The following is a 137,487-nucleotide window of genomic DNA, read 5'->3' as shown; positions in this document are numbered from 1 at the left end:
CAAGAATATCAATTTTTGGTGAAGAACGTAACCAATTTTGTGTGCAAATGAGTGCCTCCACTGTTCTTGGGGATAATGAACTCCTATATGGATCAAGAATACGACCACCATTACTAAATGTTGATTCTGATGCTACATCATGAAGAATCGCTGGGTTTTGTTTTTTGTAGCAACACTTCAACATTTGAAACTTTGACAGCATCAATAACATTAGAAGTTGAAAGCACATCAATTGGTGGTTGACTTGTATTTCCAGTTTGGTTTCCCATGGAAGTTGAAGTAGAAGTTGCCATCTGTTTCATAAAACTATGTTAATAACTTAATATTATGCTTGAATGATGAATTACTGAATTCTTGAACCCAAAAATAATAAACACTTACCAAATATGCTGATGAAGGGTGTGAGAATTCTTCTAACCTTGTTCAAACTTGTGGACCCTTGGTAAATAAAGCAAGTATGCTATCTAATATATTAATAACGTATGGGAGTTTGTGAGCATGTTGAGCATGCTGTGTTGTCTGTAGGAAACAAATATGAGAGTTTCTGAGCATGTTTAGCATGCTGGGTATGGGTAAGGTCAATATATTAATTTTTAATCAATATGTATTTATATATTTTACAATAGGAACGTATGGGAAGAACAATATTATATATATATATATATATATATATATATATATATATATATATATATATATGATTGGTTCGGTTTTGGTTGGATTTTAAAAACTTGATCCGTCATCCAAACCGATCCAATTGGATTTTCAATTTTCTGATCCAATCCAATCCGCCGATGTTGTCGAAACCAATAAAAATTGGATTGGATTGGATTGGTTTGGTCGGTTTTAGCGGATTGATTTGGATCCTGCACAGCCCTAAGCATATCCTTGACAGATAAAACGAAACAGGAACAGCATTTTGTAGGCAATCAATTACAGCTTACAAGAATCCCTACAAAGAGAATGTGTAATTCAGGTGACTTCACACAAAACCATATTTTCCTTTCGATTTGATACAAAATCATGAAAATTTACCTTCAATTAATTTCTGGAATGACCAATTTCGCACTGAAGAAAAGCCCAGAAATTCTGAAAAAGTAATTAGATGAACTGAGTGCTTAGATGCTTGGATGAAATGCTTAAAGGCTTTTATAATACAAAAAATCTAACGTTAACTTACCTAGAGGCTAGAACAGTGGAATTTCTGACCAAAAAACAGCCTAGAGCAGTGAAATGGGGCTAGCTTTCCAATATTTGCTTTTAGGTCAGAGTTTCAACTTTCAATGCCATATTACTCTTTTTGTTTTTATAGTATATTTTGTTTCTTTGTTGGAGTTCCTCGCGCGCACCTACAGACTTTGTCCAACAAACCTCATTTTCAAAATATTAAATAGATAATAAATCATATATGTCATATAGCTTCTATAAAATTCATTGGGCCCCCTTAGATATTGAGCCCAGGGCAGTCGCACTTCCAGGCCTGGGTGAAAGGAGCCCAACAAACCTCTTGTTCAAAATATTAAATAGATAATAAAGAGTGCTGCTAAACGAACCCTAAAATTAATTGAGTACACTTTAATGTTTAAATTAAAATTTAAAATTAACTAAGTACACCCTATTTAACTACCAAAAATACCCATGGTACACCCTATTGAATTGGTTTGTGTTAATGATTGTTTAAGTTTTATGCATAAAAAAATCAACTTGAATCAATACACTTCTCCTGGATTCCGTGTTGTTTGTTAAAAATTAAGTCAATTTGTTTGAAGGCATGGATTCAAAGCAATAAATACCAATATTATTCTATCTTTTTTGGTCATGTTATATTAAGGTAAATTAGTAATTCAATAAATAGTTTAGTAGCAAGGTGTACTCAGTTAATTTTAGGGTTCATTTAGCAGCACTCATAATAAATCATATATGTCATTTACGTTGAGGAATGTGATTTTGACGAATTGTGCAGGTTGTTTACTTATTGGGCAATTAATGGGAGACTTTCAAAAATAGGAAAATCTTTCATCTTTTTATATGGTTAATAGTTATTTTTGCCATGCAATGTAGTTCCTACCTAGTTAGAAATCCTGGTAGGTTTTAGAGAATAGAGTGTCTTTCTGCGAGTAATTGCTAGAATCTTTTCTAATTTTTTTTCCCCAAGTGTAAAATCAGGGTTATGCACCTGCATTCGAAGGAGGCACAAAGTCTAATTGTGGCATTCATGGTGATATGCAACTGTCAAATGAGAAGAACAATTTTAGAGAATAGAGGTGTCTTATTAATATAGAAAAAAAAAAGGCCCTTTCGTTCCTTTTGTGCAATATTTTTAATTTGGTGCTCAATTAATTCAATTTTCTTTTTATGAGTAGGTCAGCTAACTAATCATTTTTTTTCCCTTCTTCTGTAATTAAAGGTTGATCAAGCTGTTTCCATGGCGTTTGGACAATCTCGAGAAAGCAATTATGTCCGCGTGCAAGCCAACGGCATCATCTCGAAAATGCATGGCGGTCTGCAGGCTTCAGACAAGAACAAGAACAAGAAGATAGACATGTTGGCCTTGACAGAGGAAATGTTGGCACAGAAAAATGTGGAGGCCGTACTATTCAAAGGCAAGAAAATGGTGGAGAGCACAAATGTGGAGAAGCTTGAGATGTTTGCTGGGGAGCTGATTAAGGAAGAAGAGAGGAGAAAAACTTGCTTCTTGCCAACTGTGGTTTTGAAGCAGACTTGTTCAACATCGCCTAGCAGAACATCATCCGCCACAACCCTATCAACCATGTCATCTTCATGTTAAATTAATTAGTCTTAATTACTACGTTAAGCATTCGCAGCCGGTCGGGATGATTGAGATTAAGCATCCGAGTCTGAGCTGAGCTGCTGAGTTTGAGAATTTGGGGTTTAAGTTTTATTTTGCTAGCTGATGATCATGAAGTGTATATGTATGGTAGAAGGGGGTTTGCAATGTGTATACGAGTTAAGTATGAAGGCAAGGCAAGTAGTGGCAAAGTGTAATCAAATTCAAGATTGGAGTTTTTCTATATTATAATATAATATATATACATTTAATTTGGAATTGTACTTAGCTTTCTTTTCTTTTTTCTTTTTTTTGTCAAACGGATACTTCCATAGAAAGCCCCAAAAAGAGGCCAAAACAGAACCCAACGAAGACAAAAGCTCAAAAGAGCAGAAAGGCAAAGGGACCGCAAAAGCAGCCAACTAAGAAAAGGAAAAGCCAAACAAAGGCAACAACCAGGAAAAAGAACAGTAAAAGTAGGAATGAGTAAAAAGGAGAGCACGAGTTTGCCCTCAACCAGAGGGAGGGGCTGGCAAGCCATCACTCGATAGGACAGACACCAAGGAGGGTGGGGGAGTATTAACCCAACTGCAAAGGCGCAACCTCCGTTTGGCTAGCTTGGCGGCAGCATCAGCGGCTCCGTTAGCTCCACGACGAATCCAGTTCCAATCGCAGTGGATGAAAGAAGCTTTCAACCGACGAAACTCAGCAAGAAAAGTATAGAACCTCCAGTTACTAGTTGCAGAATCATTCTTAATACATGAAAAGAGCTTAAAGCAATCAGTTTCCACCACAATATGTTGAAGCTGCAGGGAAGAGGCAAAGGAAAGACCCACGATCGCAGCATGGGCTTCGCATTCCACCGCAGAAGAGAGATTGCAAGGCTGTATCGTGGCGCCAATAAAAGATCCATTGTGATCCCGAATGACCACACCGACCCCACCCAAACCAGAAATGGCCTCCCATGCACCGTCAATATTCACTTTGACGGATGGAGACAGTGGAGGGGACCAGTGCAATCTGGGGGGAACACCCCTGATAAAGAGAGGAGCAGCAGTTGCCAAATCCTTGGCCTGGGAAAATTCCTTATGGAGGCTGTTGGCCTGGGAGAGAACCAGTTGGGGAGAGGGCATGAGACCCCTAAATATAGCCTGACACCTCGCCTTCCAGATCTCCCAAAAGCAGAACATGAAAAGGGAGATTCCCCAATTCAGATGATCATTGTTCATAAAAATACCACTCAGAAGGCGAGATAACCAGGAGTCAAGGGTGGAAATAGAAGCCAAGTCAGGAGAGTACCCCAAAGGGCTGCCGAACCAGACAGCCCGTGTCCAAGGGCAGAGTAGAAGCAAATGCTCCACAGTCTCGGGAAAAAGGCCACATAAGCGACACAATGGGGAGAGGGATAGTTTCCTCTTAAAGAGATTTGCACCCGTGGGAATGGAGTTCGTAATAGCTCGCCACATAAAATTACGGATTTTTGGGGTGACGCGAGCCCCCCATAGCACCCGCCATATCTCCTTATTCACGACATGAGAGGACGATGCTCTATCCATCGAGACAAGGGGAGAATCTCTAATGGCATGACAGTACCCGGATTTTACAGAGGAGTCCCCCGATTTCACCTCAGGCCAAACCAAGCGGTCACAAGTGGACGGGGTGCCAATGGGAGTAGCACGAATTTTGGCAGCCTCACAGGATGGAATAAAAGGCTCAATGTGGGAGATGTTCCAGGTACCGTTGTCCGCATCGATGATATCAGAAACCAACAGAGGAGTAAAGCGGTTATTGGTGGGAATAGGGGAGAGTTTTCCCGAGCCATTGCCAGTTAACCACCGATCCTTCCAAACATCCACCGAGAGGCCATTGCCAATTTGCCAGCGAGCACCATACGCAATAATTTCACGACCAACTAAGAGACTGTTCCAGGCCCAAGATGCACGACCCCCTTTTTTTGCGTCCAGGAAACTGCAATTTGGAAAATAACGAGCTTTCAAGATTCTAGCCCAGAGAGCATTTGGATTGCGCAAGAGCCGCCAACACTGCTTGGCAAGTAAGGATTTATTGAAAGTATGTAGATCGCGAAAGCCCATACCCCCTGCGGCCTTGGGGGTGCAAAGCTTCCTCCATGATTGCCAATGAATTTTGCCATGTTCTCCATCTTGGCCCCACCAAAAGCGAGCCAAGTCGGCATTGATTGTATTGCAAAGAGTGGTTGGTAGTAAAAAACAAGACATGGGGTAAGCTGGGACGGCCGTAGCAACTGACTTGATAAGGACCTCCCTGCCCGCTTGAGATAACAGATTTAGTTTCCAACCCGCGATCTTATGATTTATTCTGTCCCGAACATAGGCCAAGGCATCAACCTTCGATCGGCCCCAAAAGGTAGGGAGGCCGAGGTAGGGCCCAGGATCACAGGTCGCAGGGATCCCAAAGATACTACCACAGCCAATTCTGGTACCGTGATCAGTGTTGGGGGAGAAATATAAACTAGACTTGAGAGGATTCACCTCCTGGCCTGAGGCAGCGCAATAATCGTCCAGAATAGATTTGAGAGTGATACAATTGGATGGCCTAGCCTGCAGAAAAAATAGAGAGTCATCTGCGAAGAAAAGGTGGGATAGTCCTGGACAACCCCTGCTCAATTTGATACCTTGGATCACCCCGTTATCTGTAGCCTTAATAATGTTGAGTGAGAGAACTTCAGAGACAAGAAGAAATAGGTATGGAGACAGGGGGTCTCCTTGCCTCAAGCCTCTAGAGGGGAAGAAGCGATTACCAGGGGACCCATTTAGGACCAAGGAGAAGGAGACAGATTTTATACACAGCATGACCAGAGAACACCACCGGTTATCGAATCCAAATTTATGAAGAGTGTCCTCCAAAAAGTCCCATTCGACGCGGTCGTACGCCTTATTCATGTCAAGTTTCAAACCAAGCTCAAAGGACTTCCTGGAGGATTTGAGCCGCAAATAATGGAAAGCCTCGTGGGCCAGCAGGATATTGTCCTGAATTTGCCTCCCAGGGACAAAGGCATTCTGATGCATGCTAATCAGATTCGGGAGTAGGGGCTTGAGACGGTTTGCCATAAGTTTAGATAGGATCTTGTAAGAGTTGTTACACAAACTGATTGGTCTGAAATGATTAACAGAGGTCGGCTTAGGAACCTTGGGGATTAGGACAATGTGTGTATGATTCAGGAGATCCAGCCTGCAATTACCAGAAAAGAACTCAGATACCAAGTCATTAATAGAGCGCTGAACGATTTCCCAGTAATGATCATAGAAGAGACCCGGGAAGCCATCCGGGGCGGGCGCCTTTAGTGAGCCAAGCTGTTTGACCGCGGTTCGGACTTCATCCACAGAGTAAGGAGCGGTTAACCTTGTATTATTTGCACCTGAGACTTTACCCTGAACGCAATGAAGGATACCCCCCCAATTTCTAGGACCCCGAGACTTAAAGAGATCTTCAAAGAAGTGACAAAACTCATCCCTGACTGCTTGGTCCCCAATGATGCAAGCCCCCTCTGAGTTAAGTAAAGACTCAATACGATTACGTTGCCTGCGGTGGAGGGTCGAAAGATGGAAAAAATTTGTGTTCGCATCGCCAGCCTGCAACCAGTTTAAACGAGAACGTTGTTTCCAATAAATTTCCTCTCTACTCCATAAGCAAGAAAGCTCATCCCAAATAGCAGCATCCTGATGGCGAAAATTATCCCCATGCACACCTAACTGAAGAACCTCCAGTTCCTTCGTCAAATAGTTAATGCGAGAAAGATTATTTGGAAACTTTCTCCTGCTCCAATTCTGAAGTTCATACCTGCAGGCGCCAAGCTTAGTAGACAAAACAGATAAAGAGTCCCCATTATGGTCACAATTCCAGCCCCTTTGAATAATAGTTTCACACTCAGGGTCGTCGGCCCAGTAGGCTTCAAACTTGAAATCTTTCCATTTTCTCCTGACTTTGGGAGTGAGGAAAAGCACCAGTGGAGAATGGTCGGAGCCAATCCTCGGCTCCACATGAACACAGGAGTCAGGCCACCCATGGAGCCACAAAGCATTGACAAGCCCACGGTCCAATTTAGTTATGATCAGAGAGGCGGGATCCTGTCGGTTTTCCCATGTGAAAAATTGTCCAGTGGATCTGAGTTCCAGTAAGCCGTTAGTATCCATAAAGGACCGCAAGAAACGAGTGCGACACCAGGGCCACGGGTTGCCCCCCTCCTTCTCATCGTTACCCAGGATCTCGTTGAAGTCCCCTATACAGAGCCATGGGGGAGAGTTGACCAGTGCAAAACTGGCTAGGTTGTCCCAAAAAAGAGATTTCTCCTCCCGATACGGAGGGCCGTACATCCAAGAGACCCGATAGTGGGTTCCATCGTCTCTATTCATCACAATAGTATCGATCAAATTCTTATCAGAGGTAAGGATTTCGACATCAACTTCTGGTCGCCACCAGAGAGTCAAACCCCCCGCGAGACCCACGGGATCAACACAAAATCCTTTGAAATAACCCAACTGTCTTCTGAGCATAGCCACTCTATGGCAGTTCTGTTTAGTTTCCATAAGAAAAACCATAGAGGGGGCATGAGAGCGGATAAGCTCCCGGAGCTTTTGGACTGTCAGAGCACGCCCCAAGCCCTGACAGTTTTAAGAGAGGTGGCTCATTGAGGACTTGTGGCTGCCATGGGCCAGCCACCACAACCCTGGAGGTGGGAACGCCCCTCCACATTTTGATCCGAAAGCTGGGGATCGCCCACAGGGAGCTTCTCAACGAACTCCACCCGTACTTCTTTGAAGTTACTTAGGTTCAAATCCCATACGTAGGAGGCAGATTCATTATCGCAGGGCCTCCCCCTTCCACTCATGGCCCGTTTTCCCCTTCCTCTAATGCCTCTAACTCGACCTTTACCACGGTTCCAGTTACCACCGACCCGAGTAGGGACCGCCACCAACCCATGAGAATCGACATCAATAGTATCATGATCAGGCAGGATGCGTGCCTTGCAAGTCCTAAGGCTCTCCTCGTAAGGGTGATTGACAGCACGTCGTTTTGTAGATAGTGGTGGGAGGGTAGTTTGCATGAATGAATAGGAGACGAGAGGAGGTGAGATAAGTGGTTGACAATCCGAATCCCTTTGGATTAGGCCCTTACCCCTTAGTATCAAATCGTGTGGGCCACAAGAATTCTCGCAAGGATGCTTCAAAAGCGAAGCCTTCAGAGTTCGTGGCTGTAGAGATATTGGGCCCGCAGCACAAACAGAAAAGGTTGGGTCCGAATCACATTCCAGCTGGCGTTTAGATGCTTGGGCCTGGTCGCATAGTGGGTTCCATCCCCTAGGGGTCACAGCACGCGTGGAGACGTTGGAGCTGGGGAAGCCAGCGGGTGGAAACCGATGTCTCATCTCCTCAGAGCTAGGGGACATGAGTGATCGCTGCGGCAGTAAATTCAGGTTGTGAGCAATAAGGTGGCTAGAAGTTGCTACCCTGGCAGTATTATGGGGGACAGCAGAACCCATGTCAGATTGCACTAAGGACTTGATGACAGGGGGCACGGTGACCGAGTTATCAACCTCGCGTGTCAGAGAATGTATCACGGGCAGTGCGGATGGGGGTCTCCGCCGGCCAGCTCGGTTCAGGCGCTCCAAAGGTGGTGGGGGGAAGGCCGGAGGTAGGCGCCGTTTCATCCATGGACCATACCATGATTTTTCCGACAAGCTTGGACTGCTCTCAGGACTTCCCTTGCAAGCGTTCTCACAGTGACCCAGTAATCCACAAGCATAACAGAAATCCCCCAGGCCTTCGTAGCAATACTCCACACGGACAGATTGGTGAGCGGATCTGGGGAGCCAAAAACCAGTGGGTAGTGGTTTATGTGAGTCTACGAGAACTTTGACTCTGAGAAAACCCCTTGTTAAGGCTTTACCCATTACAGGATCCTCCACTTCCAGGACTGTACCAATTTCTTCCTCGATGATTTTGGCATTTGCAGCATTCATCTTCTCCAGAGTTAGGCCTGAAATTTGGACCCAGTAAGAGATAAGGTGTATGGGTACCTCCTCAATGGTTAGCTGGGGGGGCCAGACCACCACGTTAAAGCAGTAATTTATGGTGTTCCAGGGGGCACCCTCAAGAATCTGAGATGCCACATCCCTGGAGGTAGAAATGGTGAAAATGTTTCGTTTGTAGTGGGAGATGGAGAAAGCGCCCAGCCTGTTCCAGGCAGATCGAAGGGCTCCTTTAATCCCACCAATGTTGGGCACCACATCAGCAATGATTGCACCCACCAGGACGATGTCTTTTTCCACGTCGTCAAGGTCGAAAGAGTCCTCCAACCGTGAAGCTAGAGATTCAGCAGTCTGGTGTAAATTTGTCATGATGGGATTCAGCAAAGAGAAAGAGAAAGTGAAAGAGAAAGGTGAGGACAAGGAAAAAAGGAAAAAGGAAAGGTAAGGAAAAGGGAAACGGATGGGGTAAACTACCAACAAACGGTAGAGCAAACGAAGAGGGCGAAAGGACCTACCACTTGGGTAGAGCTACTGTCACTGACCTACTCCAAAGTCCAAATCTCCTTTTGCTTTTGGTGAGGGCTGGGGCTACATGTCAGAGATTTGAATATGCAATAGCAGTTGTTGGATGCATATTCTACTCATTCATGGAAACCCCATCACCTCTCACTTTAGATTTTAAATGTGTTTAGGGAATCAAGTTAGTTCAATTGAGGCCATGATGGGCGGTTTGCATAATAACTTGATTTAAAGAGAACCATAAATTTTGGAAAAAAGAAAAAGAAAAGAAGTAAACAAATATATTTCCATAATTTGGGCTACAAAAACAAAACCTCTATAGTGAAATGTATATTAGTGTTTCCGGTCTTTGTTTAGGGCTGGTGTTGTTGTCGTGTCACAATTTGTGCCGGTTTTGGATGTTATTTTGCTCATTGGGGGAGGAGGAATTCGAACACATGACATTAGGTACATGTATAACTGCTCTTAACTACTTGGGCTAAAAATTCATTATGAATTAATGTTTTAGATGTTCTTTTATGCTTTATTACTAGTAGTACTAGTATATGCCGACATGGTGTTACAGTCACATTGAACAATTTCTTCATATATCGGATCTTTTCTTTTTTGTGTGTGTTCGTTGGTTTGGATTGGGGGATTGGGCTGCGTATTCTGTTTTGCTGGGCCAATCTTAATTAAACCTAATTTGTTGGGCCTCTTATATTCCTCTAGCTTCTGGGTTTCGTTCAGTGCTTTTGATTTAAAAAATGAAAACTAAATCTGGACTGACTTGAGTGGAACAAAAGAATATAGTTTTTGGGTTCCACCGTTCCAAATTTCAATTCTGAAAAAGAAAGAACCCGAATTAGGTCGGTTCGGAGAATCAAGGAATTTACGCCGACATTACTCTCCAGTTGATATAAATTCCACAAACTTTAAAAGAAACGTAGAGTTACAGAAGAGGCAGCAAGAAGAGAAGGCCTCTGTGGGTACGCAATGTCACCTGCGGATGGTGATGTCTCAGAAAGCCTCTCTGATATTGACGATGCAGAGGTACGCAGATAATTATATATATACTGCTCTTGCTTTTCTTGAGTTTGAATCGTGGTTGCCCATTTTTCTCAAGTTGATGAATAGAAGGTAGATGCTCAAATTCCTCAATGATGATTTGAATTTAATCTACATATCAATGCTCTTGGAATTTCCTTTCATGGTTATTGTGAAAAGTTTTGTTCTTGGTTCATGACAATCAACCACATTTTCTATGTTTTAAAATAAAGGGTAAAAATTAATGAAAGACAAAAGCAGTGATCCTGAAACTGAAAGTTACCCCCTGCCCATGATCCGTCAGCTTTCTTCAACATCACTTCCATCATAGCCACTTGGTATATAGTGCTTGGTCTAGACTTATCTGTAAACTGCTGTCTTTGATTTGGATTTGTATATGATTGTTGCTTCAACTTTTTATTTTTGGAATTTTGACATGGAAGGCATGATGGTTTGTAGGTTGTTGGGTACCTTAACAGCAAGCAGGCGGCACTGTTTAAAAGAATGATTTGGGAAGCAATGAACAAGGACTATGATAAGGTAATGCCTTTGGAAATCCATAAATTTTGTCATATGTGTGTTCACAAGGATTCGGTGCAATGCTAGGGGCTTTCTTAGTTTCTGTTTGTTCCATGGTTTCTTCTTATTTGTTGTCTATATTTTTGGCTTTTGAGTCTTTAGATTGAAAATCATTGAGGTTATGTAGTTAATCATGATTATCAGCCCCTGCATTATTTGCCTCTTCATTCTCCTTAGATCTGTGATTGTGCGGGAATTCTTCACTTTTAAAACTGACCTCTTTTCTTGTATTTGAGTTTATGTTTGCTGCATGTCATATGTGCGTTGTGATCTGAAGCATAGGCTTGGAAGTCTCATCCAGCTTAGAGTTCTTGCCTAGTTCTGAGCTGTTATTGGAGTCACACACTACATAACTGTGTTGAAAGTTTTCACTTCAATCTTATTTGCTTTTGACTTATTTTTTGTTCTATTGACTATCTGTGTATGTTTTACTGCCAGCATTGATTCTTATGTATTGATCTCTATATGCAACTGTAAAATTGGCAGGGAAAGAGTAGAAACCGAGCCAGAATGGCCAAGAAAGCTGCTCCTGCTAAAAAGCCAGAAAAGGCTGTCAAAGTTTCTACTGTGATGGATACTAAGAATGTAAGTTAATAAACTGGTTTATGGTATTTTTGGTGCTTAAATTTTCCTGCAATGTTGATTGTCCTACTTATAATTTATTTAACAGATACTAATGTGACATTTTGTTCTTGCAGAGGCTGAGTTCAAAAATCAACTATGATGCTTTGGATAAATTAAATGAAGAGCTTGTAAGCATCTTTTATATGTCTTATTTTAGAATCAATTTTGCTTTATTCATGCTTTGCAAATCCCATATTATGTTCTGTCAACATCCAAGGTCTCGTTAACTGATGCAGAGACTACAAGTGACTAAAAGCCAATCAAATCTAATGGCACATTTAATTTCGATTGTCAAATGATGTTACTTGTTCAATATATTTTTTGTTTTCTTAATGTCTGGTTAGTGTGCAGACACCAAATTGCTGTTTAATGGAATAAAGGTATATACAAGTGTCATAAACCATGGCAAGATAGAACTTAATACGTAAAAGAATGATCAATTGTGCAGGTTGTTTACTTATTGGGCAATTAATGGGAGACTTTAAAAAATAGGAAAATCTTTCATCTTTGTATATGGTTAATAGTTTTTTTTCGCCATGCAATGTAGTTCCTACCTAGTTAGAAATCCTGGTAGGTTTTAGAGAATAAAGGTGTCTTTCAGCGAGTAATTGCTAGAACCTTTTCTAATTTTTTTCCCCATGTGTAAAATCAGGGTTATGCACCTGCATTCGAAGAAGGCACAAAGTCTAATTGTGGCAGTCAAGGTGATATGCAACTGTCAAATGAGAAGAACAGTTTTGAAGGCAGTCATGATGATGATTTTGTGCATGAAAGTAATGGATTCAGTGAAGAAGCTGAAGCCAGACAAGGCCATGATGATGATACGTATGTTGCAAATGACCAATATAATGGATGCAACTATGATGACGAATACAATTACGATGAGGAATGCGATTTTGACGAATTATGACTCAAATAAAAAATGATTCAGTTGTATCATGTTGCGATCAAAAGGTTAAGCAATTAAATCTTTTGGTTTTTGATAAATTTTTTGATTGGTATCAGTCTGAGGAGAGATGCAATCGAGCGTTGCTTGCATGTCAAACTATGTGAACTATAACCATGAGCACAAATTTGTAAATTGAAACATTGAATGGTTGGTTCCAAGCTGTTCACACTTTATATAGTGTAGAGAGGAGCACCAGTTTGACAACAATATTTCCCCTACATTGACAACACCAAAAGACTTCTCAATATTACATACGAGTCTGATGAAAATTTGATAATTGATTTGTATCTCAAACTATGAATTTATATAATTCAATTAAATTTATTCACTGTTGAAAAATCTTTACATAGGAACACAGACTGAATTCTCTCGGTTCCAACTTCCAAGTTGTTCAGATTTTGGTAGCGAGAGCAAGGTACTTGGTATGACGGCCCTGAGATATAATTTTACATGTCTTCTTCTTCCTTAACTCAACACTGGCAACACCAACTGCCTTCCAAACTCGTAAAGCCTTGGCCTCAATCTCAACTTCCTCACTAGGCTAAGCATAGGCTCCACCATGCATGAAATTGCCTCCTTTCAGCAAACGAGGGGGGTACTTTGAAGGAGCAAACAATACGACCGGGTTCAAGGAGATCAACTTTAATGCCTTTCATGATAAAGGACTCAAAGAACTTGTCTGGCAGTCCATCCATTGTCATTGCCATTTCACCTTCTTTCTCCAAAAACTTCTTCACTGACTCTATACTTGTTTCCTCATTTCTCCATAAGCCTTAGCCATCAGAGAAACTACATATAAAAAGTCACATTCAACATCAAGGGTCCTAATACCCTTAGTGCCATTTGCAAACCTCTAAGGAGACTCCATAACTTAGCCTCTGAAGGAAATTACATGCATTTAAATTTAAACTCATGGATTTTAAGCTATAACATACATGAATCTAACATTCAAAGAGGCAGAAACAAATTTTAGATCTTATTAAGCCTAATGCTACCAAATTCCAAGTATCTTTCTAGGTCTAATCTCACTTATGCACAAAAGAAATGGGAGGAAAGGATGAGACTTTCTTATCCTTGAAGCTCTCTTAGATGGTCTCCAAGTTTTCTCCTTTGGAAAGACCTTCTTCCTTGTTGCTTGCTTCATATTGTCTTCACAAGGTACCAAAGTAGATACCCTCTAGTTTATACACACAAATGTAGTGTAAGAGATGAAGAAGATAACCAAAAGGAGGTGAGGTGCTAGCCCTCTCCGGTTGGTGGCCGGTTCTAGCATGGTAGAGTGGAGATTTCTCTCCTCTCAAACCCACTCCAAAGTTGGATTCTTCAAACCCTAGATAGAAAATGGTCTAAGTGTGGCTTATATAAGCCAATACAAAAGATGAAGCAAAACCACATCCTTGTATTTTGGCCATAGTGTTTCCTGGGCTCCTCTTGAGCTCATTTAATTTATGTTGTCATACAACACATGTTTCTAAGCCCAATGGGCCTTTTGATTATTTCACCATTTGGCCCAACATGCATTTAAAACACAATTGATTCCAACGGGTCTTTTACGAACGTATCTACAAAAGGGTCTATGTGAACCTAAGGATCACACATTTCCACAAACTGATCTTTTAAGAAAAATTCGTTTTAGACGTTGACCCCTGCAAGGAAAATTTCTGGATCTGTCCCTAGAGATGAGTATCTAGAATTCTAGCTAGATATTTCAAACTCTAAATTAAATGGCTCAATGGTAATAGTAATAATATTCAATGTGGATGTCACTTGTCAAAGAATTGGTCCACTTGGAAAAGTGGCAACCATCTGATCATATGCCACTTGGCAACCATCTGATCATCTGATCATCTGATCATATGCCACTTGACCATCTGGTCTATGTGAACCTAAGGATCACACATTTCCACAAACTGATCTTTTAAGAAAAATTCGTTTTAGACGTTGACCCCTGCAAGGAAAATTTCTGGATCTGTCCCTAGAGATGAGTATCTAGAATTCTAGCTAGATATTTCAAACTCTAAATTAAATGGCTCAATGGTAATAGTAATAATATTCAATGTGGATGTTACTTGTCAAAGAATTGGTCCACTTGGAAAAGTGACAACCATCTGATCATATGCCACTTGGCAACCATCTGATCATCTGATCATCTGATCATATGCCACTTGACCATCTGGTCTATGTGAACCTAAGGATCACACATTTCCACAAACTGATCTTTTAAGAAAAATTCGTTTTAGACGTTGACCCCTACAAGGAAAATTTCTGGATCTGTCCCTAGAGATGAGTATCTAGAATTCTAGCTAGATATTTCAAACTCTAAATTAAATGGCTCAATGGTAATAGTAATAATATTCAATGTGGATGTCACTTGTCAAAGAATTGGTCCACTTGGAAAAGTGGCAACCATCTGATCATATGCCACTTGGCAACCATCTGATCATCTGATCATATGCCACTTGAAGTCAACGTAGTCTTGACGCTGAGGTTGTCAGTGACCCAAAAAATCCTTGAGGCGAAAATTCTACCATGCTCCAGGAGCATGGATGCGCCCAAATTTCAGCCATTTGATCAGTTTGTATCTATGGCTCTTAACAAACATTGAAATTGAATCCCACTAACTTGTACAACCGGTGCAGGAAGAAAGGGCAAAAACAAACCAAAAAAGCTGGCAGCCAACATGAGCTATATAAAAAAGACAAAAAGTATATATATATATATTATTTATTTCTCTTTTGAGTTGATTTAATGTATACGAATAGTAGGCTAGTTTTTTTTATTTATTTATTAATTTCTCTTTTGGGTTGATGTTTATGTATATGAAAACTTAAAGTAAGAATGTAATTAACTGAAAAAACAAATATAAATTAAAAGAAAATTACAATAAACAGAAATTTTTTAGTCAAACTCTAAATTAAACTGCTCAATAATAATAAGAATTAATAATATATACAAAACCTCTGAAGTCAATCAACGTAGTCTTCTGATTGTTATTGGAATCTACCTACCCCAAAAACATTTGTTAATTCAAATTTTGTGGTCAACGTAGTCTTCTGATTGTTGTTCTCTACTCTTTATGTTAGAACAAGTACTTTAGGAACCATTGGCAATTCAAATTCTGTGCCGTCGAAGAGCCAGCGCTTGTGTACAATAACATGATCGATTCGAGGAGGATGTTGAAGCAACCATGGCATCTTTCAGTGTCCGTTGCCTTCTTTTCCAGCCTATGCTTCTGGTTTCAGGTGTCCATGGCTCAAAATGCTACTACCGATCCATCTGAAGGTACATTAGCCATGCTTTCAAAAGTTGTACATATATATTTCTAAGCATCTTTTAAATACAGAGTGTATATATGTTGTTTTTTTCTTCCTTTTTGCTATTTCTGGACAGTCTAGTAACATAAGTACGTTATGTGATGTGTACACAACGATTGAATTGAGAGTGCAGTGAGCGCGTTGAACTCAATATTCGAGCAATGGGACACGCAAGCCGTGCCGGGGCTGTGGAATATCAGTGGAGATCCATGCAGTGGATCTGCCGTTAATGGAACCCCGTTTGAGGATCCAGCTAATAATCCATCCATCATTTGTGATTGTACTTATGAAAAAAATACTACCTGCCACATCACCCAACTGTATGTTACCCTCCTCTCTCTCTCCATACTCTTAGTCTTGTGTTGTTGACTGTAGCAACTCCATTAATTATGTGTTAGAAAACTAAGCATATCATGCCTGATTTATCAATTGTAATATTAAGTGCCTAACTGCTCAATCTTTTTTCTTTCCAGGAGAGTTTATGCTCTGAACAAACAAGGGGTGTTTCCACAAGAATTTGTGGCTTTAAGATATCTGACCTTTTTGTATGAAGTTTTTCCAACCCCTTCTCTGTTGTTTGGTTTATCACAGTTTACATTTTCATATAAAGACACAGGTTTTTTACCGTTCAAAATTGTCACAAATATTTTTTATACTTGGAGATGAATCGCTGGTCGTTTCATTTTGTTTCAATTCTTGTAGGAACATTGATCGGAATTATTTCACCGGTCCCCTACCAGCAGTCGTCGGCAATATGTCTGCGTTGATGATATTGTACGTAGTGAGAGAGCATTTATTTAAGTTTTGGTAGAAATTTTTTGTCTGTCAAATACAATTTCTATAATTGACTCTGGTTCTATTTTCCTTTATCTGTTTTGTAAGCTTTAAGGAACTACTTACTAATTATAATCTTTGAGGTAAGACTAGCTGCTTGGTGATTGGCTTTACTTTTTGTTTTTGGTCCTGAGATATAAGCTGGAATTGTATTTCTTACAAATCAATCAATTTTGTTGGTTTATTTCTTCTTCGAGGACATGAAACATAGATCTCCCAAGTGAGTATTACACCATACGGTAAAAGAAGCACATAGTACTATACAGAAAATTATTCTGTTTTTATCCTGAATTATAAACAGGTGCTAATATCTTTAATTGATATATTTCCATTCAGGTCAATTGCCCAAAATTCATTCTCTGGACCTATCCCCAAGGAGCTTGGAAACCTTAAGGACCTAACTATCCTGTAAGCAATGAAACATGACCAAACACAACTAAATTTTGTGTTTTACACAAATGAGAAATACTGTATTGAATTGAAACATGTTAGATATAGAGTCCCCTATCATTTCTGATTATAGCTTTTATTTAATTTTATACCTCTTCAACATGACTTGTTGCAGGTCCTTTGGAACAAATAATTTCTCTGGAACACTCCCTCCAGAACTTGGTAATTTAGTCAAGCTCGATCGCTTGTGAGTGCTTCATTGAACTCATCGAATATGAATCACATGTTGCAATGTGTTTTTAATTTTTCTCTAAGGAACATTTTGTTTGTCATTATCGATGAGCAAGGAATGCATATCCTATGAAATTGGTAGTAATCAATTTATGATTTTCGCAGTTACATGGATAGCTGTGGACTCAGTGGTGAAATTCCTTCAACATTTGCTAAGCTCATCAATCTGCAACTCTTGTAAGTTTTTTGTTTATTCAATACATTGAGATTGCTATTCTGGGATGAGCTTACTATGAGTCAACTTTTTGAATTTTAGCTGGGCATCAAACAATCCTTTCTCAGGAAAGATACCTGCTTTCATTGGGAATTGGACAAAACTAACTCATTTGTAAGTAAGGAAAACTTTTAATTTTCTGCAGTTTATGAAAGCAGACCTGCATGGCTGAGAGATGGGTCTTTTATTCACAAGCATCTCAAATGTTTTTGTAGGGGATTTCAAGGGAACGCTTTTGAAGGCCCAATACCAGCCAGTTTTTCTCAACTGACTTCATTGAACAATCTGTAAGGGCAAATGCTTCATACGTTTTACTCTCTCTCTCTCTCTCTCTCTCTCTCTCTCTCTCTCACTATACTAGCATCACTTATTTTTGTGTATGATAATGCAGGCGAATCAGTGATATATATAATGTGAGCTCCTCTCTTGATTTTATAAGAAATTTGAAGAGCTTGACTCATTTGTAAGTTAACGTTCTCATCCCTTCAAATATCGTGATATAACTTCTTTTTTCCTTCTAAAATTTGCAATCTTACTCATTTACTTGCGCACTAAATTTTTTGGTGGTGGAACAGAGTTCTACGGAATGCATTAATCAATGGTAGCATTCCTTCTGATATTGGAGAATATCAAGATTTACAGATGTTGTACGTTCCAGCAGATATATAAGTTCAAATCCCAAAAATCCCAATTAATTTTCTTTCATTCTAATTGCTTTCTAACCTTATCATTCATGTTGCAGGGATCTGGGTTTCAACAATTTAACAGGCGAACTCCCAAGTTCTTTGTTCAGCATGAGTTCCCTTACATACTTGTAATAAGCCTTGCCTTCTCTATTACATTTTTCTGTACTCATGCCATTGGATTTCCTGCTCAGAAACTTAGTCATTCATCTGACCTTTTTCTTGTTTCTTTATTCTTTTTTCCTTCTTTTTGTGGGTGCCTTATGTTATAAATGAAATGGCCAGGTTTCTTGGAAACAATAGCCTGTCTGGACCTCTTCCAGGCGAAAAGAACTATGAACTTCAGACTATGTAAGTCCTCATGTCATAGAAGTATGTTGCATAGAATGTACTGGCAATGAAACAAGTACTCTGTGTGCGTCTGTGTGCATATGGGTGTATCTGTGTACGTGAGATAAAATCTCAATCAGGGCCTCATCCATTGATGAAAACATTCTAATCATTTTTCTTATTCAAATTATTTTGGACTTTCATGCATTTTGTGCCCTCTCATTCTGTATTGTTATGTGCAGTGATTTGTCTTACAACTATTTATCAGGAAGCCTTCCCCAATGGGTAACCACAATATTGCAACTGTATGTCTCCTTTTTATCTTTCACCTTCATGGTTACAGTTTAAATCACCAGAATTGGTTTGGGCAAAACATATCACCAGGATTTGTTCTTACAGTGCTTCTTTCCTCGAATATTGTGCGTATATATAGTACCCATATGAATGAAATTCAATAAAGGCTTAATATCACAAAATGTTCCTAAGGTTTACGAAACTATCAGATTGCATCCTTAATGTTTTTTTGTGTCATTCGTGGTCTTCAAGGTTAATATGTGTGCACACAAATAATGTGTGTGGCAATTTGAAGTGATGGATTTGAAGTACTACTATGTTTAGATATTGAACATGAAATCTTTATTTAATAAAGATGTATAGCTTCATATGTTGATTGATTAATGATTTTATGCAGGAACTTAGTGGTCAACAACTTCACATTTGGCAGTTCAAACATAACGTGAGTTGAAGTTTCTCTTACCCTTAGTTAGACAGACAATACTATCACTACTAACTATTACACTTCTTCAGTTTAATGGATTCTTCCACTACATTTTTCCATCTGGATAAATAATAATCGTTCTCTGTGTTTGCAGTAGTCTTCCTGGATTGAATTGCCTCCAGAGGAATTTTCCATGCAATACCCCTCGATGTAATCTTCTTTTGTTTCACTAGCCATTTATTAATGCATTATCATGTTACAGGAATAGGCATTGCTTCTATAACTATGTAAGCATATCTGGTTATAAATATGTGATTCAGAAACATCAGTATGAGTCTTGTCTTGAGTTTGAAGTTTTTATCACTAATCATAGCTTGTGCTACTATATTCAATTTTTCAGATGCAAACTTCTCAATCAAGTGCGGAGGACCACAAATGAGAGGAATTGATGGCATATTGTATGAAGCTGATCAAGACTCGGCTCTTGGCCTAGCAAAATTTTATGTAACCAGTGCACAGAACTGGGCTGTTAGCAATGTGGGTTTGTTTTCTAACCGAAACAATCCATCATTTGTGGAAACCACCCGTACGGAAGTCACCGGTACAGATGTGACCCCAGAGCTTTTCCAGACTTCAAGAGTGTCCCCAGGTTCATTGCGATACTATGGCCTGGGTCTTCAGAATGGACCTTATACTGTAACATTGCAATTTGCAGAAACGGTTTTTGCTAGCCGCGCTAACCAAACTTGGGAAAGTCTAGGAAGGCGTGTATTTGATATCTATATTCAAGTAAGGCTGCTAATAAACTATTTGAAGTAAAGGCAACCTCGTTAGACAGAATTATTTAACTATCTCTTCATTTGCTTCCTAGGGGAACCTCATAAGGAAGGACTTCGACATATCGAAGGAGGCAGGTGGGGTTAACAGAGCAATTAAGAGACCCTTCAAGGTTAATGTGACAGAGAATTACCTAGATATTCATCTGTTCTGGGCTGGTAAGGGAACATGTTGCATACCTGAAGAGGGTGATTACGGCCCGCTAATATCGGCTGTCCATGCTGCTTCAGGTATATAATATAATGTTAAATTGTGAAGATTTCCTATGAATGGTTTAAATGTATCTTTCTGCTGCTAAATTATTGATACTGAACAATTATTCTATTTCATTGGTCAGATTCTGGGCTTCCACCAACTACTCCAGGAAAGAAGAGCTGGACTGGGTTGATAGTTGGTATTGCAGTCCCTGTTGGGGTTGTGAGCTTGCTATTATTATTTGCAGTTCTATATATGAGGAGAAAAAAATCAGAAAAAGATGACGATGAAGGTAAAAGAGCATATTATTAGTGGTTAATTCTGCATGCGGATTTAGGTTCTTTCTAGTGTTGATAAGCATGAAGCCTTTGAAAGATATTCTTATGTGTTGTGACATTAACAAAAATTTTATAGTAGCATGTATTGTTTCGAAATATAAACGTATGTCATTCTTTCTTTTGAATATGCAGATCTTCTAGGATTAGGCCCCCGACCAAATACTTTCAGTTATGCTGAGCTGAGAGCTGCAACAGAAGATTTTAATCCTTCAAATAAGCTAGGAGAGGGAGGATATGGACCTGTTTATAAGGTGAAATCTATTTTACATCAATATCTGCTACTTTAAAGTAATGACTTTGACTTCTTACAAAAAGAAATTGAGAGAGAAGCAAAACAGATTCTTTTTACTTCACTTTCATGTCACTGAATTGTATTTCTGTTTATAGGGTACACTATCTGATGGGAGGGTAGTGGCTGTGAAGCAACTTTCAGTAGCATCTCACCAAGGGAAGAGTCAATTTGTAACCGAGATTGCTACAGTATCTGCAGTCCAACATCGCAATCTAGTGAAATTGTATGGATGCTGCATCGAAGGAACCCAGCGCATTTTGGTTTATGAGTATCTTGAAAACAGGAGCCTTGATCAGGCACTTTTTGGTAGGTTTTTTAGAAACAGAATACTCTGCAGTTTCAAGGACTCTAAAAGTTCATCCAAGTTTTTTACACAACCATTTTGTTATAACTTTTCTCTGCTGAGGAGTGAAGTTTAAAAAAACCAAAATAGTAATATTCGAATCATATGAAATTAAAAACTTGCACATTCTTTTGCTACTTTGCCTATTTTGCATAAAAACAGAATACTCTGCAGTATAAAGTACTCTAGGTTACATCCAATTTCTTTTTATTTTTCTCTTCTACTTGTTATTAGTTGTTAACATGCACTGGTTCTTCTCCATGTAATGTTTCAGGAAGAAATGACTTGCACCTTGATTGGCCTACCCGCTTCAATATATTGTTGGGAACAGCAAGAGGACTTGCTTACCTTCATGAGGAGTCAAGGCCCAGGATTGTACATCGAGATGTCAAAGCCAGTAATATTTTGCTTGATGCAGAACTCTCCCCAAAAATATCAGATTTTGGATTGGCAAAGCTTTATGATGACGAAAAAACCCACATTAGCACCCGGGTTGCAGGGACAATGTAAGCCTCCGTTTAAGTTATACATTGTTAATCGTGACAAGGGTGTAATCCAAACAACATTTTTAGTAACCATTTCATGATCTTGTAGAGGTTATTTGGCGCCGGAGTATGCAATGCGTGGACATCTGACAGAAAAGGCTGATGTTTTCAGTTTCGGGGTTGTTGCTTTGGAGATCATCAGCGGGAGACCAAATTCTGACAACTTGTTGGATCCTGAGAAGATTTATCTTCTTGAATGGGTAGGGAAACTTAGCCTAGCTACTTTTATTTTAGCATTGCTGTGAAAACTTCGTTATTTTTTTCCTTTTTGACCATGCCATGATGTTTGTTTTCAGGCATGGACTCTACATGAAAACGACCAGAGTCTGTGGCTGGTGGATCCGAGATTGACAGAGTTTGATGAAAATGACGCAACTAGATTGATAAAAGCAGCTCTCCTCTGCACTCAGGCTTCACCAATGATGAGGCCATCGATGTCACGTGTGGTGGCAATGCTTTCTGGAGATATTGAAGCAAGCACTGTTATGTCAAAGCCAAGTTATTTGACAGATTGGCATTTCAAAGATGTAACCACAACCGCCATTAGCTTTTTGCTGGATGATGATACGCCATCAACTGAGAGCATTGTTGTCCACAAGTAGCATTAGATGAACTGATGCTTGGATGCTTGGATGAAATGCTTAAAGGCTTTTATAATACAAAAAATCCAACGTTAACTTACGTAGAGTAGTGGAATCTCTGACCAAAAAACAACCTAGACCAGTGAAATGGGGCTAGCTTTCCAATATTTGCTTTTGGGTTAGAGTTCCAACTTTCAATGCCATATTTTTCTTTTTATATTGTGGAGTTCCACGCGCGCACCCCAGTCTTTGTCCAACAAGTGTGCTGCGACAAACTAAATAATAATAAATAAATAAACAATATTAAAAAAATCAATCTCCATTTTTTTCTCTCTCCTCCGCCCTTTCTTTGAAATATTCAGACAAAAGGTCTGGGAAATTAAAGAGAAAACGATCTTTCTCTCGGAATTTCTCAGCCTACCCAACCCATAACCAATATTTTTTTTTTCCCTTTTCTGCTTGGAAAAATAAACCATTTTCTTTGAAACATGATCAACTTACAAACTGTTGCAGAGACATTTTAGCGAGAGAGAGAGGGAGAAACTGGAATCGGGAAAAGAAAAACAATGAAAAGGTATCAAATTATAATATCGTAACACATTTTCGGTGGGTTAAGGAATTTCGGGAACTTACCAATCCCCAAACCCATTTTTGGTCAAGATTCCAAATCACTATACCCACTCATTTTGAATCCAAAATTTGACGAATGAAACAGTAGTTGTTTCAAGCGAAAATCGCATCACCACCACCAAACCCGGGGTGTTGGGGAGGAGAGAGGGAGAGAGAGAGAGAGAAAGAGATATATATATATATATATATATATATATATATATATATATATAAAACACAGAACAGAGATAGAAGGAGGTGGTGTAGGTGGAGGAGAGAAAGATCGGGGTGGGGGAGCTCCGTCGGGGAGAGGGCCTGGATAAGTTGGTGCGGCTGAGAAGGTTATTTATTTATGATTTTACTTTTTTTTTCATTTTAAATATTTTAAAGGAAAAGAGTTTTTTTATTAATATTTTTGTCCTTAGAAGTCCTTATAAGTCATTTTACAAATGGGTGAATAGTACCAACCTTTACCTCCCCTTACTTGTGCAAATGGGTGGAAATATTTTTAGCACCCAAACTACTTTATATTGCAAATTTCAGACCAACTGCTAGATTTAAGTCAATTTAATCCAAATTGCTATTAAAAATCAGACATGAAGCGCACGTGTAACCTAATTTGAGGGCAATTTGGTCATTCTAACCTTTTCCCTCTCGAAACCCATCGTCCCCCTTTCCCTGAAAACTTGAAAAGCAAACTAGAAAAAGAAAATGAAGTTTGCAGCCCACCTCGAGAAAATATGCAGAGAAATCAAGTTCCCCATTTGGTAACTCTATCTGTACCAAAATACTCCAACTATTTGTGATTTGTGATTATTTTGTATATCAAAACCAGCTATGCTTGGTTGATGTGATAATGGAAGAAAACTAATCCCCAATTAAACAAAACAAAGTGTACTTTTGTGCCCTTTGATTTATGATTGTTTTTGCTTTATGAAAAATGTAAAACACCCATCTCAGTAATACCAAATTGTTTTTTAAAATCTAAAAAGGACCCGCTTAGCGCTAGGCGCCATCTGTCAAAACAATAAAGCCGGGCGGCTATACTAGGAAAAAAACCAAATCTAGCCGCTTGGTTATACTATTTTTTAAAATAATTAAAAAGAAAAACCCAGTAAAGCCGAGCGGCTATACCATTTAAAATATTTTTTAAAATCTAGTATAGCCGCACGGCTATACTATTTAAAAAAAAGGTAAAATCATATAGGCTCCAACTTGTGAAAATCAGTATAGCCGGGCGGCTGTACTATTTTTGGAAAAAAATAAAAGAACCAGGTATAACAGCTCGGCGATACTATATATATATATATATATATATATATATATATATATATATATATATATAGGGAAGAACGGGTATAGCAGCCCGGCGATGCTATTTTAAAAAAATTAGGGAAAAAAAACCGATTATAGCCGGTCGGTTGTACCGTTTATAAATAAATAATAATAATTAAAAACCGATGTGATATTGCTCTTGCTTTTTCTTGAGTTTGAATCGTGGTTGCCCATTTTTCTCAAGTTGATTAATAGAAGGAAGATGCTCAAATTACTCAATCGTGGTTGCCCATTTTTCAATCTTATTTGCATTTCACTTCAACCGATTATAGCCAAGTAAGCTGCTCCTGCTAAAAAGCCATAAAAGGCTGTCAAAGTTACTACTGTGATGGATACTAAGAATGTAAGTTATTAATAAACTAGTTTATGGGATTTTTGGTGCTTAAATTTTCCAGAAATGTTGATTGTCCAACTTATCATTTATTTAACAGACACCAAATTCCTGTTTAATGGAATAAAGGTATATCCAAGTCACACAAACTACTCCAGGATAGAACTTAATACATAAAAGAATAATCTTTGGAAGATGGTGTATTATTATTGAGCATGGATTAAGACATGAAACTGTGATATCTGAAAATCAGTCTAGTGGTTTACTAGAATGATCAGTTAACTAATTGGGCAGTTATATGGTTCAAAGTTTTTTTTTTTTTGGTTGTCATTTTATAATGATTTTGCAATGTAGTTCCTAGTTAAAAATCCTGGTAGGTTTTAGAAAATGGAGGTATCTCTCTGCGAGTAATTGCCTGAACTTTAATAGATACCGAATTTGATTCATCTGATCTTTTTCTTCATGTGTAAAATCAGGGTTATGCACCTGCATTTTAGGAACAAAGTCTAATTGTGGCAGTCTTTGTGATATGCAACTGTCAAATGAGAAGAACAGTCGTGATGATGAGTTTGGGCATGAAAGTAATGGTTAGGGTGAAGAGGCTGAAGCCAGACAGGCCAAGATGACGATTCATATGTTTCAAATGACAAATATAATGGATACAATTACGATGATGAATGCAATTATGATGAGGAATGCGATTTTGAAGAATTGACTTAAATAATCAACTTTTTTTTTCTTTCTTGATTTAGATTATTTTTTCATGAACCAGCTGTATCATGTTATGATCTAAAGGTTAAGCAATCAAATCTTCTGGTTTTTTAACAACTTTTTCGAATTGGAATCGGTCTGAGGAGAGATGCTATTGAGCATTGTTTGCATGTGAAACTCTTTGAACTATAACCATGAGCAAAATTTGTAAATTGGAACACTGAATTGTTGGTTTAAAGTTGTTCACAGTTTATTGAGTGTAGGGAGAAGCACCAGTTTGACAACAATGTTTCCCCTGTTTTCTTCTTCCTAAATTCAACATTTACAACACCAACAGGTTTCTCAATATTCTATACAAGTCTAAGGAAAATTTCAATTGATCATTGATTTGCATCTCAAACTGTGAATTTATATAATTCAGTCAAAAGAAATTTTATTCAATGTTGAAAAATCTTTACATAGAACACAAACTGAATTGTGTCTTGGGTCTTGGTTCCAGCTTCCAAGCTGTTCAGAGTTTGCTAGCGAGAGCAAGATACTTGGTATGACGGCCCTGAGCTATAATTTTGCCTGTCTTCTTCTTCCTTAACTCAACACTGACAACACCAACAGCCTTCCCAACTCGTAAAGCCTTGGCCTCAACCTCAACTTCCTCACCAGGGTAAGCAGAATCCAAGTATGAAACGTTGATCTCCACTGAAACTACAGTGGGAGTTCCGACGGTGAGGATTGCAGCTGACCCTATCAAATCCACAAGGGTTGCTGTGGCTCCACCATGCATAAAATTGCCTCCATTCAGCAAACGAGGGGGTACTTTGAAGGAGCAAACAATACGACCAGGTTCAAGGAGATCGACTTGAATGCCTTTCATGATAAAGGGCTCAAAGAACCTCTCTGGCAGCCCATCCATGGTGATTGCCATTTCACCTTCTTTCTCCAAGAACTTCTTCACTGACTCCATGCTTGTTTCCTCATTTCCTTCTTTCTTCATTTCAATTATTGCAATCAATTGAATATTAATCTACAAAAAGACTTTGTCTGTCTCAGTCTCAACATAAAATAACAATTCTTGATAATAAAAAATATTATGCAACTCAGAGGAAGAAAAAAAGAATCATACAAGGGCCAAGTTAAAAACTTTAACCTTATGTTTTCATTTACACACACACACACACACACACACACACACACACTAAGGTTCTAATCTGGATAGAGAAGTCAAACCAAACCAGCTTCTTAGTCAATATTTGCATTGTGGTTTCATATCATTTTCATTTTCCTCCTAAATTTCTCCAAAATCAACCAGAGCTCTGAGCTCTGAGCACTGAGAACCCTAACATTACATCCATAAAGAAAAAAGAGAACTTTGTTTGCATACAAGCAGATCAAGTCAGATTCAAAACACATTCAAGATCAGGAAAAAGGCCAAGCTGACCCAGAATCCAAAATCTAATCACAAATTTCCCAAATAATTCCCGAGAAACACCTAAATTGCGCAGTTTATACAAAACCCCAAATCTTATCACAAATTCCTCTCTGAAAACAAAACCCAGATCATCAATTCCATTAAATTTCAGAAAAGGAAACATAAATCAGGGGGGGAGAGCTGAATCATACAAATAGATAGAAAGAGCTCTGAATGATTAACAAATAGCTAAGAGAGAGATCAGAACCTCAGGGCAGTGAGCTATGTCCTTCTCTGACTTGGTGTTGCCTTAGAAATGCGAGAAGATAATAAAAGAAGGTTTCTTTCAACAGTATATTTTTGGTACTTATAATTTTGACTAAATTTCGTTTTAATCCTTGTAGTTTCAAATATAGCAAAAGCAATCTCATTCCTATGGTTTATATGGCAATTGAATCCATCTCTTTTTTTCTTTTTTCATAAACATGAAAATCAATCATTACAATAGGGACTATGATGGACACTACTACAAACTAACCAACCATGAATTTTTTTTTTTAAACAAATAATATTCTAAATTATTCTAATATACAAAGATGAATCGAGTTTATAGAGATAAGCACACTACATTAGTTTATAGGCCTAACTCAGTACACACTAACATGGAATTATTGAATCAAACATCATTGAGAAAAAATCCCTCATCACAAGAAAAATGTGAATTTCCAAGTCTTTGAGGTTACGTGACACCTCTAAACTTTTATAGTAGCATGTATTGTTTCGAAATTTAAACGTATGTCATACTTTCTTTTGAATATGCAGATCTTCTAGGATTAGGCCCCCGACCAAATACTTTCAGTTATGCTGAGTTGAGAGCTGCAACAGAAGATTTTAATCCTTCAAATAAGCTAGGAGAGGGAGGATATGGACCTGTTTATAAGGTGAAATCTATTTTACATCAATATCTGCTACTTTAAAGTAATGACTTTGACTTCTTACAAAAAGAAATTGAGAGAGAAGCAAAATAGATTCTTTTTACTTCACTTTCATGTCACTGAATTGTATTTCTGTTTATAGGGTACAGTATCTGATGGGAGGGTAGTGGCTGTGAAGCAACTTTCAGTAGCATCTCACCAAGGGAAGAGTCAATTTGTAACCGAGATTGCTACAATATCTGCAGTCCAACATCGCAATCTAGTGAAATTGTATGGATGCTGCATTGAAGGAACCCAGCGCATTTTGGTTTATGAGTATCTTGAAAACAGGAGCCTTGATCAGGCACTTTTTGGTAGGTTTTTTTAGAAATAGAATACTCTGCAGTTTCAAGGACTCTAAAAGTTCATCCAAGTTTTTTACGCAACCACTTTGTTATAATTTTTCTCTGCTGAGGAGTGAAGTTTAAAGAAACCAAAAGAGTAATATTCATATGAAATTAAAAACCTGCACATTCTTTTGCTACTCTGCCTTTTATTTTGCAAAAAAACAGAATACTCTGCAGTTTAAAGTACTCTAAGGTTACATCCAATTTGTTTTTCTTTTTCTCTTCTACTTGTTATTAGTTGTTAACATGCATTGGTTCTTCTCCATGTAATGTTTTAGGAAGAAATGACTTGCACCTTGACTGGCCTACCCGCTTCAATATATTGTTGGGAACAGCAAGAGGACTTGCTTACCTTCATGAGGAGTCAAGGCCCAGGATTGTACATCGAGATGTCAAAGCCAGTAATATTTTGCTCGATGCAGAACTCTCCCCAAAAATATCAGATTTTGGATTGGCAAAGCTTTATGATGACGAAAAAACCCACATTAGCACCCGCGTTGCAGGGACAATGTAAGCCCTCGTTTAAGTTATACATAGTTAATCGTGACTAGGGTGTAATCCAAGCAACATTTTTAGTAACCATTTCATGATCTTTTAGAGGTTATTTGGCGCCAGAGTATGCAATGCGCGGACATCTGACAGAAAAGGCTGATGTATTTGGTTACGGGGTTGTTGCTTTGGAGATCCTCAGCGGGAGGCCAAACTCAGCCAACAACTTGGATCGTGAAAAGATTTATCTTCTTGAATGGGTAGGACAATATGCCTAGCAGCTACTTTTATTTTAGCATTGTTGTGAAAACTTCTTTACTTTTTTCCTTTTTAACCATGCCATGCACATGATGTTTGTATTCAGGCATGGACTCTACATGAAAACGACCAGAGTTTGGGGCTGGTGGATCCGAGATTGACAGAGTTTGATGAAAATGAAGCAACTAGATTGATAAAAACAGCTCTCCTCTGCACTCAGGCATCACCAATGATGAGGCCATCAATGTCACGCATAGTGGCAATGCTCTCTGGAGATATTGAAGTAAGCACTGTTATTTCAAAGCCAAGTTATTTGACAGATTGGGATTTCAAAGATGTAACCACAAGTAGCTTTTTGATGGATAATGATACCCCATCAACTGAGAGCAATGTTCTTCTCAACCGTCAGCCTGAATGGAGCACAACTGGTGCTAGCCCCGGGATTGACCTTTCGCCATCTCCAGTAAATGTCACTGAATCAATGCTCACTGGCATTATAGGAGAAGGCAGGTGAGAACTAAGAAGATTCCATTGTCTTGCCCTTGCTGTCAATATGTGACTTTTACTGCTAAAACTTTCCTACATGTTGTACTTGTCTTTGGGTCTTTCTCTGCCTCTAGTTTTTAGCAATGGTGATGCATATATAAAATAAGATACAATTCTATAGGTATCTGGTTGCCTTCATCTTCATTGAATAATAATACATGTTCTATAGATTTTCTTTTAATTAAGAAAAAGAAATGGATGTTCCTTTTTCTTTTTGATAGCACAGTAAATTTTAAATAAAGAAACAACTTTACATAAGCGCTTATAAGCAAAAGTCTCGCAAATTCAGAGACTTTAATAGCTAAATAGTAAATTTCAGCGTATGTGAGCGACTGTGAAACTGTTTGATTAATAAAATGTCACAACGAACTCAAATTGATCCACAAGCAACTCAGCACCAAAGCAAATCTCAGCAACAGAAAAATATGGAAAAAGGGTTTTCTAAATCAAGAAACGTCAATGATTCATCATGTAGGCTTTAGCGTACTAAACATGTGACATAGACTGGTTGGTGGGTTCCAGAAAAAACATACGAAAAAATAAACATGAGTATTTGAGAGTGGTTCGATATTCAAAATATCTCGTTGTTTGGAAAGGAAGAATTCAGTTTCAAGCTTCTCATGGAGTATATTCAAGATACCTCTTTGTTTGGAAAGGAAGAATTCAGTTTCAAGTTTCTCATGGAGTCTTCATTGATAACAGTTTAGACTCGAGGACGAGTCTCTTCCAACCTGGGGAGTTTTTTCAATTTCAAGTTTCTCGTGGAGTCTTCGTTGATAACAATTTAGACTCGAGGACGAGTCTCTTCCAACCTGGGAGTTTGTTGCAGGAGCATCTAAGAAGCTCTCTAAAATTACGTAGGCCCGTCAGTCAATTGGGCTAGGGTTCCTGTTTGAGAGTGCTTCTGGAAAGGCCAAAAGCGCTTTCTGATAACTAAAAGCATTTTTGACAATGTTTGGCAAAAAAGTTCAGATGCGCTTATGGGTCATAGAAGCGCTTATTGGATAAGCACATGCTATGTGTTTCTTCAAGAAGCATTCCCAAGTGCTTTTCCACAAAGCACTTTAATTTTTTTTTTATGAAAATTCAAGATTTTTATAATAAAAACACTTTTGTTAGAAGCGCTTATAAGCAGAAGTACTTCCTAGATGAGGAGTCCCAAACGAGCATGAAGTCTTTCTTTTCTTTTCCTTGGAAGCATATTCCTAGGGGGTGCATTTTTGCTCACCATTTTAACCAAAGGTGTATCTTCACCACTCTTTTCAACATTTGACATGTGTCCCTTGACATAACCATAGTTGCATAAATACAAATAAAAAGTTAACTATAATTATGTCAAGGGACACGTGTCAAGTGTTGAGAAGGGTGGTGAGGGTACACCTTTGGTTAAAGTGGGGAGCAAAAATATACCCATTCCTAGGTGTACCTGCCAGATCACATGAGGCAGTCCAGGCCCAACAAAATGTGGGCGAAAAGACGCAATTGCCTCAGCTCAGGTTTATGGGGTGCCTACTCCTCCACCAGGAGTTAATAATTCTCTGCCTTCGTCTCCTCCACCACATCCCTTCAAGCATGACAACTCTGCCAATGTTTAAGCCTCTTCCTCCTTAGCTTCTTCATATGTTTTCTGTTCTTGTTCAGATCAGAGAGCAAAAGAGAGTGTGTGGTTATTTTTTCCTTTTTTTTTTTTTTTTTATATGTGTTTTGTGTGAATTTTGAACTGTGTTAGGGAGAAAAGCCCAATTGGGCATGTGGGTTGGTGTATATTTGTTGTAACCTGAATCAATAACTGATGAAATACAAATTTATTTATTTATTCAGATTGTTTTTCTGAACTCTTGATTTTCTTTTCTAATTCGAAAATTGGCAGACTTAATGCAATAAACAAAAAACAGGGGAGAGGGGTAACAGAGCAGAGGATTTTTTTCCAACATTGACAAGTGATTCAGCATTGTCGTTGATAACAAAATAACCAAAAACAAGTTTACATATAACTAGAGAAGATATCAAAATGCCAAGCCGCTTTCATTTTTATAAAGAAAACTCAATCAGACACCTTACAGTCAGTCGAAGATAGCCAAAGTTTGATAGCCTTGGCCAGAGATGCCTAATTCCATGACCTGGTCGGGGTCAAGTTGGCCGTCATTGTCCAAGAAGCACTTGAGCATAGCCTCCGAGAAGCCACCCAACAACATCACCCTTGGCTCTTCAGTACGCCATGGCGCATACCCCACACTGATGAGATTCCAAATCACCAAGTGCGGCACGGCATACCCCTTCTCCATAAGCTTCCTCTGGATTTCCTCATAATCGCCCCCGCAAGGCTTCCAGCAGCCGTCGTTGAACTGTTTAAAGAAGGTGAACACAAACACTTTTTACTTCCCTTTCATATCACTGCATTGTATTTCTGTTTATAGGGTACACTATCTGATGGGAGGGTAGTGTTTGTGCCTGATAAATCACGGCCATGAGCTGGCCGAAGGAGCCCTTTCTCTCGGCCCTGGCACTCGTTTGCAGAGGCTGAAACGCAGCGTTTCGCCAGGGTATTTCGCCTTCCTAAAATAAAAGAAGGAAATGCTAAGGCATGATCATCTCGGCCTCAAGCGTAGGCCGAGGCCGAGGCCGAACAAAATTGCGGCCAAGACATTAAAGGCAAATCATCACATGACAGCAGGGTCCCAGGCTTCATTTAATAAAGTAGTGCCTGTTTAATGCAGCAAACCCATTGGCCACAAAGTAGCATTTAATGCATGAGGGAAGGTGGGAAGTGACTGAAGTCAAGATTTGGTGATGAAGATCAGAATGATTAGACGTGGACATTCTCACAAGAATTCTGACAGCTTGAGATGTTGGTTCACCAGCTATCCAGGCCATAAATGCGTCTCCACGGCCAGAGGTTCAGAACCCACAATCGAGAGCGGCGGCCGAGATTCACCGGGATTTCTGGAGTCTCACCACCATACTTCACGATCCCAAATGTTGATTGGACTGCCCACTTGCGCTAATCAGACTCCACTATGCGTAAATTCAGCATCGATTACTCATCCAGGGACTCTTCCTATAAATCCAAGACTCGGGCTACATTCAAAGGGTTCAACACCAAAACAAGCCTCCCACGGAGCAACTTATTTTTTCCTGTAATGCACTTTCAATATCTTTACTTGCTTTCCTAGGAGTAGCGTTAGATTGTAAGCAGAATCCATTCATCAATATATCATACGACCCTTGATTTTCAAGGCGCCGGAGCACCATCCTTGTTGTTCGTTCACTCACCCCATATATCACACGACCGTCGCTCCCTGAGCAGCGCGCTGGAGCACCGCCCAAAATCCACCACCAACACCATCACTCGACGGCCTTGTAGTTCAGGCCGTGAACCTAACAGCCGAGACCAGTTCCTCTCTCGGCTACAATCGTTTGGCTAGGAAGACAGATCAAACGGGCGCACCACTTATCCATCCAACACTCATCAACACATCAACGCACGGTAAACCGTTCTGGCACGCCCGCGCACAACCGCACCACACCCAAAAGCAGGAAACCCCGTGTTAACGCACATCCCCTCGGCCCGGAACTCCAGGCCGTGAGATTTGCGCGGCAGACAGGTAGTGGCTGTGAAGCAACTTTCAGTAGCATCTCACAAAGAGAAGAGTCAATTTGTAACCGAGATTGCTATGATATTTGCAGTCCAACATCGCAATCTAGTGAAATTGTATGGATGCTGCATCGAAGGAACCCAGCGCATTTTGGTTTATGAGTATCTTGAAAACAAGAGCCTTGATCAGACACTTTTTGGTAGGTTTTATAGAAACAGAATACTCTGCAGTTTCAAAGACTCTAAAAGTTCATCCAAGTTTTTTACGCAACCATTTTGTTATAACTATTCTCTGCTGAGGAGTGAAGTTTAAAAAAACCAAAATAGTAATATTCGAATCATATGAAAATAAAAACTTGCACATTCTTTTGCTACTTTGCCTTTTATTTTGCATAAAAACAGAATACTCTGCAGTTTAAAGTGTCAAACATAGAGAAGATTAAGTAGATAAAGTGGAGAATGTAGAGAGAATTAGAGCTGCAACATAATTTCTGATTTCAACTAGTTAGCTTGTTTCTATTTCTTATCATACATTTATACAAGTAATATCCTACAACAATACAAAAGTCCTCCATGAAACATTCCATGAAACAAGGACTACATACTTCAAGGAAAGTACTTCATAAAACAAGGAAAGAAAGTCTTCCTTGAAACAAGTGTGCCATGAGACAAGGAGTGTCTTGTGTTTTGTCTTGTGTTCCACAAGATGACAAGATGACAACTACATATGCTAACAGCTAACACTCCCTCTCAAGTTGGTGTATAGATGTCGTCGATGCCCAACTTGACCAGTGAATTGTGGAATACTTTGCTAGAAACTGCCTTGGTTAATACGTTTGCCAACTGATCCTCTGATTTGACAAAGGGACATTGAATTTCTTTAGCCTCAAGTTTCTGTTTAATGAAGTGTCTATCCACTTCAACATGTTGGTGCGATCATGTTGAACTGGATTATGTGCAATAGATATTGCAGCCTTGTTGTCGCAATACAAATTCGTCACAGATGTAAGGGCATATCCTATCTCGGTAAGCAATCTTTTTAACCAAAGGAGTTCACAAATTTCTTTGGTCATACCTCTAAATTCGGCTTCTGCACTAGATAAGGCAACTACATTCTGTTTCTTGCTTCTCCAAGTCACCAAGTTACCTCCCACAAATGTGAAGTAACCTGATGTAGATCTTCTATCTGTGATATTCCCTGCCCAATCTGCATCGGTATAGCCACTGATATTTAAATGACCGTTTTTGGAAAACATAAGTCCTTTCCCAGGTGTCGACTTTAAATATTTAAGAATTCGAATAACATCATCCATATGGTCTTCACTTGGACAATGCATAAATTGACTAACAACACTTACAGCATATGTGATGTCGAGTCGGGTATGTGACAAGTAGATCAATTGTCCTACTAATCTTTGATATCTTTCTTTGTTAGTGGGTACTTGATTAGGATACTCTCCAAGATGGTGATTCTGGACGATTGGGGTGTCCACGGGTTTGCAATCTAGCATTCCTGTTTCTACCAATAAATCTAGAAATACTTTCTTTGGGAGAGAAATATGCCTTGTTTCGATCGAGCAACTTCAATGCCCAAGAAGTACTTGAGTCCACCAAGGTTCTTCATTTCAAACTCTTTTGCCAAACAGTCTTGTAGTTGAGAGATTTCCTGCTTATCATTCCCAGTAATAATCATATCATCAACATAGATTATTAGAGCCGTTACCTTTCCTTTATGGTGTTTTAAGAACAGATTATGATCGGAGTTACTCTGTTTAAAACCATAATTCTTCATTGCCAAGGTAAATCACCCGAACCATACCCGAGGAGACTGCTTCAATCCGTACAATGCCTTTCGTAACCTGCACACCACATTAGCATGAGTAGATGTAGCATACCCAGGTGGAATATCCATGTATACTTCTTCTGTGAGTTCTCCATATAAAAAGGCATTCTTCACATCAAGATTTGCTGCAATGGACAATAGTACTCTAACGGTGTTAAGTTTTGTTACAGGGGCAAAGGTTTCTGCACAGTCGATACCATAAGTCTGTGTGTATCCTTTTGCCACAAGTCTTGCTTTGTACCGTTCAATGGACCCATCGGCATTGTGTTTCACAGTGAACACTCATCTGCATCCGACAGTCTTCTTCCCTGGAGGTAATTTTTCCGATGTCCATGTCTGATTTTTCTCCAGAGCCTTCATCTCTTATTCTATTGCTAGAACCCATTTCGGATCCTTCAATGCTTCAGTCACTTTGGTTAGAATGTGAATAGCAGATAACTGATTTATAAAACTCTTGAGAGGTTCTGACAATTCTTCAGTAGACACATAGTTTGCAATTAGATACTTTGGTGCTTTGCCAGTATCCAGAGAATATCGAGTTGGTGGTTTTCCCCGATTATGTCTAACAGGTAATTGGTATCTAACAGAGTCATCAACTAAATTAGTAGATGTAGTAGAAGCACTTACCTCAGGATTATTCGCAGGAAATTAACCAGTGGGCACTATGGAGTGAGGGGGGTCTTCGTCACAATCATCGATGTATCTGGAAAAAATGTCGTGCTCACTGCTTCGAGGCGACCAGTCGGTGGGGTCTTCCCGACCTGTTGTTTTTGGACAAATTGTATCGCATGGCTTACTGCTTCGAGGCGACCGGTCGCTAGGGTCTTCACGATTGGTCGTTTCTGGACAGATTGGATCGCGTGGCTCACTGTTTCGAGGTGACTAGTCGTTGGGGTCTATGCGACTGGTCGTTTTGCTCCAGTCTTGAATTTCCAGATTTTCGAGAGAGTTCCAACTCTGCACTTCTCTCTGTATCTCCCCCTGAAAAGGTGAGTTGGACATCGGGTCCTGGAAGAACAACCTGGAGTCCATAAAAGTGACATCCAAGGTGACAGAGATACGACGAGTAGGGGATGATAACACCAATATCCCTTCTAATGAGCTACAAATCCCATAAAAACACATCGAAGCGCACAGGGATCAAGTTTGCTACGTTGATTTTTATGGAGATGAACGAACGCCACACAATCAAAGATTCGTGGTGGAAGCATCGAAACTGATGGCTGTCTGCCGCGCAAATCTCACGGCCTGGAGTTCCGGGCCGAGGGGATGTGCGTTGACACGCGGTTTCCTACTTTTGGGTGCGGTGCGGTTGTGCGCGGGCGTGCCAGCACGGTCTACCGTGCGTCGAGTTGGTTGATGTGTATGGGAATGGTTAAGTGGTGCGCCTATTTGACCTCGTCTTCTAATCAAACGATTGTAGCCGAGAGAGGAACTAGTCTCGGCTGTTAGGTTCACGGCCTGAACTACAAGGCCGTTGAGTGATGGTGTTGGTGGTGGGTTTTGGGCGATGCTCCGGCGTGCTGCTCAGGGAGCGACGGTCGTATGATATATGGGGTGAGTGAACGAACAACAAGGATGCTGCTCCGGCGCCTTGAAAATCATGGGTCGTATGATATATTGATGGATGAATTTTCCTTACAGTCTAACACTACTCCTAGGAAAGCAAGTAAAGATATTGAAAGTGCATTACATGAAAAAATAAGTTGCTCCGTGGGAGGCTTTGGTTTGGTGTTTGAACCCTTTGAATGTAGCTTGAGCCTTGTATTTATAGGAAGAGTTCTTGGAGGAGTAATCGAGGCTGAAAATCTGCATGGTGGAGCCTGATTAGAGCAAGTGGGTAGTCCAATCGACATTTGGGATCGTGAAGTATGGTGGTGTGACCCCTTAAATCCTGGTGAATCTCGGCCGCCGCCTTGATCGTGGGTTCTGAGCTTCTGGCCGTGGAGACGCATTTATTGCTCTGATAGCTAGTGACCTAATATCTCAAGCTGCCAGAATTCTTGTGAGAATGTCTACGTCTAATCACTCTGATCCTCATCACCAAATCCTGACTTCAATCACTTCCCACTTTCCCTCATGCATTAAATGCTTATTTGTGGCCAGTGGGTTTGCTGCATTAAACAGGCACTACTTCATTAAATGAAGCATGGGACCCTGTTGTCACGTGATGATTCGCATTTAATGCCTTTGGCCATAATTTTGCCCGGCCTCGGCCTCGGCCTGCACTCGTGGCCGAGATGATGATGCCTTAGCATTTTTCTTTTGTCTTCAGGAAGGCAAAGCACCCTGTTGAAATGCTGCGTTCTAGTTTTATGAGCAAGTGCCAGGGCCGAGAAAAGGGGCTCCTTCGGCCAGCTCATGGCCGTGATTTATTAGGCACAAACAATGGCAGGGGCCCATAATTGGCAAGCGTTTGGAGCGAAGTCCGGAAGTCCAAGACCCACGAAGGCATACGATTGAGAAGATAAATTGTCGTGATGATGGCATCATCCTAGTGGTTGTGGGGAACATGAGCCCCAATCAGTAGTGTTCAAGTTGTTTCAAGGAGATGTCGGTTTTTCTGTTGTGGTGTTTGAGGACAAATCGTCTCATGAATCATGCCGTGCATCTGGAAGTATGTTTGAAAGTCATGGTTGACATATTCGCCCCCATTGTCAGAGCGGAGAACTCAGATCTTGGTAGAGAATTTAGTTTCAATATGTTTGTGGAAAGACTGAAACATAGTAAATACTTCATTTTTACTCTTCATCAAGTACAACCATGTCATCCGAGTACAATTATCCACAACCGTCACAAACCACCGGAAGCTAGAATGAGAATTTATAGGTGAGGGCCCCCAAACATCAGAGTGAATTAACTTAAACGAAGTAGTACTCTTACTTGAACTGAACGGGTAGGGCACACGGTGACTTTTAGCCAAAATGCAAGTGTCACATTTGAAGTCGGAGTCCTTAAAATATGATAATAAATCTGGTAAAATATGCTTCATATATCCAAAGGATGGATGCCCCAACCAGACTTGCCTTTGTTTGATATCATAGGTATGTGTCACATTGTGAACCATGCCTATACTGAGATCCTCCACATAATATAGCCCCTCTCTCATAGTACCACGACCAATTATCTCCTTAGTGTGAATATCTTGAAGTAAACAAAAACTCGAGTAGATTAGTACACAACAATTCAATTGTTCAGTAATCTGACTAACTGACATTAGCTTATTTGATAGAGATGGAACAAGTAAAGTATTAGATAATGAAATAGAGGGGGAGAGAGCCACAGTGCCAACCCCTGTCACAAGAGAAGTAACTCCATTGGCATTAGCAATACTAGTTCGTCTGGGTTGGCTAGTACGTAGAAAATCATCAGGATCAAATGTCATCTAATCGATTGCACCGGAATCAATTATCCAGCCTGTTGAATTTCTATCATCCGAAGTATGAAATACATAGCCAGAGTCACTACTTGCAGCTTCACATCTTTTTTGATCTTTTTCATATCGTGTAGTGTTAGTTCGGGGTCGAGGTCTGGATCATCGGGGTCGGTTGGTCGGGTCGGCGGCAACACCTCGTCCAAGTGAGGCTAGTTGGTTGGGTCGGTGTCGTCAATGCTTCTAGGTAGGTAGGTTGAGAAGGGTTGGTGGTGCTATTTCCAGCAGGGGAAAAAACATCTTCCCCCACGGAGGTAGCAAAGATTCAGAACAAGAGTCAGCAATTACAAGATCGCTACTCTGATACCATGTCAAACATAGAGAAGATTAAGTAGAGAAAGTGGAGAATGTAGAGAGAATGAGAGCTGCAACATATTTTCTGATTTCAACTAGTTAACTTGTTTCTATTTCTTATCATACATTTATACAAGTAATATCCTACAATAATACAAAAGTCCTCCATGAAACATTCCATGAAACAAGGACTACATACTTCAAGGAAAGTACTTCATAAAACAAGGAAAGAAAGTCTTCCTTGAAACTAGTGTGCCATGAGACAAGGAGTGTCTTATGTTTTGTCTTATGTTCCACATGATGACAAGATGACAACTACATATGCTAACAGCTAACATAAAGTACTCTAGGTTACATCCAATTTCTTTTTATTTTTCTCTTCTACTTGTTATTAGTTGTTAACATGCACTGGTTCTTCTCCATGTAATGTTTCAGGAAGAAATGACTTGCACCTTGTAAGATCCCACATCGACCAACGAAGAGGGGGTAATGTGCCTTATATGTACATACCTGCATCCATCTAACATGAGGCCTTTTGGGAGCTTACTGACTTCGGAGACGTAGGAACTCCGAAGTTAAGTGAGTCGGGGGCCAGAGCAATTCCAGGATGGGTGACCCACTGGGAAGTTAGTAGTGAGCTCCCATAAACAAAACCGTGAGGGCAAGAGAGGGGGGGCGAAAGCGGACAATATCGTGCTATGATCCGGAATGTGACACACCTTGACTGGCCTACCCGCTTCAATATATTGTTGGGAACAGCAAGAAGTCTTGCTTACCTTCATGAGGAGTCAAGGCCCAGGATTGTACATCGAGATGTCAAAGCCAGTAATATTTTGCTCAATGCAGAACTCTCCCCAAAAATATCAGATTTTGGATTGGCAAAGCTTTATGATGACGAAAAAACCCACATTAGCACCCGAGTTGCAGGGACAATGTAAGCCTCCGTATCTTGTAGAGGTTATTTGGCGTCGAAGTATGCAATGCGCGGACATCTGACAAAAAAGGCTAATGTATTTGGTTTCGGGGTTGTCGCTTTGGAGATCATTAGCAGGAGACCAAATTCTAACAACAACTTGGATCCTGAGGAGATTTATCTTCTTGAATGGGTAGGAAAACTTAGCCTAGCTACTTTTATTTTAGCATTGCTGTGGAAACTCTTTATTTTTTCCCTTTTTGACCATGCTATGATGTTTGTTTTCAGGCATGGACTCTACATTAAAAGGACCAGAGTCTGGGGCTGGTGGATCCGAGATTGACAGGGTTTAATGAAAATGACACAACTAGATTGATAAAAGTAGCTCTCCTCTGCACTCAGGCTTCACCAACGATGAAGCCATCGATGTCACGTGTGGTGGCAATGCTTTCTGGAGATATTGAAGCAAGCATTGTTATGTCAAAGCCAAGTTATTTCACATATTGGGATTTCAAAGATGTAACCACAAGTAGCTTTTTGGTGGATGATGATACCCCATCAATTGAGAGCATTGTTGTCCACAAGTAGCATTAGATGAACTGATGCTTGGATGCTTGGATGAAATGCTTAAAGGCTTTTATAATACAAAAAATCCAACGTTAACTTACGTAGAGCAGTGGAATCTCTGACCAAAAAACAACCTAGACCAGTGAAATGGGGCTAGCTTTCCAATATTTGCTTTTGGGTTAGAGCATCTCCAACCGATGTGTCAAAAGTGTCACATAGACATTTAACGGCTAGAAATAACATCTCACATTACTCTAACCGATGTGTCAAAGCTGATGTGGAATGACGGCTGGAGGTTGAGATGTTATTTTTGACATTCCAAAAGCAAGATGTCAAATGAATATTTTATTATTTTTATTTTATTTTATTTTTAATTAAAAATAAATCGATACTAAAATGTAATAAAATAATAATTTAATTTGACATATCGGGTGGAATGTAAAGCTGTGTAAGATGTCAAATTGACACATCATCCATCAAATTTAAATTTGATGTTTGGTATTTGACATCTCCCTTTGAGATGCTCTTAGAGTTCCAACTTTCAATGCCATATTTTTCTTTTTATATTGTGGAGTTCCACGCGCGCACCCACAGTCTTTGTCCAACAAGTGTGCTGCTATTTCCAACCCTCTGTCATATTTTCTACTAACTTTATTTTTCCATCCACGGTGTAAATTTGAAAAAAATACAATCCTATCATTCCACCAACCATTATTCCTAAACTACCCTTCAATGTGGACACACTCATATTGTGCCATGTGTATTGACAAACTAAATAATAATAAATAAATAAACAATATTAAAAAAATCAATCTCCATCTTTTTCTCTCTCCTCCACCCTTTCTTTGAAATATTCAGACAAAAGGTCTGGGAAATTAAAGAGAAAACTATATTTCTCTCGGAATTTCTCAACCTACCCAACCCATAACCAATATTTTTCCCCCCTTTTCTGCTTGGAAAAATAAACCATTTTCTTTGAAACATGATCAACTTACAAACTGTTGCAGAGACATTTTAGCGAGAGAGAGAGAGGGAGAAACTGGAATTGGGAAAAGAAAAACAATGAAAAGGTATCAAATTATAATCTCGTAACACATTTTCGGTGGGTTAAGGAATTTCGGGAACTTAGCAATCCCCAAACCCATTTTTGGTCAAGATTCCAAACCACTATACCCACTCATTTTGAATCCAAAATTTGATGAACGAAACAGTAGTTGTTTCAAGAGAAAATCGCATCACCACCAAACCCTGGGTGTTGGGGAGGAGAGAGAGAGATATATATATATATATATATATATATAACCTAGAACATAGATAGAAGGAGGTGGCGTAGGTGGAGGAGAGAAAGATCGGGTGGGGGAGCCCCGTCGGGGAGAGGGCCTGGGATAAGTTGGTGCGGCTGAGAGGTTATTTATTTATGATTTTACCTTTTTTTTATATTTTAAATTATTTTAAAGGAAAAGAGTTTTTTTATTAATATTTTTGTCCTTAGAAGTCCTTATAAGTCATTTTACAAATGGGTGAATAGTACCAACCTTTACCTCCCCTTACCTTTTGGCATGGCAAATGGGTGGAAATGCCCTTAGCACCCGAACTAATTTATATTGCAAATTTCAGACCAACCGCTAGATTTAAGTCAATTTAATCCAAATTGCTATTAAAAATTAGACATGAGGCGCACGTGTAACCTAATTTGAGGGCAATTTGGTCATTTTAACATTTTCCCTCTTGAAACCCATCGTCCCCCTTTCCCTGAAAACTTGAAAAGCAAACTAGAAAAAGAAAATGAAGTTCGAAGCCCACCTCGAGAAAATATGCAGAGAAATCAAGTTCCCCATTTGGTAACTCTATCTGTACCAAAATACTCCAACTAGTTATGATTTGTGATTATTTTGTATATCAAAACCAGCTATGCTTGGTTGATGTGAAAATGGAAGAAAACTAATCCCCAATTAAACAAAACAGAGTGCAGTTTTGTGCCCTTTGATTTATGATTGTTTTTGTTCTATGAAAAATGCAAAACACCCATCTTAGTAATACCAAATTGTTGTTTTTTTTTTTTTTTTTTTTTTGGGGGGTTACCAAATTGTTGTTTTAAAAGCTAAAAAGGACCCGCTTAGCGCTAGGCGCCATCTATCAAAACAATAAAGCCGGGCGGCTATACTAGGAAAAAAACCAAATCTAGCCGCGCGGTTATACTATTTTTAAAAATAATTAAAAAAGAAAAACCCAGTACAGCCGACCGGCTATACCATTAAAAATTTTAAAAAAATCTAGTATAGCCGAACGGCGATACTATTTTTTTTTTAAATTAGGGAAGAACGGGTATAGCCGCCCGGCGATACTATTTTAAAAAAATTAGGGACAAAATCCGATTATAGCCGGTCGGCTGTACCTTTTATTTATAAATTTTAAAAAAAAACCAATGTGATATTGCTCTTGCTTTTTCTTGAGTTTGAAACGTGGTTGCCCATTTTTCTCAAGTTGATTAATAGAAGGAAGATGCTCAAATAACTCAATGATGATTTGAATTTAATTATTGGAGTCAAACAATGCATAACTGTGTTGAAAGTTTTCACTTCAATCTTATTTGCATTTGATCTTATTTGCATTTCACTTCAACCGATTATAGCCAGAATGGCCAAGTAAGCTGCTCCTGCTAAAAAGCCATAAAAGGCTGTCAAAGTTACTACTGTAATGGATACTAAAAATGTAACTTATTAATAAACTGGTTTATGAGATTTTTGGTGCTTAAATTTTCCTGAAATCTTGATTGTCCTACTTATAATTTATTTAACAGATACTAGTGTGCAGACACCAAATTCCTGTTTAATAGAATAAAGGTATATCCAAGTCACACAAACTACTCCAGGATATAATACATAAAAGAATAATCTTTGGAAGATGGTGTATTATTATTGAGCATGGATGAAGACATGAAACTGTGATATCTGAAAATCAGTATGGTGGTTTACTAGAATGATCAGTTAACTAATTGGGCAGTTAATGGGGCAGTTATATGGTTCAAAGTTTTTTTTTTTTTTTTGGTGTCATTTTATAATGATTTTGCAATGTAGTTCCTAGTTAAAAATCCTGGTAGGTTTTAGAAAATGGAGGTATCTCTCTGCGAGTAATTGCCTGAACTTTAATAGATACCGAATTTGATTCATCTGATCTTTTTCTTCATGTGTAAAATCAGGGTTATGCACCTTCATTTGAGGAAGGCACAAAGTCTAATTGTGGCAGTCTTTGTGTTATGCAACTGTCAAATGAGAAGAACAGTCGTGATGATGAGTTTGAGCATAAAGTAATGCTTATGGTGAAGAGGCTGAAGCCAGACAAGGCCAAGATGATGATTCATATGTTGCAAATGACAAATATAATGGATACAATTACGATGATGAATGCAATTATGATGAGGAATGCGATTTTGAAGAATTGACTTAAATAATCAACTTTTTTTTCCTTGATTTATATTATTTTTTCATGAACCAGTTGTATCATGTTACGATATAAAGGTTAAGCAATTGAATCTTCTGGTTTTTAACAACTTTTTCGATTTGGAATCAGTCTGAGGAGAGATGCTATTGAGCATTGTTTGCATGTGAAACTCTTTGAACTATAACCATGAGCAAAATTTGTAAACTGGAACACTGAATTGTTGGTTCAAAGTTGTTCACAGTTTATTGAGTGTAGGAGAGAAGCACCAGTTTGACAACAATGTTTCCCCTGTTTTCTTCTTCCTAAATTCAACACTGACAACACCAAAAGGCTTCTCAATATTCTATACAAGTCTGAGGAAAATTTCAATTGATAATTGATTTGCATCTCAAACTGTGAATTTATATAATTCAGTTAAAAGAAATTTTATTAAATGGTGAAAAATCTTTACATAGAACACAGACTGAATTGTGTCTTGGGTCTTGGTTCCAGCTTCCAAGCCGTTCAGAGTTTGCTAGCGAGAGCAAGATACTTGGTATGGCTGCCTTGAGCTATAATTTTGCCTGTCTTCTTCTTACTTAACTCAACACTGGCAACACTAACAGCCTTCCCAACTCGTAAAGCCTTGGCCTCAACCTCAACTTCCTCATCAGGGTAGCAGAATCCAAGAATGAACCGTTGATCTCCACTGAAACTCCATAGCTGGGAGTTCCGACGGTGAGGATTGTGCCTGACCCTATCAAATCCACAAAGGTTGTTGTGGCTCCACCATGCATAAAATTGCCTCCATTCAGCAAACGAGGGGTTACTTTGAAGGAGCATACAATACGACTGGGTTCAAGGAGATCGACTTGAATGCGTTTCATGATAAAGGGCTCAAAGAACTTCTCTGGCAGCCCATCCATGGAGATTGCCATTTCACCTTCTTTCTCCAAGAACAACTTCACTGACACCATACTTGTTTCCTCATTTCTCCAGAAGCCTAGCCATCAGAGAAACAACATATAAAAGAGTCACATTCAACATCAAGGGTCCTAATACCCTTAGCCCAAGCCATTTGCTAACCTCCAAGGAGACTCCATAACTCAGCCTCAGAAGGAAACATGCATTTAAATTTAAACTCATGGATTTTAAGCTACAACATACAAGAATCAAACATTCAAAGCGGCATAAGCGACTTTTAGATCTTATTAAGCCTAATGCTACCAAATTTCAAGTATCTTTCTAGATCTAATCTCACTTAAATGTGACTGGATTAATGGTCACTGGCATAATAGGAGAAGGAATGTGAGAAGTAAGAAGTTTCCATTGTCCTTCCCTTGCTGTAAATTTGTGACTTACTCACTGCTAAAACTTTTCTACATTTTGTACTTGTCTTTGTGTCTTTCTGCCTTTAGTTTATGGGAATGATGATGTACATGTAGAAATAAGATACAATTCTATAGATATCTGATTGCCTTAATCGGCCATTGAATAATAGAAAAATATATTATTATTATCAAACAAATAGATGGGTTATCCTGTAGTACAGGTCCTGTAAATGTTGGCTAGGTAAGCGTCCTGTCGTAAGAGTAGTAGTTATGAACCCTGTAGACCATCCCTAATTGGTAGAAGAAAAAAAACCCGCAACCCCTAATTGGTAGAAAAAGGAATAAATATAGTGATAATTAATAATTTCAGTGTTTGGATTTATGTACATTGAATTAGGAAAAACGAATTATTGCTCAATAGAAATAATCTCGACCCTTAATTTCCAGGATTTTTTCCTCAAGTCATTTAATAATTTCTCTACTTAAGTTGCCAAACAATGAAAATATCAATTTCTGACTTTTAAATCCTAAACCTCTAGGGAAGATTGGCACCAAACCATACAATATACAAACATTTGCTCAATTTCTCCTCATATCTCATGTGAATAGTGGTTGCTCTTGGGTGCCATGACAATGGGTGGAAAACCAACAAAAAAAATTGTTAAGGCAAAAGCACTATCCATGTAAATAATACCAACTTTTGCCTCCCTTTACCTTTTGCTATGGCAAATGAGTGGAAATGCTCTTAGCACCCGAACTAATTTATACTGCCAATTTCAGACCTACCCTTGGAGTTAAGTCAATTTAATCCAAATTGCTATTAAAAATGACACATGAGGCACACGTGTAACCTAATTTGAGGGCAATTTGGTCATTCTAAATTTTTCTCTCTCAAAACCCATCATCCCCCTTTCCTTAAAAACTTGAAAAGCAAACTAGAAAAAGAAAAGGGTAAAAGTCACTTTTGGTCCCTGTAGTTTGGTACTTCAACTACTTTTGACCTTATAATTTCAATTCCGTCAATTTTGCCATTGTAGCTTCGTATTTGTAGCAATTCAAGGACATGTTAGTATTCTTGTCAATTTCTTTAACGATGCAAGGGGTAATTTCGTCAACCCAAAACTCTTAAGCGTAAAAGCTTGTTTGAAATTCTCCCCATTTCATATTAGGGCTCGAAATTCAACCGCTAATCCCAATTATTGAAGAACCATCCCCAATTAAACAAAACAAAGTGCAGTTTTGTCCCTTTGATTTATGTTTGTTTTTGCTTTATGAAAAATGTAAAATACCCATCTCAGTAATACCAAATTCTAATAATGTTCGGAACTACAACTTTCTTGGCAGCCAAATAGATCCTTAGCTTTATTTTGGATAGAATAGCTATGTAAGTTTTGAATTTTCTTTTTATTTGGGAAATGGGTTGAATTTCCTCCATCTGTTTTGCAGTTTCAGCGGCTATACTATTTTTAGAAAAACATATATATATATATATAACCCAGTAACGCTGCGGTTATATATATATTTTTTAATCTAATTTTTTAGAAATATTAATAAAACCGAGTATAGTCAGTCGGCTGTACTATTTTTTTAAATAAATAAAAAAAACCGGTTGGCAGACATTAAATAGTTCCCATGTTTGTTTCGATAGTGACTTATTATTACTACTATGTTATTTGTTCCAAAAGCAGTCATAAATGTGTTTTTTTAGTCAAAATAGGTGACCTATTATTAAACAAAAAAACAATCACACGCCAAGAGACAAAGAGATTGTGGGCTAATATTTTTTGGAGTAGGATTAGCTTATAAAATTTGTACTAAGTTTAGTATTTTAAAAATTTTACACCGTACTAGAGCCCAGCCTAGCCTGTACATGGATATATTCTTATTCATGGGGCAAAATGAGACTCAAATACATTTTTAGGGGGTATACAAAAAAACAAAAAAAAAAAGAAGCAAAATATTAATACATAAAGAGAAAATGGAATGGGAAAGTCAATAAAAAAATTAATTACAATATATCTATATCTATATATATAAAGCAAAAGGCAGAGAATGGTGAAACATTCAAAATACCAGAAAATGCCATTGGTTAATGCAAACATTAAGAATTAAAATTATTAATTAAATGAGGATAATATGGTAAATTCAAACTTTTTCATATTTAAAAAAATTAAAATTAAAAGAAAAATTAGATAATGGATCCTATTTTTATGGAACACAACTACCCATTATCTTTTTTAATTCTAAAATAAATTTAAACCCTCTCGCAGGCACGGAAGTGTGTGCAGAGAGGCTAGTATATATAAAGCAAAAGGCAGAAAATGGTGAAACATTCAAAATACCAGAAAATGCCCATGATTAATGCAAACATTAAGAATTGAAATTATTAATTAAATGAGGATAATATGGTAAATTCACACTTTTTCATATTTCAAAAAAATTAAAATTAAAAAAAATCAGATAATGGATCCTATTTTTATGGAACACAACTACCAATTATCTTTTTTAATTCTAAAATAAAATAATTTTTTTTTTAAAAAAAAAGCCTCTTGCAGGCGCGGAAGCGCGTGGAGAGAGGCTAGTCATTATATTAAAAATATATATAAAAAATTATTTTGTTTAATTTTAGCCATCCATTGTACTCTAATCTAATGGTTGAAAAATTGTGTCAAATAAAAGAAGGATAATTATCCGGTAAAAGAATATTTCTGTTAAAAAAATTGATACGATGACGTTAGTAGTTTCCACATCATCAAACTGCTCGGCAATCCTTGACATTTGAATAAGGCCTGGTTTCTTTATTGCCGATTCAAAGACATTTGAATATTTTAAGAGTATAGCCGAGCGGCTATACTCTATTAGATATATTCCGGACGAACGAAGCTTGCACTTGCAGGGTACGGAAGTTGCACTCGCAGTCAAGCCAATTCGCTTCTCTATCAACTCAAGCTTCGATTTTTTTCTTTGGTTTCGCCTGCTTCGTCTTCTGGGTTCGGCAACGTAAAATGACCCAACCCGCCTAGGCGGCCGCTTAGCTACCGCCTAGCAGCCTAGCGCCCACCTAGCTACCGCCTAGCTGCCTCGCGCCCGCCTAGCGACCGCCTAGCCCCCTCGCTCCTTCCTAGAGACAGCCTAGCCGCCTCGAGCCCGCCAAGAGACCGCCTAGCCACCTAGCCGCCCTCGTAGGCCCATTTTTCGAACACTGCGATTGACTGAAAATCTGAAACAACAATGGCCTCTTTCAGCGTCCTTTGGCTTCTTTTGCAATCTATGCTTTCTCAGCTGCTTCTGGAGTTTGAATCGTGGTTGCAGATATTGACGACGCAGAGGTAGGCAAATAATTATATATATATATTGCTCTTGCTTTTCTTGAGTTTGAATCGTGGTTGCCCATTTTTCTCAAGTTGATGGACAGTGCCGGATCCAGGAATTTTCCTTGCAGGGGTCAACATATAAAAGGTAAAAAAAATCTATAGAAAATAGAACCAAAAAAAAAATGAAACGATAATATTATAATTCTTAATTGATAGAAAAAACCACATTTCAATTGTCCACATTAAAAAATAAAAATAAAAACAACAACAACAACAATATTCAACCACACCATTCACTTCTAAAGCAAAGAAATCAAAGCTTCAGTTTTTCACAGCATGAGATGAGACTTTAGTTTGGTCCTCTCTCGATATCCTCTATTAGGTTTTCACGCATCGCTTCTTGGGGCTCATCACTTGAGCATCCAAATATCACACACTTCTCTCTTGAACTCCTTGTTTTCTGACTTTCCATGTCGAGTTACACACCCATTTGTTCTGCTCCATATATTCGATCAAAAGCTTTATATATGGTGAAAAAAAAATTCTTTTAGATATAAGCTTTTTCTTTCTATTTAATATGTTAACTTGTTTTTTAATGAGGTAATATTTTAATTATTATATTTTAATAATGTGCGGTTGCTTGCTTAATGAAAAAAAACTTCATTACTTACCAAGGCATTCAGAAGAAATTAATTATGCTTTGGAACTTTTATTATATTATTATTATGTTATAAAAAAACACCCATGCTTATCATGGCCTATTAATAAATAAAAAAACCCATCCTACTTAAGAGAAACCCGTGCGCATCTGATTTTGATTTTATGCGTTGAGCCATGAGCCAGTTTTTCAGACCCCAAAAAAAAAAGCCATGAGCCAGTTTGAGTATAATGGAAATGCCAAAAGGGACTTCTCTTCCACAAACCAGCAGAGAAAGAAGCAAACCGGAGTTTGATACAACACCTAAAAGCCTCTCTTTCCCACACGTTGAACATCTTCTACTCGCTGGGCTCCTCGCGCGCACTGGGCAGCAAGCAAGCTTGCTTCCTCTTGGCTATGGCTGCTCCCTCTTTGGGGCATTTCATCAAACACTTTCTGGGCATTTGCAGGGGTCAAGTTCTTGGGTTCCTATGGCAGATTTTGGGCTTGCAGGGGTCAATTGACCCCCCTTGCCCCTATGTGGATCCGCCACTGATTGATGGATGCTCATATTCCTCAATGATGATCTGAATTTAATCTACATAACAATGCTCTTGGAATATCCTTTCATGGTTATTGTGAAAAGTTTTGTTCTTGGTTCATGACAATCAACCACATTTTCTATGTTTGAAAATAAAGGGTAAAAATTAATGAAAGACAATAGCAGTGATCCTGAAACTGAAAGCTACCCCCTGCCCATGATCCATCAGCATTCTTCAAGATCACTTCCATCATAGCCACTTGGTATATAGTGCTTGGTCTAGACTTATCTGTAAACTGCTGTCTTTTGATTTGGATTTGTATATGATTGTTGCTTCAATTTTTTATTTTTGGAATTTTGACATGGAAGGCATGATGCTTGTGGTTTGTAGGTTGTTGGGTACCTTAACAGCAGGCAGGCGGCGCTGTTCAAAATAATGATTTGGGAAGGAATGAACAAGGACTATGATAAGGTAATGCCTTTGGAAATCCATAAATTTTATCATATATGTGTTCACAAGGATTCGGTGCAATGCTAGGGGCTTTCTTAGTTTCTGTTTGTTCCATGGTTTCTTTTTATTTGTTGTTTATATTTTTGGCTTTTGAGTCTTTAGATTGAAAATCATTGAGGTTATGTAGTTAATCATGATTATCGATCAGCCCCTGCATTATTTGCCTCTTCATTCTCCTTAGCTCTTTGATTGTGCAGGAATTCTTCACTTCTAAAACTGACCTCGTTTCTGGTATTTGAGTTTATGTTTGCTGCATGTCATATGTGCATTGTGATCTGAAGCATAGGCTCGGAAGTCTCATCCAGCTTAGAGTTCTTGCCTAGTTCTGAGCTGTTATTTGAGTCACACACTGCATAACTATGTTGAAAGTTTTCACTTCAATCTTATTTGCATTTGACTTATTTTTTGATCTTTCGACTATTTGTGTATGTTTTACTGCCAGCATTGAGTCTTATGTATTGATCTCTATATGCAACTATAAAATTGGCAGGGAAAGAGTAGAAAACGAGCCAGAATGGCCTAGAAAGCTGCTCCTGCTAAAAAGCCAGAAAAGGCTGTCAAAGTTTCTACTGTGATGGATTCTTAGAATGTAAGTTAATAATAAACTGGTTTATGGGATTTTTGGTGCTTAAATTTTCCTGCAATGTTGATTGTCCTACGTATAATTTATTTAACAATACTAATGTGACATTTTGTTCTTGCAGAGGCTGAGTTCAAAAATCAACTATGAAGCTTTGGATAAATTAAATGAAGAGCTTGTAAGCATCTTTTATATGTCTTATTTTAGAATCAATTTTGCTTTATTCATGCTTTGCAAATCCCATATTATGTTCTGTCAACATCCAAGGTCTTGTTCACTGATGCACAGACTACAAGCGACTAAAAGCCAATAAAATCTAATGGGACGTTTAATTTCAATTTTCAAATGATGTTACTTGTTCAATATTTTTTTTTTGTTTTCTTAATGTCTAGTTAGTGTGCAGACACCAAATTCCTGTTGAATGGAATAAAGGTATATCGAAGTCACACAAACGACTCCAAGATAGAACTTAATACATAAAAGAATAATCTTTGGAAGATGGTGTATTATTATTGAGCATGGATTAAGACATGAAACTGTGATATCTGAAAATCAGTCTGGTGGTTTACTAGAATGATCAGTTAACTAATTGGGCAGTTAATGGGGCAGTTATATGGTTCAAAGGTTTTTTTTTTTTTTTTTTTTTGGTTGTCATTTTATAATGATTTTGCAATGTAGTTCCTAGTTAAAACTCCTGGTAGGTTTTAGAAAATGGAGGTATCTCTCTGCGAGTAATTGCCTGAACTTTAATAGATACCGAATTTGATTCATCTGATCTTTTTCTTCATGTGTAAAATTAGGGTTATGCACCTTCATTTGAGGAAGGCACAAAGTCTAATTGTGGCAGTCTTTGTGTTATGCAACTGTTAAATGAGAAGAACAGTCGTGATGATGAGTTTGAGCATAAAGTAATGGTTATGGTGAAGAGGCTGAAGCCAGACAGGCCAAGATGACGATTCATATGTTGCAAATGACAAATATAATGGATACAATTACGATGATGAATGCAATTATGATGTGGAATGCGATTTTGAAGAATTGACTTAAATAATCAACTTTTTTTTTCTTTCTTGATTTATATTATTTTTTCATGAACCAGCTGTATCAGGTTAAGCAACCGAATCTTCTGGTTTTTAACAACTTTTTCGAATTGGAATCGGTCTGAGGAGAGATGCTATTGAGCATTGTTTGCATGTAAAACTCTTTGAACTATAACCATGAACAAAATTTGTAAATTGGAACACTGAATTGTTGGTTCGAAGTTGTTTACAGTTTATTGAGTGTAGGGAGAAGCACCAGTTTGACAACAATGTTTCCCCTGTTTTCTTCTTCCTAAATTCAACACTGACAACACCAATAAGTTTGAGGAAAATTTCAATTGATCATTGATTTGCATCTCAAACTGTGAATTTATATAATTCAATGTTGAAAAATCTTTACATAGAACACAAACTGAATTGTGTCTTGGGTCTTGGTTTCACCTTCCAAGCTGTTCAGAGTTTGCCAGCGAGAGCAAGATACTCGGTATGACGGCCCTGAGCTATAATTTTGCCTGTCTTCTTCTTCCTTAACTCAACACTGACAACACCAACAACCTTCCCAACTCGTAAAGACTTGGCCTCAACCTCAACTTCCTCACCAGGGTAAGCAGAATCCAAGTATGAAACGTTGATCTCCACTGAAACTCCAGTGGGAGTTCCGACGGTGAGGATTGCAGCTGACCCTATCCTTCTCTGACTCAGTGTTGCCTTAGAAATGATTAACAAATAGCTAAGAGAGAGATCAGAACCTCAGGGCAGTGAGCTATGTCCTTCTCTGACTCAGTGTTGCCTTAGAAATGCGAGAAGATAATAAAAGATGGGTTTCTTTCAATTTTGTTGGGTAAAAAGAAGATTTCTTTCAAAAGTATATTTTTGGTACTTATAATTTTGACTAAATTTCGTTTTAATCCTTGTAGTTTCCATATAGCAAAAGCAATCCTATTCCTATGGTTTATATGGCAATTGAATCCATCTCTTTTTTTATTTTATTTTATCTTATTTTATTTTATTTTTTATAAACTTGAAAATCAATCATTACATTATGGACTATGATGGTTTAAACAAATAATATTCTAAATTATTCTAATGTACAATGAGAGGAATCAAGTTTAAAGAGATAAGCACACTACATTAGTTTATAGGCCTAACTCAGGTGCACACCAACACGGAATTATTGAATCAACATCATAGAGAAAAAAAACATCATCACAAGAAAAATGTGAATTTCCAAGTCTTTGAGGTTACTTGACATTGTTTTGGTGATTTCAATTCCACTACCAAACTCCTTGAACAAAGGAGCGTGTTAAAGAAAATACTTAGTAAACACTTTTACCAGAGGAATATTTGGTTCTGATTTCCCTAAACTCTAAACTCTTTCACATTCGAATTCATTCTCAATTCGATTTCTTCACAAAATTGCAAATTGTAACAAAGTGGAGATTGATATAGAACAACTATGCCAATTAGGGGTGGGCACGGTCCGGATTGGATCGGTTTTAGGTCAAAACCACAGCCGAACCAATTAAAATATGACGGTTTGGTTTGGTTCGGTTTGAATAAAAGTTATAAGGAAAACCGAACCAATCCAAACCAATTTAAGACGGTTTGGTTCGGTTTGGTTCGGCCGGTTTGGGCCTAAGCCCAATTCTCTTTCTTTTTGCATTTTTTCAACATTATTAGCCCAATTATAATCAACAAATTCACAACTTACTTCTTACATAAATCATCTTCTAGAGTACGAAACCGTTCTAAAGCTCAAAAGGTCATAAAACTTCATATTTCACTAACTAATATAGCTCAATTCAAATATTCATATATAGTTATTAACTAATTAGAGTATTACACATATAAAATAAAATAAAATAAATAAATATACACATAAATGGTCCGGTTTGGTTTAAGCCGGTTTACAAAAGCTCAAAACCAAACCAAATCAAACCATATACGGTCCGGTTTGGTTTGGTTTTGACTAAAAAAAAGTCAAACGGTTTGAAAACCAAACTGGTAATTACGGTTTAGTTCGGCCGGTTTCATCGGTTCGGCCGGATTGATGCCCACCCCTAATGCCAATCATATTGCTCATTAACTATCTACAATTAGCCCACTAGTGGTCTAGTGGTCTAGTGGCCCAGTGGTTAGGTTCAATTCCTTTAATAATAATAATAATATATATTTTTTGTTTAAGAAAAAAAAAAGGAAAAAGCTGTGAGGCTAGTTGTTGAATAAACAAACATTGATGGTTTGAAGAATTTGACAGATTGACATGGACTCTATCCTCTCTGTCTCTCTCTGTCTCTGTCTATCTCGTACCATTAAGTGAGTGGGAGAATCATCTCTTTCACTCTCAAATTGTTAGGAGAGAGAGAGAGAGAGAGAGAAGCGAGAGATGATGAGTTTCAGAATCAGTGGGGGAAGCTAGCCGCCATCTCCTCATACCAATTTGCTGCTTCTTGCTTCAGCTGCTGTCTCCCTGCTTCAATATCTCATCACCTCAGAAATCTACTGCAAACCCCTTCTAAGGTACCTACCTCTCTCTCTCTCTCTCTCTCTCTCTCTCTCTCTCTCTTGAAGTTTGCTTGAATGATAAACTGCTAGTTTTCTTCTTTGAAAATGTTAATGAATTAATGTTGTTTTTAATCCTTTTTATTGTAATTCAAAGATGCATTCAAATGCAATGTTACAAATTATTTCTTTTTATTATGTCTTAAATTATTTCTTTACAAATTATTCCTTTTTATTATGTCTTAAATTACCTGGAAACCATAAGCCTCAACTTGATCACATTGCATGTGCAATCCACGTGTCCTATATACAAAATGTCACTTGCCATTATGTACCCAACTTGTGTTTATCTTGATATGATTTTTTGTCCATGAAAATAATGACGTCAACTTATTTATATCCATTCCAATATGACGTCAGTATAGCTCAGTGCAGTTTGCACATCATCAAAATGCTCAGCCATTCATCACCTTTGACTGATTCAACTTGCACATAGGCCTTCATCAACCAGAGTGGTTGTTAGCCACAATTTTTGAAAATTCCACAATAGTTTTTAGGTTCAATTCTCCCTTCTCTTAACATCGCTTGTATAAAAAATGAAAAAAGTTCTTAGAATATTATAAGAAGTTTAGTTAAATTTCTATAGCTTTATTGTTAGTCCACTCCATCCCTTTGATATTGTGAACAAGAAAAAGTATTTAAATTGGAAAAGCCATGGGATGAGTATCTAGAATTGTAGATAAATATTTCAAACTCTAAATTAAACTGCTCAATATAATAATAACAATATTCAATGTGGATGTCACTTGTCAAAGCATTTGGCCATCTGATCATGCAACTTGGAAAGTAAAATAATAATAATATATGCAAAACCTCTGAAGTCAACGTAGTCTTAATGCTCAGGTTGTCAATGTGTGACTAAAATCTAACTGGAAATATTCCGCATAGTGAGCATAGATACATCAACATCCTTAACATCAATGTTAATGGGGTCTACCCCAAAAACATTTGTCAACCGTGGAACCATTGGCAATGCTTCTGATTGTTGAAAATGGATTGTTCTCTACTCTTTGTGTTAGAACAAGTACTTTAGGAACCATTGGCAATTCAAATTCTGTGCCATCGAGGAGCCAGCGCTCGTGTACAATAACATGATCAATATGAGGATGATGTTGAAGCAACCGTGGCCTCTTTCAGTGTCTGTTACCTTCTTTTGCAGCTTATGCTTCTGGTTTCAGGTGTCCATGGCACAAAATAGTACGACCGATCCATCTGAAGGTAAACTAGCCATGCTTTCCAAAGTTGTACATATTTCTAAGCATCTTTTAAATACAGAGCATATATTTGTTGTTTTTTTCTTCCTTTTTGCGATTTCTGGACAGTCTAGTAACGTAAGTACGTTATGTGATGTGTACACAACGATTGAATTGAGAGTGCAGTGAGGGCGTTGAACTCAATATTCGAGCAATGGGACACGCAAGCCGTGCCGGGGCTGTGGAATATCAGTGGAGAGCCATGCAGTGGATCTGCCATTAATGGAACCGACTTTGAGGATCCAGCTAATAATCCAGCCATCATTTGTGATTGTACTTATGAAAATAATACTACCTGCCACATCACCCAACTGTATGTTACCCTCTCTCTCTCTCCATACTCTTTAGTCTTGTGTTGTTGACTGTAGCAACTCCATTAATTATGTGTTAGAAAACTAAGCAGATCATGCCTGATTTATCAATTGCAATATTAAGTGCCTAACTGCTCAATCTTTTTTCTTTCCAGGAGAGTTTATGCTCTGAACAAACAAGGGGTGTTTCCAGAAGAATTTGTGGCTTTAAGATATCTGACCATTTTGTATGAAGTTTTTCCAACCTCATTCTCTGTTGTTGGGTTTACCAAAATTAACATTTGCATATAAAAGAGAAAGACACATGTTTCTTAGTCTTACTGTTCAAAATTGGCACGAATATTTTTTATACTCAGAGATTAATCGTTGGTCATTGCACTTTGTTTTAATTCTTGTAGGAAAATTGATCAGAACTATTTCACCGGTCCCCTACCAGCATTCATCGGCAATATGTCCGCATTGACGTCATTGTAAGTAGTGAGAGAACATTTGTTTAAGTTGTAATACAAATTTTTATCTGTCTAATACTTTGATGAGACTCATTCCCATGTACAATTTCTATAATTGACTTAGAACCCGTTTGATAACCATTTTAGTTTTCGGTTTTTAGTTTTCAATTTTCAATTTTAAGTTTTCATTTTTCATTTTTCATTTTTCAAAAACTGAAAACTGAAAACTTGTTTGGTAATTAATTTCAATTTTCACAAAAAGTGAAAAGTGAAAACTGAACACAAGATGTTTGGTAACTGAATTAAATTTTCAGTTTTCATTTTTATGTGAAACTTGGAAATGGAAGTTTTTGGGGTCAAATTGTGAATTTATGATCATAGAATGAAAGTGCATGTTACGAAGAGTTCGTTGTATTTTTTGGTGATTTTTTTTGGAATTATGATGAATTTTGGAGATGGAGTTCTGGAGGCTTGGATTGGGTCCATGGCCAAATGCAAGAATCAAGCAACCGGGTCCAAGTCAGGAGGTCCCAAATACCAAATTTTGATAACTGGAATGAATTCCATGTGTCGTGATGTAAAATTAATGAATGAAATAGGAGTGCAAAACAAATGAAAACGAAAACTGAAAACTAAAATCACTTTCAAGTTGTTTTCAATAATAAGGGTGATTTTGAAAACTAGATTTCACTTTGAGGTAAGGCTAGCTGCTTGGTGATTGGCTTTCCTTTTGTTTTTGGTCCTGATATATAAGTTGGAACTGTATTTCTTACAAATCAATCAATTTTGTTGGTTTATTTCTTCTTTAAGGACATGAAATATAAACCACCCAAGTGAGTTATACCATATGGTAAAAGCAGCACATAGTACATAAATTTTTTCTGTTTTTATCCTGAATTATAAACACGTGCTAATTTCTTTAATTGATATTTCCATTCAGGTCAATTGCCATCAATTCATTCTCTGGGCCCATCCCCAAGGAGCTTGGAAACCTTACGGAGCTAACTACGCTGTAAGCAATGAAACATAAGAAAGCACAATTAAATTTTGTGTTTTAGACAAATGAGAAATGCTCTATTGAGACATGTTCGATATAGAACCCCCTATCATTTAATTCTATACCTCTTCAACATGACTTGTTGCAGGTCCTTTGGATCAAATAATTTCTCTGGAACACTCCCTCCAGAACTTGGTAACTTAGTCAAGCTCGAGCAATGGTGAGTGCTTCATTTAACTCATCGAATTTGAATCGCATGTTGCAATGTGTTTTTACCGGTTTATTTGTTAATTCATTATCGATGAGCAAGGAGTGCATTTATCATATGAAATTGGTACTAATGAGTTCATGATTTTCACAGGTATATGGACAGCTGTGGACTTAGTGGTGAAATTCCTTCAACATTTGCTAAGCTCATCAACATGCAAATCCTGTAAGAATGGCCCTTAAGTGGTGTTTTAAGTTTATTTTGTTTATTCATCACTTTGAGATTGCTATTCTGGGATGAGCTTACTATGAGTCAACTTTTTGAATTTTAGCTGGGCATCAGACATTGCTTTCTCAGGAAAGATACCTGCTTTCATTGGGAGTTGGACAAAACTAACTGTTTTGTAAGTATGGAAAACTTTTAACCTTCTGCAGTTTATGAAAGCAGACCTGCATGGCTGAGAGATGGGTCTTTTATTCACAAGCATCTCAAATGTTTTTGTAGGAGATTTCAAGGGAACTCTTTTGAAGGCCCAATACCAACCAGTTTTTCTCAACTGACTTCATTGAACACTCTGTAAGGGCAAATGCTTCATATGTTTTACTCTCTCTCTCTCTCTCTCTCTCTCTCTCTCTCTACTAGCATCACTTATGTTTGTGTATGATAATGCAGGCGAATCAGTGATATATCTAATGTGAGCTCCTCTCTTGGTTTTATAAGAAATTTGAAGAACTTGACTGATTTGTAAGTTAACATTCTCATCCCTTCAAATATCGTGATTTAACTTATTTTTCCTTTTAAAATTTGCAATCTTACTCATTTACTTGTGCACTAAATTTTTTGGTGGTGGAACAGAGTTCTACGGAATGCATTAATCAATGGTAGCATTCCTTCTGATATTGGAGAATATCAAGGTTTACAGATACTGTACGTTCCAGCAGATATACAAGTTCAAATCCCAAAAATCCCAATTAATTTTCTTTCATTCTAATTGCTTTCTAACCTTATCATTCATGTTGCAGGAATCTGGGTTTCAACAATTTAACAGGCCAACTCCCAAGTTCTTTGTTCAACATGAGTTCTCTTACATACTTGTAATAAGCCCTGCCTTCTTTATTACATTTTTCTGTACTCAAGCCATTGGATTTCCTGCTCAGAGACTTAGTCATTCATCTGACCTTTTTCTTGTTTCTTTCTTCTTCTTTTCATTCTTTTTCTGGGTGCCTTATAATATAATTGAAATTGCCAGGTTTCTTGGAAACAATAGCCTGTCTGGACCTCTTCCAAGCCAAAAGAGCAATCGACTTCAGACTATGTAAGTCCTCATGTCATAGAAGTATGTTATATAGAATGTACTCTCAATGAAACAAGTACTCTGTGTGCGTCTGTGTGCGTGAGATAAAATCTCAATCATTGCCTCATCCATTGATGAAAACATTCTAATCATTTTTCTTATTCAAATTATTTTGAACTTTCATGCATTTTGTGCCCTCTCATTCTGTTTTGTTATGTGCAGTGATTTGTCTTACAACTATTTGTCAGGAAGCTTTCCCCAATGGGTAACCACAATATCGCAACTGTATGTCTCCTTTTTAATCTTTCACCTTCATGTTTACAGTTTAAATCACCAGAATCGGTTATATTGGCAAAACATATCACCAGGATTTGTTCTTACAGTGCATCTTTCCTCGAATATTGTGCATATATAATACCCACATGAATGAAATTCAATAAAGGCTTAATATCACAAAACGTCCCTAAGGTATACGAAACTATCAAATTGCATCCTTAATGTTTTTTTGTGTCATTCGTGGTCCTCAAGGTTAGTATGTGTGTTTACAAATAATGTGTGTGACAGTTTGAAGTGATGGATTTGAAGTACTACTATGTTTAGATATTGAACATGAAATCTTTATTTAATAAACAATTGATTAATGATTTTCTGCAGGAACTTAGTGGTCAACAACTTCACATTTGGCAGTTCAAACATAACGTGAGTTGAAGTTTCTCTTACCCTTAGTTAGACAGGCAATACTATTACTACTAGCTATCACACTTCTTCAGTTTAATGGATTCTTCCACTACATTTTTCCATATTGATAAATTATAATTGTTCTCTGTGTTTGCAGTCTTCCTGGATTGGATTGCCTCCAGAGGAATTTTCCATGCAATCGAAATGCCCCTCGATGTAATCTTCTTTTGTTTCACTAGCCATTTATTAATGCATTATCATGTTACAGGAATAGGCATTGCTTCTCTAACTATGTATACATATTGCAAGGGTGTTTTGAGACATCTAGTAAGCATATCTGGTTATAAATATGTGATTCAAAAACGTCAGTATGAGTCTTGTCTTGAGTTTGAAGTTTTTATCACTAATCATAGCTTGTGCTACTATATTCAATTTTAAAGATGCAAACTTCTCAATCAAGTGCGGAGGACCAGAAATGAGAGGAAGTGATGGCATATTGTATGAAGCTGAAGACTCAGCTCTTGGCCCAGCAACATTTAATGTAACCAGTACACAGAAATGGGCTGTTAGCAATGTGGGTTTGTTTTCTGACAGAAAGAATCCATCATTTGTGGAAACCACCCTTACGCAAGTCACCGGTACAGATGTGACCCCAGAGCTTTTCCAGACTTCAAGACTGTCCCCAGGTTCACTGAGATACTATGGCCTAGGTCTTCAGAATGGACCTTATACCATAACGTTGCAATTTGCAGAAACGGTTTATACTAGCCGTGCTACACAAACTTGGCAAAGTTTAGGAAGGCGTGTATTTGATATCTATATTCAAGTAAGGCTGCTAATGAACTATTTGAAGTAAGGGCAACCTCATTGGACAGAATTATTTAACTATCTCTTCATTTGCTTCCTAGGGGAACCTCAGATGGAAGGACTTCGACATATCGAAGGAAGCAGGTGGGGTTAACAGAGCAGTTGCGAGACCCTTCAAGGTTAATGTGTCAGAGAATTACCTAGATATTCATCTGTTCTGGGCTGGTAAGGGAACATGTTGCATACCTGAACAAGGTGATTACGGCCCGCTAATATCAGCTGTCCATGCTGCTTCAGGTATATAATATAATGTTACGTTATGAAGATTTCCTATGAATGGTTTAAATGTATCTTTCTGCTGCTAATTGATTGACACTGAACAATTATCAATTATTCTATTTCATTGCTCAGATTTTACACCAACTGTTTCTGGGCTTCCACCAACTACTCCAGGAAAGAAGAGCAGGACTGGGTTGATAGTTGGTATTGCAGTCCCTGTTGGGGCTGTGAGCTTGCTATTATTATTTGCAGTTCTATATATGAGGAGAAAAAAATCAGAAAAAGATGATGATGAAGGTAAAAGAGCATATTATTAGTGGTTAATTCTGCATGCGATTTTAGGTTCTTTCTAGTGTTGATAAGCATGAAGCCTTTGAAAGAAATTACTTCCTATTTGTTGTGACATTAACAGAAATTTTATAGTAGCATGTATTGTTTCGAAATTTAAACGTATGTCATACTTTCTTTTGAATATGCAGATCTTCTAGGATTAGGCCCCCGACCAAATACTTTCAGTTATGCTGAGTTGAGAGCTGCAACAGAAGATTTTAATCCTTCAAATAAGCTAGGAGAGGGAGGATATGGACCTGTTTATAAGGTGAAATCTATTTTACATCAATATCTGCTACTTTAAAGTAATGACTTTGACTTCTCACAAAAAGAAATTGAGAGAGAAGCAAAATAGATTCTTTTTACTTCCCTATCATGTCACTGAATTGTATTTCTGTTTATAGGGTACACTATCTGATGGGAGGGTAGTGGCTGTGAAGCAACTTTCAGTAGCATCTCGCCAAGGGAAGAGTCAATTTGTAACCGAGATTGCTACGATATCTGCAGTCCAACATCGCAATCTAGTGAAATTGTATGGATGCTGCATCGAAGGAACCCAGCGCATTTTGGTTTATGAGTATCTTGAAAACAAGAGCCTTGATCAGGCACTTTTTGGTAGGTTTTATAGAAACAGAATACTCTGCAGTTTCAAGGACTCTAAAAGTTCATCCAAGTTTTTTCGCAACCATTTTGTTATGATTTTTCTCTGCTGAGGAGTGAAGTTAAAGAAACCTAAAGAGTAATATTCGAATCATATGAAATTAAAAACCTGCACATTCTTTTGCTACTTTGCCTTCTATTTTGCAAAAAAACAGAATACTCCGCAGTTTAAAGTACTCTAAGGTTACATCCAATTTCTTTTTCTTTTTCTCTTCTACTTGTTATTAGTTGTTAACATGCATTGGTTCTTCTCCATGTAATGTTTTAGGAACAAATGACTTGCACCTTGACTGGCCTACCCGCTTCAATATATTGTTGGGAACAGCAAGAGGACTTGCTTACCTTCATGAGGAGTCAAGGCCCAGGATTGTACATCGAGATGTCAAAGCCAGTAATATTTTGCTAGATGCAGAACTCTCCCCAAAAATATCAGATTTTGGATTGGCAAAGCTTTATGATGACGAAAAAACCCACATTAGCACCCGGGTTGCAGGGACAATGTAAGCCCTCGTTTAAGTTATACATTGTTCATCGTGACTAGGGTGTAATCCAAGCAACATTTTTAGTAACCATTTCATGATCTTCTAGAGGTTATTTGGCGCCGGAGTATGCAATGCGCGGACATCTGACAGAAAAGGCTGATGTTTTTGGTTTCGGGGTTGTTGCTTTGGAGATCCTCAGCGGGAGGCCAAACTCAGACAACAACTTGGATCCTGAAAAGATTTATCTTCTTGAATGGGTAGGAAAACAATATGCCCAGCTACTTTTATTTTAGCATTGTTGTGAAAACTTCTTTACTTTTTTCCTTTTTTCCTTTTTAACCATGCCATGCCCATGATGTTTGTTTTCAGGCATGGACTCTACATGAAAACGACCAGAGTTTGGGGCTGGTGGATCCGAGATTGACAGAGTTTGATGAAAATGAAGCAACTAGATTGATAAAAGCAGCTCTCCTCTGCACTCAGGCATCACCAATAATGAGGCCATCGATGTCACGCGTAGTGGCAATGCTCTCTGGAGATATTGAAGCAAGCACTGTTATTTCAAAGCCAAGTTATTTGACAGATTGGGATTTCAAAGATGTAACCACAAGTAGCTTTTTGATGGATAATGATACCCCATCAACTGACTTCAATGTTCATCTCAGCCATCAGCCTGAAGGGAGCACAACTGGTGCTAGCACCGGGATTGACCTTTCGCCGTCTCCGGTAAATGTCACTGAATCAATGCTCACTGGCATTATAGGAGAAGGCAGGTGAGAACTAAGAAGTTGCCATTGTCTTGCCCTTGCTGTCAATATGTAACTTTTACTGCTAAAACTTTCCTACATGTTGTACTTGTCTTTGGGTCTTTCTCTGCCCCTAGTTTTTAGCAATGGTGATGCATATATAAAATAAGATACAATTCTATAGATATCCGGTTGCCTTCATCCTCATTGAATAATAATACATGTTCCATAGATTTTCTTTTAATTAAGAAAAAGAAATGTATGTTCCTTTTTCTTTTTGATAGCACAGTAAATTTTAAATAAAGAAACAACTTTACATAAGCGCTTATAAGCAAAAGTCTTGCAAATTTAGGGACGTTAATAGCTAAATAGTAAATTTCAGCGTATGTGAGCGACTGTGAACCTGTTTGATTAATAAAATGTCACAACGAACTCAAATTGATCCACAAGCAACTCAGCACCAAAGCAAATCTCAGCAACAGAAAAATATGGAGCAAGAAACGTCAATGATTCATCATGTAGCCTTAAGCGTACTAAACATGTGGCATAGAATGGTTGGTGGGTTCCAGAAAAAAAACATACGAAGTCTTCTTTTCTTTTCCTTGGAAGCATATTCCTAGGTGTACCCGCCAGATCACATGAGGCGGTCCAGGCCCACATTTTGTTCGTTTCTATTGGCCCCACCAAAAGTAACCGTTAGAAATTTGAACGTTAAGCCTGCCCTTTTCCAGAACTTTAAATGGTGGAACTTGCTTTGCTCTTGTGGACAGAATCCGATACTTCCAGATTGGCACCAGACCATATTATACATATATATATATATATATATACACTCACCCAGTCAGTCTTATCAGAACTCAAAGAAAGAAGAAAGCTTTGAGAAGTGAAAGTAGTTAGAGAGAGCTAGTAAGAAGAGAGAAGAAAAGAAACTAAAGATGGGTATGGTTGTGGTGATCTCTCTGCCTTTTATTTTGTTCACCATACTGCTTGGTTTTGGGTGCTACTTCTTTGGAAGAGCCAGAGGGCGAAAAGACGCAATTGCCTCAGCTCAGGTTTATGGGGTGCCTACTCCACCACCAGGAGCTAATAATTCTCTGCCTTCATCTCCTCCACCACATCCTTTCAAGCATGACAACTCTGCCAATGTTTAAGCCTCTTCCTCCTTAGCTTCTTCATATGTTTTCTGTTCTTGTTCAGATCAGAGAGCAAAAGAGAGTGTGTGGTTATTTTTTCCTTCTTTTTTTTTTTAAATATGTGTTTTGTGTGAATTTTTAACTGTGTTGGGGAGAAAAGCCCATTTGGGCATGTGGGTTGGGGTATATTTGTTGTAACCTGAATCAATAACTGATGAAATACAAATTTTATTTATTTATTCAGATTGTTTTTCTGAACTCTTGATTTTCTTATCTAATTTGAAAATTGGCGGACTTAACGCAGTAAACAAAAAACAGGGGAGAGGGGAAACAGAGCAGAGGATTTTTTTTCCCAACATTGACAAGTGATTCAGCATTGTAGTTGATAACAAAATAACCAAAAATAAGTTTACATATAACTAGAGACGACATCAAAATGCCAAGCTGCTTTCATTTTTATAAAGAAAACTCAATCAGACACCTTACAGTCAGTCGAAGACAGCCAAAGTTTGATAGCCTTGGCCAGAGATGTCTAATTCCATGACCTGGTTGGGGTCAAGTTGGCCGTCATTGTCCAAGAAGCACTTGAGCATAGCCTCCGAGAAGCCACCCAACAACGTCACCCCTGGCTCTTCAGTACGCCATGGCGCATACCCAACACTGATGAGATTCCAAATCACCAAGTGCGGCACGGCATACCCCTTCTCCTTAAACTTCCTCTGGATTTCCTCATAATCGCCGCCGTGAGGCTTCCAGCAGCCGTCACTGAACTGTTTAAAGAAGGTGAACACAAACACTTTCCTCACCATCTGCTCTGCCTTCACATTCTCATTCACCGCCACTTCAAGAATCAAATCAAACACCTTCCCCAGATCAACCTCCCAGTCCTCACACTCCTCCAAACTGTGCATAAAGCTGAACTTGGACTTGAGATCTTCGCCTCGTACCAATGGCAGCTGAGGGTTTTTGCTGTAATTCACCACCTTTCCTTCCCAGGGCCCTTGGCTCAGTTGAGACACAAACAGCCCCAGAGCCACCGACACCGACGCCCCCGCGTCACACACAGCCAAGCAGTTGTTCAGCCTCCCCTGCTTTTTGTACACGTCCTCCATCATTCTCTTCCACTGAAGCTCAGCTGCTCTTGTAAAGACCATTATACTCCACGGCGTAGCGTACGATCCGGTGTGGAAGCACAGCACCGGCCTCAATCATGCTCTCGGACACGGACTCGGACTTTGACTCGGCTGCAGTAATGGTTGTTCTCAGCGCCACCATATACTTGTGAACCACAGAGACAGGGGTATCCGGCTCTCGGCCGTACACCAGGCGTTGATCATAACCCCACTTGTTGGCAGTGGCACCTTCTTGGTTGGCTGGTGCCAAGGCTCGTCTCAAGGGCACCAAAACCTCCTTCCGCAGCCGCCGCTGCACAGACATTGGGTTCGAAAATTCTGATTCTCCTAGCGTGAAAACCTTCATCGCCACAGTTTCATACAGCAGTTGATCCATGTGGGGCGACATGAAACGGAAGTAATCAGCCACACCGGTTATGTTCAACTCCAACGTCTTCATCTTCTTTTTATTTTGGTTATGCTCTTGCTCACTGTTGGAAATTTGGCTCACATTAAGGTTGCAAGTGATGGAGGCAGCGGCGACCGGTCGTTTTGAAGCAGATTCAATGTCTGAATCGAAAATGACAAGCGACCGGTCGCCAGCTATTTGCGACCGGTCGCCCTAGCACAGATTCAAAGTGTTTCGACTCTCCCAAATCGTGCTGTGACGTTTTCTTACGTGTTTTCAACTGTGTTTTCGAGGGCTATCGCTTTCCACAAGATTTCAGAGGCTTAGTGGGTCACTTCTGAGATAAAAGAAGGTGGACTACCTGCTGGATAGTTGGGAGAGCACTCATTGCCAATTGTTTGTCTTGCTTTGAAGGATTCACTCTCCATTTTCTGGTTTAGTGGAAGGTGGCTGAAGTGGGATTTGATTACTTACATGATCTGATCTTTAGTCTAAGTGTGAGACTAAATGAAGGAACGTGGAGGACAAAGATTATGCCTTATCCCTTGTCCATTGGTTTGTGTAGGTAATGGAGATAAAGCAAGACATTATAAGATATGAAAGCAAGTTGAAGTTAGGTGTGGTTAATCTCAAGGTGGTCAAGTAGCTGGGAGCTATTGTGTTCAAAGGAGGTTAACTCACCAAGGGAGAACGTGAGAGAGAGCAATCAGTTCAAGTTAGGAGCTGAGTTGGGGTCTTGAGAGTCTAGACACCAAAGAGGGAAACACCAAGGGTTGTGAGAGTGTTCACAAGTGCATCAAAGTGTTGAGCAAGGGGTGTGAGAGAAAAGAGAGCTTGGGAAGAGAATAGAGTTCTAAGGGGGTTTTCTGTGTAAAACCAAAGTTGTAACTTATTCTTTCATGAAGTGAATTTCTCAAGGGGATCACCAAGAGGATGTAGGCAATTGCTGAACCTCTATAAATTCTTGTGTCTTTTGTGCTTGGTTGTTGTCTCAAATGTGTGTGTGTGTGATTCATCCATCATTGTGTGTGTCACAAAGTCCATCAACAACAAGATCATTAGGGGAGTGAGTGAAAGTGTTTGTCCATTTTTCACAACACTCACGACGCTGCTGCTGATGCTGGTTGAATTCTTGGATATCATGCTTCAAGCACTCGGCCATAAGATCAGAAACCCGGTCGTGCAAATACCGGTAATCCGAGTCGCCGTGGTACCTCTCAACAGCCTTGTTGGCCACGGCAGCCGTCTTCCTTCTCTTCAACAACGCGCTCGCTTTCTCCTTGGCTTTTTCCGCCTTGATTTGCAGACTCTGTCTAGGACTAGGAGGAAGAGAACAAGTTGTCCTATTTTTCTCCCTTGCATTTTGTGTTAACCGGAACTGTTGGGACTGAAAGTTTTGGTTCTTCTCCTTCCTGGTCCAAGTCATAGAGTATTGATCAACCTGCTGCTGGCCATTGCCTTGTAGAAGAACCCGAGACAGAATGTCGAGAACGTCGAGAATATGGCCGAAGGCGCTGGCAATAGGAAGGAGGTTGCATGCAAGGGTCTTAGGATGGTTGTGGTGCAGCCAAAACGCTGCCGCGTAGAAGGCCTCGTTATCGGATTTTGAACCATCCTTCCACCTGTCTAGGAGGTTGCAAATGAGCTTGAGGGTGGTGAGGGGATTGTGGGACCAAGCCAGCGGCAGCAGCTGCTTCGTCAAAGTCTCATGGAATTCCAAGTTGGAGTGGATGCCTGATCCCATGGGACGGTGGAAATAGAGGTCGAGGCATGGGTTGCTGCTGCTGCTGCTTGGCAGTATTCGGGTTCCGGATACTTGGGATTGTGGTTGGGTGGGTGAAGGTGAAGTTGGAGAAGGGCTGATTCTTGTGAGTTGTGACAAATTTCCGACATGGTTTCCACATGCTTTCAGAACCGATATCACATTGACTCGCACAGGTTTCATATTTCTTTTTGTCTCTGTTTCTTTCTACGAATTTCTTCAAAGTATTGAAAAATATAACCTATGGTAATGGTTTGGTTGGGCACCTTGGCTTCTTAGTTAGGGCTCCAACTTCAACTCGAAATATAATGGATTTAGGCTTGTAGCATAAGCCTCGGATTATATATGGGCTATAAGTTAGGAAGGGGAAATATGGAAATACTCTTTTTCTCTCATCATATGTTCTTTAATGGCGTCGTAAGCATTAAAAGAAAAATATTTAACCAACAACATTACACACACAATTCTCTTGTTTTAGTACTAATAAGTCTCTCCCTTCATCTCCTCCACCACACAATTCTCTTTTAGTTTAGCTCATATTTAAAGCTAAGTAAATATGAGCTAAACTAAAAACCTAAAACTACAAAAATCAAAAAATGAAAGACGCCAACTCCAATACCAGCCGCTAGCCACCACCTCCAATCTCAGCCACCATCTCCAATCCCAGCCACCATTCACCACCTTTCTCTCTTCTATCTTTCTCCCCAAACAAACAACAACCCACCACCCCAACTCCGATCCACCCCACTCACTCTCTCTCTCTCTCTCTCTCTCTCTCTCTCTCTCTCTCTCTCTCTCTCTCAAGAACAACCCTTACCTTCATCTGTTTTCGAATGGTTCAGTAGGTAGTGTCCTGTGGGTAAAAGAGAGCGTTTTGCATTTAACCCTATGATTTATGTTCTTGCTTGTTCAGATCAGAGAGCAAAAGAGAACGTGTGGTAGTTGGCAGACTTATGCAATAACCAAAAAACAGGGGAGGGGATAACAGAGCATAGGAGGAAAGTAATTTGTTGAGCTAAATTAAAATGATTAGAATTTCTCATTAAATTAAAGTAGTAACAATCACTAATTGGTAGCTAGCTATCTGTCGGAACGCAATAGTTTTCAGGGCCACAGCTAGGAATCGATTAGATTAAAACTGATGATGATGATGATGATGCTCCTCCTCATTCCTATGAGTCAATCAGTCCAATACAACCAGAGATTGATACTTTCTGGGAGAGAGAGCTGCTTCCATGACATGGTCAGGGAAAATATCCCCATCATTGTCCAAGAAGGACTTGACCAAATTGTTGGTGATGAAGCCACTCAACATGGTCAGCCCTGGTTGTGTACAAGGCACCGCCTGTGTCGATTTGTCTTGGCTCATATTCCAAACCACCAAGTGTGGCACTACATTCCCGTATCCTTTTTCCTTGAACTTACTTTGTATTGCCTCGTAATCAGTCTCCCATTGATTGGCCGAAATCTCATCAAAGTCAAAGTAAATGGTGAACACAAACACCTTGGTGATCATTTTCTCTGGCCTCAAATTCCCATTCACAGCTGCTTCCAGAATCAAATCAAACACCTTTTGGAAATCAACCTTGCAATGCCACTCCTGGCTGTCCATCCTCCTCACAAATGCGCACTTGGACCTAAGATCATCGCCTTGTATTGCAAGCAACTGAGGGTTTCGATTGAAAGTGATCACCTTTCCTTTCCATGCTGGCTCCTGGTTCAGTTCAGACACCAAAAGTCCCAGAGCCACTGACACATCCATAGGAACCCTCGTCATGTTCCCGGTGACGTTGCATATGGCCAAGCAGTTTCTAAGTTGCATTGCTTCAAGTAGACGTCCTCCACCATAACCTTCCACTGAAGCTCAGCCACGTGGCGCAGCTCATCACAATCGTAAACATATTCTATGATCTTATGCGGAAGCATAGCGCCGGCCTTAATCTTGGACTTGCCTCCGGCTTTCACCTCCTCCAAATACTCGCCATATGGGCAGGGATCTCGATGATTGGTCCTCCATTCATATTGATAACCTGACTGTTCCTCTAAGGGGACCTCCAAGGGCAACAAAACCTCCTTCATAAGCAGCTGTCGGGCTCTGTCTGCGTGATCGACCTCGTTTTCCTCAAATCCTTGGTATGAAATTCGTGGGAAAATCTTCTTGGCAATGCTCTCAGAAAGCAGAGTGGTGCAATCGTACAAGGAGTCCGAGTTAACTCCAAGCAGTAGTTTTGATCATCATCATCAGATTGAGATTGGCTCTGCTTCTGCTTCAATTCTTTTAAAGTTTTCAATATCAGACTTGAGACAGTCCGCGAACAGATCGGAAACGCGGTCGTGCAAGAAGCGATAATGGGGGTCGCGGTCGTACCTGTCAAGAGCCTTTTTAGGCATGGCGATCTTATCTTCTGTCTCCTCGATGGCTTCTGTGCGTAAGGTAATGGAATAAGGTGGGTCTTTGCCTTCTAGTATCCGGTACAGAATGTTGAGAACTTCTTGAAAACTATAGAAGCCGGCGGCAATAGCCGGGAGGTTGCAGACCAGGGTTTTGGGGTAATTCGGTGGAGTCAAGATGCCGCCGAGTTGAAGCTTTGTGCATGGTCTTTGCTGGGGGCCGTGAGGATCGTAGTGGAGATTGCAGATGAGCTTGAGGGTGGTGAGGGGGTTGTGGGACCAGGCCAAGGGAAGGAACTGGTTCAGATAGTTAAGGTTGGCCTGCCGCTTGACCGGGGTGTTTGGTTCGACGAGGCGGAAGAAGAGATCGAGGCAGGGGTTGCCGAAGGAAGGTGGGAGAGGAAAGTGGAGTTGGAGTAGGAGTTGGAGGAACCCAATTAGCACGTTTTCTTCGTGCAGGCCCGCCAAGTTTGAGGAGGGTGTTAGAGAGATTTCCTCTTCTCAATCAAAACTGATTGTGTAACTGAAGATCAGTTTCAAACAAATCTCCTATATAGCTGTACATTGTAAACAGATTTCAATCATCTTCTACAAAATTGAAAAGAAAGATAAATTGACTGTTAATACATTTTTGTTCTCTTTTGGAAAATATTGATTACCTACTCTACAATTTAACATTATGAAACTAAATAAAAATTTAAAGTCTACAATTTAACACTGTGTGCTTGTATGTTTTTGTGTATTTCTAACAGAGGAGCTTGAAATTTGAGTAAAAAGGAAAAGGAAGGCAACAAAAATGGAATTCGCTGTGATATATACAAGAAACGCCTTCTTGAATTAACAAGGGTATCTCACTTCCCTCTAAAGCTGCTATCATTCTGCTCGTTTTACAACCTATATATGAAAATAGAGGCCTAGCCCTAAACCATATCCTTTTCTTTCTGGGGCTCATTCTCTCTCCCTTCACTTGCATAATATGAAAACATCAGTTTCACCTTTGCTCCAGAGTAAGGTGCCAGCAGTACCCAAATACTCCCTTCATAGCAAGGAATAATTAACTATAAAATGGAGCAAAAAAGAACAAATTTTTGTTATTGGTATATCACACATAATGATGAGCAAAAATCTTTACAATAAACGTATCGTTAGGCCTAAAACCAAGTAACTAAGAGATGAAAGCATGAGATAACCAAAGCTAATCCTTGAAGAGAAAATTGGACGAAACTTAACCAAGTAAAGCGGGTAACGTTTACAACACTTTAAAATTTTGGCTTATTGGCGACCTCAGTCGGACCGAAAGTTAGAAGCTTTATTTGCCACCGTTAAAAACCCAGCTCTCTAAAACATCAATGCAGAAGCATTGAGCTCAAACAAACTAGGTTGGGGAAGAATAGGGGATAACAGAGAAGATGAGGCATATTTTTTTAAGGTTGCCAAGTAATTCATGTTGTGCGGAAGCGTCAACCAAGTGCGAGTGAAAATAAACACAACTAGCAGGAGATAAAATGAACACAAACAACATCAACAAGAACACCAAGATTTATACTGGTTCGGCAATGCCTACATCCAGTTTGGAGACGACGGAGTATTCCACTATAATCAATGAGAACATACAACAGTGTTTATCACTCAATTTCCCAAAGACCCAAATAACCCAAGCTCACACATTTACAATAGGAAGAGAAACTGAAAATACAAAGCAAAGACAACTTGAGAGAATTTTCTTCTCTCTGCCGAATGGCTTCTTGCTGTTTCTCTCCCTCTACTCCTATATTCAGCTGCTGCCATGCTTCTCAATTTATAGAGAAGCCAACGGGTGAAGGCCAGCTAGTCAAATTATGAGGCCAACTATGAAGTCAGAAAGCCAGCCAAGTTTGCATGGCTTTTGTCTCCCACGTGCTCCCATCTTCTGCCAAAGCTTCAATATTCCTCTGCAAAGGCTCTGCAAGGTAGTTATTCTCCTGCAAAGCTGCTGCCACCACATGACAGCATCCTCCCACATGATAGCACAAAGTTCTTTCGGTGCAAGTTGAGCCATAATCAACAATCTCCACCTTGGCTCAAATTGTACCAAACTCGTAATACTCCCAATGGTCGTCTCCCAATCCCTCATGGGGCAATCAACAAATTTTACAAATTCCAATCAAGTCTAAGCAATGCTTAAACTTGAGCAACGAAACTGGCTTTGTCAACATATCTGCAGGATTGTTGGTGGTTCCAATCTTCTCAAGAAGAATATCTCCCTCTTCAATAATCTCACGAACAAAATGGAACCTCACGTCAATGTGTTTCGTACGTGCATGATGAACTTGATTCTTTGCTAAATAAATAGCACTCTGACTGTCGCAATACACATCCACATGGTCCTGTTGAACCCCTAAGTCATCAAGCAACCCTTGAAGCCAGATGGCTTCCTTTATAGCTTCTGTTACCGCCATGTATTCAGCCTCAGTAGTCGACAAAGCAACAGTAGATTGCAGAATCGACCTCCAACTCACTGGACCTCCAGCAATAGTGAATACAAAACCTGTAGTGGACCTACGCTTGTCCAAATCACCTGCGTAATCAGAATCCACATATCCAACAACACATTGACCAGAAACTTTATCCTGTTGAAATAATAAACCAACATCTACAGTACCCAGAATATACCGTAGAATCCATTTCACAGCTTGCCAATGCCCTTTTCCTGGATTATGCATATATCTACTGACAATACTAACAGCTTGTGAAATATCAGGCCTAGTACACACCATAGCATACATCAAACTACCAACAGCACTTGCATATGGAATTTGAGCCATGTAATGACTCTCCTCATCAGTATTAGGAGACATAGAAGCACTAAGTTTGAAATGAGGGGCAAGAGGTGTACTAACCGGTTTTGAATTTTCATTCATCCCGAAACGTTGTAGTACCTTCTTCAAATACTGCTTCTGACACAGACTAATCTTGCCTTTCGCTCTATCTCTTTCAATTTCCATACCTAGTATCTTCCGAGCTTCTCCTAAGTCCTTCATCTCAAATTCATTACTGAGTTGAGTCTTCAACCTTTCAATCTCCACTTTGCTTTTACATGCTATCAACATATCATCAACATATAAAAGCAGATAAATGAAGGATCCGTCTTGTAGCTTGCGAAAGTATACACAATGGTCATAATGACTTCTTGTGTACTCATGCCCGATCATAAACCTATCAAATCGCTTGTACCATTGTCTTGGAGACTACTTCAAGCCATACAATGATTTTTGCAATTTGCAAACCCAATTTTCCTTTCCAGCAACCTTAAAACCTTCTGGCTGAGACATATAAATTTCTTCCTCCAAATCACCGTGTAAGAACGCCGTCTTGACATCAAGTTGAGCTAACTCGAGGTCAAACTGCACAACCAAAGCCAACAAAATACGAATAGAAGAATGTTTTACTACAGGAGAAAATACCTCGTTGTAGTCAATGCCTTCCTTCTGAGCGTAGCCTTTAGCTACCAATCTGGCTTTGAATCTTACATTGTCTTTTCCCAAAGATTCCATCTTCTTGGCATACACCCATTTACAACCAATTGCTTTCTTCCCTTTTGGTAACTGAACCAGCTTCCAAGTCTCATTTTTATGAAGAGATTTCATCTCCTCATCCATAGATTTCTTCCACTCCACGTTCTCTGAACTTCTGACAGCTTCTTTGTAGGCGGATGGAATATCATCTTCAATAACGGGAAGTGCATATGCCACAATATCAGTAAACCGAGCAGACTTCCGAATTTCCCTTCTCTGTCTTCTGATTGCAATAAAATCTTGTTGCTGTGGAGGCTCTTGGGTAGGTGCCTCCTCTTCATCATCCTCGTCCTCATCATCAGAATTAACTGTAGGACTAGTGTCTGTAACATCAGACCTTACTGGAACAACTGGAGTCTTTAGTAACTCCACCTGCTTTGAACTACTCATGGTCTTGGTCGCTTCAGTTTCACCTTCATGCTTGTTCTGATTAACCATAGCAGCCTCATCAAAAGTCACATCTCTGCTTACAACAAATTTCTTCTCATTTGGACACCAAAGTCGGTATCCCTTCACACCAGTGCTAAAGCCCATAAATAGAGCTTTCTTTGCTCTTGGATCCAACTTGCTTTCCCTGACATGGTAGTAAGCAGGACAACCAAATATGTGTAAAAACTTGTAATCAGTACAAGGTTTACCAGACCATACCTCCATGGGCGTTTTGCCCTCGTTCGCAGCAGCCGGCAACCGATTAATAAGATGGCTTGCATAAGTAATCGCCTCAGCCCAAAACGCCATGCCTAAACCAGCATTAGACAACATACACCGAACTTTCTCAAGCAAAGTACGGTTCATGCGCTCCGCCACCCCATTCTGTTGCGGTGTCTCCCTAACCGTGAAGTGCCTCACAATACCCTCATCTTGACAAACTTTCAAGAAAGGATCAGACTTATATTCACCACCATTGTCTGATCTGAGAGTCTTGATCTTTCGACCGCTTTGCGTTTCAATCATCTTTTTCCACTTCAGGAATATCTTCATGACTTCATCTTTACTCTTCATGGTGTACACCCATATTCTTCTAGAGAAGTCATCAACAAAGGAGACAAAATAATGGCTACCTCCCCAAGATGCATTCTTGGAAGGTCCCCAAACATCAGTGTGAACATAATCAAGAATGCCTTTAGTGTTGTGAATAGCGGTGCCAAATTTTACTCTAGTTTGCTTACCCAACACACAATGCTCACAGAATTCCAATTTGCATGCCTTCGCACCTTTTAATAAGCCTTGCTTCACCAATCCTTGCAATGCTTTTTCCCCAGCATGCCCAAGACGCATATGCCATAACCTCGTAGTATCTGTGCTATCTGCGTCAACAGCTTCGGTGACAGCTGCTCCACCAATAATTGTACTCCCATGCAAGAAATACAAGTTATTTCGTCTTGTACCTTTCATCACCACCAGTGCCCCGTGCACAGCTTTAAGAACTCCACCCTCCATGGTGATCTTGAGACCCTTGGATTCCAAAGCGCCCAATGAGATGAGATTCTTCTTCATATCCGGTACATACCGAACATCACTCAATTCTCTGACTGTTCCATCATGCATCTTCAAACAGATTTTGCCTATTCCTTGTGTTTTGCAGGCATTATTATTGCCCATCAAAACAACTCCACCATCCAGCTCCTCGAAGCTAGAAAACCATTCCCGAATGGGACACATATGATAGGTGCAACCTGAATCCAAAATCCACTCCTCGGAGTGACCATCAGCAGATGAACTAGCCAAAGCAAACTCGAAATCATCATCTCCAGATTTTGCAACATTTGCTTCAGAACTCGCTTTCTCCTTCTCTTTGTTCTTCAATTTGGGGCAGTCTTTCTTCCAATGACCCTTTTGGCGACAAAAGGCACATTCGTCTTTAGCAGGAAACTTCCCTCGCGACTTGGAACGAGATTTTCCCCGCTTCCCATATTTTCTTTCCTCTGTTCGACCCCTTGCAACAAGTGCCTCGGTTTGTGAATTGTGAGTCTTCTGATCCCTTTTACGACACTCATGATTCACCAATGCCGCAGACACCTCCTCAAGTTTCACCTCGGATTTTCCATACAACAAAGTAGTTGTCAAATGATCATAATCATCAGGTAATGAATTTAACAAACATAGTGCCTTGTCCTCGTCAGGAATTTTCACATCAAGGTTTGCTAAATCAGCAAGTATTTTATTATAATCATTGAGGTGTTCATGCATAGAAATACCTGGACGATACTGAAATCGGAAGAGTCGCTTCTTCAAGAAGAGCCGATTTTCTGCACTCTTGGTCATATACTTCTCCTCCAATTTCGTCTAAAACTCCTTAGCAGAAGTTTCCTTCATATATGGGTATTTCAACTCCTTATCAAGGAACGATCGAATAGTGGCACAAGCATGAAGATTAATTCGCGTCCACTGCTTGTTATCAATATCTTCTGGTTTATCCTCCAGAACTATATCCAATTCTTGTTGATACAACACATCCATAACTTCACATTGCCACATACCAAAACTATTAGAGCCATTGAATTTATCAACCTCTAACCTTGTAGTAGCGATCGGATGTCTATTGGATGTAGGTGCCGACGAAGACGATGCCGACTCCTTCTCCTTCCCAGATTCGTCTTTATCTCCAGCCATCAAATCCACTCAGCACTATTCACGGCTACTGTAGCAATCACTATTCACGGCTACTGTAGCGCAGCTACTATTCACGGTACTGTAGAACTGGTACTGTTCATAGTACTGTAGCACGCCAATTTCCCCAGTCGAAACTGGAGCTCTGATACCACTTGTTGTGCGGAAGCGTCAACCAAGTGCGAGTGAAAATAAACACAACTAGCAGGAGATAAAATGAACACAAACAACATCAACAAGAACACCAAGATTTATACTGGTTCGGCAATGCCTACATCCAGTTTGGAGACGACGGAGTATTCCACTATAATCAATGAGAACATACAACAGTGTTTATCACTCAATTTCCCAAAGACCCAAATAACCCAAGCTCACACATTTACAATAGGAAGAGAAACTGAAAATACAAAGCAAAGACAACTTGAGAGAATTTTCTTCTCTCTGCCGAATGGCTTCTTGCTGTTTCTCTCCCTCTACTCCTATATTCAGCTGCTGCCATGCTTCTCAATTTATAGAGAAGCCAACGGGTGAAGGCCAGCTAGTCAAATTATGAGGCCAACTATGAAGTCAGAAAGCCAGCCAAGTTTGCATGGCTTTTGTCTCCCACGTGCTCCCATCTTCTGCCAAAGCTTCAATATTCCTCTGCAAAGGCTCTGCAAGGTAGTTATTCTCCTGCAAAGCTGCTGCCACCACATGACAGCATCCTCCCACATGATAGCACAAAGTTCTTTCGGTGCAAGTTGAGCCATAATCAACAATTCATTCAGCATTGTTGTTGATAACAAAATAAACAATAACAAGTTTGTATATAACTAGAGATCAAAATGCCGAGCTGCTCTAATTTTTATAAAGAAAAATCACTCAGACAACCCATAGTCAGTCGAAGACAGCCAGAGTTTGATAGCACTGGGGAGAGATGGCTAATTCCATGACCTGGTTGGGACCAAGTTGGCCGTCATTCTCCAAGAAGGACTTGAGCATAGCGTCGGAGAAGCCACCCAACAACGTCACCCCTGGCTCTTCGGTACGCAGAGGCGCATACCCCACACTAATAAGATTCCAAATCACCAAGTGCGGCACAGCATACCCCTTCTCCTTAAACTTTCTCTGTATTTCCTCATAATTGCCGCAGCGAGGCTTCCAGCAGCCGTCGTGGAACTGTTTAAAGAAGGTGAACACCAACACTTTCCTCACCATCTGCTCTGCCTTCACATTCTCATTCACCGCCACTTCAAGAATCAAATCAAACACCTTCCCCAGATCAACCTCCCAGTCCTCACACTCCTCCAAACTGTGCATAAAGCTGAACTTGGACTTGAGATCTTCTCCTCGTACCAAATGCAGCTGAGGGTTTTGGCTGTAATTCACCACATTTCCTTCCCACGGCCCTTGGCTCAGTTCAGACACAAATAGCCCCAGAGCCACCGACACTGACGCCCCCGCGTTACATTCTCCCACTTGGTCAAATAATCACTAAAGAACAATGTCAATTACTGTAAGGCCTTGTGGAATACAGTTCGATTTTGTTTCCTCATCAAGCCATTTGTCAACAATGAAGATGATAATGAGTTATCAAGACTGAGCAGAGAAACTTCCATGAAGTCTTTACAACTACAGTTATCAAATCCAATGTCACATAGGGCTGCCATCAAGATTGAAATCACAGAACGATCATAGCTAACCAAATTGACATAACTGCTATGATCATTCTTTTAGTCCAACTTATAGGATTGTTCAAGATCCTTTCTTTTACTCCAAGTAAAAGACATCACTGTTATGAATGCAATACTTTAACAGTTAACCTTAAGCTAGCAACTAATCATTCACTGTTAATTGCATTCAAATAACCAAAAGTTTATGCAAAACAAGTTAACCAAACAAAATAACCAAAACAACATCAAAATCAAAACTTTCAACTCTTTAAATGCGGTTTTGGAAAGCTAAACGAGCTCAGATGGCCAAAAAACACCCTACATCAGCGCGAACCACTGAGTCTGATTTGTGGCGTCATTCCCTTTTCAAAAAGGTATAATACACCTCAATCGGAGCTCGGACGACAAATCTGCAAATTCCCGATATATCCTTTTTCTCTTGAAAACTAACAAGCTGCTCCCACTGTTTTTAAGCATCAAAACTGGATAACAACCCCATATCAGTTACATGCCTCTTGAAAACATTATTTGGTAGCCCTTTATTGAATGGATCTGCTAGATTAGACTATGTATTAATATGATCCATAGCAATGCTTCCTTCACTGATCTTCTCTTTCACTGATAAGAACTTTAGCGATAAAGGCTTCCCTCCAATTGACCTTTTGTTCCCTTTTGCAAACAATATAGCTGAGTTATTATCATTCCAAATCTGTATAGGCTTCTCAATTGTTCCCAAAACTTTCAGGCTAGTTAGAAAATTTTTCAGCCAAAGTGCTTGACATGTTGCTTCATAACAAGCTATGAACTCTGCCTGCATAGTTGAGGTGGTCACAATAGACTGCTTAACACTTTTCCAAGAAACTGCAGCTCCTCCAAATAGAAAAACAAAACCTGAAGTAGACTTTAAGTCATCTGCACATCCTGCAAAGTCAGCATCTGCATAACCAACCAATTCTAAGCTTTCATTCCTTTTGTAAACTATCTTAAAATCCTTTGTTCTCTGCAGGTATCTCATGATTTTCTTCCCTGCAACCCAATGAGCCTGTCCTGGATTCGATTGAAACCTCCCTAACACACTTAAAGGAAAAGCTAGATCAGGCCTTGTGCAGACTTGAGCATACATAAGGCTGCCAACCAATGATGCATAAGGCTTATCTGCCATCTCCAACTTCTCTTGATCTGTTTTTGGCGCCTGTTCACGACTGAACTTATCTCCTTTGTTAATAGGCACATCACCCCCTGCACAGTCCATCATATTGAACCTTTTGAGTATTTTCTCAATGTACCCCTTTTGTGAAAGTCCTAATAAGCCTCTTTTCCTATCTCGGCTAATTTCTATTCCAAGAACATAAGATGCCTCTCCTAAATCAGTCATTTCAAAATGCTTAGATAGGAAGACCTTGACATCATGTAACAGTGTGAGATTAGTGCTTGCTAGGAGAATGTCATCCACATAGAGTACGAGTAAAACATAGTGCCTCCCACTCATCTTGACATATATGCATGAATCTAGGACATTTTCTGTGAACCCATATGTCTTGATAACTTCATCAAATCTCATGTACCACTGTCTAGAAGCTTGTTTTAAACCATATAATGATTTGTTCAATTTGCAGACCATGTTTTCCTGTCCCTTTTGAACAAAACCCTCAGGCTGCTGCATGTAAATTTCTTCCTTCAAATATCCATTTAGGAATGCAGTTTTGACATCCATCTGGTGAAGATGCAAGTCAAAATGTGCAACCAACGCCATGATTACTCTGAATGAGTCTTTAGTAGATACTGGTGAGAAAGTTTCTGTATAATCAATGCCCTCTTGTTGTGTGTATCCTTTTGCAACCAGCCTAGCTTTGTACCTGTCTATTCCCCCTTTCGAGTCCCTTTTAGTCTTATAAACCCACTTGCAGCCTATAGGTTTACTTCCTTGAGGTAAAACTTTTAATTCCCAAACACCATTCTTTTTCATTGACTCTAACTCGGATTTCATTGCAGCCAACCACTTTTCATTGTCTTCACTCATCATGGCTTGTTTGAAGTTCTCAGGATCATCCTTTCCAAGTATGTCATGCTCAGATTCTTGCAGATATACATAGCAATCCGGCAAAGCAGATCTTCTTGCCCTTTTTGACCTTCTCAATTCCATATCCTGCATATTTTGGTCTGTGCCTTGAATGTCATTGTTATTTTGCACAGGAGGATTCATAATTTCTGCTTGAACTGTGTCTGGAATGTCAATGTCATTATCATACACAGGTGGATTTGTGTTTTGTGCCTGATCCGTGTCTTCTTCCATATTGTCAGGATTATCACAGTTTGTGTCAACTGCAGGTATTATAACAGTGCCTTTACTTGTCTCAGATCCAGCATGGCTATCAATCTCCATTGATCCTTCATCAAAATCCAAAACTCTGTCTTCTATTTTATCAGATTCATCTTCCATGAAAACGGCCCTTTGAGTTTCAACAAATCTTGTAGTGTTCTTTGGACAATAGAACCTATATCCTTTTGTTCCTTCTGGATAACCTACGAAATAGCAACTTACAGTTCTAGAATCTAGCTTCTTTTCCATAGGATTGTAGAGTTTCGCCTCTGCTTTGCAACCCCAAACTTTTAAGTGGTTTAAGCTAGGCTTTCTTTTGTTCCATATCTCGAAAGGTATTTTGTTAACACTCTTTGTTGGAACTCTATTCAAAATGTAATTTGCAGTCTTCAAGGCTTCTCCCCATAGAAAAATAGGAAGATTAGTACCACACAACATACTTCTAACCATGTCTTTTAGAGTCCTATTCCTTCTCTCAGAAACTCCATTCTGCTGGGGTGTTCCAGGATTTGTATATTGAGCAATTATTCCTTCTTCTTGTAGATATTTTGCAAAAGGTCCTGGATTCCTTCCAGCCTCATCAAACCTGCCATAATACTCTCCACCTCTGTCTGACCTTACCACTTTAATTTTAAATTCCAACTGTTTTTCCACCTCAGCTTTATAGATTTTGAACATATCTAAGGCTTCTGATTTTTCTTTTATCAAATAGATATGTCCATATCTTGAGTGATCTTCTGTGAACATGATAAAATACTTGTATCCTTCATGTGTTGGATTTGGAAAAGGACCACAAATATCAGTGTGAATTAATTCCAACAAATTTTCACTTCTTACTGCTCCTTTCTTCCTTAAGGTGGTTAGTTTTCCTTTTATGCATTCAACACAATTTTCATCCAACTCATTAAAATCAAGTGGTGCTAACACAGATTCTTTGCATAGGGTGTTCAATCTTTCTTTTGAAATATGGCCGAGTCTCTTGTGCCAAATTTTTGCAGATATCTGATTCTTACGTTTTGTGCTTGTAATGTTCATAACCATTTGAGGAGTCTTGCAGTTTAACTGAAACATATTGCCAACAAGGATTCCATTGCCAACTAACTCTTTATTATTGAAAATTGAAATACCAAATTCATCAAAACTCAAAGTGAGCTTTGATTTTACAAGCCTAGCAACTGAAATAAGGTTCCTTGTCATAGAAGGAACATATACTACATCTACCAAATCCAAAACAAAACCAGAATCTAGTTGAATCCTAACTGCTCCAATGAACTCCACTTGTACTTTGACTCCATTTCCTACGAACACCTTCACCTCATCCTTGTTTGGTGGCCTCTTGGTTATGAACCCCTGCAAAGAATTAGCAACATGTATTGAAGCACCACTGTCTAACCACCAAGTATCAGTTGAAACATCAATTAAATTTGATTCAAAACAGACCAAAGTGTTTTCAATCTTACCTTCACCTTTTCCTTTTTGCTTTTCTAACCACCTCTGGTACCTTGTGCAGTTCCTTTTCAAGTGTCCAAATTTTCTGCAGAAATAGCATTTCAATCCAGTTGGTTTTCCCTCTTTTATCTTGGTATTTTCCTTATCTTTCTTTTCTGCAAAATTCCCCTTCTTTTCTGCAAAATTTCCCTTCTTTTCTTTGAATTGTTTGGCACGAAAATCTTGTACCATATTCACAGTTTTCTGACCCCTTTCCATGATGATGTTATTTTCTTCTTGAACACTTATTGTTATGAGATCATCCAATGTCCAGCTTTCCTTTTGAGCTACATAAGAACTCTTGAGAGTTTTGAATTCTTTTGGCAGTGAATTCAATGCAAAATGCACCATCATATCATCATCTATAGTCATCTTCAATTCCTTTAGCTTGTGTGCAATGTCTGCCATATTCATTATGTGAGCTCTTACACAACCTCGCCCATCATACTTCATCTCAGTCAATCTGTTTAGCAAAGCACCTTTCTCTCCTTTCTCAGATTCCTTAAACTTCTGACCAATGGCAGCAAGATAATCCTTAGCACTTTCTGATCTTGGAATGCTACCTCTCAAAGAAGGTGTCATGGTTTTTAACATAATCAGTGTAGCCATCCTGTTGGCCTTTTCCCACCTTTCATATTTCTTTTTGTCATCTGCAGTTGCATCTGCAGCAGGTTCTTTGATTACATCCCACTTTAGAGCTATATCATAGTCCATCAGCCCTAGTGAAATTTCCAGCTCTTCTTTCCACTTTAGATAGTTTGAACCGGTCAAGATTTCGATGGAGTTATAGCTTGTAGCATTCACTGTAATTTCAAGAAAACATAAATACAAATCCCCAATAACCTTAATTAAACATTATTGATTTGCACCTGTAGGTCACAAATCAAACATGTTCCATGGTCTTAAAACAGCAAATCTGTAGAAGCAATCTTGAAACAACGAATGATTCCACATCTGTGGATAGAGGAACACTCATTGTTTGCTCATACAATCTGTTGTTCTAAACCGTTCCATTATAATCAATCCTTCTTGCACAATTCACGTCTGTGGACAGAGATTTGTACAAGAGAGATTGAATATAATGCAATTTTGATCAAGAACCTTGAATGAAGAATTTCCTGCATCGATTAAGTTGCTGTGGCTTACTTAATTGATTCAAGATCCTCCCCAAACTTTGATCAATCAGTCTTTCAAGCATGATTTAAGCAGAGAACTTTATGCTTAACTCATACCTTAACAAATAAGATATGCAATCAAAACATACATGCTATAATGACTAGTTTAATTGAAACCAGATTTTAATGCGAATTTTATCTTGTAATTAGGTTAAGAACATATAAACCAGGCTCTGATACCAAATGTAAACTTTACTAGGTTTATATATTCACAACACATACCTTGATTCGACATTGTGTGAATTACTGTAGCAGGAAACTTGATTTCTTGCACTGGAACTCTACAGCAGGTTCTGGTTCTCAGGTTAGGCAGATTTTATGTAGGGTAGTTTCTCTATGCTATACGGCTCCTTAATCTCTTCTTGATGGGGTAGAATGATATGAGAATAATGTGTATTTGCCGTTAGCATAGGGACCTCCCTTTTATAGGCATAGTTTAAGAATCCTCCTCATCATGGATTACTTAAACTCCTTTAACCTAAAGGATTAGGTATCTCAATCCATTTAGAAATAGGAAACCTTAAGCACTTGTATTTATCTGAAACAGTCATATATCAAGCCTTAAAATTAATCGATCCATGTAATCCTAATTGACATTGAACTAGTTATCCTTAAGTGATTAGAAGACCACCTTAGGGTTTAGAATGCAAATCTTACACTCGGTCGTACACCGGGCATGGATCATAACCCCACTTGTTGGCACCTTCTTGGTTGGCTGGCGCCAAGGTTTGTCTCAAGGGCACCAAAACCTCCTTCTGCAGCCGCCGTTGAAGAGACATTGCGTTCGAAAATTCTGATTGGGATTCTCCTGGCTGGAAAAGCTTCCTCGCAACGGTTTCATACATCAGTTGATCAGTGGGGGGCAACATGAAACCTAAGCAACTTGCCACACTGGTTATGTTCAATTCCAATGTCTTCATCTTCTTCTCCTTTTGGCCATGCTCACGACGCTGCTGCTGATGCTCTTTCCATTTTTGAATATCATGCTTCAAGCACTCGGCCATAAGATCAGAAACCTGGTCGTGCAAGAACCGATAATCCGGGTCTCCGTGGTACCTGTCAGTAGCCTTGTTGGCCGTGGCAATCGTCTTCCTTCTCTTCAACAAGGCGCTCGCTTTCTTCTTGTCTTTTTCGGCCTTGATTTGCCGAATCTGTCTAGGATTAGGACGAGGAAAAGGACAAGTTGTCCTGTTTTTTTTCCTTACATTTTGTGTTAACTGGAACTGGAACTGTTGGGACTGGAAGTATTGGTTCTTCTCCTTCCTGGTCCAAGTCATAGAGTATTGATCAACCTGCTGCTGGCCATTGCCTTGTAGAAGAACCCGAGACAAAATGTCGAGAACGTCGAGAATATGGCCGAAGGCGCTGGCAATAGGAAGGAGGTTGCAGGCAAGGGTCTTAGGGTGGTTGTGGTGCAGCCAAAACGCTGCAGCGTAGAAGGCCTCGTCATCGGATTTTGAACCGTCCCTATACCTGTCTAGGAGGTTGCAAATGAGCTTGAGGGTGGTGAGGGGATCGTGGGACCAAGCCAGCGGCAGCAGCTCCTTCGTCAGAGTCTCCTGGAATTCCAACATGGAGTGGATGCCTGATCCCATGGGGCGGTGGAAATAGAGGTCGAGGCAGGGGTTGCTGCTGCTTGAGAGTATTCGGGATCCGGATACTTGGGTTTGTGGTTGGATGGTTGAAGGTGAAGGTGAAGTTAGAGAAGGAGTGATTCTTCTTGTGAGTTGTAAAAATTGATTTCCGCATGCTTTCATAAATGAGATCTCATTCACTCGCACTGCTTTCATTTTTTTTTTCGTTCAACGAATTCCTTTCTTTGTTGGGTGTGTTTCGAAGAAATATTGAAATGGAGAGTGGAGGCCCTCTTCATATATCATCCATGTTTATAAGCGACGGCTACTTGTTTTACAATTTCACTAGGGCACCAAGGGCTTACTTACTACTTAAGATTTCATTAAACAGGCAATTTTAGATTTATTACGCTGTTTTTACTTTTTAGGGTTATATACTCTAAACATAAGGCAAGTTTTAAGAGGTCTCGCATATATCTCTTGCATTTAATATGTGATGGATTATTTTCCTTTTCTACATTCTCGAATTAATTGAATATTTTTAAAAACTAATAGAATATTAAATTATGCTTGAGTTACAATTTCCAACCAAATCTGATGATAGATGATTAAAGATATTAATTAATGAAAGGATTTAAAGTATAATTTGAAACAGGAAGGAATTTTTTCTGAGCAATTCTAAAATTAAGCATATGTGTGCTACAATTAACAAATGTTAGGCTATATATTTGGCATAATGTCGACTTTACCTGTTAGACTAGATTTATCTTCATTTTCATTGCTTTTGTTTGCATTTTAACAAATTATTGCAAGCTTTTGCATTTAAAGTCCACGCATTTACTCGCATTTTGCAAAATCTATAGTGTTTTCTTCTTCCCCAAATTGACGGTAACGACATCCCTCTTTCTAACGGCAAACACCACCTCTTTGTTTGAACGACCTCTTTCTTCTATCGTTCTCAAAAAAAAAAAAAAAAAAAAAAAAAAAAAAAAAAACACCGCCTCTTTCTTCTATCATCTTAGAAAAAAGACACTCATCTTCATTTGCTAAAAATTGAATTAGCGGAAGAAACCAAAAAAAGGAGAAGACAAATTTGGAGACACAAATGAAGAAGAGTAGAGACCAAGCCAAATTTCCAGATTTTTTTAATTTCTTTTTTTTTTTTAGATTTAATTTGGAAATTGGTATAGTTCATTCTATTTAAGACAGGCTTTTTCATAACCACAATGAATATTAATGGAAAATAGGAAACGAGATTACTGGTTAAGGTCTGTTCATATTAAATTGAAGACAAGGAAAGATGAGGAAGACAAAGGGAAGATGAGTCAAAAGAAGATAAAGGAGAGTAATTTTTATGAGAGATAGGGAAAGATAACGGCAGTATATTACCATCCGTTCTAGAAAAAAGGCATAAACGTAGAAATGGTCCATGTGTTTTACTTTATCAACCAATTTAGTCCCCATGTTATTAATTTGGCCAATTTAGTACCTGTGTTTGTATCTGTTAATAAATTTGATCATTTTCGTCAAAATTACGTTAAAACCTAAAAATAAAAAAAGACATTTAAAATTAATTAAAAAATCTGTAATTAATTATAAAGATTTAAACTCAAATAATAATAATGCTAAAGTAATTAAGAATTACGATTGAATAAAAGGATTTAAAGTAATTTGAAACAGGATTTAAAGAAATTCTAAAATTAAGCATGCAAGATGTGCTACAATAATAACTGTTAGGTTATATATTTTTACATTCCTCTTTTTAGTTTTGAATTGAATAATTGGGCAATTTTTTTTTTTTACATCCTTCTTTTTAATTTTGAATTAAATAATTAGGCAAGTTTTTTTTTTACATGCCTCTTTTTAATTTTGAAATAATTGGGCATGTTTTTTTTTTTACTTTCCTCTTTTAAATTTTGAACTGAATAAGTAGTTTTTACATTCCTCTTTTTAATTTTGAAATAATTGGGCAAGATTTTTTTTTACAATATGTTGCGCAGGGAGGAATGATTATGCTCCTGTATAAATACTACCCCCTTCTCTTCTTCCAATCCCACTCCCATATCCTCTCTCTCCAGCGATAAGCTTCTGCTCAAGCAAGACACTTGTTTATATTCTTCTCATCTTTTATCATCTCTCTCTCTCTCTCTCTCTCTCTCTCTCTGTGTTGCAATGGCAGGGCCCTTCGGGAAACATTGCCGCCCTCTACTGCAGGCAGCCAAGAATGTGGCTGACGCTACGTATGCGGAAACCATTCTAACGACCCCAAGCACACTGAAAAACAATGACAGAACCAGCGGTAGACATATAAGAGGGGAACAACAACTGAAGGCGGCAACCGTTCTAACTAAGCAACGGATGGCATACGTCACAACAAGTGAAGCGCAGGTCCATGCTGTTGATAAATTCCTACTGGAGAAAGAGGAGGAGAAGAAGAAGGCCCAGGATTCACCTGTGGTGGAAGAGGAAGATGAGCCGAAGGTGGAAGAAGATGAAGCTATGGAGGTGGGAGATGATGAAGCTATGGAGGAGGAGGAAGAGGTCGCGGAAGAGCCTAGGGTGGAAACTAACTCACTGGTGAGCAGCCCCAATTGGAAGGATTGGAGGTGGGACGGAGATAGGGTGATAGTTCATAAGAACCTGCGTGGCAAAATTAGTGAAATTGAAAAAGCGGCCAAGAAATATCATCTCAAGTATGAGACATGGTCCTCCGTCAAATCACTCAGAAAGTAGAGATGTCTGTCTTCTCTTTGTTTTGAAATCTAATTAAGTCAGTAGTTTAGAATTTAAGTTAGTAGGTTTTCGAATCTCGACGAATGCTTGTGTTGTGTTGGTCAGTCTGTTGAACCTTATCCTCGACGAATGCTTGTGTTGTAACTACAGTCCTGCACAACTTTCACATAGGTTTCCTCTCATACTTTTCTTTCTTCTTCTTTTCCAATATTTTAGCTTTTTTTTTTTCTTTCTCTTTTATGTAAACTTTAAATTAATTGTGAGATTTCTTGTTTGATTATTCATAGAGATGTATGGGTTTGCAAACCACAAAGAACTTGTATTTTTTCACCCCAAGAGCAGGGGATGGGTTTTGGAAATCAGTTAGCTCATATAATCACATCAACGAAGGGAAAGAGATCATTGGTTCCACAAAACCCCCGCACACCATCCCAACCTCATTACGAATTACAACACCAGCTCCAGCATTGTTAGATGCTTCGTCAGTTTGGCGACTGCGCAAACCGATCGGAAACCGGCCGTTTTCAATTATTGCGGTCATACCGCACAACACTAGAAATATTGATTGACCTACCTACTATCAGCTACAAATTAACTAGGAAAAAAATTCAACTAGTTTGAAACTAAATCGGACCATAATTTTAAAAAAAAGATGTAGAAAACTAGCTTTGAATTGTGACTATAAATTCTAAATCGTGGACATCCAAAAATAGAGTATATAAAGTATGGGCCCGCTCCAATAAAGTACATCACATGTGCTAGGTCACGTGACCCTACAAGTAAGTAAGTAACAAAATCTTTCGGAGACACGGATTCTATTATAGTATCAAATATTTAATAAAGAGATTTTTTATTTAAACCCCACACTTCTCTTTGTTCAACCCATGTTCTAAGTTCACCCCAACTTTTAATTTACATTTTCACAATTTCTAAGAAAACCCCACTATCTTCCCAAACTACCCTTAAATACACCCAAGCTAAAAAAAAAAGAAATAAAAGAGTTTTTCTATTTAAATCCAACACTTGTCTATGTTCACCCCAATACTTAAATCATTAAATACTATTTGTAGTATACATGAGATTTTGTTGTTTTCACAAGGCTGTTTTTATCATGTGATTAAAAAGGTTAACTAATCAGACAAAGATGCTTGTGGTAGGGTTCAAACCTCAGAGCACTGACATGCAAGTTAAGACCTTTTTTTACGGGATTAAACTCCATTAGCAATAGGATGTAGATGAGTTTGTATTTTTCTAAAACTTAATATAGAGTGGTGGGGTGTGTGTATAGATATATGTGCTAGGGTTAAGTATTAAGTTGAATGACCTTTTTATCTTTTTACACAATAATAAAACTGAGGACCGATTGCTCACTAGCCTTGTGATTGGTTGGTACCATCGACACCTACGATCGATTGCGAACTAGCCGACCCAGTCTCGCGGTCTTGCAAATTGACAGTCGGCAGGTGCCCTCGGCAACCCCTGCCAATTCGACCTCCCAAAAGATATTTTGTAGGAATCTCTCGGTCCGTCATTGGTATATTCACTAAGGCACGTGGCAGCCTCCCAAGCTACCCCCACAAGTCCCACATCGAAAATTTACACCAAGGGGACACCCCAAAACCTCTATAAATAGAGGCCCTTGCCCCCATGGTACAAGGTAATAGCCATTCGACACTTATTCCCTTACTTTGTCAATAGCTAACTCCTCTTTCTTTCGGCTCACTTTAACATTGGAGGACCTTCGGCCAGTGCCACACCGGTGCCTTAGGTCTTACCTACTGCTCTTCCTCTCTCTCTCTCTCTCTCTCTCTCTCTCTCTCTCTCTCTCTCTCTCTCTCTCTCTCTCTCTCTCTCTCTCTCTCTCTCTCTCTCTCTCTCTCTCTCTCTCTCTCTGCAGATAGCCCTCAGCTTGCTGAAGAGAAGTGCTTACCGAAGGCAGATTAAAGCACACTTCATCTTTGAGTTTGAGCCCACTACTGATAATCTAGTTTTGAGCACATACAATAGTGAACATAATTTCTTTTGGGACTAATTAATAAACCAACTAGAGCATACACAACTTTCACGTAGGGTTCCTCTCATTCTTTTTTTTCTTCTTCTTTTCAAATATTTTAGTATCTTTCTCTTTTTTTTTCTTCTCTTTTTTTCGTAAACTTTAAATTAATTGTGAGATTTCTTATTTTGTCATTCATAGAGATGTATGGGTTTGCAAACCAAAAAGAACTGTATTTCTTCACTCCAAAAGCTCGGAGAAAGCACAGAGCCGGTGAGAAACTCGTATCTTTGCCACTATAAGCATAATTGCATTGCATGCGTATATATTTGGTGTTGAAAATATATAAATAAAGAAACTATAAGCACCTGCACTGCATGCATGCATGCAAAGCTATGCCATGTCTTTTTATTTTTATTTTTCAGAAGCTAAGCGATTTCATGAATGATATATATATATATATATATATATATATATATATATATATAGCGCTAGTTGGTGCCTCTCTACCTCACATGGACTCACGTGTTGGTCAAAGGTGTTTCTACAATAAAGAGAACAAATATTATGTGAGCTTACAAATTTGTGCTAATAATGTTCAGTGTTAGATCAGTTTTAAAATATAATCTGTTGCAAATTGTAATTAAAACTATACAAAAATAGATCAGATACTAATTAAAATTGATAATTATATTTAAAAAAAATTAGGGTTTTCATCCTTCACATTCCTTTCTGTGCAAGTACATGTGAAATGATTCCTCTCATCATCATCACTGTGAAGAAAGAGGGGAAAACCAATACAACATGTGAAATGATTCCTTCTTAAATATACCAACAATATATATATATATATATATATATATATATATATATGTAATAATAATAATAATAATATTAATTAATGTGTAAAAACAGGTTTTCCCTTGTTAGTTATCTTAATGTGTCGCTAATTGGGTCATTTGTTAGTGACTTGATATTATATAAGGTCGATTTTTTCGTTTGTATTTCATATGTGTTACTGAGTTGTATAAATTTTTTGTTCCCCAAACAATGCAACTTACTATAGTTTCAATGTAGAAGATAACACATTTGTTTGGATTGGTTGTTTTTGTTTACAGGTTTTGACAATGATTATCAAGAGTAATTAGCAATAATAAAAAATCCTCTATATATACACCATTAGATCATGCTCTGATCTTCACAAACACCCATAACACACATTCTCTTTCTCTCTTTCTCTCTTTCTCTCTCTCACTCTCTCTCTCTCCCCCCATGGAAACAATGAAACTATTTTCAGGTGGGCTTTTAGGAACCTACCTCCTCCTTTCCACATTGTTCTGGCCATCTCTTTCTAAGCCCCATAGGCTACCCCCAACAACTCCCAACAACACCATCCAGCAATATCTAATCCCTCACAACACTCAAAGATCAAAGCTTGGCCTCCCTCCTCTGAAATGGAGCCAAAAGCTAGAGAAATATGCCTCTTGGTGGGCACACCAAAGGCAAGGAGATTGCTCTTTGATTCACTCAAACAGCAAATTTGGTGAGAACCTTTTCTGGGGCAGTGGACAAGACTGGAAGCCAAGTGATGCAGTTGCAGCTTGGGCACAAGAGAGAAGTTACTACAATTACAAGACTAATTCTTGTGCTCATAACAAAGATTGCTTGCATTATACACAGATGGTTTGGAGGCAGAGCTTGAAGGTTGGCTGCTCCAAAGTCAAATGTAAGTGTGGAGATACAATTTTGGCTTGTGTTTATGACCCCCCTGGTAATTTTATAGGTCAAAAACCATATTGAATATAGTTAATATATAATAATATTCATGATGAACTTCCCAAATATTGTATCATATTGTAGCCAATGAAATGAAGCCAGCTCAAGAGCTCTTTTTTATTTTCTTCAATTTGAGTTTAGAAATTTGCTTAAATTTGTGTTTACAATGAAATGAAATAAATTGCCGATGGGCATTGGCATCCTAGCCCTGGATGCAGAAATGCAGGACTAAAAAGCTGGCTTTATACTTAAAAGTTAAAACCATCTCTTTTTCTCTCTCTATCTACCAAAAAAGTTGATGCAATTCTGAGTCTGAGCTGCCTTCTATTGACAGGTACGGAATATTGATATTTTTGTAAACCAACATATTCAGAGAACGAAGAAGAAATCTGAAGAAGAAGAAGGAAAGAGAAACAGAGAGAAAGTGAGAGGAATTGCAATCTTGATTTCTATATTGCTTAATCTGTTTTTTTTTAAGCTCCAGCACTATTACACTTTATACCTGTTAAGTAAGGCTTAACAGTCTAACCAATACAGCTATCTAAACTAACTCACAAACACTACTAACAACTCACGTGCCTTGCACACCTGAATCACTAACTGTTTAATATCAGTAGTTAACAATTTTAATATATACCAAAAAAGGAAAAAGATTGGGACATTGTGTGAACATAATTTCTTTTTTACTAAAATTAAACCAACTGGAGCATATGCTTAATTAACCAAGAAATTAATTGTGGTTAGGTCAAAGGTATATATTCAAAGTATATGTATGCGGTAATGTCATGGAAATTTATTGTCATGAATTGAAATCATTTCAGTACTCATGTGTTAGTAAACATAGGAAAATTAGGAATTTGAATAATTCCAATATCTATTCATGATAAATAAACATGCCCTGAATGCTTTTTATTATTTAATGTTTTTGTTGTCAAAGATAGGAAGGAAAATGGGGATTTATTCACACACTACGGTCTTAGGCTAAACATACTTTTCCATTATGGTATTACTCCATTGGCTTCATTATTTAATTTTTAACTGAAACAATTTTTTGGTGAGAAAAAGCAGACTTTAATCCCTTTTTAAGAAAAGGGATAATAATATTTCACATTTTTTATTGAATGACTCACATTATGGTAAATAATTTCTTACAAGCGAAGCAACTGAAAATTGATCAGAAAATAACAAATTCAGGAAAAAAGAAAAAGAGAAAGAAAGCCAAAAATTAAATCTTTCTACTTCCATCCTCCTCTCTCTATCTCTCTGTGTGCACAGGTTTTCTCGAAATGAAAATTATAAGAGGGTAGCTTTCATGTGCACTCAATATTAATTTACTTGGACGAACTAACTTTGCTTAATATTCATTATTTTGTTTTGTTGGTTTAATGCTTACACCTTTACAACTTTTTCGTTTTACATTCGATTTTGACATAAATTAATACTTAATGAATTAAATCATTATAGTTTTCATTATTTTTTTCTAAAAAAATAATTGCTAAATCTTTCGTCACACTTCGTTAGGAAGCGTACGGGTTGAGTTGACCCCAATTTGGCACCAACTAAACCCGTTTAATAATTGCTAAATCCACTATCATCTCCCAACATATTTTACATTCTCTCGTCCCACGTTATTATTATTCCCGTTACATTCATTTCAATGCGTTAAATCCTGCTAGTTAGATTTAATATCTAAACTCTCTCGAATCAAATCAATTGAAATATAGACATATATGCATGCACAATTTAGGTACAAGGAGAGGAATTCTGCGAGCCTCATCCACATTTACAGGGGATCGCCATCTCTAACTTTTTTTTTTTTTTTTTGCCATAAATTTTATACAAACTATCAACACATGTGAAATACAAACGAAAATTTTCATATTTAAATTGACCTTATATCATGTCAAGTCACTAACAAATGAACCCGCTAGCAACAGTAAACATGTTTTTACACATTATTATTATTATTTGGTATATTGATTGAGAAGGAATTCACAACGGAATGCATTTTAAGTCCAAAAAGGCCACGAGACCTTCATACCAAACAGTTGGAGGAGACAAAAGATGAGAGGGAAATCATTCAGCGTTGTTGTTGTTGATAACAAAATAAACACAACCAAGTTTACATATAACTAGAGAAGAGATCGAAATGCCAAGCTGCTTTCATTTTTATAAAGAAAACTCAATCAGACAACTTATAGTCATTCAGTCGAAGACAGCCAGAGTTTGATAGCATTGGGGAGAGATGGCTAATTCCATTACCTGGTCGGGGCCAAGTTCGCCGTCATTCTCCAAGAAGCACTTGAGCATAGCGTCGGAGAAGCCACCCAACAACGTCAACCCTGGCTCTCCGGTACGCAGTGGCGTATAATTCCGTCTGGTGAGATTCCAAATCACCAAGTGTGGCACGGCATACCCCTTCTCCTCAAACTTCCTCTGTATTTCCTCATAATCGCCGCCGCGAGGCTTCCAGCTGCCATCACTGAAGTCTCCGACGGAGGTGAACACAAACACTTTCCTCACCATCCGATCTGCCTTCACATTCTCATTCACCGCCACTTCCAGAATCAAATCAAACACCTTCCCCAGATCAACCTCCCAGTCCTGACACTCAACCAAACTCTGCATAAAGCTGAACTTGGACTTGAGATCTTCGCCTCGTACCAAATGCAGCTGAGGCTTTTCGTTGTAACTCACCACCTTTCCTTCCCAAGGCCCTTCGCTCAGTTGAGACACAAACAGCCCCAGAGCCACCGACTCCGACGCCCGCACGTTACAAACAGCCAAGCAATTGTTCAGCCTCCCCTGCTTTTTGTACACGTCCTCCACCATTCTCTTCCACTGAAGCTCAGCTGCTCGCTCGTAACGACCATTATAATTCACGGCGTAGCGTACGATCGGGTGTGGAAGCACAGCACCGGCCTCAATCATGCTCTCAGACACGGACTCGGACTTGGCCTCGGCGGCGGCAATGGCTTTTTGCAGCGCCACCATATACTTGTGAACCGCAGAGGCAGCGGCATCAGAGGCCTCTAGTTCGTAACACGGACAATAACCCCACTTGTTGGCACCTGTTTCGTTGGCAAGCGCCAAGGCTTGTCTCAAGGGTACCAAAATCTCTTTCCGCAGCCGCCGCCGCCACAGAGACATTGGGTTCAAAAATTCTGATTCTGAGTCTGACTCTCCTGGCAGGAAAATCTTCCTAGCAACGCTTTCATACAGCAGTTGATCCGTGGGGGGCGGCACGAATTCGAAGCAATAAGCCACACTGGTTACGTTAAACTCCAACGTCTGCATCTTCTTCTCATTTGGGTCTTGGTCTTGGCCTTGCTCACGCTCACGACGCTGCTGCCGATGCTGGTTGAATTGTTGGATATCATGCTTCAAGCACTCGGCCATAAGATCAGAAACCCGGTCGTGCAAGAACCAATAATCCGGGTCGCCGTGGTACCTGTCAACAGCCTTGTTGGCCGTGGCAATCGTCTTCCTTCTCTTCAACAAGGCGCTCGCTTTCTTCTTGGCTTTTTCCACCTTGATTTGCCGAATCTGTCTAGGACTAGGAGGAGGAAGAGGACAAGTTGTCCTGTTTTTCTTCCTTCCATTTTGTGTTAACTGGAACTGGTACTGTTGGGACAGGAAGTGTTTGTTCTTCTCCTTCCTGGTCCAAGTCATAGAGTATTGATCAACCTGCTGCTGGCCATTCCCTTGTAGAAGAACCCGAGACAGAATGTCGAGAACGTCGAAAATACGGCCGAAGGCGCTGGCAATAGGAAGGAGGTTGCAGGCAAGGGTCTTAGGGTGGTTGTGGTGCAGCCAAAACGCTGCCGCGTAGAAGGCCTCCTCATAGGGTTTTCCATTGTCCCTCCACTTGGCTTGGAGGTTGCAAATGAGCTTGAGGGTGGTGAGGGGATCGTGAGACCAGGCCCGCGGCAGCAGCTGCTTCGTCAGAGTCTCATGGAATTCCAAGTTGGAGTGGATGCCTGATCCCATGGGGCGGTGGAAATAGAGGTCGAGGCAGGGGTTGCTTGGGAGAATTCGGATTCCGGGTCGGGGCATTTGGGATCCGGATAATTGGGTGGGCAAAGGTGAAGGAGCAGCAACAAGAGGAGGAGTGCTTCGTTGTAAAAATTGGTTCCCGAGTGCTTTCAGAACCGAGATCTGTTTCACTCGCTGCCTTCATATTTCTTTTTTGTCTTCTTTCTACGAAATATTGAAATGGAGGAGAGTGAAGGCCTCTGTCTTGCCCTCTCTCCATATTTCATCCATCCATCCATCCTCGTTTTCAAAGTTTTACTTGGGCACCAAGGGGTGTGGGCCCAGATCCCCTATACTTAGATTTCAATTTAATTTCTTTCTTTTATTAATTTTTTTTATTTTATATAATTTGAAACAATAGATTTCCTTTTAGATTTGGGCAGTTTTTAAGGTTAGATTAGATCTTTGCTGTACGATGCGGGGTCAAGTCAATAGGGATTGATGAGGGTACGTAGGTGAGTGGGTTTAGGGTTTAGGGCTTTTCTTTTTCTGTCAATGAGAATAAGCATTTACCAGGCGTTTGTATCTGGTAGGTACACCTCCACCACATTGAGATAGATTCATTTATTATCATACTTACAAAAATTCCAATTAATGACTTTTACATTCTGAACAAATCTTCCACATTAATTTGTTTGGTAAACAGTGACAGAAAGTTGAATCTTTTTTCGTTTTAAGTTGAAATCTAGTAGCTGGTGACAGTACAGAAGAAAGATGAATGCTAGGGAATTTTGTTTATATATATATGTGCCATTGCATTTTATTTGTTTTTTTTAGTACAAGAGATAGTCTAAATTAGAGGGAAGAGTGATTTCTCATATACATACAACTATGATGTTATGAGAATTCGAACTTGAAACCTCTAGTAATAATAATCCCTCACAACACTCAAAGATCAAAGCTTGGCCTCCCTCCTCTGAAATGGAGCCAAAAGCTAGAGAAATATGCCTCTTGGTGGTTATGACCCCCCTGGTAATTTTATAGGTAAAAAACCATATTGAATATAGTTAATATATAATAATATTCATGATGAGCTTCCCAAATATTGTATCATATTGTAGCCAATGAAATGAAGCCAGCTCAAGAGCTCTTTTTTATTTTCTTCAATTTGAGTTTAGAAATTTGCTTAAATTTGTGTTTACAATGAAATGAAATAAATTGCCGATGGGCATTGGCATCCTAGCCCTGGATGCAGAAATGCAGGACTAAAAAGCTGGCTTTATACTTAAAAGTTAAAACCATCTCTTTTTCTCTCTATATCTACCAAAAAAGTTAATGCAATTCTGAGTCTGAGCTGCTTTCTATTGACAAGTATGGAATATTGATATTTTAATATATACCAAAAAAGGAAAAAGATTGGGACATTGTGTGAACATAATTTCTTTTTTACTAAAATTAAACCAACTGGAGCATATGCTTAATTAACCAAGAAATTAACTGTGGTTAGGTCAAAGGTATATATTCAAAGTATGTGTATGCTGTAATGTCATGGAAATTTCTTGTTTATTTAAAATGACAAACATTAAAAATATTAAAATAAATTGTGCGGTGTTAGAGAATTACAGTATTATTGAATCAAACCAAGAGATGCAGGAAGGCCATCTGACCTCATGTGAGTAAATAAAGAGGAAGCTGCACATCTGTCTACTCTATAAACTCACCACGTGGCAGTAGTTTTGGGATGACATGTGTGTATGAGTAGAGTTTAGCTCATGAAATGGCCCCTCCAAGCTCTATACAAACCATTATGGATTAGTAAAAGCAATGAAAGTCATGAATTGAAATAATTTTAATACTCATGTGTTAGTAAACATAGGAAAATTAGGAATTTGAATAATTTCAATTTATATTCATGATTAGTAAACATGCCACGAACACTTTATATTATTTAATGTTTTTGTTGTCAAAAATTGGAAGGAAGATGGAGATTTATTCACACACATTGATATTTAGGGGTTTCGAACCTAAGACGTTGGTCTTAGACTAAACATACTTTTCCGTTTATGGTATTACCCCATTGGCTTCATTATTTAATTTTTAACTGAAACAATTTTTTGGTGAGAAAAAGCAGACTTTAATCCCTTTTTAAGAAAAGGGATAATAATATTTCACATTTTTTATTGAATGACTCCACATTATGGTAAATAATTTCTTACAAGCGAAGCAACTGAAAATTGATCAGAAAATAACAAATTCAGAAAAAAAGAAAAAGAGAAAGAAAACCAAAAATCAAATCTTTCTATTTTTGCTTATGCGTATCCTGATTCCCTTTGACTAACTCCTCTCTCTCTCTCTGTCTCTCTCTGTCTATAAAGTACACACCTTTCTCTATAAACCACACCACATCTACTGCGCAACCAGAACATAACTCTCCCTCTCTCTCTCTCTCTCTCTCTCTCCGTTGTTAAAGATTCTTATTAATTACAACAATGGCCGCTACGTGGCGGAAGCTGAAGAAGTCTCTGAGTCACAAGCTCTCATTAAACTCGTCCGATTCATCCAATTCGTCGTCTCGGCCGCCTCGTCCTCCTCCCCCCGAAATCTCGTCAACCGTCGGACCCTCTCCCTCGTCTCGCTCCTTCTCCTCCTCCTCCTCCTCCGCCATCTCCAAGCTCTCTCGCAGCTTCAGCTCTCGCCTCTCCAAGGTCAGTAATTGTAAATCACCATCACATTTTTAAATAATTCGCTCAGTCTTTAATTTAAATCATTTAATTTCTGTACGTCGCCATTGTGTGCCTGTTTGGTTCCCTGGAAAATCTGTTCCTTAATCTCGGGATCTCAGTCCCGGTTTTTTCATTATGTCGCGTCTCGTTTTGTCGCCGGCGAGATTTTAACCGCGAGCTTTCCGGCGTGTGAGTGAGTGTTAATTTGCCGCGAAAACTCGGAGGAGACTGCCAGTTGTTCTTTCCCAAAGAAACAGGCCGTCGTTTTCTGACTATTGGAACAGAATCAAGTTAGTTCGCCAATATGACCAATTTGCCCCTATAGGCTTCCTGTATTTACGGTCCCAGTGTGTCTTGGTTTGGCCGTTTCTTCGGTGGCAGTTTAGGAATACGGCAGTTGGGCATTTGATCACGTTTCTTTCTATTTAGGCGTGTAGTCAAGTCATTGGCCATTAAAAGGCTCAATTCGGGGGGTTTGTAATTAATTAATTAATAATATTATTTTAAAGGTTGTCCAAGCGGCTGTTATCAAATGTGAGTTGCCCTTCAATTTACAGAAACAGTCTTCTTCTTTTTTTTTTTTTTTTTTTTTTTTGCATATGCTATTATTTACTTTATATCTAATGTCTACTAAATTACAATATGCAGTGAATTGTTCTAACAACCAACTAGTTTTTTGTTTATTGATATTTTTTGAGTTTGCCTTCTAAGTTACTCTTTGAGGTTTCCCTAATTATTCCCAATATAATTTTAAGCATCTTGTAGATATGTTAGGCAAATCTTCAGTGATTCCTTTTTGTGAAAAAGTCAATGACATAGAGGCCAATAAATCGAATAAGTCAAAAGCTACACGCTTATATTGCACGCCCAAACGATTATGTCATATCATATCCTCTTTTATAAATTTAGAGAATTTTTGTTGGACATTTAGAATTTCCTTTTTGTTTTTTAATTATTTGCATTTTAAAAGATGACAACATGTTGCACAGTTGATCTGTAATTACCTGTAATACAAAAAGATAATTTGCTACAGTTTAGGTTATGAAATTCTGGTTTTTTCCCTATTCGAATAAGTCACAGTTTCCTCACCCCTTTTCCATGTTGCAAATATATGCTCTTGCTGTGTTTATTATGACTTTTGGCTGAATTGCATTGTTCAACTTGTGCAATACTGACAGTTTTCTATTTTCCCATAGAATAATGCTGATGCGGATTCTTGTTAGCACCGAATGTGCTTTTTTGATAGCTTGTGTTTGCTTAACATTGTGAACACTATCCCAGGCTGAAATACTGATGTATAAAAAGTCTATTTATGTGGCAAAGTTCTTTTCATTCAATTTTGTTGATCAAAGCCTTCTCATTTTGTGTTAATCTTGAACAGTTGTTGAAAGGTAACTGCATTGGTATGGCCATCTCATGTCTGACTTTTGTTAAAATTGTTTTGTGTACAGAAAAATTGCGCCATTTGCCTGAGTCACGTGAGAGCAGGGCAAGGCCAAGCCATCTTCACTGCTGAGTGCTCCCACTCTTTCCACTTCGTTTGTATTGCCAACAATGTCAAACATGGAAACCTTTGCTGCCCAATCTGCCGATCCAAGTGGAATGCTGTACCTTTCCAAGCTCCCACCAATGTTGCAGATCCTCAACAAAATAACTTGGGTCAGATCCATACTGATGTCTATCATCGTCACCAGTCTCACCTCCCATTGCAGCCCCAGGTCCATCCCGAGCCGCTTAGCTTCTCAGATGATGAACCTCTCCCATCCACCTCACCTACTCGACTCTCTGGCCCCCAAACTGTAGCAATCAAGAGTTATACAGAGTACTCTGCTATCTCTGCTGCAGAATCTCGCCCTACATTTCCTGTTCTTGTCAGCATCCGAGCACCACCCCTTCAAGATGCTAATGGCCATGACCGTACCCCCCTTGACCTTGTGACAGTTCTGGACGTAAGTGGCAGCATGTTTGGCACAAAGCTTGCCCTTCTCAAGCGTGCTGTCAAATTTGTCATACAAAACTTGGGGCCTTATGACCGACTTTCCATAGTTTCGTTCTCAACTATTGCTAAAAGGGTTTTTCCTCTGCGAAGAATGACTGTTGATGGGCGTGAAAGTGCCATTTTAGCAGTCGAGTCTCTTAGAGCAAATGGTGGAACGGACATTGTGGGAGGACTCAAGAAAGGAGTTCAGGTCCTTGAAGAACGCCGTGAAAGGAATCCGGTTTCTAGCATCATCCTCTTATCCGATGGCAGAGACAATTGCAACTATGGCTCACAGACTACATCAAGTGCAAACCAGGTGTCTGAGTTTTTGAACCAATTGCCAGCTTCGGTACGGTGTAGCAATATTCCAGTCCACGCATTTGGGTTTGGCACTGACCATGATGCGACTACTATGCATGCTATTTCTGATTCATCCGGTGGCACCTTTTCCTTCATTGAATCAGTTGCTATGATACAAGATGCCTTTGCTATGTGCATTGGTGGTCTTCTCAGTGTTGTGGCTCAAGAACTTCGACTCACGGTTAGGTCAGCATCACAGGGAGTGCAGATTGTGTCAATACCATCAGGGAGACATGTGAGTGAGATTTCTGATGAGTCTCAACAAGGTGTTGTTGACGTTGGAAATATGTACGCAGAAGAGGAGAAACAATTTCTGGTGTACCTTTCAGTTCCAGTATCCGCAGCAACTAGAAATGGGGAAGGCGTGAAGAAGACACCATTGTTGGATGTATCATGCTTGTACAAAGATCTAGGCTCAAATGAGTTAATCCAGGTGCTAGGTGAGAGGGTAGAGATACTGAGACCTGAAGCTTGGTCCCCTGCAGACGAGGCAGTGTGTTTGGAGGTTGATCGTCAGAGGAATAGAATTTTGGTGGCCGAAGGTATCACAGAAGCACAAGTGATGGCTGAAATGGGAAATCTAGAAGGTGCACAGGCCATTTTGGCACAATGTAGATCAACTCTCTTAACAACAGCAGCAGCACAAGCTGGGGATGGTCTCTGTAATTGGCTTGAAGCTGAGCTTAGAGAAATCAGGGATAGAATGGCAAGTATGGAATCGTATACACAGACCGGGCGCGCTTATGTTCTTTCAGGGTTGAGCTCACATTCATGGCAGAGAGCCACAACTAGGGGTGACATGACAACCCAGATTCTCACAATGAGCGAAGGTGGAACCTCACGCACAAGCGTTGGCACAACCGTCGGCTATGAAACACCGACGATGGTTACCATGGTAAGGATGTCACAGAATCTTGGGGTTAATCCTGCAGCCCAACTTCAATGAGCAAACAAGCCTTTTAGCTTGACTTCATTTTTGGGTAAGGTGTGAATAGGGATACAGCATTCATCCTCGGATTAATTCATAGTAAACTAATAGTTAGTAATTGCCAATTGGAACTCTCAATTAACCTTTTACAAATTCTGACAGTAGTTGCCTTCATATTATTTTGGCTGCTTGTTTGTTTAATGGGGTTTACACTTGATTTTCTTTTCCATGATGGATTGGATTGATTGAGATTCTTAATAGAAGTTAATATTCCATACTTTGTGTTCATCTCTTGCGCTAAGGATCATGTTCATATTTTCATCTTCTGGTCTGGTGCTTGTGTTGAGATTGTTTGACAGAGAGCCTATATTGCTTGCAACTCTTGTTGTGCATCCACTTTCACAATTGGTTTTCCACATTTGCAAAGAGAGAAACAAGCATGGATTATAATTCTCTTAGTCTGGTAGATTCATGGGTGGTAGAGCTAAATAGCTCATCTTGGCAAATCTTCTCACTTTTCAAAAGAAAAGTACCATAAGGGGAGAATGGTAAATGAATAACTTTTCAATATGACCGTCGCATCATCACGTGATGTTACGGATTCACTTACGTGGTGGTGTGACCGTAACACTGAAAGTTTCAAAGAAATATGTACTTTCCAGCCATGGAATTAGGTCGATATAAAAGATTGAGTGGTGAAAATAAGGCAAGCAGTCAAGAGTGAAATGTAATCACAAAAGAGCAATTGTTTTGATTAAAAGAAGGGGGAGCCTTAAGTATGCAAGGGCGTACATAATCTAAAGACAAATTAGCACCAAAAAAAATTGAAAATTGATTATAGATAATTTAAAGGCAAATTACATTTATTTTTTCCTGTAAGATGATGGTAATTTCAAAAATTTAAATGATTTCTGCACAGTTTATTAGCTATTGCAATTGAGTTCAAAATCATGATTTTGGACTCTATTGCAACCATTTATAAGGGTATGATTGCTGAAATTGAAACCACATGGGACCGAAAATGAAATAAAAACATAATTAAAACGAAAGCGAATTGACTTGGCAGAAATATAATTTCCACCTAATTTTAATCGTAAACAAATTACAAGAAATTTGGCCAAAAATTAACATCACCACACCACCACCACTTCCAAAGTTGCAACGGAAAGCTCATATTCGAATTAAAAGAGGAAGAAAAAAAAAAAAGGCGGTGGAGGAAATATAGCCTATAGGAATTGACGTTAGAAAAATAAAATAAAAGAGAGAGAGAGAGAGCGCTTGACGTTTTCGGTGATGCTACTGGTAGGTGTAAAAGTCTCAAGCTCGCAAAACAGTTTGGCATTTCCCACCATAGAAGCTTCTGCAAGTTTCGCCTTGCTCTGTCGACTTCCTTCGATCTACGTATACCTTCCCAAGTATGAATATTCTGTCAAAAGATTTCATCTTTTTTTGCCCTTTTTGTTAGAAATTCAATTCGATCTGCAAAATGATTAATTAGTGTGTGAAATGAAAAAGATAGCACTTTTTTCTTCATGGGTTTAGGTATTTTACATTGTAGGGAATTGGGGGGTATTATTTCAAGGCACGAGGGCTTGAATTTGCACAAGAATATTTCTTTTTCTTTGTGTGTGAGATAATGTTGGGCAAGGAAAAAAAGATTAAACAATGCGGATTGTTGTTTATCTGTGCAATTCAGTCTAGCTTCAACCTGGGATTGCTCTACTGATTCTAGTTATAGTATATTACCTTTTTATTTTATTTTATGGTATACAGCTCTAAGAATTATAGTGCTCAGCCTTTGTGATTAGTGTTTAGTTACTTGCAATTTCAGGGTGTCTTGTATCTTATGGTGCTCACCTTCAAGCACTAGTCTTTTGATCCATGGCCAAGCCCGAACCTAGTGCTCGGACTGTTCTAGAACCACTGTCATTCTTCAACCTCTCTGACCACTCTCGTGCACAAGTTACATCCCTCGCTATCTACACGGTCTCTGACTCCCAATGTCTAATTTACATTGGGACTCAGTTTGGAGCTCTATTCTTATTCTCTGTAAACCCTGGCAATCCCAATGATGAAACCCGGTCTGATCGTTCCAACAGCCCTTCAGTCCTGCAGAACATTTCTCTTTTGCGAAAAGTTGTGGTCGGAAATTCCTCAGTGGAGTCTATACAAGTATTTGGTGACATTGGGAAGCTTTTGGTGCTTTTGGGTGGGTTTTTGTTTACGGTTGACTCACTTCTGTTGCAGCCTGTGAAGAGATTGAGTTTCTTGAGAGGAATTTCTGTCATCACGAGGAGGTTGCGAAGCAGTGAATCAGAGTGTTCGAATTTGTCAGCTCTTAGCAATTCATCAGAGTATACGAGCACAAGTCAGCGATTTTTGCAAAAGTTGGGAAGTGGGATCAGAGCAAATGGCTTGAAAATGAAAGAAACAGTGCAGCAGCGTGTAGGCAATCATGTTTTCTCGGTTGTGATTGGAAAAAGATTGGTATTGATAGAGCTTATTTTGATTAATAGAGTAGGTAAAAGTGACCAAGACATTGATGATGGGTCTTTTGTAATTCTGAAAGAAATTCAGTGTATTGATGGGGTTATGGCCATGGTATGGCTCAATGATTCGATAATTGTTAGTACGGTTAATGGATATAGTTTGTTTTCATGTGTTACGGGACAAAGTGGTGTAATATTTTCGTTACCTGATGGTTCTAGTCTGCCACGACTTAAATTGTTGTGTAAAGAATGGAATTTGCTTTTGTTGGTGGACAATGTTGGCGTCATAGCTAATGCACATGGGCAGCCAGTTGGTGGTAGCTTGGTGTTCCATAGTAACCCAGATTCTATTGGGGAGATATCTTCGTATGTGGTTGTTGCAAGGGATGGAAAGCTGGAATTGTACCATAAGAAAACTGGTACTTGTATTCAGATGGTCACTTTTGGCGGCGAAGGGGTAGGAGGGCCGTGCGTTGTTGCAGATGAGGAAGATAGAACTGGAAAGCTTGTCGTTGTTGCAACACCCACCAAGGTATGGAAAAGTATTTGATCCAATGATTCATTTATACTTTTTGCAGCTTCATTACACACATGTACAACTTTTTCCCTTTTTTTTCTTTCTATGTTTCTGTTTTTAGTTTGTATACTCTTTTCTTTTACACCAGTGCTGTATTTATCACTTGGAATGGACGATAAATTGCATTTATGAGTAATAAGAGGAAGTGGAAGTATAAATTTGCATGTTAAATAGTTTCTTAATTTATATGGTTAACTTTACAGTTAATTTTTCATTTAAGCTAAGATCAGTTTGATGATTGTACTCAGTGTGCAAGGGTTTTCATGTGAGGAGATTATAAACTAATTTTCGGTGCTGGGTACAAAAAAAGGAATTGTGTTGTTGAGTGATTCCTTCAAGTTCCCTTCATTAAAGTGCTTTCTATCTAGTATGTTGTATGGAAATACACTCGTGAGGAATGGGTTATAGGAAGTATGAGCTTCTTTATGATCAATTATTGCCAGTTATTTTACTGTTGTGTATGACATATGACTGGGGGGAACATGATTGCATCCTGTTTTAGCTTTTGTTAATATATATATATTTCTATAAACTAAGATAGCAAAAAACCTGCAAGTTTCAATTGTCTAGTCTGTTGCTGAGAAATTTTGCTCCTGAATTTGATTAAAGCCAAATAGACTCATTAAAGTTATAGTATCTGTATATTTGGTCAGATTTGAGTGATTTGCGTGTTTATCGTAAACATGTTTTTGCAAAATACTTTAAGAACGTTTTACCTGAAGATGTTTATAGAGGTCTAGAGCTCATAAACTTTAAGCTTTCCTCGTGAACACAGTTGTCACAGCAGCTTGTGCTGGTTTGTTTGAGAATTGATCGATCAAGTATTAACCTTTAAGAGTTGACAGTGATGCATATGCTTTCTATGGTTGCTTGATTGGTTTTCATAGTTTTCTTATATGCCCTTTCCATGTTGCAAATTTCTAGGTTGTTTGCTTTCGGAAATTACCTTCTGAAGAACAGATTAAAGATCTATTGAGAAAAAAGAACTTCAAGGAAGCCATCTCCTTGGTGGAGGAGCTTGAGTGTGAGGGTGAATTATCAAAGGATATGCTCTCGTTTGTTCATGCTCAAGTGGGCTTTCTCTTGCTTTTCGACTTGCATTTTGAGGAAGCAGTGAATCACTTTTTGCAGTCTGAGGCCATGCAGCCTTCTGAAGTATTTCCATTCATAATGAGAGATCCAAATCGATGGTCACTACTGGTATGGTCTTTTGTGCTCATAATTAGGGTATTCAGCTCATGTATACTGCCTTCCTATAGTCACCTATATTGTCTCTACCTTAATAGAAAAGGAGAGGAGAGTCTGGCATGCTCTAAAGCTCATTGATTGCATCATAAACTTGCTTCCTTTAGAAGATAACTGCCCAAAAAAGTGCGTTGTAAGCAATTAAGGACGTGGACTGTGATACTCATTAGAATATCAAGGTTAAAATTCTCGTTGCATTTTGTTGGGAATGTTAAATTACCAGAAAAAGCCAATGTGTGGTTTGATGGAAAAATGGATAATGATACTTGATTTATCATTTATATGTTTTATGTAACAATGAATACTACAGTGTGAATGCGAACAACTATGAAAGAACTATTTTGTGCTTTTGTAGTAGTCAGTGAAAATACACACTCAAATAATTTGAATGTTGGTGCAGACTATTGTGTTAGTAAGCCTTCTGAATTTTGTAACCATAGCATAGAACTTGTGTTTTTAGGTTCCTAGAAACCGCTATTGGGGTTTGCATCCTCCCCCTGCGCCTCTGGAAGATGTTGTAGATGACGGGTTGTTGGCAATCCAAAGGGCAATATTTCTCAGGAAAGCAGGTGTAGAAACTGTGGTAGACGATGCATTTCTCCTTAATCCGCCAAGTAGAGATAATTTGTTGGAGTCTGCCATCAAATCAATTACTAGGTGACTGCATACCACTTGTTATTCGCCAAATGTTTTTCCTCCTAATTTCTGTTGCATTTTTTATCCAGAATTTAATTTCTTGGCAACTAGCATTTGGATCATAATATCTTCTTGTATACACATTCTTGCTACAGGTATTTGGAGGTTTCTCGTGAGAAAGAGTTGACTCCATCAGTGAAGGAGGGAGTGGACACTCTATTAATGTACCTCTATAGAGCTTTAAATAATGTCTATGACATGGAGAAGCTGGCATCATCAGCAAATTCTTGCGTTGTGGTATGTGTTCTTATTTGTATTTTTTTTTCTCACCGTTGCTATTTCCTCTGATATGTTCGTTTAGCATGCCCAAGGATTTGTCCTTTTACAACTTTCCTAATTGGGGAGTTCCTGTTTCCTCCTCCCGTACTTCTAGTCTTCTTCCTAGAAGGAACTTGTGAATATGAATGGTTCATGTCGTACACGACTGCTTAGAATTTAGAAAAAGTAAAAAACAAAAAAGAAGATGATATATGATCTAGTGCCAAAGATTTGGGTTTGGTTTAGTACCAAAGGAAATGGATGGAAAAAGGTTATCAGATGGTGTCTTGATAACTATTGAGTATATTAACTGTTATTTGAATCATAAGAAAAACTAGTGTTGTCATTGTAGACCCTTCATCCACTTCAGGATGTCTGCTTTTTTCATTTGTACCAGAGTGTAAATCAGAGAAAATGAAGTAGTGATTCTTAGGATAAGAAAAGGAGATTGATGGTTACTGTAGTTGAAAGAAAAGCTAAGATGAAATCAACATAAATTTTCCCTCAAATTGGACTATAGAAAAGCTTCATTTTCATACTGTAGGGGGTTGGGTTGAGATTCCGTCTGTATTTAATTTCTAAGACACGGTTTTGGGATTTTAACCAGCTAGAAAGGGCACCAAATGATGGTAGCAATTGTAAGAACCATGCACATGTCCTGGATTTGGAGACATTAAATTTATGTTTAGTTTAGGAATCAAAAGCAACAAACTTTATAGGCCTCAAGACAATGCACTGTGAAGATGTTGGTAAACAATCTTAGCATTCCAATGCATTGCAAACAGAGGCCATTGTCTGGAGCCTGCTTGAAGGATGACTGTAGAACTTGCATGGGCGGTGCAGGAGGAGTTGGAAACTTTGCTAGATGACTCTGGGCATTTACGTACACTTGCCTTCCTCTATGCAAGTAAAGGAATGAGCTCGAAGGCTCTTGGTATCTGGCGCATCTTGGCAAGACATTATTCATCTGGCCTTTGGAAAGACCCCGTCTTGGAGAGTGGCTCACAGGATGGTGGTACAAATATTGTCTCTGGTAAGGAGACTGCTGCAGCTGAGGCATCAAAGCTCCTTGAGGAGTCTTCTGATCCAGAGCTTGTTCTACAACATCTTGGATGGGTATGTGTTAATTATCTGCAGTGTTGTTTCTACTTTATCTTGGATGGTTTGTCTTGTTTTAGTTTCACAATTTTGACTATTTTAGAGAAAGCTGAAGGTGTTGTGTTTCGCAAGTCCAATGTTTAATCAGGAGCTGGTTGGTCTTGTTAGGTTGCAGACATCAATCAGGTTTTTGCAGTTCAGGTTTTAACATCAGAGAAAAGAGTGAATCAACTTCCACCAGGTGGGATTTGTTCATACCCTGATGAATATGGTTTTGACTTCATAGTTAAGCATACCTGAAGTTGCTACTTGTGTAAATTTTCTTATGTATAGTTCCTACAGAGTACTTGTATCCACGTTTCATCTTATTCTTAATAAAATCTTTTGTTTCTGATATAAAAAAACATGAACTATTTCAGTTTCCATCAAGTTTAATTCAGAATTTTAGTATTCATTTGCATTTTGGTTTGACAATTCGTTGTCAATTGTAATTATGTTTGCAACTTTTATTGAATGCCACCAAGGAAAAGTATCTTAGTAATAACGGATTTTGAAGAAAAAAAATGGAAATTTTAAATCGACCTAAAAGGCACCAAAGCACAAGGAAATTATCCAGTTGTTAAGGGAGTGATTTATAAGAGGTTTACACCTTTATGTCTCTCCACCCGTCGATTGAGCCAGAATGTGCTCATCTAGGCATTCATTTTGAGCATCTCTATGAAGCAAGGCACCAAAAAATTTCTCTACTTTTATTAAATTGTTGTTATATGAGCTTTTTGAAATTTGTTTTTATAAGAAAACATCTTAGACTTTTGTGTTAACATGTTGTTTTGTTGTCTGTATGGCATCAATGGTTATTGATCATGCATAAACCTGTTTTTATTTATTTGAAAAAATTTGTTCCTGTGGTTGATCCTTCAATATTGTTCGCTCTTTCTTTTCCAGATGAAGTTATTGCAGCTATTGATCCAAAGAAGGTAGAAATTTTCCAAAGGTATGTCAATAACCGGGACTGCACTACATCTTCCCCATGTACTTGAGAGAGTTTAGAGGATGGTAGAAAGTCATATAGTGTCAACATGTATGCAGTTGGGGATTTGAGGTCATTGTACTGTTCATTTAACCTCCTGTACCAAACTTTTTTCACTCTAACCATTTGGAAGTAAATGAAATTGTATCCATCTGAAATCAGAAAATCTCTTTTGTTTGGCCTACATTTTCTGAGAATCACTTCTTTGGCCAGGGAATGAAACTGATTCCCTGGTTGTCCAGTTTTGCATTATATTTGAGCTCTTCCAGCAAAAAGAGCTGTAAATAACTGGCAAAGTATGAAATGCCATAGTTTTTTTTTGGAATAATCTTTAAAATTGTGTGGTCGTTCTTTGGGAGTGATAATCCTGATTCATTCTAACTGTTTATCGTTAAAAAACATGATGGCATTATTGAGTTTGGTTTCATGGTGTCAGCCACAGTTTGTAAGAGCGCAAAGTGGAATCATATAGTTACCATTATAACTTACAATGCAAGGAAACCATGATAAACTACCTGTGCAATATTTTCGTCAAAGTGCTATTCTTTTATCTCACTGTTCCAGCGGTGTCATTTATTTTATCAAATGCATTTGTCATATTCTTTATTTGCTTTTTCTTACCTGCACTCGTTACTTTCAAAAAGAAAAGAAAAGTTCTTCCTTATGTGAATTGATCTTCACTGCACAGATTTGATTTTAACCTCTTTATCTGCACAGGTACCTTCAGTGGTTAATTGAAGACCAAGAATCTTATGACAGTCAGTTCCACACATTATATGCTCTCTCACTGGCCAAGTCAGCAATTGAAGCTTTTCAAGCAGAAATTGCTTCCCAAAACCTTGATCCTGGAAGAATAGAAGAGACAAACATTTCTGATCATAGGACAAGTTTGATCTTTCAAAGTCCTGTTCGGGAAAGACTGCAGATATTTTTAGAGTCTTCCGACTTGTATGACCCAGAGGAGGTTCTTGACTTGATTGAGGGATCAGAATTGTGGTCAGAGAAGGTTTGTCGTTACTTATTTTGGACCTTGTCTTGAATTCTGCTTCTGAACCATGGCTAGCTGAATATAATGATTATGTACTCTGAGACCTTGGACAAGTTAATTATTAAGCTTGCTCTTTTAGCTGTTGGTCACTCATGGATGGCATTGATAATTTGTAGTGCCAAAATGATTGTCTTCTTGTTTGATACTGCTACTGCTAGTCTCTGATTCTGGATTATTCAACAGGCTATTCTTTATAAAAAACTAGGGCAAGAGGCATTGGTGCTCCAAATTTTGGCCTTGTAAGTTTCATCTTCCTTTCTAAAATATTCGCAACAATATATCCTATGCCACCTCATGTGGGTATCATTTCACATTAATTTGGCACAAGTTGAGGCTTGTTGTTTGTATGTGAATGTCCACCATCCCTGTTTTTTCCAAGAAAGAGAAAACGATGATAAATTTCATTGTTACCTTGACAATGGTGTTTCTTTTGTGCATTTCATAAATTTCTATATCATCTTTTCTGAAGTATGAAAAGTTATCCGTTTAGCAATTTCTTGAATCATGTGAGGTTTATGACTAGTAATAATGGTAAGAGCTTATATTATAGCACATAAAATTGTATTGAGAAATATTAAGAAATTTTTTCAGATAGCATATAAGTGATTAGCTTTTGGCTCTCTCTCTCTCTCTCCATTATATTGTCTACCCCCTTCTGCGGTGTCCAATATGCTTCAGTTATGGGGTTTAATAGTAAGTTGGCAAGTGCTGATCTATGTTCTCGCTTAGAGTCTTCTGTTCTTTTTTGCTAGTTTTATGGTTTAAATTAGGTTAGATAATAGAATGGTTTATTACACTTCAAGGCATATTGGAACGTAGTAGTAACTGTAGTTTAATCCCAAATACATGGGATTCAGTGGCATGAGCTGAAATTTGAAGAAATAATTGTTTTATAGATGAAAACCGAATTGGTGCAAAGTTCTGCGAACTAATAAACAATGGCTTTTTAGGAAGCTGGAAAACAGTGAAGCTGCTGAGCAATATTGTGCTGAGATTGGGAGGCCAGATGTCTATATGCAGTTGGTTCTCTCTCTCTCTCTCTCTCTCTCTCTCTCTCTCTCTCTCTCTCTCTCTCTCTCTCTCTCTCTCTCTCCCCTACATGTGCACGAACAAGCACACAAAAACACATAAACACATGCAGGCACACACATGTGAAGTATTCCTCTGATGTATCTAAAATTGCTTCTGGATATTCCTTGTTTGTGCTGTGAAACTCAGGTTACTTGATATGTATCTGGATCCACAAGATGGTAAAGAGCCTATGTTTAAAGCAGCTGTACGACTACTTCACAATCATGGTGAATCATTGGATCCTTTGCAAGTTTTAGAGGTATAAAGACTCTCTCTCTCTCTCTCTCTCTCTCTCTCTCTCTCTCTCTCTCTCTCTCTCTCTCAGGTTTTTGGGAATTTGGAGGCGAGAAGAAAAAATGGAAGGTCTCACGGATGCACAGACACTTCTTTAGTTGCTTTCGTTAATAGCCGAATTCTGTTGTTGAGGGCTCTGCCAAATATTTGATGTTTGAAACATCATGTTTCTCATGTTCTGTACAAAATTTCTGGTTAATGTTGCAGAGATTGTCCCCTGATATGCCCCTTCAACTTGCCTCTGAAACTATATTAAGAATGTTGAGAGCTCGGCTTCATCATCACCGTCAAGGACGTGTAAGTTTTTTGTTTGTGTTTCAGGTTCTTGTCATTAAGCTATAAGGTCACAAAAAAAAATTTCATTCATTTGCTTTGCAGTATTCATTTATTTTCCTCCATAATATGATAATTGAATTAATCATTCTAATTTTTTATTGTGATTGCTGGGCAAGCTATCTTTAGATATCTGTTTTACTCAAATCAGTCTCTTGCATGAAGCCTCTTCCATGTTGTCGTGTTTTTCATCCCCTATTGAGCTGATACATGATTGCTTTTTCAGATTGTGCATAATCTGTCCCGTGCTCTAGATACTGATGCAAGTTTAGCAATATTGGAGGAAAAGTCGAGGCATGTGCAGATCAATGATGAAAGCCTTTGTGATTCTTGTCATGCACGGCTTGGAACTAAACTTTTTGCTATGTACCCAGATGACACCGTAGTCTGTTACAAGGTTGGTGATTCTGACTTTTTAATCATGTAATGAGGATGATTTTATTGAATCGCAATAGTCCCGTTTTCCTAAGCTTTGCAGAATAAAACTGGTATTGTACTGTTATAGCATTACTAAGATGTCTCATGTGGTTCACTGTTGAGACACTGGGAAGCACATGCACTTTTGGAAGTAGGGACTGTTGTTTTGATCAATCACATGATTCAAAATTTTTACCCCGGCCTCAGAGAATACTCTTTAAATTATGAGAATTGTTTTGCACGTGTTCATACAATATTGAGCAAGGGAAATTAAGGCAAACCAGTTCGGTGACCTGCTACATGCAATAAAATCTTTGGAAGTGTTATGCAACCTTCCATTATTCAAACATTCTGCTTTAGTACAAAAGTCTTGAGCACATCTAGTTCTTATTGTTATCCATATTACTTGTTCATGGCTAAACACAGATTTTTCAAAATTTAATTCCTTCTTTGTGCAGTGTTTCCGTCGTCAGGGTGAGTCTACTTCAGTCACTGGTCGCAACTTTAAGCAAGATATCCTAGTAAAACCAGGTTGGCTTGTGACCCGATAATCCAAAAGAGTTTGTGTGATAAATGAAATTGAAGATTTGAGGTTGGGCTTTCTTTGAGTCTATGCTCTATGGATTTTCCTTGAGGCTCAGATTTCAGGTTTTTGACAAATCCAAAAGTTATCTTGAAGTGTATTGCTGAAGTTCTGGGAGTCGAGATTTTTCCATCTTTATGTTGGACTCGGGTCCCAAGTTTGAAGAGTATCATTTGACAAAAGAAGCTCCATGTGGCGAGCTTTATGATCTTTACACGGAATACAAGCGTTTCTTGTGCAGTTTTTTGATCATTAGCAAGCGCGCCTTTGTCATGGGAAAGAAACTTCAAGCACCTAATCTTGGTTACCGATTTGTTTGTGACCCGATGAAGCTCTAGAGAAACATGCAGGTGATTAGCGATTTCCTGCTGAATGGCACCTTACAGCCAGGGCCAGTAATAATACTGAGTTTTCAAGAGTCCAAGTTAAAATCGAGAAATGTTTCTTAGATACTGTATAATTTGAGTTGAGGTGTTGGATGCTGCATTGCAGTCATGTATGTAGTCTGAACATAAAACTTCCTGGCTACCCAATAACTGTCATAAGGTCAGTGGGATCTTATCTGCCACAGGTTATAAACGATGTTGTTACATTCAAAAAATTGTCAATTTTTTTTTACGTGTTCCAATGTACAGCGTACAAATAACTCAACACAGAATTTCCAAGACACCATCATAATAATGGTAAGAGTTTAATACGTAGGCTGTGTTTCCAAATTTTAAGTTGTTTTATGATGTATGGCCTCATCGAATTGGTAATAAATATTGAAGAAAGAAAGAAAGCTTGTTTATATTGACACAAAATATATAATAAAAAATGTTTTTATTGAACATAAATTAGCAATGCTAAAGATAATAGTAATACTTTCTTTTCTTGGGATAATAGGGAATACACATGTTCTTGAATTTGAAGATTAGGAAGGACCAAAATGGTAAAAAAAATTCAATTTTTTTAAAAAAAAGTTAATGGAAAGCACGCAATACCCACAAGTCATGGTAGACTTTCTCATTATCTGCAGATGGCTTTTCTGGTAGGATAGATTGAGAGAAAATCTTAATCAACCCACAACCAAACAACCCCCAACCAATAACAATCATCCAACTCAGCCTCCTTACTCCCTCCACCTTATCCACTCTCCCTTTTCTCTCCTACACCACCAATATCTCCCCAAGAATCTAAAAACCTGCCCTCCACACTCTCCCCTCCAGATCTTCTCCTTCCTCTCTGCTCCTCATCACAATCCCATAACCCAAAGAAAAAAAGAGAGGAAAAAAAACAGAAAGAAAAAAAATATGTCTCTCACAATTCCCACTAACCTCTCAAAACCCATGTTGAAGCCAAAACTCAGCTCCCCATTGGCCACAAAACTGCCAAGGACCATGGTCTTCTGCTCAGCCTCTCAAACTCCAAACCCTACCCCAGAGAAAATATCCACTGCATCACCAATGCAGGCTTTCTCTGCTGCACTTGCCCTGTCCTCCATCCTACTGGGCTCAGCTCCCATGCCTGCAGTGGCAGACATCTCAGGTCTCACCCCATGCAAAGACTCCAAGCAGTTTGCCAAGCGTGAGAAGCAGCAGATCAAGAAGCTTGAGTCTTCACTGAAGCTCTATGCACCTGACAGTGCACCAGCCCTGGCCATCAACGCCACCATAGAGAAGACTCAGAGGAGGTTTGCCAACTATGGCAAGCAGGGTTTGCTCTGTGGCTCTGATGGGCTTCCTCATTTGATTGTCAGCGGTGACCAGAGGCACTGGGGTGAGTTTATCACCCCCGGCATTCTGTTCCTGTACATTGCTGGGTGGATTGGGTGGGTTGGCAGGAGCTACTTGATTGCCATCAGGGATGACAAGAAGCCAACGCAGAAGGAGATCATCATTGATGTGCCTTTGGCCACTAGCTTGGTTTTCAGAGGCTTCATCTGGCCTGTGGCTGCTTACAGAGAGCTCGTGAACGGTGAACTTATTGCCAAGGACGTTTAAGCTTTTGGGTTGGCTTTCATTTGTTCTGAATTTCTTGTATAATTTGTAAAATTTTACTTGGAATTATTATATGTACCAAATGCTTGTGTTTCAAACTGATCCACTTAACAGTCCTAGTTGTGGTACCTAACACTTTACTGTCATATGGTGTTCATGTGTCACTTTATATATATATATATATATATATATATATATATAAGCAATATTGGAAGAGAGGAGAATCGAACTTAGGAGTTAGGATGCAGGTGTTCATGTATCACTTTAATTTATGGTTTAAAGTGGCTTCCAAATTCCAATCACCATGAAGAAATCGAGTTTATACAATCAGAAGTTTTCTATTTTTGGGGTCTAAAACTTCATTGATGATCCAAAATATGGTACAATATAAAATGGACATAGATGTTAAAAGCAAAGAAGTTTGCAAGTCCCAGTTCTAAGCAAATTGCCAATCTTAAAGCCATAACAATTGGGCAATGAAATCAGAACAATATTTGACCAAACAAAAAACCCATTGTAGAAGCCCAAAAAGTGCTATAAACGCATTCAAGAGAACCAAAATAAAAAATTATAGTAGTGCTTTCTTCTCTTGACAAAAAAAAAAACGTGGTCGGCAGGATTCGAACCTGCGCGGGCAAAGCCCACATGATTTCTAGTCATGCCCGATAACCACTCCGGCACGACCACCCTATGAACATTAACGTTCATGTTTTATTATCTATTGGGAACTTCTCTACTCACATAACATTTCACCTCTCATACACACCAAATAATAAGTGTTACAAATTCATCACTATTTTGCTCACTAGAATACCCCATATCTATATAGTTACATATCTGCACATATAAATTGTATGTTCCGAAGGACGTGAAGTGGCCTAGTGGTTTGCCTTCTCCCTTATTACCCAGTTGGTTTGGGTTTGAAACTTTCCCCCTTCTCTTAGAATAGAATATCGTTGTAACTTAAAGAAAATAAATAAATTGTACGTTCCATCCCTCAATTCTCTTTTTAAAAGTCAATGATATTGAATCAGTTATACACACACACCTCTAAAAATCACTACTCACAGTATATAATTTTTTTATTTATAAAAAAAAATGTATTCGTATACGAATGTAACTAATATACCTCATTCGGAAATCATTTCACCATAATGTTCATGAGCCTCATACGAAACCATTGGTGTATGTAAATACATAAAGCATTTGTTTCCAATGACTTGCTAATATGATGGATTAGCAAAGAAAAATTGGATAATATGTTTTACACGTAGACATCTTCTTTCGGCGAAGGTATGCAAATGCTGGTTGAATGTGGTCCATTGGATTACTTTGTTCACTTGTCGAAAGGGAATTCTTAGACAAGACCTCATAACCAAATCAATCCCATCAAGCAAGCCATTGGAAAAAAAAAAAAAAGCAAGCCCCTCCCATTGGACCGACCCCAAATAAAGCATGTATGCAATTCAGAAACAGACCAAAGTCTTCTTCCAAATTAGGAAATTAGCGATTGATAAAATATGGAAAATATGTCAAGGGTAATTTCATTTTCCGAACTAATCACGATTTGACATGTGTTCAAAACCTTTATTTTTGATATGTTATTTTTCAAATGTATCATATGACTCCTTACGATGTAAGAAACGAAACAATATATTTAGACAAAAATATAGCTCACCAAACATCTTCATGCCAATAGATATAGCCATTCCTTACATTTACTATGATCCACAATCTTCAAACTAATACAATCTTCATTCAAATTTTTGTGCCCAACTCTACTCCCCAAACTATAAATAGGTTTGGTGGATAGCCAAAGTCATCAACTCACTTTGATCCAATTCTAAAGGGAAAAGTCCCACAAGCAAATATATGATTACCCAATAGATGAAAGTTAAATTAATATTTACAATCTAGTTATTAATTAGAAAGAAGAAAGACAAAAAAAAAAAAAAAAAACCCCCTCTCATACCCAAGCGGGCGAATCGCGCCGGTCACCATTTCCGTTGCCCGCCACCGCTTTTACTGTCATTACCGTCACTTACATTTACCTCAGTGTATAGTAAGGATTACATAAGTATCAAAGCAAAATTAAACATGATTACCAAAATTAATTACTCTAGATGTAGTAGACATTAGAAAATAATTAAGCTTAGCATGACCACATGGACTCTCCCAGTCCTAAGCTGGTGTGGTCCACCATCATATCCATGTCGAAAATGGGCCGGGCTTGAGAGCCCATGAACTTGGAAGACGGTGAGCCGCTATTAGTTGGGCTAGCCGGGCTCAGCCCATGGTTGGAGAAAGATGCAGTCTGCCTAACCCTAAGGTGCACCACCTCCGCCTGAGCCAGAGCCAGTTGGGTCTGGAGCACATCAATTTGTTGCTGTAAAGACGAAATTGCCCCTACACACCCATAAACTGGGTCTCGCACCCTGGCATTTGCTTCATACACCATGCTGCTGACTGCATCTCCACGCTGGTGCTCTGGCAGCTCCTGCAAGTGTCACAAAGTTTAGCTTGGTCTTAGCCATGGCTCCAAAATTTTGTAATATTGGTCTGAACCCAACCCAAGTGCCAAATTAAAGGCCCTAGGTCCTACAAAGTTAGCTCGATGTAATAATGATCACAGCACTCTATGATCTTTTCTGGACCTTAATCATGCTGGTCTCAAATTAAGGTCTGTTACTTTATTGGTTGAGGCATCACGTCCTACTAACAAAAAAAATCTATTGAGGCATCACGTCTCACTCGAAACGAAGAATGGAAAAACTCTTAAATAGCACTATTATTGTAGCAATGTTTTCAAATAACACTAGTACTGAAGTGAATTGACAATATGTTGACTATTTGGTATCTATGTAATGTCACAATATCGACAACATATTATATATATATATATATATAAGGACAATTTGCTACAGTAATAGTGTTGTTTCAAAAACACACTACTAAGTAATAGTGCTATTTGAGGAGAAAGACTTTTATGAAACGGAGATAGCACTATTTTGCTATCTCCGATCAATAACGCTATGACATACGTGATAACACTTTCACGTGACATAGCATTATTGAATAGGGATAGCAAAATGGTGCTATTCCTATTATAATTAAGTTTTTCTCCAATTTGTTGAGCATTTTTTGAAAAAGGAAATAAATTCAATTTATTGGGTTTTTTTAATAATTTAATAAAAATAAATAAATTCAATTGGGCCAGCTATCATTTTTTGGGTTTTTTTTTTTTCGGTTTGTTTATAGAAATTAAATGGTGTAGGATTTATTTATATTATTAGTGCTAAGAATGGGTATATGACTAAATATTTCCAAAAAAAATAAAAACAAAAAAGAATTTATTTATATTATTAGTGCTAAGAATGGGTATATGATTAAATATTTCCAAAAAAAATAAAAACAAAAAAGAAGAAAAAGGAAGAAGAAGCTTTCTTTTGTTTATCTTTGATTTTGGTATCTTTTCTTTATCACATTTTATGGACCCAAATGAGAAAAGTAGTGCCCAAATAAAATATTTTTTGTTTTTTTTTTTTTTACATAGAATAAAATAATAAGACGCAAGAAACAACTTCACGTGATGAAGAAAACAGCCTTAGAAGAAGTTTGTAGAAAAATACAAAATAGATTTTTTTTTTCTTCCCAATGGAAAGTGAAAAAGGTGACTTGGTGAGAACAAATGTTGTATATATCGTATCCATAAATTGACTTTATTACCCCGTTATCAGATTCAAGGTCTTGTTAACCGTTGAGCAATTTTGGCTCATCTTGGACCCAAATAGTAAGCACCTGTGTTGTCAAAACAACTAGATAATACTTATCAATACTTCCTTTTCCAATATGAACACTTCGAATTGACAAATATGAACGCTCCCACAAGACTAAAAGGGTTTTTGGAAGCAAATTATGCTATTTTGTTTCCTTGTTAGACCTATACTTGAGTTGTCAGTTGATCTAGCCTAAATGTGTGGATCAGATTCACAATCTCGTAACGTAAGGCGCATGGTTTCTTCAAATATGCATTTCTTGTTGTCATTTATAAAGTTATAAAGTTGCTTCCAAAACTACCCTTTTCATGTATTTGAGAAAGAAGTGAGTAGGAATTACCTGTAACATCTTGTTGACATTGCTGGCACCAAACACTTTGTGAACATTGGCAAACTTCTGGGGTTCATCAGCAGGAAAATAGGGAGCAAACACACAATCCTGCGCACACCTCCTCCTAAGAAGCTTGCATGCTGCACAGGGTGAGGGCGCACCCTGTTTCCTGCTGCCATTCTCCTTCATGCTTCCACGTGTCCCTTCAATTGTATGCTGCGAAAACACAAACCCCAACTGTAGGGCAATTGATGATAGTCCTAGTTTTGTAGGGTACAATTGCTTGCTTTGCCCTTTGAATAAAAAAGACAAAGGCCCCTATCTAAGCTGATGAGGGACAAAAACAAAGAGCAAGCTAGTATTTGGCTGAAGAAGAAAAAGCAGAGAGAGAGAGAGAGAGAGAGAGAGAGAGCTGAGAGTGAAAGGCTGAAAGACCGAAATAGAAAAAGGATGAGGAGGTGTGAAGTGGGGAGGTGGTGGGCATTATATAACGAGAAGAGGCCTAGGCAGCATTACATCTGGGGTGGGTCCTACGTGAAACTCCTTTAGATTTTGGACGACAAAAAACTTCTATCCTGACATGACTAATAATTTGGCGCCATTTTAAACTTATTTTATTATAACATGCTTAATTAATTTTATAATGTACTAATCCTATTAGATTATTAGCCTAGTTGGGATTTACTTGTGTAGAAAATACTTCTGCTCGTAAACACTTTGATTAGAAATGCTTTCATTCGAAGTAGTTCAACAATTTTATTAAAAATTTAGGTATTTTTTGAAAAATCACATCCATTTTTTTGACCTAGAAACACTTTTAACTGTTAAAAAACACGGTTAAAAACAATCCCAAACACACCCTTAGTAAACTTGAAAATTTTAAATAATAAATATATATAGTAATGAACTAGAAAAATGAAATTTAAATTATTAAGTTTGCTTTTGGTGTGTGTGATGAGTGATGGTTGGTTTCGTACCGTTGAGGTCTACAAATATGTCAACCATCACCACTAATGTGAATGTGAAGCGTGCCATTGGCTGAACAAAATATATTTATTCACCAACTGTGACTCTAAATCTCAATCATAAGAAGAAGAAAAATATTTTATGCTCAAATATTATAGTTGAGGATCCAATGTATGTGCAGTAGAGATGCATCCATATGCCTTGTATTTCCCACTTTTCGACGTATTTCTTTATGTGCAGCACGATGGAGAGCAGCAAAACCCAAAACCCAAAAACCAGATGCTGGTGTGAACCTATGGACTTTGTGGTGGGACACTTGGAAATTTTGGAATATACTAAAGTTCTTTTCTTCTAAAAGAGAAATACATCCTCTACGGATCTTATAACCATACATATTAAAATTAATTCTAAACGTAACCTCAGGTGGGAAATTATCGAACCAAATACAACTAGTTGATATGATTAATCGTGACTTTATGAAATTTATAGAGCAGTTCTTGGATAAGAATGTACTAAAGCTATATCAGAGGATTAGGACTTTGGACGGTGGATTAATCCAAATTTGCGTGCATAAGCAAAATCAAAATCCAATGTTCCAAAGTCTTTTTTTTTGGAGATGGAGAATGGACATGATCTTTTAAAGTTAGAAGGGAAATTTCTAGGCACTCCGCTCTAAAAAGTTGGAGGGTGACACTTTGGTCCCCAACTTCCACAAACCATAATTTAGCAAAATGGTAATTGCCATATTTTCTAGTCAATTAGTGGGCTCTAATTACAACAAAGTATAACTGATTTCGACGCATGCACTTCTTACTCATGAGATAAATTAATTTCTTTACTTATTTGTAAAATGTTTATGGGGTAGTATAGATTGCAAATGTACTGCTTTTGAAAGATACAATTCGGCCCCATGGATCAGTCGTTGTCTTTAAGAAAAGGGAAAAGAAAAAGTATATTGGGACGTAATAATTAAGTCCAAATCAAAGAATTTTGGGAGTCTCTGGTAATTTTTTGTGGTTTGTTTTATTTAAGAGAAAGAAGTGACAAACAAATAACGAATTCAAATTACAAACTACTTAAAATAGTTTAGTCATTATCTTTATAACTTCATTCTATATGTTCTGTCTCTAGGTACAATACTAAATCATATACAGTTACTCTAAACCTACTATTTTCTCTCAACCCTCCTTTTCCCTTCTTCTTCATCTCCCCCTTTGGCTAAAAAATCGGGCGTCTTTCTCCCCGGTCATGTTGTAGAGAGCGTTTCACCCAGTCTTATGCTAGGGTTAACCCTAATCTTAGTGGACTGGCTTTTAAGGTTCCTTTGTATTGTGGAGGTGGAGTTGTTAGATATAGGTGGATCTTTCATTATTGGGTGTGAGATCATGTGGGATGTTGGAGGTACTGTGACTTTCTCTGTCCAAGTAAATGCTGAGCGGTTAGGCCCTTTCACTTTTGGTTTCTTGTTAGTTCAGAATATGTTGTTCTATCAACTATGAGTGAGCTGGGCTTGATCTTATACAGTTATTACTCATTATTTTCATGGATTTAATTTTTCCAAATTTATTGTATGCAAGAACCTCCAATTGAGGTGTGTTCTTCTTGTATTTACCCATGGATTAATGAAATCCTGCTTGCTGTAAAAAAAAAATAAAAAAAATCATATGCCGAATAATTGAAATGCTGAATGTTTTTATTTTAACCTAGTGAATTTTTGAGTAAAAAGTAATTGCCGTTGACTTAAGGCAAGAGGATCAAAGTGCTCCCACTCCTCATTCTAATGGGACGCAATATGATTACCAACTAGAAAACCTTGGCATGGTCACATTAACTTAAATCATTGCATTAATCGTACAACAGAAGTTAAATCGTAAATCATATTGAATCATGAGAAGCAATAACCCCAGACAATTTTCTCCCCGATCTAGATTGAAACCAGACAATGTTCATGACAAAGAAAGTGTATTGTGATGAATTCTCCAAACAAATAACATACACTGCACGCATTGGTCACTTACGTTATTATGCATAGTATTATCCTCTTTTCTCTTGTTTTTTTGTTAGGTTTTGGTTAGGTTCATTCAAAATTTGACAAATATATATATTCAAAGTCCAAGTTTGGTCCATGACGAGGTCTAGCATGTTGTACATTAATCTTCTCATTTCTTTTGTCAGGTTTGTGGTTAGGTGGTGCCTATTGAAATTGGAAATATTTCCATGTGTTCAACTTGGGTCCATGAGATAGCAGGTCTAGTATAAAAGCAAGCAATATTAACGGCTGTTAAATCATTAGAAAATTCTCTCATGGGTTATAAAGATGATGGCGATCTTTACCCAAATGATGACAGCATGCAAATTTCTTGTTCATTATAAGACATCATTCCGTGGTTTTGTTTGACAAGTTAATGGCTCGATCGGGACACCAAGGGAGGCATGCATGCATATAGAATTACTGCGGCGGGTGGCGGCTGAGCATGTGTTGTGTCTGGTATGTGTTGTGTGCACATGTTAATGTTAACATAAGCATGTTGTAACTAACAACCAACTTCCAACACTACATGATACAACTCAAGTCAACCTCATTAGAGGATATAAATCTACATATATATATATATATATATCGATATATCGAGAATTCTAGTATATTTTCTTTTATTATCGATAATAATGTATCGATAACACGTTGATACGTTTGATTACCGTGTTATCTATAATGTTATTTATACTTTAGTAAAAGTAAAGGACAAACGTCTTAGAAAAAGAAGAATATATATATGTATACATAATTATAGACATGTACCATTGGAAAGTGTCGTGTCGGCACATCCTCTACCTCTCTTTTCTTTTGTTTTATTTCTTTTGTCCCATTACATGAAGAATTTAATTTAGAAAATATTCAGGAATTCACCAAAAAAATTATAGCCACTTAGTAAGCATATGCTCGCTAAAAGAACCACGTGAGAGTTCTCAGGATAAGTTTTTTATTTTATTTTTAGTTTTATCGTTTATTACTTTTCTGACTCATTCAAAAGCATATCCAGCTTAGTCGATTCGCATGCATCATCTTAAATTCCATATCTTTCCCAAAAAATCAAACACGCTCTCTAAGAATTTTAGAGCATTTAGAGACAAAAAAAGTACACATTTTAGTTGATAAAATTGAACTCACGAAAATCACCTTTTTTTTGCTTTTTCTTCTTGTTCACGTTGTAGTCCATAATAGACTAAGTTCAATCACGAGAAAAAAAACCCCAAAAAAAGCACGCTCGCGTTAAACTTTAACGCTGTTAAGGTTAAGCATTAGGTTTGAAAAAAAAAAAAAAGATTTAAAAGTTTGAAGATATGTTGTGTGGTAAGTAATTAGATTAGTTGAGTGGCTCAAATTTATTGAAATGCGAGTAAATAGACGGAACCTAAATGTAAAGACTTGGGATCCCTGCTTGTGTATTCACAATAAGAAAAAAAAAAAAAAAAGACAAGATAAAAAAGCAAGCTTCTAATTTCAAGTCTTATTGGTTTTTTTTAGGTACACCTAAAAATTAAAGCCACATATATCATATATATTCTAGAGTAATAATAGTGTTAAAAAGATTAATCTTTGCAGGAACTTTTTTTTAGGTACACCTAAATCAATATTTTTATTTACAAAAAAAGTTTGCAAGGCAATGGAGGACATGCGTACAGATGGTCCCAGAAACAAACTAACTCATAATGAGGTGTTCAATGGGAAGATCTTTGAGTTTATGGCTTCAATAATTATTTAACAGTCAACTAGGGGGTCTACTGGCAGTTGGTCAATGATTATGTTTCAATAACACTGATTAGAGCTCCACTATGTAAACCCTAATATGATTGGGAAAGGTTAAAGAAAACAAACTACGTCAAATGGTCGTTGAAATTTGTACTGGGGAGATGGATCTCCACTACCCTAATCCGAACCCATATTGCAACCCGAATTTCGAATCGTTTAATAACGGGATTAGCAAATGTTAAATTCTCTTATGTTAGCAACTGTTGAGTTAATGATAGCACACCTGAATAATGCAAATCATTCTCTATCCAAAAATTAATTAAACTAGTGCAAATCATCACTAATTAAACCAGTTGTTTTTGGATTCAAAAAATTTCTTACTTTGAAAACCCGAGTTCTTGATGTCTAATCCAAATTATTACGACAAATTATGGCTGGCCCAAGAAAAGTCTTGAACTGATTGTGGTTGTTCTGTTGTAAATTTTCAAAATATAATTATGTAAATGCTACTAATTAATCATGTGGTTGCTTTGACAATGTTCTGCTGCTCCAAATTGAGAATGAAATTAGTACGGCTGTAATTTTGTCCACCCTATTTGCTTTTTGACTTCGAATCAACATTTGAGGTTAAAAGTTAATCACCATGAATTTACAACTTATTCTTTTTAACGGATAGAACCGGTTGTTGAATTATAATTATGTTATCAGATTGTTAATTTTAACAACTTAGAAGAATTCAATATTATGTGAAAGAGCTTATACATTATTTTGCAAGATATGATTACCTAATATTTGGTATACGTACATAACGTGCCGTATGAGTATTAAGTATCTTATCCGTATATAGGCCATGAGAGAGCAAACGAGTATTCCATTGGCAGGTGAGTTTGGTTTTCTCAATCATTTGGCTCGTGGAGAAATCAACAACCAATTACCTGCCGTCTATGAGGACCACGCAATTAGGTGTTATTTGGTCAAAACGGTGAAAATATTTCCAGACAATATACAGTGATCACATGACAGCCATTGGATGGTCAACCTCCATCCATTTGGACTTGGACATCACGTCGGGGATCTTTGGATGGGAAAAAAAGAAACCATTTGGGTTGGTATAGATAGAGAAAAGGAGGGAATTAGCAACAAGAATTTCAAATTTAGAAACCCAAAAAGGCATGTATTTTCAAAGCAAAAGGGCCCCAAACTGGTAGAAATGATCAACTTTCTGTCCCCAAAAGCACCCTCCACTATATGGATTTCATGCTTTCCATGATCACACATTTAAAAACTAAAGGACCAGTGCCTCTCCAACGACGAGGGAGGGAGCACATGTGCATAGCCTAAGATGTTTAATTTGCCCACCTAATTTATAAGGCAGTCTAGCTAATTGTGCAGCAGTCCTTCTCATTATCATATATAGTTTCTTCTCATGGGCTAAGGTTCATGCACAAACTGAGTGTTTGACTTTCTCACATGTCTATCTGGACTATCTTCCATGGCATGGCTAAAGTGATTTGCAATATATATATAACAGAAAGGTGAATTTATATAAGGCATCCTAGGGATAGAAATTCTGACATGCATGCACCAGACAAGGCATATGGTTAATATATAAACGCACTTTACATACGAAATTATGTTTGAGATTCTTTATGGACTGATCTTCTCAGAAAGCATATTCAGCGTGTTTTTTACTAAAAGCACTTACGAGCAGAAGTACTCCAAACATTCATGTCTTGTGCGGGAAAATATACACATAAGATCATCCAATTGTATATCGACTAGGCTACGCTAATAGAAAAATAGTTTAAATACTCTCACATGCACTAGGGTTGAATCACATGCTTTATCAAAGTATACAAACAATCAGTGTAATTAAGTAATCAGATTTATTATCAACTAAATCTTTTCATCACCAATAAAAGGGGTAGAGTATGGTAGTGATGTTCTATAATTGCCTTTTAAAAATAAAATAAAATAACTTAACAATTATAATTAATTACAGTGAAGTAATGTCACCAAGATTTTCTCTTGATTACAGTTGGAAGATCCTGCCTGGAGCTTGACATGAACAAATCAAAGGATTGTCGCGGTGACAATGACCTTTTCATCGAATATTTTTTTTCAAGTAATTATATTTCTTTTTTCTTTGGCCATTATGACATTGACCTTGAAATGTCTTCATCTCAGTCATTCATCCAAAGTCATATATAAAAACACGTATGATACATAATAATCATGAAAAATAATTAGCAGAAATTGAAACTCTCCCATTGCTTGAAAGAACCTTTTTTAGTTCAGACATCCCATGTTTAGTGATCACATGGTGGGGAGATTTTTTATTGGAAGATATAACATCACTGAGAGCGAGTCCCTTGATGCTTAAGCAAATCTTTTGCGTCTAATAATGCCCCATTATCCACTGATTCAAAGTGATTAGGGGACCATTAAGTAATCAAACCGACACCATAATATATACAAATAATAATCTTTAGTGTTAAGATGCGATAAGATTCCCATGCATGTCTCTTCTTGTTGACATGTACTTTTGTGGCATCTCTCCTTGACAGACATTCTCCTCCATATAAAACCAAATTGATATGACAAACATTCAAAGATGGAGTGATTGTAAAAATTTTGGAGATTAAGTTTACTGTCTGGGAAATATGATGACGTGTTATAACGATCTTATATAATATTTTTTTCTATCTTAAACAGTGAGAAGCTAACTAGCTAGTTAGTGGGATATAGCTTGTTGATTGTATGCACGTGCAATGGATATGATAAATTAAAACGTCATAGCTAGAGCGTGTGAAGAAGAAAAATAATTTAAAAAAAATTGGGTGGTGAAGGGGACAAGTAGGAATATCTTTAATCATGAATTTGGCCTTAATCAATACTTTATGAACTACAACTTTAATATTATGCTCTTTCTTTGGAGGTTACAAAACAAAGCATGGGAGATATCTTGGTAAATGGCATGATGAGTTTGACTTTGGAGAAATTTCCATTGCTCAGTGGACCTATATACTGCTTCCAAAAAGAAATTCCACAATTGAGGCTCTGTATCTTTGATCCAGTATATAAAGAAAAGTATATTTATGTATAATTATAGATTAATGAATTACTTAATTATGCTTAATTATATGGTGTGTTTTGAAGCATGTTGAAGACCCAAATGGAGTGGAATGGGAAGGCAAATGGGGTTGAAGAAGATTGGACATGCGAGAAAGAATTTTATTGAACATGAGGGCCCCAAAGGACCTTTATTGCCATGCGGTGCCTAGCAAACAAACAAAAGCATGAGGCAACAAGCAAATCATGCTCTTGTCACCAGAGCACAAGATAGAGTGGAGAAATGACTGAACACATCTTGAAAAAGCCGTTTGATTTAAGTTATTGGCTTCAAACATCACCTCCTTTCTTTTGTCCCCTTGGAACCCCATGAGCCAAGCTCCATCATGTGGTTTCACTTCATTAAGCCATGCAGCACAAAAGGTTCATTGGCCTCAACTATCATGGACTCTCTCTCACAAAAGGAGGGAGAAGAGCCAAGGACCTCATTTTCCTAAGACTTAGTAATAAGCCTGAAGCAAGGGGCAAGTGGTTACGAGCATTTACCCATGCACCCGAGGTCCTAGGTTCGATTCCCAACTCCCCCAATATCGATTGTATAAAGAAAATAATAGTAAGCCTGAATGCCATGAACCTTAAGGCAGTGACCTGCAACCGCAGGCCTGACCTTTCAGTATCGGTGGTAGAGGCAAAGCACGGCTTATAATTGGCTTCTTCGACCATCAGGCCCATCAGTTTCCTCCTTTGTCCCCTAGGAATCCCACGAACCCCATCATGGGGTCTCAGTTCATTATGCCATGTAGCACAAAAGGCTTCTCATAGACTCACCCACACACACCAAACATGCTCAGAAAGTGAGAGGGATAAGATCCCAGGACCCCATTAAGATTCAAGACTTCAATTGAAAAAAAAGAATCTATCTTGAGTCTAATATTTATTCAATAGCTATTCATCTAAGAAAATAATGGGAAGCAGCAACAAGACTAAAGTTGTAAATTGTAATGTAAGCTTGCATTCATATTTGTAAAATTACATGAGATGAATATCAAAATTCCAAGGAATTTAGACCTTGGACTTCACATGTAATCTAACCAAGAAAAAAAATGATGAATTTCAAATATGTGAATGATATTCTCAAGTACAACTGTACATTTTGCAACCTATTTTCTAGAGGCAGGGTTTAGTAGCTCTCTGGAAACTCAATGCTTTGTTTCAAATATGTGACTAATCCTCTTTACCTGTGCACCGCTTGCTTTCATGATTTGCTGGTTTCACTTTTCTGTTTCTTCTGATTTATAGTTGTTTCTTTGTGTGGTCTTCTGGTACAGAAAAAAGGTGACCACAGTTAATCCACTAATGGCAAGGAGCTAAAAGTAATACCTGATGCATTGCATATATGCAACACATTTTTGACCTTTGAAAACCTTTGCATGTCTTTTTGGCAGGAAAAAACACTTCTAGAAAAATAAAGAAACATCATGTTTATGCCAACTATGGGAAGGATTAGTGTTCCAAGAATGATGGGTGCTGGGAGAGAGAGCAGCATCATAATGTGAACAAGTTAGCCAAGGGGAAGGAAATTGGTGTCATTTCCGACCACTTAATAGCAAGCTAAAAAGAATATAAATTCGCTTTAAAAACAGTATTAAATTTTGCAACCACCATATGCATTGTAAATTTCATAAGATACTGAAGAAAATTTCATACAATGAACCCTCAAAACTTTACTTATAGATCAACTGAAACAACAACCCATCTCCAGAAAATCTGGAAATTTTACTTTACAAGAATATCCCTGGTTCCTAAGACTTAAGAAAGTATAAATCCATATCAACAGCATAAAACCAAGACGCATTAGTTGTTTCTGCAAGCCTATTGTTGTCTGCATTTTCGGACATACATTCATGCCAAATACATGAAAAACCAGGACCACAAGTGAATAGAACAGTCTAGGAACAGAAAAGACAATTAGCCACCCTGATGCACAAATACATATACACAAGCTAAACATAAAAAAGATATACTCACACAGACATCTAAACAAGTACAACTCACAAACATCATATTGTGACCCAAAATGAAGCAATATTGAGCCTTGTTGCCTCAACTAACCTTTTTATTGGACCCTTTCTCGAATCGATCCCAATACATGCCCTTATCTCTTCAAGACTCATAATATCACCAAGGTTGTATTTTAATAGATTGCAACTTTCCATAAATGCAGCAGATTCGGCCAGTGTCAAATCCTTCACCTTATCTCTGATACATTCCATAAGAACAAATGCTGCACAAATCCTCAGCGAGGAAATACAAGTCAGAAAATTCTAAGCTGCCAAACATAGAAACTCAAATAAAAAAGTCCAAAAATTGACTAGCTATTACTAACTTCAAATTTGATAAATGCCCTGCAGGTGTAACATTAAAGAGCATACAAATCAGGTAGGAGGGAGGAATTCCAACACCTTGTTGGGATAGTGAGGCCACCCCAAATCCAGAACCGGAAACCATCCCCCTCACCCCCTCACCCACCCACCAAACCCCGTCCCAATTTGACTAGGATTTGAGGTATACAACCAATCCTTCTCAATTGAAACAGAGAAAGTCACATCTAAGAAACAAGAATGTTTTCTTTTCCTCTACTAATTTCAGCATTGTAAAAGCATAAAAATATTAAATATCATGAAGAGGACCATTGAAAAAGAAGGAAGGGCAGTCCAAGCTGCAAATCTCAAAGCCACAACTCCAAGAAAGTAGTGCAAGCAGACAAAAACTTGAACAAAGAGAGATGCAAATGAGATCAACATCTTGAGGTTGAGATGGAAATTTCTGTGTAAGTGTTCAAAAGATGTTCATATTCAAGTGAGAGAGAGCGAGGGAGGAAAAGCCCTATTTTGGTGTAGTAAAAGAAATGAAAGGATACTTTGGTAAATAAACTAAACGGGTCAGGTTCAGATATTCAGTTTTCTAGTCTGAAGAAAACATACCTTAAACCTGAACACTCATTCGTTTATCTGTTTCAATCCCAAACCCATCCTACTTTGAAATCAAACTATACAAGTATGTTTGCAACCCTATAAATGTAGATGCAGCAATGGATGATAAGAGGATATCATAACAATAACTATCAATACATGGGGTGTGCGTGTGCGCTTTAATGGAATTAGGCTTCAATAGTGGCAAGGGGCTAAGCTAGGAAGACATATTTTATATGTATTTGCAACCTAATGACAGACCTCGAATCTCAAGCATATTCTGAACTGCATCAAAGTCCAATCCCCTTGTTGTGCATCAAAGTCCAGAATGTAATATACACAGAGTTATGCGTATATACAGCTTAGATATAAAGCCAAATTCAAAGTTAGATAGCTAAGATTCTCGAAAACCTTTAAAGTTTGGTACTACACCCAACCATAAATCCTCAACACATAACAGAACACAGATAAACTCTATCATGCTATCAAGAATGGCAGAAAATAAGAGAACGAGAGACGGTCACACATACCAAGAGCTCGAAGCATCTTGAGATCAAAATTGTTGGCTAGTTCCTCATGCCCAATCATTCTTGCACGTTGAAGAACAATGCTTTTTAAGCTAATCAACATGTCCTGCGATAATATGTGTGTTTACTTCCAATTTCCGACATCAATAAGCATAAAACTGCTGATTTTTTACGTCAAAAATTCAACCTTTATGCAGAATTTGATATGGCCCATCACAAACAACAAACTAAATCAACAAATTAAGTTGCTTTAATGGTGAAAGAAAACTTACAAGCTCGGACTCGGAGAGGGAGCAAAGCCAACTCACATCTTCAAGCCTGTTCTGCCCTAAAATCCCTTCCATCCTCAGAAAAAAATTGATTTTACTTTCTGGGTACTGCCGTGACTTCTCAGACGCAACCGCAGGCGCCGCCGCCGTCGAACCCAGAACAGTCTGAGCTTCTCGCCGTCGAGCCACTTCAGAAGCGCTTCTGGGTCTGAGACTTGTTGGTGGTTTTAGATTCCCAGGATGAATGAGGAGCGGGTGGGCTGAGTGATTCCGGGGGTGAGGGTAGGAGAGGAGTTGTGGCTAGGGACTGGGAGGGAAAGGGAGGGCGTTTTTTTTTTTTTTTTTTCCGTCTTTGTTTTTGTTTTATGTTATAAGTTAAAACCCACATTCAAGTTTCGACAGCCCAAAACCACAATCCACAGTCTACAATCTACAGCTCACAAACCACAATCCAATTTTAAAACCTTGGCTCCTGTAATGAGATACCAATTTGTAACTTTAGTTGTTTTTTCATATATATAATTTGTTTTAGTATTTGATATATGATTTGTTTTAGTATTTGACAGTCATTGAACCACAGTTAGCAAAGTTTGGATTTATGGACTAAAATGAGAATTTATCTAATAAATAATTTTTTTTTTAAACACCCTTAGCTTAATAACCATGATCTTGGCGAAGCCAATTCCATTGTGTTCTTGCAATTCTTATGTACTTTTCATGGCAAACAAAAAGAAATATTTGATATTTGATCACAGTCAATCAATGCAAGAAGCCAACTTCACTTTTATATAATTGAGAATTCTAGACAGACAATGCTTACAATTTTAATGAATTAAGGAACAAAGAACTAGACTAATTAGCCCTTCAAAAGGATGAAGAAAGCAAATGTAGTTATTGTCACTAGGCTGGGCTGCTTGTCAGTGACTTAAATATTGGACTGCTTGTCACTGATCTATATATCAACTGTTTCTTCTGGTGCAAGTGTTCTTTTAGAAAACGGATTCTTGCATCAACCCTAGCAGAAAATCCAATCTGAGTCATCTTAATGGAGTTGCTTCTTTCCCTTTCCCACATTTGATTGTCTGCAACATCTTTCCTGAAATACTTCATCTCTTGGATCACATGATCATCAAGTGGATAGAACGACCGTTGGATGATGATGTGGATGAAGTAGGGAAGAAGAGAAACAACTACAACAAACAATGTGACTGTCCAGTACAATGGTGCAGGGCCAAGAGCTTCGATTAGAACCCGAAATCCTCGTTGTGAGTAGGCAGGAGGGAGTGCACCATATATCAACAAGAACACATACCAGATCAAGATGCTGCCCCATATGAAAAGATGTTGGATCCAAGTGAAGTGGTTGATGATGAGAGCAATCTGGCAATTGACGGTCCAGATTATGCAGGTGTATGTCATGGCACCAAGGTGTGTGATGTCTGCAACAGCACCATTCTTCTGAAATGCTTTGTGGGAGAGAGTGTATATGTTTGCAAGGAATATGACTAGAGAAGCAACCACGCCATTTAATATCCAACCAAGAATGCGCTTCCAAGTGAAATATATGTTCTTCTGTCCTTGTTGATAAAGAGCTGGAAACTGTTCCATTTAGAGAAAAAAAAAATCCATTAAGAATCTCATCCAGAATTTATGTAGAGTGAATCTGTCAGCTCCAATAAGCTACTAATCAGTAAAAAAAGAGTTGATATATGTTATCATTGTTATCATTGTTATGCATACAGCAGTTGTATACAAGAATCTTATGTGTTTTCTTATTTATGTGTGTGGCTTTAGTCTAATTTGTTTACCTGGAGGCACACTTCTGATGAAACATCTTGCTCAAGCACTCCCAATGATATAACAGGCAAAGATGTCAAAATCACATTGAATAGGGCCATATACCAGTCATCATATAAGACCTCCCCTGCAAACCTTGTGTATAATTCGTAGTAGAACAGCGTGAGCCCGAAAGCGATGTTCTTGTACACGAAGTACAGAATCTGGACAGAGAAAAGGATTTAGAAGATCCAGATTACCATATAAAAATATATTGTCTTTTGATTTAAGTATGATGGAAGAGTTTACCATTTTTGAGATCCTCTTGTAACACCAGTGTCCATGAACTATAAGTAATCTCCCCAAGAACCGGAATTGAGGCAAAGAGATGTCACTGGCCATCACTGCCTGCAGGTGGTGTTCCAGGACAATGTTTAGCTATGATTGGAAGTGCAATCTGTGCATCTTTTATTTAATTCTATATCGTTTTAGCAGAACATGTGTACGATAGTCTATAGATTTGATACTTGACAGTTGGATACAGTCAATGTAGTACGAAATTGTGATGGCTAATGTTGAATTTAGAAAGTAGACATAGTTTGAATGCCAAGGCAAGAAACGTTTTTTATAGTAACCAGCTGAAGAATATACAAGTCTATTGGAATATATCAGAAACAAGGGCTTGATAAAAATAAGCATCTGAAACCAAGCCTAAAGCAAAGTCAAGATTAACAAAGAAAGGTTCCCCAGAAATAGGCCAAAAGTCATCTGTGAAGCTTACCTGCATTCCTTCCATGCCACTGATTCCTACTCCAATATCAGCTTCTTGAATCATGCCAACATCATTTGCCCCATCTCCAATGGCCAAGGTTGTTCTGCCTGTGTGTTCCTTTACCAATCGTGTAATCTGAATCGCCACATTTGTGTGATTAACTCGCATTTGACGAAATGAAAAGAATGAATATGCATAGCCATTGGACTCAATATGAATAGGATGCAGGAAATGACCTACCAAAGCCTTCTGTTTTGGAGAGACCCGGCAGCATATAACAGAAGCACAATTAACAGCCAACGGTAAGAACTGGTCCTTCACATCACTTCTCAGAGCAATTTCAAGAGCTCTTCCATCTACTACCAAAGCCAAGGGTGCATCTTTATTACCTTCTTCAGACTTCACTTTGTGAAAACTTTCAAGTTGGTTTAAAATATCTTCTTTCATCGCCTGGAAACTAGAAAAAAGAAAATATGTGAAATTGTGAATACCAACTCAACTTCTATAAAAGATGATGTTTAAAAACTGTGGACAACTTGCAAACTGCAAGAGTCTGTTTCAAACTCAAATTCAATTTTTTCCCATAAAACATCTAAACTAAAATGTTAGGTTCTTGAGAAACAAGTTAAAAATGCCACTGCAAAATAGATCTGACTTGGGTGCCATTGTTGGGATGCATTTGATAAGAAACTATAATCTGGCATTCATACAAGTCCCCTGGGGTATGGATGATAATTGGGAGTTTCCGAAATTTAGTATCTTTTCCATTGTTTCCTCAGTATTAGATGACCAAATTCAAATGCAAGCTTTCTAATATTACTGCTCTCTGAAGTGAATTTCCACCTTCAGTTGGTTAGTAGTTGCAGTTTCTCTGCCCAAACATAGATGAAACTGTTTCATATCCTGCCGAAGTAAGCTGCAAGCAAACCTGCCAATTGGAAGTAGGAAAAGGAAAACAAAAGAAAATCTGTTTAGCTTCTCTTTTGGAAGATTTAAGACTTACAAATAGACCAAGTAAATGATTGTCAAAAGCTTTACCCAATATTTATTGCAGTTTCCTTCTTGTCACCAGTGAGCAGCCATATTTTTATCCCTGCTTGGGCAAGTTTATCTATGCATTCTGGAACCTGACATAAACAAGAAAGTATCAACTATGAGAAAGATCATGTTAGACATTCAAATGCCACACAAGTCCACCTTGTATATGCAGCCCATCCAGTATTTCAGTCAAAGAGACAGATAACTAACCCCTTTTTGTAACTTGTCTTCAACAGCAGCAACCCCTAGTAAAATTAGATCCTTTTCAATCATTTCAGATGCTTTCTCTAGTATTTCTTCCCTTTCAGGACCTATTGTGGTCTTGGCCACCTTAAATATTGAGTTCCATTGTTCATACTCAGTAACCTCAAGTTTCCGGTAGGCAAAGGCCAGAGTTCGGAATCCATCTTCTGCATAATTTGAAAGGTGTAGAGTTGTGGCCTGCTGGTATGTCCTTCCATTTTCTGCAAGCCTGTCAAAGATAATGCTGACAACCACAAGTAATATAAATAAGTTAGTTGGTGGAATAGTATTGAGATTTTCCAACTTAGAACAAAAAGACTGATACTTAGGAATGTAAGACACCATTAACAAAAAAGGGAAAAAAGAAAAAGAAGGTGCAGGCATCAGTAGATGAATTGTTAAAGAAGAATACATACTTATCTGCACCTTTGCAGAGTAGAAAGATTTGACCCTCTTCGTTGCTTACTATAACAGACATCCTCTTCCGAGCGCTACAGAACTCTAAAAGGTTCAAAAGTTTGTACTTCCTGAAAATAACCATCACATCATGCTTGGCCATGCTACCATAAAGAACTTATAAGGAAGTATAGTGTTAACAAGAAAAAAACCAATTATAGGACTTACCGCTCAACCTTATTTCCAGTGGAAGGATCAAACTCCCTAAGAAACATAACAGACTGACTTCTTTGAAAAAACTGAAATCCAAATTCTTGTGCAGCAATTAAAAAAGATACTTCTTCTGGTGATTCTGCCTCATACTTTAGCTTATGAGTTTGATCATCCTCCTCAACAGGTATGCCTGTGTGACATAGAGCCATGACTCTAAAGAACATTGTCACATCAAATAAGTTGGACCTATAAAACCACTTTTTGTTCAGAAGTCTATCATCCCCAAAGTTGAAACCCTTGATGACAGCTTCTTCCTCCACATAAGAGATTCTTGAATTTTCTGCACTCGAATTCTGCATATGTCTTTGTCCTCCTGGAACAGCTCTTTCAGTGCTAATGTCCCCCACTGAGAACTCAAACATTTCACAGCTTCGGCTTGCTGTTTCAAAGTCATCAATACTGAAATGATAAGACTCAACATCAACATTCATTCGCTTAGATGCTGCCCGGTCGATTTCATTTATATCACCCCCATATGAAATTCCAGCAATAGAGCATTTCCTAAATTCCATCTGGTTGCATGTCAAAGTTCCTGTTTTATCTGACAGAATCATCCCTACCTGACCAAGTTCCTCATTTAAATTTGATGTCCGGGTTTGAACTGACTTACGTGTAACTTCATCATACAATTCTATATCCTTGTTAATGAGCATGGCTTGTAAAACTTTGACAACCTCAATAGAGACATAGAGAGAAATGGGGATCAAGTAGCCATACAAAATAAGGGCCCTTATGAATTGTAGGAAACCAGATACCTCTGGCTTTGACGGGTTAAAGAATGGATCATCATCTTCGAGAGAAAGATACCACCACTTAACCATCTCAGACTTCAGAAACCACGCAAAACCGGATGCAGTGACCAGTGAAATTAAGAGAAGCATTGTAAAGAGAAGGTAAATAACAAGATCCATCTTTCTTTCAATCCGACTACGCTTAGATGGTGATCTGGTTGAATTCCTTACTGCTTTTGAGTCAGGTCCACTGAAGATCACAACTCCATAAATATAATCAGTGTTCCGAAGTTTTGAATCTCTTAGAAGAAGTGTGGCAGGGCACAAGGGAAATGATACATTTTTCAACTCTAAATTCCCCACAAAGGTGTAAAGATGAGGATTTGGGTCCTCACAGCGAACAGTAGCGCTGAATAAACCAAATGCTTGATCATTGATCAAGCCAAGTGTGGCTTCTGAGCATCTTTTAACTTTCAGGTTAGTTTCTCCATCAAGGTTCATGGTCTCTACATAACATATGCCATCCTCATAGCTGGAAGACAGTAAGAGGAGATCACTGGGAAAATATTCATTCTTGTTAACCTTAACAACATCTCCTACAGAAAGCTGTTGCCATGATTTGTCAATAAATTTGCCATCTCCAACATGAGCCTTTACAGTTCTTGAGTTCACATTCAAATCCTTGAAGACAAAATAAATTGTTTCATCAATATTATATAAAGCACAGACACATATTTGGAATTTCAGTGTCACAAGTAAACAATATAGCCCTTGCAATTTTGAAAAATGGAAAAATGATAGGTTCCTAGAAAAACAGAACAGGAAAGCTAAAGGGGTTCTTGATCATACTAAATTTTAAAGCAGGCAGGAGATTATGTAGTAGGGAGTCGATTTTGAAACGAAAAATTTAGGGCCCGTTTGATAACCATTTCAATTTTAGTTCTTAGTTTTCATTTTTTGTGTTAGAGTATAGAGAAAAAAGAGGGAGAATGGAAGTGAGAATGAAAGTGGAGATGGGATTGAGTGGGAAGATGAGAAGGGAGGATGGAGGGAGGAGTAACAAAAGTGAAAACCAAAACTAAAAACTGAAATCTATTTGAAATTGTTTTCACTTTTGTTTCTCCTCCCTCTCATCCTCCCCTCTCATCCATCCTCTCTCTTAATCTCATCCTCACTCCATTCTCACTCTCATTTTCCTCTATACTCTAGCACAAAAAATGAAATGGTTATCAAACGGGCCCTTAGTTGACATCTTTACAATTTTGCAATCATAACTAGTCTCCTTCTACAATGGGAAAATGGGAGCTAAAATTTTCAAGAAACATGAATACAAGATAACATATGGGAAGAATAGAAAACTAAAAATTTGTTTGTTTTACCTGCAAGAATCTGTGCCAATCCTCCACTGCCTCTTTAATCATACTAACCCCCACCACAAAGACCAAAGGGGCAATCAAACTTATTGGAGTAAAAGGAGCCAAATAAGCGATGGATAACACAGCTGCTAACAGAAAATAAAGATTGGCAACCCTCCGAAACTGCTCGAAAAGTGCTTTTGGAAGAAAGGTCACAACATTGTACTTAGTTGTGGAAACATAGTTCTTGGGATACTTGTAAGGCTTAGCCTTGTGTTGCAGAGGCTCATTGCAGAAGACCACCCGCGAAAATCCCGGCTGACCAAGAAGCTGCTGGCTAGGATCATGCTCAGCAGTGACAGGCCTCAAGCATGCAAAAGAATACAGTTTGCTCCATCTGATCTTCCTCTTTGTTCTTCCAGATGACCCTGGCATTTTCTGACCAATAAATCAATTTGAGAGCTTCTCTCTTTTACATTTGCAGACCAACTTCTCTTCAACTATAAGAAAATGTGAGTGAAGCTGAAGCTTCTGTCCCTTCCACTCATCAAACAGACTTTCATAACAGAACCAGCACTGTTGGTTATAACATTGGCCTTCATCATAGGAAACATCAAAATCCAAATAAACAATGGTACAAGAGAATTGTCTTTTTCTCTTTCACTTTCTCTAGCTTTTAAAAGGTGGTCTTCCAATGCTGAGATTTGCAGTTTCTTGGATCAACCAAGTACATAGAAGCAGGCTGCAGGCCTTCCATTAGCCGTACCATACACAAATAACAATTCCCTTTTATGCACCTAAGAAGTATCACCCTTTGTTTGCACCTTTGAGATATCCGAAAATACATAACCATTGCCGAATTGCCTCTAGATTTGGGAATTGAATGGATCAAATTATATATAATTTCCATTCAAAGTCGAAGTAAACTAGACTTCAAATATAAGCTGAACATGTCCATATTCCTCTCATCATTTAAGTAATCTCTGATTACAATAACATTATCTGCGTGGTTTGTGCAAAGATTAAACTAAGGCAATCCATTTGTCTTCACTCAATCGTGTCAAAAATGCCTCTAGATACGTGAGAAAAGGACTAACAATACAAAGTCAAACAACCCGTTAGGTTTCTTGAATGAATATCATTATTTAAAAAAAAACAATTAATTCCTCAATTTATATGACCTTCTTCTTCTCTGTGTATTATAATAATTATGTTAGCATTGCTTTGGATTCAATTAAAGTATAAGGCACCGTCCGAAGCTAAATGCTCTCTCATATGGAATTTCAAAATCAGTCCTTAATGTAACACTCCTTTTATAACTTCGCACATTAGGGACCGGGAAAGAATCGAACTCCGGTGCACGGGGAAGGACACACTGACCAACTAGTCTAATCCATATCTTATCTGTTTTTCTTTCAAGCATGGGACATGGCTTTATTTGCAATTGCATTGTGCTTGCAAAGTACCAAAATAACACAGCATAAATGACCTCGAATGCAACAGGTACATACATATTTAAATGGATATCCAATTACCCAGATGCCTCTGGTTCTGAAACATTATTACATCAATTTAATTACAACTGAAATTCTACCACTTAACTGAAATCTTTTGAGGACAAGCCAACTATAATTATAATTAGCTCAAGGGAGCTGAACGCTCTAGCAAGAAATGTCACAACATTATTTTATCCATTATCATGTGATTGTGAATCAATCAGTTCGTGAAGAATTATAGAAAAAGCAATTGACCACCAAGCAGTGGTCCATACAGCTAAGCTTTTCGATTATATGTCTATAGAGAAAGCTCTGGATGATTGGAACCCATCATCATCAATGACTACTAATTTCACTCGCTAACGTGCCCAGCCCAGTAGAAAATGATCTTGTCTTACAATTGCCGAAACTCTTATTGGCCTTTGGCATTGACATACCGTAATTGAATTGAAGAATTATAATATATACTTGATAGGACCACATAGTTCATAAATCATGT

General features: G+C 38.4%; 16 protein-coding genes, 1 long non-coding RNA gene, 1 other non-coding gene and 6 pseudogenes across 33 annotated transcripts; 10 read left to right on the top strand and 14 right to left on the bottom strand.

Moving 5' to 3' along the window:
• Positions 1-848: 848 nt before the first annotated feature.
• LOC148295235 (uncharacterized) lies at positions 849-1,366 on the bottom strand. The gene is made up of 3 exons (XR_015835161.1): positions 1,181-1,366; positions 1,036-1,089; positions 849-952 (listed from the first exon to the last, which is right to left on the bottom strand). It is a non-coding gene; the product is annotated as an uncharacterized LOC148295235 (long non-coding RNA).
• An 8,923-nt stretch (positions 1,367-10,289) lies between these two features.
• On the top strand, positions 10,290-12,453 carry LOC110746331 (uncharacterized). Its single transcript, XM_088251425.1, has 5 exons — positions 10,290-10,346; positions 10,800-10,880; positions 11,406-11,504; positions 11,618-11,671; positions 12,196-12,453. The coding sequence occupies exons 1-5, from the start codon at positions 10,290-10,292 to the stop codon at positions 12,451-12,453; spliced, it is 549 nt and encodes a 182-aa protein (XP_088107551.1).
• A 430-nt stretch (positions 12,454-12,883) lies between these two features.
• On the bottom strand, positions 12,884-13,406 carry LOC110764963 (uncharacterized; annotated as a pseudogene).
• Positions 13,407-15,550: 2,144 nt separating this feature from the next.
• Positions 15,551-29,613, top strand: LOC110746332 (putative LRR receptor-like serine/threonine-protein kinase At1g56140). Of its 9 annotated transcripts, none has more exons than XM_088251417.1 (24): positions 15,551-15,774; positions 15,940-16,126; positions 16,280-16,351; positions 16,509-16,580; positions 16,977-17,048; positions 17,206-17,277; positions 17,427-17,498; positions 17,578-17,649; positions 17,751-17,822; positions 17,927-17,998; positions 18,111-18,182; positions 18,278-18,349; positions 18,504-18,569; positions 18,791-18,853; positions 19,240-19,284; positions 19,421-19,476; positions 19,667-20,055; positions 20,138-20,333; positions 20,441-20,590; positions 20,769-20,887; positions 21,024-21,234; positions 21,546-21,777; positions 28,708-28,858; positions 28,963-29,613. In XM_088251417.1, exons 1-24 carry the CDS (start codon positions 15,648-15,650, stop codon positions 29,368-29,370), a joined length of 3,120 nt encoding a protein of 1,039 aa, XP_088107543.1. In that variant the 5' UTR covers positions 15,551-15,647; the 3' UTR covers positions 29,371-29,613. The 9 variants fall into 9 exon arrangements, with proteins under 9 accessions (XP_088107543.1, XP_088107542.1, XP_088107545.1 ...); XM_088251416.1 differs by lacking the exons at positions 20,769-20,887; positions 21,024-21,234; positions 21,546-21,777 and adding exons at positions 27,611-27,729; positions 27,866-28,076; positions 28,388-28,619 and having other exon boundaries at positions 15,552-15,774; XM_088251419.1 differs by having other exon boundaries at positions 15,553-15,774; positions 19,424-19,476.
• LOC110762256 (uncharacterized) lies at positions 25,745-27,208 on the bottom strand (annotated as a pseudogene). Its single transcript, XR_015835052.1, has 2 exons — positions 27,057-27,208; positions 25,745-26,404 (listed from the first exon to the last, which is right to left on the bottom strand). The product of XR_015835052.1 is annotated as an uncharacterized LOC110762256 (transcript).
• Positions 29,614-39,265: 9,652 nt separating the features above from the next.
• On the top strand, positions 39,266-40,068 carry LOC148295234 (putative LRR receptor-like serine/threonine-protein kinase At1g56140 pseudogene; annotated as a pseudogene).
• A 3,924-nt stretch (positions 40,069-43,992) lies between these two features.
• On the bottom strand, positions 43,993-44,453 carry LOC110761469 (uncharacterized; annotated as a pseudogene).
• A 3,644-nt stretch (positions 44,454-48,097) lies between these two features.
• LOC148295233 (uncharacterized) lies at positions 48,098-51,428 on the top strand (annotated as a pseudogene).
• Positions 51,429-51,868: 440 nt separating this feature from the next.
• LOC110761471 (uncharacterized) lies at positions 51,869-54,950 on the bottom strand. The gene is made up of 2 exons (XM_021963949.2): positions 54,885-54,950; positions 51,869-52,129 (listed from the first exon to the last, which is right to left on the bottom strand). Exons 1-2 carry the CDS (start codon positions 54,948-54,950, stop codon positions 51,875-51,877), a joined length of 321 nt encoding a protein of 106 aa, XP_021819641.2. The 3' UTR covers positions 51,869-51,874.
• On the top strand, positions 53,662-62,749 carry LOC110761472 (putative LRR receptor-like serine/threonine-protein kinase At1g56130). 4 transcript variants are annotated; one of them, XM_088251413.1, is made up of 25 exons: positions 53,662-53,941; positions 55,162-55,201; positions 55,363-55,549; positions 55,703-55,774; positions 55,946-56,017; positions 56,937-57,008; positions 57,142-57,213; positions 57,355-57,426; positions 57,533-57,604; positions 57,706-57,777; positions 57,874-57,945; positions 58,057-58,128; positions 58,224-58,295; positions 58,451-58,516; positions 58,718-58,780; positions 59,150-59,194; positions 59,331-59,389; positions 59,614-59,999; positions 60,082-60,277; positions 60,392-60,556; positions 60,739-60,857; positions 60,994-61,204; positions 61,518-61,749; positions 61,838-61,988; positions 62,101-62,749. In XM_088251413.1, the coding sequence occupies exons 2-25, from the start codon at positions 55,168-55,170 to the stop codon at positions 62,506-62,508; spliced, it is 3,042 nt and encodes a 1,013-aa protein (XP_088107539.1). In that variant the 5' UTR covers positions 53,662-53,941; positions 55,162-55,167; the 3' UTR covers positions 62,509-62,749. The 4 variants fall into 4 exon arrangements, with proteins under 4 accessions (XP_088107539.1, XP_088107537.1, XP_088107538.1 ...); XM_088251411.1 differs by having other exon boundaries at positions 55,058-55,201; XM_088251412.1 differs by having other exon boundaries at positions 55,051-55,201.
• Positions 62,750-63,258: 509 nt separating this feature from the next.
• On the top strand, positions 63,259-63,853 carry LOC148295232 (uncharacterized). Its single transcript, XM_088251619.1, has one exon. The coding sequence runs from the start codon at positions 63,413-63,415 to the stop codon at positions 63,626-63,628; it is 216 nt and encodes a 71-aa protein (XP_088107745.1). The 5' UTR covers positions 63,259-63,412; the 3' UTR covers positions 63,629-63,853.
• Positions 63,854-64,741: 888 nt separating this feature from the next.
• LOC110761473 (uncharacterized) lies at positions 64,742-67,076 on the bottom strand. The gene is made up of 2 exons (XM_088252433.1): positions 66,232-67,076; positions 64,742-65,213 (listed from the first exon to the last, which is right to left on the bottom strand). Exons 1-2 carry the CDS (start codon positions 67,074-67,076, stop codon positions 64,742-64,744), a joined length of 1,317 nt encoding a protein of 438 aa, XP_088108559.1.
• Positions 67,077-67,968: 892 nt separating this feature from the next.
• LOC110747606 (uncharacterized) lies at positions 67,969-69,655 on the bottom strand (annotated as a pseudogene).
• A 10,850-nt stretch (positions 69,656-80,505) lies between these two features.
• LOC148295231 (uncharacterized) lies at positions 80,506-82,647 on the bottom strand. The gene is made up of 3 exons (XM_088251550.1): positions 82,306-82,647; positions 80,881-81,711; positions 80,506-80,770 (listed from the first exon to the last, which is right to left on the bottom strand). Exons 1-3 carry the CDS (start codon positions 82,316-82,318, stop codon positions 80,736-80,738), a joined length of 879 nt encoding a protein of 292 aa, XP_088107676.1. The 5' UTR covers positions 82,319-82,647; the 3' UTR covers positions 80,506-80,735.
• Positions 82,648-82,736: 89 nt separating this feature from the next.
• LOC110761475 (uncharacterized) lies at positions 82,737-83,678 on the bottom strand. The gene has a single exon (XM_021963954.2). It carries the CDS (start codon positions 83,676-83,678, stop codon positions 82,737-82,739), a length of 942 nt encoding a protein of 313 aa, XP_021819646.1.
• Positions 83,679-89,301: 5,623 nt separating this feature from the next.
• Positions 89,302-90,183, top strand: LOC148295230 (pathogenesis-related protein PRMS-like). Its single transcript, XM_088251353.1, has one exon. The coding sequence runs from the start codon at positions 89,656-89,658 to the stop codon at positions 90,181-90,183; it is 528 nt and encodes a 175-aa protein (XP_088107479.1). The 5' UTR covers positions 89,302-89,655.
• A 2,043-nt stretch (positions 90,184-92,226) lies between these two features.
• Positions 92,227-94,436, bottom strand: LOC110747365 (uncharacterized). Its single transcript, XM_021947554.2, has one exon. The coding sequence runs from the start codon at positions 94,213-94,215 to the stop codon at positions 92,365-92,367; it is 1,851 nt and encodes a 616-aa protein (XP_021803246.2). The 5' UTR covers positions 94,216-94,436; the 3' UTR covers positions 92,227-92,364.
• Positions 94,437-96,522: 2,086 nt separating this feature from the next.
• On the top strand, positions 96,523-100,414 carry LOC110761486 (E3 ubiquitin-protein ligase WAV3). The gene is made up of 2 exons (XM_021963965.2): positions 96,523-96,839; positions 98,309-100,414. The coding sequence occupies exons 1-2, from the start codon at positions 96,624-96,626 to the stop codon at positions 100,142-100,144; spliced, it is 2,052 nt and encodes a 683-aa protein (XP_021819657.1). The 5' UTR covers positions 96,523-96,623; the 3' UTR covers positions 100,145-100,414.
• Positions 100,415-101,293: 879 nt separating this feature from the next.
• On the top strand, positions 101,294-111,893 carry LOC110761464 (Vacuolar sorting protein 39). 3 transcript variants are annotated; one of them, XM_021963939.2, is made up of 15 exons: positions 101,298-101,541; positions 101,958-103,147; positions 104,117-104,392; positions 104,898-105,094; positions 105,229-105,370; positions 106,235-106,507; positions 106,658-106,730; positions 107,435-107,483; positions 108,237-108,525; positions 108,751-108,806; positions 109,518-109,586; positions 109,786-109,897; positions 110,140-110,229; positions 110,492-110,662; positions 111,141-111,893. In XM_021963939.2, exons 2-15 carry the CDS (start codon positions 102,008-102,010, stop codon positions 111,231-111,233), a joined length of 3,030 nt encoding a protein of 1,009 aa, XP_021819631.1. In that variant the 5' UTR covers positions 101,298-101,541; positions 101,958-102,007; the 3' UTR covers positions 111,234-111,893. The 3 variants fall into 3 exon arrangements, 2 of the variants coding, with proteins under 2 accessions (XP_021819631.1, XP_021819632.1); XM_021963940.2 differs by having other exon boundaries at positions 101,942-103,147; XR_015835302.1 differs by lacking the exons at positions 110,492-110,662; positions 111,141-111,893 and having other exon boundaries at positions 101,294-101,541; positions 109,518-109,590; positions 110,140-110,176.
• Positions 111,894-112,421: 528 nt separating this feature from the next.
• Positions 112,422-113,342, top strand: PSAF (photosystem I subunit F). The gene has a single exon (XM_021963948.2). The coding sequence runs from the start codon at positions 112,558-112,560 to the stop codon at positions 113,245-113,247; it is 690 nt and encodes a 229-aa protein (XP_021819640.1). The 5' UTR covers positions 112,422-112,557; the 3' UTR covers positions 113,248-113,342.
• Positions 113,343-113,849: 507 nt separating this feature from the next.
• On the bottom strand, positions 113,850-113,931 carry TRNAS-AGA (transfer RNA serine (anticodon AGA)). The gene has a single exon. It is a non-coding gene; the product is annotated as a tRNA-Ser (tRNA).
• A 950-nt stretch (positions 113,932-114,881) lies between these two features.
• Positions 114,882-117,820, bottom strand: LBD4 (LOB domain-containing protein 4). Its single transcript, XM_088252230.1, has 2 exons — positions 117,361-117,820; positions 114,882-115,741 (listed from the first exon to the last, which is right to left on the bottom strand). The coding sequence occupies exons 1-2, from the start codon at positions 117,538-117,540 to the stop codon at positions 115,397-115,399; spliced, it is 525 nt and encodes a 174-aa protein (XP_088108356.1). The 5' UTR covers positions 117,541-117,820; the 3' UTR covers positions 114,882-115,396.
• Positions 117,821-126,107: 8,287 nt separating this feature from the next.
• LOC110761445 (uncharacterized) lies at positions 126,108-129,377 on the bottom strand. 2 transcript variants are annotated; one of them, XM_021963913.2, is made up of 4 exons: positions 128,912-129,377; positions 128,643-128,745; positions 127,253-127,424; positions 126,108-126,459 (listed from the first exon to the last, which is right to left on the bottom strand). In XM_021963913.2, exons 1-4 carry the CDS (start codon positions 128,981-128,983, stop codon positions 126,396-126,398), a joined length of 411 nt encoding a protein of 136 aa, XP_021819605.1. In that variant the 5' UTR covers positions 128,984-129,377; the 3' UTR covers positions 126,108-126,395. The 2 variants fall into 2 exon arrangements, with proteins under 2 accessions (XP_021819605.1, XP_021819606.1); XM_021963914.2 differs by having other exon boundaries at positions 126,108-126,456; positions 128,912-129,376.
• A 300-nt stretch (positions 129,378-129,677) lies between these two features.
• Positions 129,678-136,222, bottom strand: LOC110761476 (putative phospholipid-transporting ATPase 4). Its single transcript, XM_088251591.1, has 11 exons — positions 135,517-136,222; positions 133,362-134,818; positions 133,154-133,264; positions 132,705-132,981; positions 132,495-132,583; positions 132,300-132,384; positions 131,697-131,906; positions 131,466-131,591; positions 130,994-131,092; positions 130,717-130,908; positions 129,678-130,507 (listed from the first exon to the last, which is right to left on the bottom strand). The coding sequence occupies exons 1-11, from the start codon at positions 135,925-135,927 to the stop codon at positions 129,809-129,811; spliced, it is 3,756 nt and encodes a 1,251-aa protein (XP_088107717.1). The 5' UTR covers positions 135,928-136,222; the 3' UTR covers positions 129,678-129,808.
• Positions 136,223-137,487: the final 1,265 nt, after the last annotated feature.

Source organism: Prunus avium, chromosome 4, assembly GCF_965620075.1.
Source record: "Prunus avium chromosome 4, drPruAviu1.hap1.1, whole genome shotgun sequence".
In the NCBI taxonomy this organism is placed as follows: domain Eukaryota; kingdom Viridiplantae; phylum Streptophyta; class Magnoliopsida; order Rosales; family Rosaceae; genus Prunus; species Prunus avium.
The sequence above is the reverse complement of the archived record's forward strand: the minus strand, read 5'-3'. Positions and strand labels throughout refer to the sequence as shown.

Bases quoted from the DNA above. Each gene is read 5' to 3' on its own strand.
- LOC110761445 (XM_021963913.2), bottom strand. From the start codon at position 128,983: ATGGAAGGGATTTTAGGGCAGAACAGGCTTGAAGATGTGAGTTGGCTT. The intron at 128,746-128,911 runs GTAAGTTTTCTT...ATATTATCGCAG, and splicing joins CCCTCTCCGAGTCCGAGCTT to GACATGTTGATTAGCTTAAA. The intron at 127,425-128,642 runs GTATGTGTGACC...GGATTTGTGCAG, and splicing joins CAAGATGCTTCGAGCTCTTG to CATTTGTTCTTATGGAATGT.
- LOC110746332 (XM_088251417.1), top strand. From the start codon at position 15,648: ATGATCGATTCGAGGAGGATGTTGAAGCAACCATGGCATCTTTCAGTG. The intron at 19,285-19,420 runs GTGAGTTGAAGT...CTGTGTTTGCAG, and splicing joins TTTGGCAGTTCAAACATAAC to TAGTCTTCCTGGATTGAATT. The intron at 20,591-20,768 runs GTAAAAGAGCAT...TTGAATATGCAG, and splicing joins AGAAAAAGATGACGATGAAG to ATCTTCTAGGATTAGGCCCC.
- LOC148295230 (XM_088251353.1), top strand. From the start codon at position 89,656: ATGGAAACAATGAAACTATTTTCAGGTGGGCTTTTAGGAACCTACCTC.
- LOC148295232 (XM_088251619.1), top strand. From the start codon at position 63,413: ATGGGTATGGTTGTGGTGATCTCTCTGCCTTTTATTTTGTTCACCATA.
- LOC110746331 (XM_088251425.1), top strand. From the start codon at position 10,290: ATGTCACCTGCGGATGGTGATGTCTCAGAAAGCCTCTCTGATATTGAC. The intron at 10,347-10,799 runs GTACGCAGATAA...GATGGTTTGTAG, and splicing joins CTGATATTGACGATGCAGAG to GTTGTTGGGTACCTTAACAG. The intron at 11,505-11,617 runs GTAAGTTAATAA...TTGTTCTTGCAG, and splicing joins CTGTGATGGATACTAAGAAT to AGGCTGAGTTCAAAAATCAA.
- LOC110761476 (XM_088251591.1), bottom strand. From the start codon at position 135,927: ATGCCAGGGTCATCTGGAAGAACAAAGAGGAAGATCAGATGGAGCAAA. The intron at 133,265-133,361 runs GTAAGTCCTATA...GGTTATTTTCAG, and splicing joins ACTGGAAATAAGGTTGAGCG to GAAGTACAAACTTTTGAACC. The intron at 131,907-132,299 runs GTGGAAATTCAC...TCTAGTTTCCAG, and splicing joins CAACTACTAACCAACTGAAG to GCGATGAAAGAAGATATTTT.
- LOC110761464 (XM_021963939.2), top strand. From the start codon at position 102,008: ATGGCCAAGCCCGAACCTAGTGCTCGGACTGTTCTAGAACCACTGTCA. The intron at 108,526-108,750 runs GTTTGTCGTTAC...ATTATTCAACAG, and splicing joins CAGAATTGTGGTCAGAGAAG to GCTATTCTTTATAAAAAACT. The intron at 110,663-111,140 runs GTTGGTGATTCT...TTCTTTGTGCAG, and splicing joins ACACCGTAGTCTGTTACAAG to TGTTTCCGTCGTCAGGGTGA.
- LOC148295231 (XM_088251550.1), bottom strand. The intron at 80,771-80,880 runs GTAAGATTGAAA...AATTCTTTGCAG, and splicing joins GCAAAAAGGAAAAGGTGAAG to GGGTTCATAACCAAGAGGCC.
- LBD4 (XM_088252230.1), bottom strand. From the start codon at position 117,540: ATGAAGGAGAATGGCAGCAGGAAACAGGGTGCGCCCTCACCCTGTGCA. The intron at 115,742-117,360 runs GTAATTCCTACT...TGACACTTGCAG, and splicing joins ATGTCAACAAGATGTTACAG to GAGCTGCCAGAGCACCAGCG.
- LOC110761475 (XM_021963954.2), bottom strand. From the start codon at position 83,678: ATGGGATCAGGCATCCACTCCATGTTGGAATTCCAGGAGACTCTGACG.
- PSAF (XM_021963948.2), top strand. From the start codon at position 112,558: ATGTCTCTCACAATTCCCACTAACCTCTCAAAACCCATGTTGAAGCCA.
- LOC110761472 (XM_088251411.1), top strand. From the start codon at position 55,075: ATGATCAATATGAGGATGATGTTGAAGCAACCGTGGCCTCTTTCAGTG. The intron at 57,605-57,705 runs GTAAGTATGGAA...ATGTTTTTGTAG, and splicing joins TGGACAAAACTAACTGTTTT to GAGATTTCAAGGGAACTCTT. The intron at 58,781-59,149 runs GTATGTCTCCTT...GATTTTCTGCAG, and splicing joins GTAACCACAATATCGCAACT to GAACTTAGTGGTCAACAACT.
- LOC110761486 (XM_021963965.2), top strand. From the start codon at position 96,624: ATGGCCGCTACGTGGCGGAAGCTGAAGAAGTCTCTGAGTCACAAGCTC. The intron at 96,840-98,308 runs GTCAGTAATTGT...TTTTGTGTACAG, and splicing joins TCAGCTCTCGCCTCTCCAAG to AAAAATTGCGCCATTTGCCT.
- LOC110747365 (XM_021947554.2), bottom strand. From the start codon at position 94,215: ATGCCCCGACCCGGAATCCGAATTCTCCCAAGCAACCCCTGCCTCGAC.
- LOC110761471 (XM_021963949.2), bottom strand. From the start codon at position 54,950: ATGGTTCCACGGTTGACAAATGTTTTTGGGGTAGACCCCATTAACATT. The intron at 52,130-54,884 runs GTATCTATGCTC...ATCATTTCTAAG, and splicing joins TTGATGTTAAGGATGTTGAT to GCAACACTGAGTCAGAGAAG.
- LOC110761473 (XM_088252433.1), bottom strand. From the start codon at position 67,076: ATGAAACCTGTGCGAGTCAATGTGATATCGGTTCTGAAAGCATGTGGA. The intron at 65,214-66,231 runs GTGTTGTGAAAA...AATTTCCAACAG, and splicing joins CATCAGCAGCAGCGTCGTGA to TGAGCAAGAGCATAACCAAA.